Source organism: Diadema setosum, chromosome 4 (genome assembly GCF_964275005.1).
Source record: "Diadema setosum chromosome 4, eeDiaSeto1, whole genome shotgun sequence".
Taxonomy (NCBI): Eukaryota; Metazoa; Echinodermata; class Echinoidea; order Diadematoida; family Diadematidae; genus Diadema; species Diadema setosum.
Genome location: NC_092688.1, coordinates 42,550,308 through 42,694,486, shown reverse-complemented (window position 1 = coordinate 42,694,486; position 144,179 = coordinate 42,550,308). Strand labels below are relative to the sequence as shown.

The following is a 144,179-nucleotide window of genomic DNA, read 5'->3' as shown; positions in this document are numbered from 1 at the left end:
AATATGGGAACTCACAAATGAAATCAAGACACAGCTTCACCCAACTCTTGGTTTGTGCAACTGCATTTCACAATATTGCTCTGGGTTTTACAAATGTATTTACATAATTACATAATCTGATATGCAAATATATACACACATATACAAAGTCTGCATAATGAAGGGTTTATGTTTACCATGGACTAAGCCATGGCTTGAAGCAAATGGGACCAAGGAACATATGTGCCTCACACTGAAATAGATACCAGAAAGAAAGATATTGAATATATTTTCTTGTGCTTTGCGAGTTAAAAAACAAACATTAAATTCTTGATTTATAATGATTTCTAAAATTTTGGTCTTGAGTGAAGTGTCTTTACCGTTATAACAAACACGGTTACAACCATATTTTGTAACAATGAAGTACAAAAGATTTGTATCTAAAATCTATCATCTATATCTTCATATACTTTATTTGTTTGGCCACACAAATTTTGACATAACAAAAGAAAACTACATTTGTACTGGTCCCAAGGACTTTGTGATAATGGGAGTCACTTGTATTTACAAGGACCTCAATGACTGCAGCACTCTGCGACAAGTTGCACGTCATTGACTACCGACAAAAGGCAGAATTAGGCGAGGGAGAGAGACAAACTTCATTTTGAAGTACTACCAGCATGATGCTGTCAGTGGAGTGAGACTCTCGTCTCAAAAAGCACTTATGGCTGATTAGTTTCATGAAAAACATATTTTTTGCCTTTCACTGAATCATAACAAGGTGCTCACAACATTTTCAAGTGCTTATGTCTGTATAATCTCATTACCTTCATGTCATCATAAACCCTTTCTGTGCAAGGAACTTTGGACGGTGTGATAACTCTGAGGCTTTTTTGTGTCGATCAGCACTCAAAGCACACAAAGGCTTAATATACTCAATACAGTAAAGGAAACTCTGATTTACTCTTAGCTGGTAACACATTTAACATGTCATCATAGAAAAGAAATTTCTCAGTTTCACATTTCTCATTTCTCACAAAGCCACAGGATGGCAAGTTTTGCAGAACATTAAAAAGAAATGTGATTAAAGAATCATAACCTGGTTAATTTCTAACCAGGCATTCACACGTACCGAGATTGCTTGATTTGGAACAATTTTGTAATCACGCAAACTCAAATCAAGTTTGAGTTTCAAATCACGGTCTGCAGGTGTTTTTCAATCACGTTTTGCCAGAATTAAGCATCAAAACTAGCACGTGAACGTGATTGACCTCCAATCAAGTTTTTGGGGGCGGAGCTTACGAGACCCTTAAACCACTTCCGGAGAAAACCCAAACTACTACACAGGCTACAAGGGTGATTGACATGAACTTGGAAAGAAGCCACACCTCCCTTCCTCACTCTGATATTCAAACCCCAGGCTTCTTCCTGCGTGTAAACGGATAGTGATTTGAAACTTAATTGCAAACAAGTTTGTAATCAAGTTTGTAATTAAGCAACTCGGTACGTGTGAAAAGACCCTTGATGTCCTACAAATGTAAGCAATTCCAAGTATGAGGAATAAGCAATGTATTTCAGAAATTACAGGAGCAGACAAATAATTTCTCAGTAAAAGCGGTTATTAATGTGCAATCACTGTGCAGAGATTTGGGACATTTATGTCTTCTTAGTTCTACACCAATTCCTCACTGGAACCAGATGGCCCATAAAGCCATTAAAATCTATTCTATTGGAATATCCACATTTTGCAGGTAAAGGGTTACCACATAGTTGTACTAATAATTTCTCTTCACTGGGGGCAAGAGAACAAAAAAGAACAAGATTCTTTAAAAAAAAAAAAAAAAAAAAAAACAGTGGAAAATGCCTCAAATTCTCACAAGTTCTTTATCTCACACAGAGACGTGAAATATTTGCTCAAAAGGCAGTTCCATGTGAAAGAAGCTCCTGCCGTAGATTATTCATTCTCTCGAGAGAGAACCCTGTGACAGCATGCACATCTTTGAGTAAAATTCTTGTGAGTCCATGTGGTCGAGTTTTACATCAGATGATCGACCGATGTCTCTCAGGTTGTGTTCTCCACCCCTCCCTCCTCAGGCTGAACCTCTGGGACCGGGGGACTGAGCTTCGGGATCGAGTCCTGAGCAGTCTTCCACTGGATTAGCTGAAACTCTACCGAGACCGTCAACGGGGGCGCCGGCTTCTCTTCCTCCTCATCCGTGTTCAGGGTCACCCCGGAGACGGGCCGCTTGGCCCCGCCCTTCCCACCGTCCTTCTTCGCCTCCTTGGAAGCGTCCGCCTTGCCTTGCTTCTTTCCTGCTTTTACGACATCAAAGATTTCAACAACATCTCAAGTAATCTGGAAACACTTCACGCCATACATAGTTATATCTATAATGTATGTCACAACATCAATGTGTATATCAACTTGGGCTGTGCATTGGTTTTCATCACAGACGATATTCATAATGCATTTTCAATCTAATTTTCTGTTATTAGCCGAAGAGAAGAATGTAGGGAACATTTCATTCCAATACTTGAACTATCATAAAAATAGATATAAACACAGTGATTGCAATACACTCTGATGACAGAAATGAGAATCTCCTACAATGGCTTGAGAAATTGCACTGAGAATACATCTACTAGCTCCACACCACATAAGACATTTTCTTTACAAGACCAAACTTTCACATATATGTCATCCGATGTTGTATATTTACGCATCAACTCTTAGGCTCAAATCTACCTAACTACTGGCATGATACTATGAGTGCAAAACAGAACATTTTTCTCTTACCTTTATCCTTGTCCTGTTTAGCGTCTTTCCCTTTCTTGCCCTTGGCCGAGTCATTTCCATCAGACTTCTTCTTCTTGTCCTGCAAAAATCAAAACGTAAAATATCAAACTTCTACCATCACATATTACCTCTTTGTGTGCTTTTAGTTTCAATGGGCACAGAAAATCCGGCAGCATTGTGCACATTGTCCAAAGTCTCTGGCAGAGAAATGGATTAACATGCATGACAGCTCTTCTGATCATATCTTCTGATAGAATGAATATTTCGGATCATTTCATGAAAGTTATGTTGGGATAGTAACTCTTGCTAGAATGGCAACATCCCGTAGCAACAGCCAATTGGGAAGATGGATTCTTGTCATTACCATGAAACTTGCCATTCCAGCAAGAGGGGCCCTGCACTAACATGATGCCACCTAACTCCTGTCCAAAACTTTCCATCCTCTACATTTTCTGTAAACTCTGCAATGACTTATGATAATGCCATGGTGAAATGCTGAAAGTAATTTGAGTAACAAGGAAGGGGACATCTGAAATTATTTGGTATATGTATAAACAGCTAATACGTAAAACATAAGTAAGCAATAGTTTATTGCACTAAATGATCCATTGAGAAAATAAAGCAAACTTGGCACTCTGGTAAGAAATATCTGCTTTCCTGTTGAGCATTGAACTAAGTATTGTTTTCTGGTGATGTGCACCTAAAAAAGCCCTATACAATTACGCTGATATAAAGGACAACATCTCCTGAACAACAAATATGACGTTAAAAATCTGACCCTAATGGTATATACATCTGCTGGACTATGCTGTATAATCAGAGATTCACAGTAAAAGGAAATTGTCAGGTGAGGAGCAACAAGGACATTTGAAACACTGGACTATAAATCTATGGATTTAGTCTCCTCTTGCTTCCAATCTGAAGAAATATACTGAAGACAGAGAGGATCCTCTAAAATGAAAGGAAAATGTGAATGTTGTGCAATTTTCAGGCATGGAAATAGTAAAAACAAGGAAAAGTAGAAATTACGCGGTGCGTAATATATGTCCCCGCTGGAAGTAGCATTTAGTAGCAAAATGTAAAATATAGGTAAAAAGATGAAGGTCAAAGGTCAAAGAAGTCAAAGGTCAAAATTCTATATATAGAAGTTTTGAAGCCCTCACCTAGTGCCATCACATAAAGCAAACGGAATCGAAATCGGGTTAGAAATGGCGAAGGAGTAGCATTTTGTAGCCAATGTACAATATAGGTAAAAAAATCAAGGTCAAAGGTCAAAGAAGTCAAAGGTCAAAATTCTGTGTAGAAGTTTTGAAGCCCTCACCTAGTGCCATCACATAAAGCAAACGGAATCGAAATCGGGTTAGAAATGGCGAAGGAGTAGCATTTGGTAGCAAAATGTACAATACAGGTCAAAAATCAAGGTCAAAGGTCAAAGAAGTCAAAGGTCAAAATTCTGTGTAGAAGTTTTGAAGCCCTCACCTAGTGCCATCACATAAAGCAAACGGAATCAAAATCGGGTTAGAAATGGCGAAGGAGTAGCATTTTGTAGGCAATGTACAATATAGGTCAAAAATCAAGGTCAAAGGTCAAAGAAGTCAAAGGTCAAAATTCTGTGTAGAAGTTTTGAAGCCCTCACCTAGTGCCATCATATAAAGCAAACGGAATCAAAATCGGGTTAGAAATGGCGAAGGAGTAGCATTTTGAAGCAAAATGTACAATATAGGTCAAAGGTCAAGGTCAAAGGTCACAACTGAAATTCTGTATAGAAGTTTCAAAGCTCCCATGTAGTGCTATCATATAAAGCAAACAGAATCAAAATCGGGCTAGAAATGGCGAAGGAGTAGCATTTTGAACATTTTGATCACACACGGACGCACACACGGACGGACGGACGGACGCACGGACGGACGCACGGACGCACGGACGGACGGACACACGGACGACGGACACACGGACACACACACGTACGGAGCCCGTTTCATAGTCCCCTGCTCGAACTCGTTCGGCGGGGACAAAAAGAAAGAAAAAAGAATGGAGCAACACTGATTAGGATAGACTGAAAGAGGTGTGAAGTTGACGATATCAATCATACCTTCCTTCCATCGCCTGCCTCCTCTTCATGCTCCTCCTCCTGGTCTCCACCAAGTGCCCCGCCCTCACATATGCACACTTCCTCCGCCCTGGTCTCCCCATTGACGAACTCGGCCAGATCCAGATGGTAGGCCCCAAGGACAGTGACCTCAGGTGGGAGGTGATGGAGCTCTATCTCTGGCTCCTTCTTCTTCTTCTTCTTTCCGTCATCCTTCCCACCCTGTGACGAAATCAAAGTAATGACTCACAATATACTGTAAAACGAGGAATGTTCGCGTGCATTTTAATTTCGCAAATTTCACGAGCGCCAAGTTTCGCGAATTAAAATGCACGCAAAAGTTCTTGTTTACACTATATGCATTGAACGCCAAGGGCAATTCGCGAAAATTTCTTGTCACAAAAAAGGCAGTCGGCTCCAATTTGCGAAAATTTCATGCCGCGAATATATGTTTTACAGTACTGGTTTTGTAAATCAAGGTCTCTGAGTACCTTTACTCAAAGGAGAGTGTATTCCAATTGTGTTTTCAGGGATACACAGTAGATGCAGAATAGCCACTGCCACAATTAAGGTGTTTGAAAATACAGTCAGTCTCGCCTAAGTCGATCTTTTTTGACTGAAGAAATAGCTTTGACTTATGACTTTTGCGAATTTGACTTTTGAGGGATTACAATCAATAGAATATAAAGAGGTTAGGACTTGAAAAGACCTTTGACTTTGGCAATTATTTAACTTATGCGAGGTCGACTTAAGCAAGGTTGGCTGTATCATAGTTCACACAAATGTTATTGTTTAATATATGGAATAAACTCTCTGAAGTTTTACATGAATTTTAAATTCAGCTCAGACAAGAATACCACAAACTTTAAAAATAATGCATAAATGAATATTTGAAACACAGTGAGCATCCTTTGTATTAACATTCTACTTTGAAAAGGAAATATAATCTAACCATTTGCAGAATATCATATTGCCCATAATTATGCATCACTGGCTTCACATGTGAAGATTTGCCCACGTGGCTGAATTTGCCCAGCTTTTCATCAGCATTTTTGAAAAGTAATTATCCAGCCAAACTTTACCTAGTTGTAAAGTTTAATAGCCAGCCCAGTCACAGGCATATAGCAATGTGCCTTAGTCCAACAGGAAGGCTATGGTAAAACAAAAGGGATTGGGGGATTATGTGATCTTTTTTCATTGACATTTATGCCAATCTGCAAAGAAAGCACTAACACATTGGTGCCAATCAGCAAACGAAGCACACAGTAAGGGTAAAGTAAGTCAGCTCTGTCAAATTACCTTCTACCATTTGACCATTACCATCAGTACGCAAATGTTTATACCATCTATAGCTACCATCACTATCATCACCATCATCATTACCACATCCATGACTCTATACCTTGGCATCCTTGGGTTTCTCCTGCTTGTCCTTGGTCCTGCTGGCTCCACTAGCACCCCTCTTCTCCCCCTTCCCTCCATCCTTCTCCTTGCCCCCCTTCTTCACGCTGGCCGCACTGTCCCGCCCGTCCTCCTCGGCCGGATACGAGAGCACCTGGTTGATACACACAACGTAAATGATAGCATCGGTGTGATGGTTGCCTGGTCTCCAGGAGGAAATACGGTCAACCTTGCCTAAGTTGAAACTACTTGGACTGAAGAAATATCTTAAACTTAAAGAAAATTTTATGTATGAGGGATTAAAATCAAAAGATGATACAAAGAGGACTCAAAAAGACCTTCAACTCATGTGATTATTAGACTGAGGCGATCATTTGACTTATGCGAGGTTGACTTATGTGAGGTCGACTTAAGCAAGGTTGACTGAACTACTGCATATTGACTGGCCAATATGGATACAGTCAAACCTGTTTCAGTGGCAATGGATCTGTCTATATAGCAACCACTTGCACTGTACAACTGCTTTACCCTACAGAAAAAAACAAAAAAACAAATGTGTCAATAAAAACCCTATGGTAGACCTTCAAAAGATATACAAAAATTTTCAGAACATGTTTTAAATTTTCATGTTGATTAAAAGTGATAAAAACGTATCAGTACTATACAAGAGGTCCTCAGAATATCAAATTATGATATCTATCACAATGTTGTGATACATCCAAATCATGCTCTACTCCACCCCACTTCTCTTACCTTATCCTCCTTGATTTCAATGTCCAGACCTCTCTTGAGGAGCTCCTTGAGGGCAGGCAGGTCATCGATCAAGATCTCCCTCTCGTACACTAGCTCCATCCCTTCTTCGTTCCACGGCAGCCCCTCCGTCCTGAAGGGTACTAGCTTCAGGTCCTGCTGAGAAGGGGTCGACTTCTCTCCCTCACCAGTCTCTCCCGCCTTCTCTTCCTCCTCATCCTCCTTCCCCTTCTCCTCTACCACAGAACCTGGCTGGTCAGCACCAGTATCATCTAGTCCTTTAAAAAAATCACAGAAGGCAATGAATGAGGAGGAAATCATGAGTCAGGGCAATACATTAAAGGGTGATACTACCAAGCTTTACTGTAAACTTAACAAACCTGTCTTGAAGTAAAAAACAGAACAAACATATCCAAAACAAAAGCCACCCATTACCCAGTAATTCAGAAAAATAGACAAATGTATCTTGAAGCTGCAGCAACAAGGATATCTGGAGAGATATTCTGATCACTACTACCATTTAAAACATTCCGTAATGAAAGGGTAAGGTACATCAAAACTCATTTATTATATAAAACTAGGAAAACGGCTTGAATATTTCACACTTGGCTTTTGCCATTGTTTAGTGGTGAAAAGGGGCAAACCGGTGCTAAATGTAATATAAGGCAAATTACCATTCATCTCCACATCTCCAAGGTGACCATTTGTTTGTGCCTGATGACTTTCTTCTGCTATCTCCGGAAGTGTTTCTGTGAGATCTTCCACCTTTGGTGACTGAAAGAATGCAGAATTGGGAAGAAAGAGAGAAGAACATTACCAGGGGACCATTAACACCGATAAACAAACCCCCCCCCCCCCCAAAAAAAAAAGAAAAAAAAGCACAACATAAAAAAAAATATGACAATTCATTGGAAGTTGCTACACAAAGTGTGCAAATTGCAATGGGAAACACTGAAAAAAAAAAATCACAATGGAACACAATTCTTATAACTTCTCTTGAATTTTAGTGGCATGATTTGATAGCAATAACAATTGCAAATATCACAATTTTTGCAACTGATTGACAAATTACCCTACATCGACGTATATCCTGTAATTTCAATAATCACAATTTTTGTTATGTAACTTTCCATTTGATGTTTAGATGCCTCCTTGCCATCACATATGTGTTTGGTGCAGCTAGACAGCCAGGCTGTCATTTATGTCATAGTCATAGCTGTGTGTAGCAGATCATGTAACCGATTTTAAAAATGCACTTTCCTGGCAAAAGCTTGTGATTTGTCCTCTGGTGCCGTGATATTGCAATTATTCATTGCAGAGTGTATGGAAGGTTACACATCATGATTTTCAGTGTCTCAAAATTTCCCCAGAATCACTGGCCAAGAATTGTCTCTTCCTGTCAGCAACTCAGGGTTCTCTTTTTAATGTTGTCATTATTTCTTTTCATCTATTTGTTTTCTTTTGTTTTTTGTTTGTTTGTTGTTGTTGTTGTTGGGTTTTGTTTGTTGTTGTTGTGTTTTTTTGTTTTTTGTTTTTTTTTTTGTTGGGGGGGGGGGTGTTCTTTTACTGCATCCCAGCAGAATATCAAATCAAATCCCTATGAATTTAACCCTTGCATGGAGCCAATAGATTCCAAATCAATACTAATGTGCTGGTTTCCCAGTGCCAGGTTTGATAGGAGACCTTAGAAACCAGGGTTGATTTTAGCAGCAGACTTATGAACAGGCAAGAAGTAAAACTTTACTGCTGGGGGATTTCTTAAACAGAGGAATTAGTTCATCAATCATTCTACCATAGAACTTAATTAGTTTTCAGTGTGAAAATTTTCAAAAAACATTCACAAATTTTGCACTCTGCTGTAACAGCCCAAATATCATATCAGAAAATGTGAATATCTTTGAGAAAACTTTGGGAGATAGTACTGTACAGTCTACCTTGCTTAAGTCAACCTCGCATAATTCGAATAACTGCCTAAGTCACAGGTCTTCTCAAGTCCTCTTCTCTTTAATATATTCAATTGATTTTAATCCCTCATAAGTCAAATTTTCTAAAAAGTCAAAGCTATTTCTCCAGTCCAAACAGATTTGACTTAGGCGAGGTAGGGTGACTGTATGTACAGAAACACTCTGAGGCACTAAATATATGCAAGCACCTCAAGGACGATTAAATGTCATTCTCAAGATATTTGATATTGTCATAACCATGATACAGTTTCAGAATTCAAGGTCAGTACGGCTGTAACACCAACATTTATAAAAGTGATTGCCAAGACTTAGTGACTTGCAATATGCACTTATGCACAAAAGAAGAGAAAATAAAAGGAGACTATAACCATATACATTTCTGTTTTATTATAGCCATTAAAATAAAAATAGGTCTTTGAGATGGAAATATGATATTCTCATGTAAAGGGCAAGCTATAGAAATTAATCTTTGTATAAGTTAGGAAAATTACCATGAGAGGATCATCAATTAAATTGTATATACATTTAATGTTGATTGCTGTAAAACTAGACATTTCTGTGTGCGTAAAACTTGTGCAAATTTTGCAAGGAACCTAGATTCATGAAAGTAAAGAGCACACAAAAGTTTTTGTCTACACATTGCACATGTGTACAGTACAGCTGAGATCAGCTGGTTGAGTGCTTCCAAAGTCAACTAATAGTGGTAGTGTGCATTCGGGTTTGCTGTGTGCTTTGTACAGACCAGCAGTGTGTGTTCAACAAATCCCATACTTGTACATGTATGGTATCAGGGTTCCCACATAAATTTGAAAACAGAATTCCATGACTTTTCCATGACTAAATTGCTGCTTTCCATGACTTTCTTTCTGGCACGGTTTCCAAAATTAGACACGTTATGATGGCCTCCACCTCCCCTCACAGCCATCCGTTCCACCCACTATCTTACTCATGACATGTACATCTATTATCATTAGTATATGTCCCGGGAGTTATGTAGAATTTGGGATGTCACAAAACTGGGGAAAATGGAAATCATGAACACCAATTATAATAGCAGAGTATGATCACAGAGTATGAGAGTTGTGAGACACGACAAACTGGAAAGCTGCCATAGTCAAGAGGTAAATGCAATTCCATGACTTTTCCATGACTTTTCACAAATTTTCCAAATTCCCTGACTTTTCCCTGACTTTCCATGACCACAAATTTTTCCAGGATTTTCCAGGATTTTCCATGACTGTGGGAACCCTGAGTATACTTGTATTAAATTCCTTTCATGGTTAGCAGTTCGCAAAAGTTTCATGCCATGAATGTCTATGGATTTACAGCATGATCATACTTACAGCAATTTCTCTTTCGCCTCCTTCCCCATCACCCCCTCCATCTTGCCCAGGGCCATTAAGGAAATCCTCCAGAAACTTGAACTCTACGTAGTATGTTCTCGTGATGATTGGAAACTCTGGTAGTTCTTCCGTGGCCTGAAAAAAAAAAAAAAAATCAAGCAATTAAATGCAGAAAAAAAAGAAACAAATTATGGATGTAGGGATGTTGACTACATGTTTTATCAATCAAAGGAAAAAAAAAACAACAAATATGTAGATCATTGCTAGGAAAATAACATGATTACAAATGCCAGCCATCCCTTTAATGCCATCTTCACAAGAATTAGACTATAATAGCTTTTATGCTGAATCCAAGCTCACATGAAGCATGAATGATCTCAGCATTCCAAAAATAAACAAAAAACTTGTCAAAACAGACTTAGAAACCATAGGCAACAGCACTATGGACCTGGGCCCCACTTCATAAAACTTGTTGCAACAACAAGTTGTCATAAGCTACTGAAATCCTTGCATCTGATTGGCTGATTGCAAATTTTTCAAAGAAATGTGACAGTTGTTACTGATAACAAGTGTTATCAAACAAGACCCTGATCTAAGATAACTATAGAAAACAAAAACCTAACACAGAAACTCACAGTTTGTATAGCGTGTACTAACTATGAGAGCCAACTCAAAGTGGAGGAGCAGAAACATTATATACATGCAGTTGCTTTAATGACGATGATAATAACAATTTATTGCAGACTCCGATCGTGTCTGGAAAAACTTTAAGTACAACATGCATGACAAACCAGTGAAGAATCTTGAATGATCGATTCACGAATGTAGGATTGCAAGGCTATCATGACACAATCTATTGATGCCATTTACCTCATAGTATTCAACCCTTTTGTGTGATTTGAATGCAGGTTGGCACAGAAAACCCCATAGCCTTGTACACACTATCCAAAGTCCCTGGCACAGAAACGGTTAACCTTGGGTCAGGGTAGCTACACAATAGGCATGTGGTGTGGGGAGGTTACATAACAGTGAATACCTTATCTTGCCTACTGGTAGACACAATACAGACCAGCACTATCTACAAAGGTGCAATGAGGAATGACTAGATTATAGCATCGGAATTGAAAAGAATGGTAAAAAGTGTCTTTATCTCAGACAAAAGTCAGACACTCAGTATGGTCATCTTTTTATTTGGCATCTTCTCAGAAATCAATAAGGAACAATTTTATTTTTAGCTGTTGCTGCTTGCTGACATGCAGCAAGTAGAAATATTTCAAATTCTTTTCAAACATTGAGCTGCTATTGAGCTCTTTCCTTTTCTTTCCTTTTTTCTTGTGCAAAAGAATATTATATTGCAGGAGGAACTTTGCGTGCTTAAAAGCAGATCAAAACTGTCAGGATATACAATCAGTTGTGCTCAGTAGCCAAGCCACAGGAAACACTGACAGTTTGAAGGTGACGAACCAATGGCCTGCTACAATGAATTTCACCAAAACTATATATATGAACTAAGATATTCAATCAACAGAATATCCTTTGACTTTATACCAAAACAAGTTTGCACCTGGTAGTAGAATGATTGAGGAAAAAACAACAACAAAAAACAATGTCTTCATAGACTTGGATCAATACCTAGTCCCTGTTTCCAGAAGAAAAGCAATATCAACAACACCAACTAAAAAACTAGAAAAGCACTCTGAGATCACAGCAGGCCTCCGCCAAGCAGTTTTTGTTTTTGTTTTCCCACCACTGATCTTGTTCCTCCATAGAGAAGCCTTTTGTTACGTCATCAACTTTCAGCTGCGCGGTGCCTGGCCCTAGACCTAGCAGAATCTAGAGCTTGCACTTTAGTGCGTGAATGCAAACCTCAAATATGCCCAGGTTGAACTCCCAAGTTTGTTGACCCTATCTGCTAAAATATCAAAAATCCTTCATAACATCCGTAAAAATTCCTGAATCACTACCAAACTTTAATCATCTGTTGTATCATTCTCAACCTTTCCTGTAAGTTACATCTGAATCCGTTCACTACTTTATGAGTTATTTTGCACACGGTTAAAAAACAAACAAACCAACAAACGCTAAAGAAAACATACCCTCCTTTGGCAGAGTTAACAACAACAAACAAAACAAAACAAAACAAAACAAAACAAAACAAAACAAAACAAAACACACACACACACACTTATGTATGCCTACCTGTAGCTCTGCGGGCATTGGTATTCCGGACAGGGCACTCAGCTTGACCACAACCTTCGCCTCGTCTCTCACGAATTCTGACCAGTGACGACAGAGCGAAAGACGGAAGAGAATTACAGGTGAAAAGTAGAACAATGAGAATGGATCGAGGATCCACGTCAATATCCAAGAATCACAGCATTCATGCGGTGTCATCTGCTAACAGCAAAGCGTTGAATGTTATCTATACATCGAGTGCTGAGTTTCACCCAGACTGATTTCACTCCAAACAAAGTTGCTCCAGTTCAAACAACCATGCAGGTATTCAGTGCTGGCCCTTTTTTGTACCCTTTGTAAATACCTCTGATGATTCCATCCGGTGGTGTCTGTCTGACTTTGAGCATGACATCACATTGTATTCATATTCAAGTTAAGCCTTTACACATGAAGTACAAGTAAGATACATTTCCCGATGAAGACAACTGCTGATCTATAATATCAACAAACATGTCGGAAAAAAGAAATCACAGGACTTGAACCTGTCACTATAGATCAGCATTTTCAATCTTACAAATTTAATTTGTAGAGGGAGACAAATTGAAGAAAACTCCCACCTCAACCTTCACCCATCTGATTAATAATCTCTTGCTTAGATAATATACATGTAAATAAAATTACATAGATTAACATTTGAATAAAAATATACAAACATACATTGTAAAAATAAAATGTATGATGCCAGTCTTGAACACACTATTCTAAGTAGTCAGGAATAGATATAAGAAAAATTCATATTCTAGCATGATTTTAGCATTCTTTCCTATGTGCATTTTACAACTTGCTGGCATGCATAAAGGACAGATGAGTAACAATAGCATACTTACATCATAACTAATTTGTAAAAGGTGAACTGCCAGTCTTTGCCATCAAACTTTTATTAATAATTTCACAAAAAATCATTTCATCAGAGGGCGAGCACCTTTTCCAACTTGTAGATCATGGCACTTTTTGATAGCACCTATCGCCAATCAATTTATAAAAACGTTTTGTGCTGAATGAGGAACATTATGATTATAATACAAGGCAAATATTCTGCCACTTAACCCACTGGCAAATCCACCATCGGATAACAATATGGTCTTCTTTATCCCGTGTAAGTTCTTTGGTGTTCATACTGATCTACCAGTGGAGTCCTGCTATTATTATCACCCTTGCAATGCCAGGTATGAATTTGTACACCTGGGTGGAGAGGGACATGGTGGGTTAAAACATCTTGTCCAAGGACGTAGGCACTGGATTGGATTTGAACTCAGGGGGTGTTTCATAAAGCTGTTCTTATAAGTTACGAATGACTTAAGAACATCTGGTGATCAGTTCTTGTACTGAATTACTGAAATTCTGATAAGTATAGCGCATCAGAACTGATCACCAGTCGTTCTTAAGTCATTTGTAACTTTAAGAACAGCTTTATGAACCCCCCCCCCCCCGAGTCCTCTGATTGAAAGTCAAGAGTCTTATCCACTGTGCCACAGTACCCCCACAACCATGAAGGCTCTGTTTCAAGGGATAAAGTTTTTGCTTATCCTGACTAAAGTTTGAAAGTTTAGGGAGCTCACCTCTCCTTCTGGCCAGACCTTTGAAGTGATGCTTCTCATCAGCCGAGATCTGAGTGTCATCCAATATGGTCAGCTTGCGCAGACTGTCAACCGTGTAACCACGGTAACCAGGAATAAGCTGAATCATGACAGGGGTGAAAAACAACTATTCAAATAACTGAAGTATATGTCAATTCATGAACTCAGTCAATGCTTATGGTGCTAATCAGACTCTGAACAACCAATTAGCATAAAATGATAATTCAATCATTCTTGTCAGCAAAGAGAAAAAAAAGCAGGCAAAGTTGAGCTCTGTCAATCCCTGTTTTAATATATGATATAAATTGGAAGAGACAGACGCAGAGAGATAGTGCACAAATATATCATGTCATTGAAGATTGGAAGGCTTAATTTTCACAGATGGTCTTCAAAAATCTAATATGCTTTTGGCTACTTTGTAGATCTGTGCAAACTTTTTAAAAGCTTGTCTTTGATGCTGATAGAATAAGACTTTGAATCCAGTAGTCCTTTCTTTAATCATTAACATTTTCCTTGTCTTTGCAGTATGGGAGGCAACATGTCTGTACTGTCATAGACATATATGTTGACATCTTTCTGACTCTGATATGGCAATGCAGATAATAACTATCAACCACAGCTATCAGAAATATAATCAGAGATAGAAAGAAAGTGAGAAAGAAAGAAAAAGGGAGAGAGGGAGAGGTAGCTATAGGGGGAGAGTGAGAGAGAGAATCTGAAAGATCAAAGAATTTCCTACTCACTGCTAGGGGGTTACCAATGAGGACCAGATTTCTGAGTTTGGGCAGTGTCTGCAGCTTGAAGATCACTTCCTTGAGGTCCACCAGATTGTTGTAGCTCAGGTCCAGTGACAGAAGGCGAGGCCTTGGAGATAGGAAGTTGGAAGGAAACGTGAACCTTAAAGCGATGGCACAGTTTCAGTTGAGATGGGGCTTGAGGTTTCCAACGTATTTTGATAATGATCTTTTGAGATAATGAGAAACCTCGTATGAAATATGATAGAGCTTATAATTCTAAGAGGAATTCAAAGTTAAAGGACAAGTTCACCTTCATTAACATAAGGATTGAGAGAATGTAGCAATATTAGTAGAACACATCATTGAAAGTTTGAGGAAAATCGGACAATCCGTTCAAAAGTTATGAATTTTTGAAGTTTTTGTGCAGTCACCGCTGGATGAGAAGACTACTGCAGTGTATGATGTCATATGCGTACAAAAATATAAGGAAAATATAAAGAGAATTTCACAAAATTTCATCTTTTGAAAAAAGTACACATTCCCTTGACTCGTTACTGACATATGTTATGGGTAATGTTATTCCCATCGCCTTTAGAAAGAGGCAAGTCAAGTGCTCTTTTATTATGCAAAAAAAAGTGAAAATATGTTAAATTTTCATAACATTTTCTTTACACTGTTGTACTCATATGACATCACGAGCCTTAGTAGTCTCCTCATCCAGCGGTTCCAACACAAAAGTTTTAAAAATTCATAACTTTTGCATTGATTGTCCAATTTTCCTCAAACTTTCACTGATGTGTTCTACTAATATTGCTGCATTCCGTCAATCCATATGTTAATGAAGGTGAACTTGTCCTTTAATTTGATGAAAATTGGTTTTGAAATGGCTGAAAAATCTAAAACAAAGCTGTGAACGACATGAGCGTGGTATGGTTCGTGGGTTCGAGCCCATGCCAAGCCCGACACGTTTGCCCTTCAGCAAGGCACTTTATCCACATTGCTGCTCTCCACCCAGGAGTATAAATGGGTACCCGGTAGGATGAGAAAGCTTATGTTGGTTGATAAGCATGTGCACGCCTGTAAAATGGCTGCGACTGGCTGGAATGCTCCCCAGGGAGTGGAGAATGAGCACTGTTAGTGCTGGTTGATAATGTTAGTGCTGGTTGATAATGTATCCAGTGACCGGGGTAATAATAGTCTGTAAAGCGCATTGAAACCCTGAAGTGTGTGAAATGCGCTATATAAAAACCAGCTATTATTATTATTATTATTAAAGCAATCGTAATAAAAGGTGGGACCCATCTTTCATTATAGGGTTCACTTTGTCTTGCTTTGTTTTTGGATATCTCTACCATTTCACAACCAATTTTTGATCAAATAAACATTGAAATCCTCTGAGAACTGTATGCTTTTTAACATTCCATGAAGTGGTTTGTAAGTACCTCGCAAAAGCTGAACCCTGAATTCTCATCTCTGTTAAATGTATGAATGTATTTTTTTTTCCTCTTTTTTTCCCCTCTTTTTTTTTTTTTGGGGGGGGGGGGATCAGAGGGGAGGAAGATGCTTGGGTTGGGGTTGGTGTTTATGCTGTGCAGTCTCACAGGGTAAAGTCTTTTACATTCATGATTACTTTGGAAATCATGCATGACAATGACTTCCTTCTCCCATGACTTGTTTTCCAGTTACATTCATACATACAATTGACAACTTGGGATACTGCCAATAAAAAGTTGGACATACAAAAATACTGATTAGATTAATATTGATATCAGCTATCAGGAAATGAACATACCAGTACTTGAGACATGTGTGTTGTACACCAAATAAGGGAAAATTACTGATACACAGCAATGATCTGTCCCTGAAATTGATAGGGCCTGAGTATTGGGCAAAGAATTGTAATGAACAGTAGTTTACAACATTCTTAAAAACAAATCATGCATATACACTGATGCAAAAGACAGACAGATAGATAGATAGATAAGATAGACAGATAGATAGATAGATAGATAGATAGATAGATAGATAGATAGATAGATAGATATGTAGATAGATAGATAGGTAGATAGATAGATAGTCAGAAAGATAGATATAACAGGCAGATAGATAGACAGATAGACAGACATCTAGATAGATAGATAGATAGAAAGATATAACAGACAGATAGATAGACAGATAGACAGACATAAAGATAGATAGATAGATATATTGATAGATAGAAAAATAGATCGATATAATAGATAGACTGATAGATAGACAGACAAATAGATAGATAGATAGATAGATAGATAGATAAATAGATAGATACATACATACATAATACATACATAGATAGAAGATAGATATGATAGATAGATATAGATAGACAGATAGATAGACAGACAGATAGAAAGACAGATAACTAGATAGATATAAGATAGATATAATAGAAATAGATAGATAGATTAGTAGATAGACATATAGACAGATAGAAAGATAGACAGATAGACAGACATATAGACAGAAAAATATTAGTAGCTTAATGGATAGATGAATGGGTAGAATAGAAATTAAATGGAAAAAAAAAACAACAACCTGTAGATTGTTTTAGTTGGATATGAGCGTAAATGAAGTAACACTCTAAGTTACCAGTAGGGGGCAGTCAAGTAGTCATGGAGGGCGGAGATTCTGTTGAGACCAAGACCAAGATGGAGCAAGCCTGGGGGCGGGGCATTGCACAATGGCTCCAGATCACTGATCTCATTGGCCACAAGTTCCAGGACCTACAAACCATTAGATGGTGAGATGGTGGTCAATTGACAACTGACAATCGTCTTCCTTTCTTCACGTTTAGCAATAAACAGACACCTTGGAAGCAATTAAATTAAATTACATATGCTTTACTTTATACACAATCATGCAAATTTGCTGCCACATACTGTATAACCATGATGACATTTTCACGGTGGTTTTATTTTTGCCAATTTCGCAAATGGGCTCTTGATCGAGAAAATAGCAATGCTCAAAAACACAAATGACAAAAGAGAAAACAACAAATTTGACCCACATGCACTGTCCCCGGACAGTGTATTAGTGTTGCAATATCAAGAAGGTATAGAGCCCCAATGCCATGCTCTTGGGCCCCCTGCTCAAATTTTTGGAATAATATTATTTTCTATCTTTTGAGAGATTTGACGTCATTTCAGGCAATGCTTTAACAAAAGTGTTTAAGAAGTCACTCTTTCTTTCTTTGTACTGTATGTGTTGCAATTATCACAATGAGAAGACCACAAAGCGTGAAATTAACAACCCCTCAAAAATGTCCGATCAACTGCCATTCAAGAAAATATCTGTACGTAAAAATATCAGCGGGTAAAGCAGTCTTTCAGCAGGACTGTAATAAGACAAAATGTGACATTCTGTCAGCTGTCAAATCACTTCTTTCGGATGCAATGCATTATTTTTCTAAACTATCTGCCATACACTAATGAATTCCCAGGTAAGGATAGCTTAACTTTCTATATTGGTGTTTCTGTTTTTATTTTTTTTTTTTCTTTCTTACAAAGGAGTTGTATCGAGTCTTCATTCAGTTGATAACCCTTGCTGTGCTTCATTTGATGTTTGGCATGAACGCTTCAGTGCTCTCTTTTGCCATTTGGCGTAGTTATCTGGTAACTAACTATCATGAATAGGGATCACCTACTCCATGTAATTCCCATTGTCACCATGCCTTTCCTTCCAGACTGAGGCACAATGCTACACCTGAGTGGGCTTGCTAATTTTACAACTGGGTCAAGTTTGCATGGATAACTGAATGCTGATGGGACAAAAAAAAAGCTTGACAATTAGGTAAGGTAAAAGCCTTGGCACATAAAGGGTTAAGGAAGGTAAGAAACAGCTCTCTGTATTCGGCCAATATCCATTTAATGTGATGTCAATATCATAGGAAGTCAAACTTCACAAATCAGGTCAAACGCATTGGGGAAGAGCTCTGAAAGGGTCAGAGTTCAAGAACATTTCCTATAAAGTGCTTGTACTGATGTGACAGAGTGATGAAGTTAGGAACACTTTGAATCATTTAGTGGCATGTCCTTGAGCATTTTGTACACAGCCTGCGAGGAAGGCAAATGCATGGGCAAAAGTGCAGTAACCCGATTAATCTTTCTGCAATAAAATTTCCTCCTTGAATGCAAGCTCAATTACACACTGGATTTATGCAACTTTGGTGTTAAGGTTGATTTCCAAGTGATTCAGAGGTTGAAGCAAAAATTGTTAATGTAAAGCCTCTATGACTTCAGCAGCAGCAACAACAACAACAAAGACAATATTATTTTACTTTGAAAAATCACCATAACTTTTAATCATTGCATCGTATTTGCAAAAAAATTAGCATGTCTAATCTTTTTTTCAAGAGGCTGGAAAAAAATCTTTTAATAATCTAGTCATTCTATTAATAGGATGAAATGGTATTGTTATCAAAGATTTGGAACATGCTAATCATATCTTCTGTGTCATGGCTCCTAGAATGTTTGCAAAAATTGCATGGGAGTTCAAAACATGGTGTGTGCCTTTAATGATGGGGGGGGGGAGGGAAAAGGGGAAAACAACAACAAAACTGCGGCACTGTTTTGTTTTGGTAGTGTACGCTGTGTGTAGCAGGATCAACCATTGACAGAAATGAGTCATACACAAAGCTGCTACCACAACTTCCTCCTGGTTCAGCAGAAGGCTCCAAATACTACACTGCTGCACGATACAAGGACTTTCACTATACATAGCATATCAGCTTGTGAGGGTGACCCACCCCAAAGCCAGTCACATGCTGATTTCATGTGCACGGGTATAATCCTGGTAGCATTTCAACCACGCAAGAAAGAAACACAAACCAAAACAAACAAACAAAAAAATCCCTTGCTTCAATCAAAATGTAAAACAAACTAACAAAATTGTAGTTGTGCACATGACCGCCAAGTCATAAGACTACAGGCAGTCAGTAAAACAACGACAACAACCAATGAACAAATCAAAGGCAAGAAAGAGTGGAATGTTTTGGCAGTAACAGTTTTATGAGAATACATTACGCTGGTACTGAGCTGCACTGTCATGGGAAATTGTGCATAGCAGGGTCATTGGTTCCGCTTTCTCTTTGGACCTGCTCACCACTATTCAATCAGATTATTTTTTGGTACTGGTACTGATATTTACAGTAGGATGCTACAAACCCGCTTGCCCACTTCACAAGGTGATCAAACTTCCCTTGCTGGCCGAGTAATTTGAATGGTGACTTAGTAAAACATATGGGACCCTTACTTGAATGCCTGTGTGGGCAAAGGGGAGACTTTGTACAAAAAGATATACGAGTTTTATAAATGTGGAAACAATACCAGTATTTTCTTGACATTAAACAATATTTCAGTGATTTGATTGCAATGCTGTGTTAATATTTTATTTACATGTATTTATCATATTCATTATTATCATTATTATTATTATTATTATTATTATTATTATTATTATTATTATTATTATTATTATTATTATTATTATTATTATTGTTATTATTTTTATCATTTTATTATTATTATTATTATTATTATTATTATTATTATTATTATTATTATTATTATTATTATTATTATTATTATTATTATTATTATTATTATTATTATTATTGTTATTAATATTATCATTATTATCAGTATTATTATTTTCATTACTATTTTCTAATTTTTACTAATCCTTACTTGGACACCTGACATATTGATTTCTTCCACAATGTCACGTCACTTGAGGGCAGTATTTGACTAATTTTTATTGTAGTAGATGCCTTGTGAGTTGCATGAATTCATGATTATCTTTAATAACCAATCAATCACTCTTTGCCTATGGAACTCCCTCCCATCCTCTCTCCGTGAAATTGACAAACCGGAACACTTCAAAAGCCTCACTCAAGACTCACATTCTATTTATTTGCTAACTCTCTTGGAGGAGTCTGTGCCTTTAAATGTTTTCAAAAACAGATATATGGCACTAGGTCTATATAAATGAGCCACTGTGGATCATCATCATCATCATTTCAGAAATGTCTTGAAATAAAAGAAATAAGATGCTTTTGGGAATAAAAAAGAAAGCAGCAGCAGTAGCAACACCACCAACACCAACACCAACACCACCATCACCACCAACAACAACAACAACAAACCTTTCTTGCAAACTTCTATTAACGGGATGTACATGCCTGGTCAAGATGAAATCTATTGATATGACAAACTGACCTGAAGAGTGAACGGCAGGTTCCTGGAATCCACTGCTGCCAAGTTGTTGGCACTGAGGGTCAGCTCCGTCAGGTTGGAAAAGTCCAGCATTCCCTTGTCCACATTGTTCACCTTTATCATAGAATTTAAAGGCCAATTAGACAAACACAATCACATAACATTGTCCATGTATTATAAATAAAAAAGCAGGATTATGGAACCATCATAAAAATTCATAGCTTTTAAAGTGGCCCCACAGTACTACATAAGACAAATGATAATGTCTCAAAGTGCAATTATTCAAGACGTGTCATTACGCAAGAAATGTATGCAGCATGAATAAAACAAAACTAAACAGTCACCAGTACAAAATTATGAAGTATATGTACATAAGCCCCCAGAATAATTGAAGGATGGCATTTAAAGATTACAGGAGTTGGAGGTAATTGTAGAAATACTTATCAAAATCCCATTCAAATTTCCATAACAAAAGCATGTGTCATGTCATGAGCCCTCATATTTCCTCTCCCCTCCTGATGAATAAACTGATTTTTACTCATCCAGCCATTCTTTTCTTTTTTGTTGAATGGCTCACATTTTTGTCGACTATCTTGATGGTCTTGAAGTGCTTGAGGATGAATTCCCTGGTGATGAGCCAGGGGCTCTTGACGGCCACCTCCCTCAGCTGCCGGGCCTCCCGGCTCCAGGAGTAGTCCACGCTGTATGGGGAGAATTTGGAGGTCACCAGTTCCTCCAGGGTTTCCTCTTGCTCCTTCCCGGCTCCATAATCTAGGACCAGAGGAAATGCATCTTTCAATGAAATCTCATTTGCAAGAACAGACTCAGTTGCTATCGATGGCTCTCTTATCCAAGACTTAAATGTACCTTAGAGATCACTAAGTCTTTCTTTTTTCTACTAGAGTAGCTCATATGCAGTTGACTGGAACATTGAGACACATTTATGAAAAGTAACATGTATATGGGCAATGTGCATGGACAGCATAATCAAGTTTTTAATATGATATTTGCAAACAGACTCTACATAGGAAAATGATGCTCCGATCACGAGATGGAAAATATCTAACTTACCTCTTGAAGTTACTGAAAACTGAGTTGCGGGATTCCTGTTCTCTGTAGCCGTTCTCTGTGGTACAAAGGTGTTCAGCAAAGAGATTTGAGAGTTCATTAAGACAAGATATTAGCTCAGAGCAATGTGTTGACAGTCCATTTCCTGTCTTTGATTTCTCTTGAGCAAAAAAGTCCAGGTTTTTATCTAATGTAACATGTTTACTATCTGAGCTCATCAGGCTGTTTCACACCAGTTACTGTAAAAGTGGATATTTTCGCGTGGGCAATTTTTTGCGCCCAGCCCAGTAAGACGAGTTTTGCAAGTGTTTTAATTCCACGGAATTAGGACATTAATTACTGGAACATATGGCATGCAAAAATATTCATATGCTTTTATTTTTGCACTAGCTTTTGGTTGCAATTAGCCTTTCTTCAAAAATTTTGAACGACTTAAGAACGACTGGTGATCAGTTCTTGTGCCAAACTATTGAAATTCTAATAAAAGGCCGTGCTATGCTAGGCCACTGTTTGGGGATAAATCCAGTTGTTTCTGCACCCTTCTTCTCTTGTTTGCAATTAAATAGCATCTCTCTTCAAACTCATTACTACAGCTAACTAACACTGTAGTAGTGTAACAATCAGTAGGGTCTAAATTTAAATTTACTTAACCTGGCCTATGGCCATAGGGGTTCTAGTATTCATGGTATTGTAGTAATTTAGTTTTACTAAATTTATTTAATCCCAGATCCATCCTGGCCTACTACCTTCCTTCTTTGAATCCTCGACCTTGGTCATAAATACCGAAATTGGAATATTTAACATTTCATATCGAATAAAGGCTAATACTTTCTTATTTTAAGAAGTTTATAGTGCGGTGATGAAAATCATTAGAGGTTAAGGAGGCCTTTTTAAGACTACTTTTTTAATATGGCGTTCATAATAATACTCTGACTCTGCAAACGAGAAATCCAGTACGTGGGACTACACAAGATGTTATACTTGCCCAGGATCCAGTTCCACAAGGAAATTCATCCAAACACAGTGTCCGAAGTTGTCTTTCGAACGCAACAAATGCATCGATACCGGTTGCAATAGGCATTTCTCATCTATGGAGTGGCGTCTAAGGTGAGAAAAATAGGTAATATACCCGTAAATGGCGGGCGACACGCTATTTTTGGGGAATGGAACGATTCGGAATTTGTTGTAGCAACGCCGCCATTTTGAACAGAACACAAACTGCACTGCAGTGCCGTGTAATTACCTGGAAAATACAGAGCCACACATTTCTGTTCAGTCGTATTATTTGGGTTAATATTACAACTTTCGCTCGCTTTGTTTATCAAATATGATTAATCGAATTAACTAGATATGGCAGATAACTCATAAAAGAACGTACTTCTTGTGAAAAATTTATGCACCTGTCGTCTGCTAGCGCACGTAACTGGTGTCGCATGTCGTACAGCTGTAGTGGATGCTGTCTACGTTGGGCTCCATGTTTTGTCGCTTCATTTACGATCAATGTTATTTAGTAAACACTAACAGTGTACTAGTATTGCTCATACTCGGTTTTCCCTTGCTTTCTGATTCTCCACATTACTCTCCCTCCTCCACATTCTCTTATCTCCTTGCTCCTCTCTGATATCTCTCTGCTCCTTTTTCATCTGCTTTGACTTCTCTGCTCTCCTTGAGTCCCTACGATTCCCTTTTCCTTGTTCTATTTTTGTCTTTGTCCTCACATTGCTTCTTTCTTCTGCCTTTCATCCTCCCTCCTGCTCCTCTCTCACTCTCACACTCCATCTCTTTGAATGTTTCTACAGATAAATGACACTATATAAATGCTGTTTCATCATCATCATCATCACCATCACCATCATCATCATCGCCATCAGGACCATCATGACCATCATCTCATCATCATCATCATCATCATCATCATCATCATCATCATCATCATCATCATCATCATCATCATCATCACCATCAGCTCTTTCTCCCTTTACACTTCCTTGTCTACCACATCCCCCCCCCCCCCCCCCCCGGCCCTACATGACCTGACCCATATCATCCTTTCCCCTCTTTGCTCTCACCCTCCTCGTCTCTTTGGCTCCCTTCCTTTCCTCCCTAACCCCCATTCTCCTTACCATATATCCACATACCATACCTTACCTCCCTCAATGCCCTCTTTATTTTTCCTTCCCTTTGTCCTTCCTCATCTACCCTTTCTCATACCCTCCCCATCTTTTCCCTTATCTTCCTTTCCCTTCATCCATCTCCCTCTGTTCCCCATATCTTCTCCACCATATCTTCCTCTTACTCCTCTTCCTTGCCCCTCATTTTACTCCTTCCCTCTTTCCTGCTCTTCTTCCTTTGCCATCTCTCCTCCCCATCTTATTCTCCACTCCCTCATCCTTTGTTCTCTATCCCCATCCCTTCTTTTCTGCCCCTCACTCCGTTCTCTTCTTTACTTTTCCTCTCCCCTTTCTCTCTTCCTCATTGTTGCCAGAACTCTTTCCCCCATTCTTTCTTTCTTCTGCCCATCATTTCCATTCTGTCCATTCTCCCACACCTATCCCTTTCCATGTTATCTTCTTTTATCCTCTCCTATCCCCATTTTTTCTCTTCCGAACAAGTCTCAACAACCCTCACTCTTCTTGATTTCATCACTTACATTTTCACAGAGTTGTCAATTTTACACTTCTCTGGTAAAACAATGCTCTTTCTTGTGAAAAACCATTAAAAATATACAAATAACTGTACAGTCAACCTTGCCTATGTTGAATCCATTTTTTACTGAAGAAATACAATTTATCTTCGACTTTAGAGCAAATTCAAAATATGAGGGATCAAAATGAATACAACAAAAAGAGAAGAAGACTTTGAAAAGACCTTTGACTTAGGTGATTATTTGACTTATGCGAGGTCAACTTAAGCAAGGTTGACCGTATCAATGCATGTGCTATTCACAATTGTTTTCTCATCCCAGCAAACCACTGAACATCAGACATGCATCTTCAATGATTTGTCTGAAGGTTTTAATGACTTACAGCGTCCTTTCGTTTCTTGAAGAGAAGAACACCTTTGGTATTCATGGTGATTTGACACATATCACAGAAAACAACACACATTTTCAGGTTTCTTGTGAATTGACACTTTTATTGTGAATAAGAAATAAAATAATATCATTACAGACACATTCTGTCGGATAAAATGTTCTCATGAATTTACACAAAGATAATTACATGTACAGTGAAAACTAATTTTGGTATACATAATTATGAAGTGAAAATTGACAAGGTACAAATATCGCTCCTGTCAAGTTTGAATTCACAAAGCAATCAGTGTTTTGCATCGACAATCACTCCTTGTAAAGTTGGAACACGTCATAACCCTGCATGCATACAAATACCTGAGAAAAGATAAGTGAAAAAATAATAACACTTTAAACATTGTGCCACTGTACTGTACAATAAAATACACATACATCTCTTCCACAATGACACACCTATTAAAATGTATAAACTTGAGTTTTGTGCAATGCCAAAAGAAGAAGCCTCCCTTTGAAAATCATTGTGGTGCTTCCGGAAATAGACTGAAGCTCTAAACAACTTATAGTGACCACCCTCATAATTCACTCTTATGACATCATAATGATCAAATAAGTTTGTTAATTTGTTTTATTTTGTTTTGTTTTAACAATCTGCATTAATCCAAAGGGATTGCAGAATACCATGTAGTTTCAAGAGCCAAATAAAATTTCCCACTTTATCTCACACTAGCATCTGTTCAATTCCTGTGAGAAAGTTGCACTTAAATTTGACAAAATGCTTATGGTCATCATCATGGGCAACATCTTTTGACGACATTCGATAGAAATTTGGATGACTTGCAACGAAAGGCAAATTCCTTTGAAAATACATGTAGGTTTGCATATTTCTTCAAAGGCAGTCCACAGTGAGTTATGAGAATAGACTGCAATGTGAGAATCACTGCCTTGTGTGTGTGCCCACATACTCAAACTCATGATGCTATTCAGGAAGTGGTTGACACCAGCACAATGTAGGTCTCGCTTCCTGGTGCTGTACCTCACCCTCACACGGTTTTGCCATTACAAAGAATGAACTGAGCTGGACATCTCTTGTGGCAAGAGATTCTGGCAACTCTTCCAAAGATTACAATTACCATGGCAACGGCCAAAAACATTTGCCTCTCGTTCATTTAGGGGCGTCTCCTCCCTGTCCATTTGCCTTGGTAGTTTTAACCATTGTGGGTTTGTTGCTGCTGATTCAGCAAACAGTGTCCAGGAATGTGTGAAATGTGGCAACGTAAGAAAACATATGAACAACTTTCATCTCTGAAGTTCTACAGACATATTCATGTGCGTTACTGGTACCAGTACTTATGACCAATATATTGTACCTGTAATTGCAGCATCACTATAAAGTAAAATTCATTTTCTGCTCTAGGTCTGCTGCAAATAGCTACACTTGATTAACTGCCATAATTTGGAAGAGCAATTTCAATCCATACTTCAAAAGTGGGAGTACTTCTGATTGTACAAAGGAATACTGCTATCATTTAAAAGCTCGATGTGGTAAACGACGATGCAGGGTAGCAGATGTAGAAAGATTTCACAACTTGATGAGCATTCAGCTGATCTTAGATATTGATATGGCACAGCAGAGTTATATGCATCCAGGTCAAAACTCTTGTTTGTCGTACTTGTTGAAACACAAGAGTATGGGTCCTACAGTTTCATAAATGAATTGAACTGTATCAACTCACTGAAATTTACCAGGTGTCAAGTGAGTGTGCTGGGGGGAAAAAAAAATATGCTCAGCAGCATTTCTTTCTGAATTTGCATTTTGCAAGCTCATTACTCTTCCAGATATTTGCCTTGTGTCCTGTTGCAGATTTCAGTGGGCTCATAAACATGATACAGCGTATTTACCTAAACATCATGGTAAATGTAATGAGATAATGCTTATGACCAGAAAAATTTGTTGGCTCTTGGTCACAGAATTAAATCCACCAACTGCAAATCTGCCTGTAGGGTGCCTACTGGAAAACCAAACTTGTAATGGGGTTTAAGAGGGAAAAGTGCATTGGAAATACCCTAAAAACCCACAACTTCATTTTGAATGCTTGCTTTAAGACAGAGAACACACTGGACCCTGTTACATAAAAGACTAGATCAAATATAGGCCAGAAAATTCAAACACAAATCTCTGAATACTCAATTCTGATTGGCTGATACCTGACTCAGGTTTGATTTTATGACCTATGTTTAATTGTTTTCTTCTTCTTCTTTTTTTTTTAATACAACAGAACCCTGGTAAATTCTTTTGATACTGCTTAACGTCTCAATTTGAAAAATAAGGCAAAATCAGGCACAAGTGAAGAGCAACAGTGCCACTAAAATTGTCTCAATTTTCCAGTACAGTCAAACCTGCCTTAGCGGCCACCTGTCCATAGGGCCACTGAACCCCCCCCCCCCCCTCCCCGAGAGAAAAGCCCTGGTAAAGACTCTGTGTATGGCTGCCACCTGTCTAACGCGCCCAGCGGCCACAAATTTTGTTTCCTGCAGTAGATTTTAACCCATCTATAGCAGCCACAGACCCGATGGAGCCGTTGCCGAGCCAGTAATTCAGCGTGTTTTTCTGCTTTGTAGTCGTGCCAGTCACTCCTGTGCAACGTGCAGTGATCGCCACTGCTGCATTTATCACTCATTCAGTCATAACACTGCACTAATGTCAAGCTTTCTTCATGACTGTACACATGCTACTGTGCGACTTTTTATTTCATAAACACCGGCATTGTCCAATGCATGAAACATGATACATACACACATATACATGTACATGCAAGAACTTATAGATGTATACAACGATGATACATGTACATGTAGGCAATGCACAAAAAGTTGCCTAACCTGTCTATAGTGGCCACCTGTCTATAACGGCCACTTTTTTCGTCTCCCTTGGGTGGCTGCTATAGACAGGTTTGACTGTACAATTTGTACATGTATCTCTATCAGAACACAGAGCTGCATCTGGTGGAAAATTTGCACTCATGTACATACACATAATGAAATTTTGATTGCTTCTGCTGGCAGTGTCTCATGCTAAAATCATTTGACAACTCAAATGAGGTGAAACTGGCTATTTCTGGTTCCATTCTGACATCATGTATATCACAGAACGCAGAAGGGAAATTATTAACAAGGAAATTGTGCACTTCGATTCCATTAAGATAGTAAATATATCACATGGAGAGCGGAACAAACAATCAAGATTCAAAGCTAGTCATGAATTACGTTTTAGAATTTCTTTGTACACAATCATGCATGACAAACACATTGTTTTAATGCATTTTTTCTGTGCTTGACCTCGATGTATAGTATAGTAAAGCAATCACACCAAGTCATGAAATAATGGACAGACAGATGGAAGGAAAACACAAAAAGAAGGGCAGGCAATTGGAGAGACAACAGCCTGTCAGACAGGGAAAGGGCCTAAAACAACACAGCAAGTTCCTGCAGAGGTTCAGTTGTTCTGCAAGAACTAAATTAGATTTGCCTACTGAAAATGCTTCAACACTTCTTCTTTTTTTTTTTCCTTCTGTTATTGGCAACCACAAATGAGTTGTACAATTATATGATTCTCAAGATTTAAAGCTATTCATAAATTGTGTTGCAAAATTTCTTCATACAAAAAAAAAAATCAAATCAAGCATAACAAACAGTTTGTTATAAGTCACCAGGTCACTTTTCATACATAAAACAAGGCAATCTAACATTTTAAAATGGAATCTCAAATAACTAAATCAAAGAAAGCATAGAGTACCAAAGTAATGATGTCACAGGTTTTTGTTATAGCTTGGGTTGGAAGCATGTGCGAGCATGGTTAGCAATGACCAGTGTTAACAGATATTCAGGCCAGGTAGGGTTGTTCAGAACCAGTTTCCATGGCAACAAATGGCTACGACATCACACTCTGGTACTCCTTTGCAGTTCAAAAGAACTATGACCAAATTGAATGATGTCAAAGCACTTTTCTGCCTTTGACTATGAAGGCAACATTTCCCATCTGTAAAGAAGAAAACTTCATCAAAGATACACATATTGACCTATAAGAGCTTGAATAAAAGGATGACTGATGTGGGTATTACATACAACATTCTTTTCAGGCTCAAGTCAAAGTTAACTGCAATAATCAAAATCATCTATTCTATATGAAAGTGAGGTATTCTCGAGCTGGAGTTCCCAGAAAGTGACTTTTGTAACAAAATCCAGTGGTCTCCAACATGCTGAAGGTAAAAGTAGTAGCACTGATAATGTTGGATGCCTCAAATTTTAGTACATCAAAGCTTAGGAAACCAGGAAGGCAAATATGTGTAAGTCAGAGGCACTGCAATACTCGAAGAAATTTTAGGAAAAAGAACAGAGAGAGCTGAAACTGAATTACACTGTTACTTATAAATTTGAGTACTGCACACACAACTGGTTTCACAGTGTTTTAATTACTTACCGGTATTTATTCACAAATTTCTGGAGTCCACTGACACTAAAGTTTGAACTTATGAAAATATTGCCTCCAGCAACACTGATATAATATGCTGTATCTTAATTTTTCTCTCAAAAAGGATGACACTTTGATCATGAATTCAGTCCCTGAAGTCCCAATTCACGAATTATTAATCTTGTGAAATATACTGCATATAAAGTGCATTAATATACTAGAGAGAGAAGAAAATCCATCATACTTTATTTTCCTTTTTACTTTTCTTTTACTGGATGATGCATAGATGAATTATTCTCATTGTTCACAGCTTAAAAGTTATTGGAACCATTTTTAAAGAAAACATACAGCAAGTTTGCATCTTTTCATCATCATTACAAGAAAGAAAACATTAGACACTGAGGGAATAAGTACCTGTCAGCAAAATGTTTCTCAAGGATCTGAAAGCCCCCTCCCCCCATCACTGAAAATAAGATATGAAGTTTTCAGACTTCGTAGGTCATTTACTGATGTGTCTGATGTATATTTTGGCTCGTCTCCCTGCAAAGAAATTTGCAAAGGCACAAAAGAGTTCTTCTTGACATTTTTTCCCTGAAAATCAAATAAATATAACAAATGAATCCTTGAGTTTGAACTACTGTAAGGCCAAAGTGGATGGAATTAAGACATTGATTGTTTTTCTCTTCAAATTTTACGGACTATTGTCTTCTCTTATCTCAGATGTGGATTCCCATCAAATAATAGTTTCCTTGTGAATCTAAGAATGTTGTTCTTTACAGCAAAGTTGTTTTTGGCTAAATTATCTTTTTTTTTCTTCAGAATGCCATTTTAACTTCACACTAGTGGGCAAATGAGTGGGAAGAGCTGCTTCCATTCACACCACAACACAGAATGCACTTGAAAATAGCTGTCAATGAGTCAGACACACATATGTGTGAACACTTCTCCCGCATGTCAAACTTGCTTTGAGGTTTGCCCGGCTTAGAGCTGATCTCATGCCAGGATTAGCGAGCCTAACCTAATGCAGCAACACATGCCAATTCCATCAGCTTCAACTGGAAAAGGAAAGCTCTTGTGGCAAGATCTACTCTGGGAATCTCAAAGATTTTGAACTGAGAGATCATTCAATACTACATCAATTGAAGTCATGCACACAACAGTTTAATAGAAGTGTAGAAATTCGATCAAACATATCTGCTTATGCAATCTGATACAGTTATGTTTTATCAGCTGAGAGGCATATAGGCATTACTTCACTCACTTTAGACAGCTGTAATGCCGTTCTAGCTCTGCACTGATAGTCTACCATTGAGAGCCTGTAGCTATCTTATTCAGGTCATAAGCCCTCCAATGGGTGACAAAAATGGCACACTTGCAGTTGTGATAGGACAAATATTCAAGTGAAATGAATCATTTCTTGCATATGTGCTTGCAGACCTACACACATGATACACACACTGACAGACAAAAATACAAACAAATACACTTTTAGACAACTGTTTTTCATTTCCTTTTCCTTTTTTTTTCTTTTTTCATTATGAAGTGCCTGGTAGGATCACCAGGAGGTGTATTGAGATGGTTAGTGGTAATGAAACAAAGGAGATGATCTATGAATATTCAAAGGCTCTACGGTGAATGCTAAGTACCACATAGGAGCACCATTAACACGCCGTTACTCACAGAATGTGTGGAGCATACTTACACCCACAGGAGCTCGGACTGAGAATTCCAGCGGTTATGACAGAACATGAAATCTTCGGCCGCATTCAAGCATAATCATCTTCCTTTATCCAGTCTTTTGTGCATTAAATGAAAAGGCCAATTTTCAAAATGATGATAATAATAATATCATTATTAACCCGTTGAGGACGGGCTAATTTTGCTACAACACGCATTTCCCATAGACCCCTGCCCGAGTATACTCAGGACTGATAAACTCGTCCTCAACGGGTTAACAGAGAGAGAGAAAAAAAAATTTCGCTCTTGGGTACAAATTCCACCTGTCGCTACTTGTCTAGCACATCCTTGTATGCCTTGTTCGACAGAAAGTCACTGACAATTAGTCTCCCGAAGAGCACGAGATTCACTGTGATCATGATGAAGAGTCCCGAGGCTGCGAGAGCCGACATCGACACGGGCAGCTCGTGCGTGTGCTGCGACAGCCACCACGCCATCCAGAAGAGGACGCCAAAGCGGAAGACCACGTACGTCAGGACGTTCACCATGCTGTTGGCGAGGTAGAGCGATGACGACTTCGGCCAGCTGTTCATGAGCAGGAGCTGGCGGGCGTGGAGGAAGATGCTGTTGACCTCCGCCATGAGCGCCACCACCGCGTAGCCGATGTACAGCTTGTAGTAGAGTGACACCCCAAAACACGTGAATATCTGTCGTTGAAGGAAGAGAGTATGACATTAAGAGAGAGAGAGTGAGAAAAACACAATACCTAAATATCATGAGGTTACATTAGATGATTTGGCATTTGAGGATTTTTTGCAAATTGTTTTGGGATATCATTGGCAGTCTCATTACCTATTTTGTCGCCCAGGCAGTTAGCTTCACTTGAAGAGCTTTTACATAATTCTATTCAGTAATCCATGCAAACTTGACCTTCTTCTTTGTTTCATTTTTTTTTTAAATTTCTCCACTCATAGAAATGAAAACATGACAAGATCAGCAATTTTCATTTCAAAATATAAACAAGAGTACTGGAAGAAATACATAATTGCGTGTATTATATACATACATATCATATGTATTGAAGTGGCATCTTAAAGTATGCAGGTGGAGGAGACCATCATCAATAAGGAATTCGCTTGACTTGGATAACATTGCCTCTGGCTTGGATGATGGCCTCTTGTGTAATGTAAAGTTATACAGTAAAGCCTACTCAGATGATGTATTGTGCCCAGGTCAAACAGAAAGGCCATGGTGACACTTGTAATTGAGATTAGGGGATTACATCATTTCTATTCATTGACAATCAGTTACCATACTTCTTAGTAAACATCAGCAAAAAGACAAACAAACAAACAAAACATCAACAACAACAACATTCCAGCATCTGTGCCAATTGGGGAACAAGGCATGGTAAGGGTTAAAAGATGGATATCTTATTGGAATGTGTGGATCAACTACAGTGATGTGCTCATGCTGTTGATCTACAGTTTTCATCCAGATCAAGTCTATAAGAATTAGATAGTGAGCCTTCCCTGCATACCAATAAAACTCCGCGGTTTGACAAGCATGCCTGGGCACCGTTTCATGAAAGTTGTCAGCCCTGACAAGTTGTCAGTCTTGGAAAATTACCATATTTAATTGGTGAACATAATTTCCCAATCAATCAAAACCAAGGATTTTACTGAAATTGTCAGAGACTGAAAACTTGTCAGGGCTGATAACTTTCATGAAACAGGGCCCTGATCTTGATATGAAACTTCAATAAAGAAGTTGATTGTTATCGGTCATATCACAGAGATCATACATCTACAGTGTATGTTGACAGTGTGTCGTGCTGCTGACTTTAACCCCCCCTCCCCATTCTTTCATCATGGCAATCTGCTTTTAATACCCTTCTAAAATACAAATGGACTCTTTATTCCCTCATGAGGACATAGCATCCTATGCAAGCATATCTCTATTGAGATTGTAGTGTCAATAAAGTTAAGCCCTCCCATATCAGTTTGGCCAAGGTTATTGATTCTTGAGGTCAATGGACTATAGCAGATGATTAAAGAGCAAGTCCACCTTCATAGTACATTGTAGATTGAGTGAATGCAGCAATATTAGCAGAACACATCAGTGAAAGCTTGGGGAAAATCAGACAATCCGTTCAAAAGTTAGGAATTTCTAAAGTATCTGCACAATCACTGCTGGATGAGAAGACTACTACAGTGTATGATGTCACAGTGGATGCGTACAACAATATAAGGAAAATATAAAGAGAATTTCACAAAATTCTACTTTTGGATAAAGTGCACATTTCCTCAACTCGTCACTGATGATGTATCTTAAGGGTAATATTATTACCCCTGCCTTCTGAAAGAGGGATGTCAATTGTTCTTTTATTCTGCGAGAAAAGTGAAAATATCTCGAATTTTCTTTACATTTCCTCTATATCACTGTACACATGTGACATCACAAGCTGTATTAGTCTTCTCATCCAGCAGTGACTTGCAGAAACTTCAAAATTCATAACTTTTAAAAGAATCGTCCAATTTTCCTCAAACTCTTGCTGATGTGTTCTATCAATATTGCTGCATTCACTCAATCCACATGTCTATGAAGGTGAACTTGTCCTTTAAAGAGCAAGAATCGTAAGGAGTCCGCAAAGAGTTTTTGAAAGTGTTTGTCTTTATTTACATGAAACCTCTTCATCTTTAAAGTACAAATCCACTCTAGGGTTCAACTTGCCTATATGTAAAATGGAGCATCGAACAAATCAGACAGTAAAAGTTTAATCACGATGTAAAAATGAAAGATATGAAAGTTATGCACATAAAAATTTTCATGTTGGTTCCAAAAAATAGTTTGTGACACTCATAAGTGCTGTATACACGCGCAAACCAGACAGAATGATGTCATCACGGTCTCACATGGAGGCATGCTTGCACACAAATCTAGACCAAATTTCCTTTCTCAACATGAATTCAAGCGAAATGGGGGTGAGTTCCACTTCAGTACTAAACAATGGTGGGCAAACAGCACTGTGATGAATGAGTGTGACACGCCTTTCTGCCATTATTATGCGAGAGAAATTTCTGTCAAGGCAGAAAACTTAGAGACAATTCTTCAGATGTTTGTCCTGATTCGGGTGCAACACAGACTTGGGATAAGAACTCTTTTCAACAGTTTAAGAACTTGAACCATTTCACAAGGAGGGCTTAAAATTCTGACATCATTTGACCATATCATCCTGCAACTGCACATTATGTTCTCCTTATGTTGCCAAACTGAAGATTTCAGCAGCTACTTGACTGTGCAACATATTATTATAAGGGGCATTCCACTGAAATGCATTGGTCCACATCAAACACTGAAACTGGCTTGGGGGGAAAGTAAATCATTTAATCTTCTGGACCAACAAGACAAATGGGCGATCAAAGACATAGATTTCACATAGGTAAAGACCCCTTGGCTTGTATTTATTCTTATAGCTCCAGTTACACAGAAACTTGATCCCATCAGCTTCCAGCACCCTACACTCATCAGCATGCAATCTCAGGACTGAATTTCTGTTCAATCGTTCGTATTTTCAAACACTATACTAATATTCCCACAGCTACAGCTACTTGTACAATTATCATAATTGTTAATCTATTTTTTCAATATTACTGTGATCAGTGTGGTGCCCTTAGAGACCACATTTTAACAGTTTCAGATTTTCACTGCTTTTACGAAGAACGATAAAGGTACAATTGTAGCTTCCCCTGTTTGGGCCCCAATACTTCCTTTTGACAGCTAATCTTTTTTTCCTAACGTCATATTTGCCTCGGCCTTTGGTGACCCTCCAAACTTTCCTGCCCTATGACTGCATATGCATCCTCTATTCATTTTCCCTTTTTTTTTCCGCTTTAAGCAGCAACTCTGTGAGTAGGGCCTACCCTGTAACTTCACACCAGCACTGCCCAACCCACTCTTTGAATACCAAAAAGTATCTGCAGTGGATGTCACCCATTGCCACCAGGAAACCAGTGTGCCATGTCATGCTGTACACATGAAATATTTCACAGCAGTGGAAATGTCCATGAATTTCATGCTCTACTGGACTTGTGTGAAAATAAGAGCATGTGCATTTATTATTTCAAAAACATTACTAGCTTTACTATTAAAATTTCACACAGGTGAAGTTGACTGAAAGAATCCCAACCTGAAAAACAAATCATGTGAAAGTTTCCACTTTAAAAACATATAAACTTTAAAATTTATAAATCATAACATTACATTTCCACATCTTGCAGGCAATGGCTTCCTTTGTCCAGCCTAACTTGCCATTCAAACCCACGCACTGACATACAGAATTGGTTCTAACAGCTGCAGATTCCTTTTGAAGTGAGCCGATACACAGAGAGAGGAACACTAACAGTTTCTCCTGAAAGTCTATGATGTATGTGTGTCACAGTCAAGCTGTGAAGTCCACATTTGACATTCAAGTGTGTCAAGGTCCTTCTCTCTGCTATCTTCTTTAAAGGTAGGGAATCCCATTTGCAGAACTCCCAAAATGCAGCAAAACATTAATATGAACCTCAGGGGACTTGTCCAGGCCACTGCTTAGAAATTTGGAAGTCAACAGTTATCTACAATTTGAATAATGCACAAAACTCAACTACTCAGTAGTTCTGTGTGTCAGCCACACTTAAGCCTTTTTGTTGCAGTCTTCTGTATTTTTTATCTATAAACACAAATCTAAAAGTATAAGAGCTGATGTAATAACATATAGAGTGTGTGGCAAGAATGTATATAGAAATGTTTGTAAGTTTTGATGAACTTTATTCACAAAATATACATGATGGACACACATGCAGTGCATGGGTCTGCAAAGGTAGCCTAGTAATGTACTGGAATTTACGGTGAGCCCCGAAAAGAATTCAATTCAAAATCTAACGGTCAATAAAAATGTACTAAATGTTACCCTCCACTTTCAATACTTTATGGGAGTTTCTAAAATGATACTCTCTTCAACATACCACTGTTGTTACCCTCCACTTTCAATACTTTATGGGAGTTTCTAAAATGATACTCTCTTCAACATACCACTGTGTTTATACAACTCTTCATTTAAGGCATGCAAATGGGATTCCCTACCTTTAATGCAGACAGTCACATTCCGCCACAAACACAGACAGAGAGAGAGAGACACACACACAGGCCGAAGCATGAAGAGATACAATCAGACAGACAGACTGACAGACAGATCAATGGAAAACAGATGGACTGACAGATTGATATATTACACAGACAGACTAACTGACAAAATTACTACTTGACCGTGACATATATATACAGACAAACAGACAGTCACAGATACAGACAGATTTACAGAGACTTGCACAGGAAGGAAGACACACAGACGATCACAACCCACAACCTACTGTAGACAGACTACAGAGCTCCATGTACATTGTACAATGTAGCTCCTTGGGACAGACAGCAGACATACAAGATCAGGTTACAGTTCGTTATTCTAAAGGTTCGTTATTCCGAAGGTTCTTTTAATAGTCCGAAGGTTCTTTAGTCCGAAGGTTCGTTATTCCGTAGATTCGTTATTCCGAATGTTCGTTAATCCAAAAATGTGATAAGGTCTGTTATTTCGAAGGTTCATTAATCCGAAAGTGAAATAATGTTCGTTATTCCGAAGGTTCGTCAATCCGAAAATGAAACAAAACTTGTTATTCCGAAGGTTCATTACGGACCCTATTTCATTTCGGATCAACGAACCTTTGGAATAACGAACCCTCTTTTATTTTCGGATTGACGAACCTTCGGAATAACGAACCCTATTTCATTTTCGGATAAACGAGCCTTCAGAATAGCGAACCCTACTTCATTTTTGGATTACCGAACCTTCGGAATAATGAACCTTCAGGATAACGCCACAAATGTTCGGATTAATGACCCCTTTTTCATTTTCGGATTAATGAATCTCTAGGTATCTAGAATTTGTTTGTTTCAGATTAACGAACCTTCGAAATAACAAACCTTCAGAATAACGAACAGCACCCCAAGATCATACAACTGCCATACCAACACACACAAACATATATACATCCAAGTAGGGCCTATACACATACGTGCAAGCAGATGCACTCAGACACAGAAACATATATACAGTATATATATTTTTTCTTTTTCTTTTTTTGTAGAGACCCTGACTGTAGTGTTGTTTCAAAATTATCTTTAAAATCAATGATGTCAATTGTGCAGTTTCAGCAATTCAATTCAATCCAATCCATTCCAATCCAACCCAATTCAATTCAATTCATTGCTTATCAATTTATATCTCTAAACGTACACATTTGGACTGACAATATACAACAATACTGAAGCAAGAACAAGCTCTGCACAGAAATCTTCCCACAGTCATGTCATGCATGCATACATTTTCATGGTATGCATCCATGATGTCCTTTGAAATCTAATATTTCACACTTCACTTACACTTTACAAAAAAAAAAAACGTAAAGCGATGCCTGAGTGCAGTTCACCCTCACAGTCTTTTTATAGTAACTTCTTTCATTGGGAGACAGGAATTATAGATATCATAGCAAGGGTTTGCTTTTAGCAAACACGGGGTATACTCACAACAACGTGATGAAGCAGTAAAGGCCATGATGATGACACTTTCTTATAGGCAAGCATATCAAGAAAATCATACACAAAGTACCCTGCAGACGGGGAAAGAAAACAGTGCATTCAACATTTAGAAACAGGTGATCACTATCAAGGAACCATACTTGTTGTAAATCCCTTATTAACCAATTGCAACCTATAAATAAAACAATATGAAACATCTGAAACAAAGAACTGGCATATATAAAATATAAAAATGAATTTTGCATTGAAGAGTATTTACAGTACGCTCTTGACACCAATCCCTACAAGTAAAGACTACCAGGTTATAAATTTTTAAGGAGATCCACATGATATGAAAATGATCTATGCTCTTGCTCAATGCATCTAAACTCATTTCCATAAAATTGTACATATGAAGTTTGAATGAAGAGCAATATCAATATATCAGCAATCTCACATATTATGAATAATCTATACATGAAAGATGAAATAAATATCTTACCAAGGTACATGTACTTTCAAATAAAATTGTTAATTCCAGTTTGGCTACATGTAGGTGGAAACACATACCTGTACATCATACATTGTACATGTATTTATATCACTAAAAGTTTTATCAAGAAATCCTTACTAAACCCTTGGGGAACATTCGAAGGAATCCTTGAATAATTTGTATCTCTAGCAATTCTTGAAAATTTGTTTCATAATGAATTGATATCATCATACCATCAATATTATCATCAATATTAATGTAGATGCATTTGATAATGTAGATTACTGTATGTCATGGTTTGTTTACAGTCTTACTGGAAAAGACGATTCTAAGATTTTCGCACACTGAAGAAATCAGCATCCCACAGGACAATGACATCATACTAAAAGAAAACGAATAACAGAAGAACAAGGGCAAGGTCATTCTACTAGCAAGGCATGAATAAAACCTTTCCAACTGACCAGATAAACTGCAAGTCATTACCTGTTTGATTTTTTTTTTTTTTTAATCGTGAATGACGACCTTCTGGGGACAGAGTCCAGGAATATGACCTTCTACAGTTCAATATCTGGTCAGCTCCCTTATCCTACCCTAGTGACCTATTTACTTTTTTCTTAATCGTTCAATCTCACCAAGGGGCTATGTCAAAGGACCAATAACTCTACATCTGCACACACACACATACACACACTACAACATACTATCATTCTAGTACTGGCTATGACCTTAGAGGTATCCATACTTGTATGTGCTTTATATTGCTTGTTTTAATTCCTGATTCTCCGGGAAATAAAAAGAAAAAGAAGGGTACCAGGAACAAACTATGCATACATTATGTAGTAAGTTTAAAGGGTGTGTACAGTTCTGGTTGAGGTGAGGATTTAGCTTTTAATGTTTTGCGAGATATTCAGAAACCACTATATGAGATGTCAAAGAGCATGCAATTCTAAGGGGTATCAAAAGTTTATTTGATGTAAATCGGTTTTGAAATGGCTGAGATATCCAAAAACAAGGTGAAACAAAGAGATCCTAATAAAAGTGTGGCCTGTCGCCTTTTATCATTATAACTCTTTGGGATACAGCTGTATCTCAGCCATATGGAAACCAATTTTCATCAAATAAACGTTCAATCCTAGCTTCTCAAAATTACATGCTCCTTCATATTTCATAAGAGGTTTCTCATTATCTCACTTAGGAATGTTTAAAACATGAATCCCCACCTCAGCCAGTACTGTATGGAGGTCATGTCAGTAATGATATTTGTCTGTACATGAACTCCTCTGCATTTAACACCAAAGGAAGTATCAACAAAGTAGGCAAGCAAATATCCCAAGCTGCATAAGAAGTCAAATGTGCACCAGAATTAATCTTTCTCTATTATCTAACTTTCTCTACATGTATGTGTGTTCTTGATAAGATGTTGTTGATGTACGCAAAGCTGACAGGACACATGGAACTGACCTGGAATAATATACAGTGCAAAAACAGGACAACCCCCCCCCCCCCCCCCCCCCCCCCCGCTTTGCTTCTTCCTTTAACAAATAGCAACAATTATATGATGTATATTTTGGTCATAATCATCATAGCTGACTACTATAAAAGTTGATGCACTGAAAACAGTAACAATAATGAAACAATAATATTAATGGTACTTGTACCTTCCTATTCCAGTTGATGTTCATTATTCCAAAAGCTTGTTAATCCAAAAATAAATTTATTTATTTTGAAGGCTCACACAAATTCTGTACGTCCATTGAAGTGTTCATTAATCCAAACATTTGTCGAATCACTTAAAGATTCATTATTCTGAAGGTTTGCTAATCCAAAAATGAAGCAAGGTTTGTTATTCCAAAGGTCTGTTAATTCGAAAATGGGAAAAAAAAGAGGTTATAAATACACTTGTAGTATTAGTAAAGAACATTCAAAATTAAAAACCTTACCATGGTATTTCATTTTTAATGATATAGGATTAATGAACCTCCGCAAAATAAAATCTTATTTCATTTTCAGATTGATGAACCTCTGGAATAACTTCCGTATTTCATTTCTGGAATTACAACGTTTTCGAATGAGGAACCTTTAGAATGACTAACCCATACTACTCCAACAACAAAAACAACAAAAGAGTACAGGAAAGAAAACAAAAGGAAAAGACAAGAAAGGAGAAGAGAACAGAAGACTCACCAGTTGAAAGTGATACCAGCATTTCACTAAAAGGAGTAAAGTTGTGTATAAGATCATCCAGGATGAATGGAGTTGTGTAGAGACTGTTGAGAAACAAAAACGATAAAAAAAAGTTTTATTAGAAATTGCAAGACACAAGTACATTGTGAAAAGCAACATACATACATGTATATGCAGCACGTACAAACTTGAACAGACTTTTTCATTTTTCATTTTTCAAGACATTGTGTGCTTCAAAGGTTTGGGGAGAAACTGAGGGATAACATCATAATACACAAATAATGCACAGGTGAGAGGGCATTGAATTAGTGGAGGCACTCAGGGGTATTTGGTGTATATTACACGACAGTGTGAATACCCGGGAGTGATCTGCATCGCCACAAATGTCACAAACTTAAACCTGTGCATTATTTGTTTTATAAAATGGTCCAATGAACTATTTTCCAAATACTTCATGGGTAAACAGCAGTCAGTTACATGTAGAACTTTCAAAAGCCACTTAGGTGTCCGAAGAAATGTTGCAAACATACTAAATACAAACTTAGAAGTTGTCTACAGTAAGTACAACCTAAGTGATTGAGCGCACACTTGAAACTGATTGAGTGCGCACTGCTAAAGTACATATATACAATACAATTGTGACGTATTAAAGTGAGCCTGATAATGGCAAGCCACAGTAACATTCGTACCTCTGAGTGGTCGATAGTATCGGTCACTAGCTAGTGGTCAATGGTAAAAACTTATAATGCCCCTTGAGGTATGTTAGGCATGGTTGCTCTCAGCCAATCATTTGAATAGGATCCATATTCCATTTTATAATATCATACATGTATATTATTATGCATCTTTGAAAGGGCATAGTGATATACAACCCACTTACCAATGCTGGATACCTAAAACTTTCTTTGAGGCAAGGAATTATACCGGTATACATAACTGTAGTACGGGACCCTAGCCCAAATTTATGCCTGTTATCCACAGCAAGTGAGATAACTATAAAAATGAAAATTTTCAGTAATTTATGTCGAAATTTTAAGTAATTAATGTCGTAATTTTGCAGAACTAAAAACACGCAAAATTCATTTAACCCAGCCGAGTGTGAAAACATATTCACGAGAATATGTCCACCTTCACAGTATTTTATCCCGTTGAAGACCAGTCCCAAGTATACTCGGGCAAGTGTCTGTGGGAGCATGTATTAGGCAAAAAAAAAAAAAATTGTTGCATTGGCGTAACCCGCCCGACCCTAAAAATTCCGCCGACCCCATGTTTTTTTATTATTTTTTTTTTTGCTATCGATATCAAATATCTTGTTGATTGCGATCGCGATCGCACAAACCCGGAAGTGGAAACGGCTCTGGGGATATCGGATGTACGAGGGAGAGATCTAGCGCCTCGCATAAGCCTTCCTTGATCAGTACGTCATCTGTTTCCAACACGGACACGTACTCTAACAAGATTTATTCAGTGTATACGTAGCATTCAGACTGCGATGTATTGTGCACAGTTTTGCCGTAGGTTTCTTGTGTGGAGAACTTACACGAATCTGTATATGTGGGACTGTAATAGAGATCGAAGTGTGCGATGAAAAGATCGTACCAGGGAGGTGAGGACATATGGGTCAATTTGCATCTATCTTATCTAAGTCAAAATAGTAAAATATGAAGTGAAAACATTCAGGATAGGGATTTCAACATCTTTAAATTCTGTGAAGGGGTATAATTCCAGTAATATCGGCCTCATAAATGATTTGTAGAATAGATGAACACAGCACATTCGGAGCAGCAGTCGTAACTGTTTACTGAGCTGAGCACGAGTTTTCCACGTAAAATGCAGGTAGCAAAAAAAAAAAAAAAAAATCCGCCTGACCGACCCTATTTGAAAATCTCATGTTACGCCAATGCAACAATTTTTTTTTTTTTGGCCTTATGGCAAAATCAGCTCCTCCTCAACATACTGAAATATATACACTGTACATGTACACTGGTTATGTACATCTGTTGCAATGCTTTGAAGGATTTTGTTGTATATGCCTCGGCACTCTCAAGAAACAATACAAATAAGTATCAACTGTTTGTTATCAGAATACACAATATGCACTCTTACAACTGAAAAAGATGTAGATTTACGGCTGTAGATCTTGAGAATTGCAGAGAAATTCTAAGTGATTTAACAGTTAAATGCACAACAGGGACTCTTACAATACAACTGAAAAAGATGTACAACTAGGTAGATAAAATCTTGAGAATTGCAGAGAAATTAGTAATTCTATATGATTCATACATTTTATCATCTTGTTCCTCACACATTAGTACAACTTTTCAGTGTATATTACTGTCATGTCATATCTTTGGCAAGACGGCTATGATGCATACAAAAACTGTAAATGTCTGTAATATTCTTGAACAGCACAAACAATCATTTATTCAGTTCTGAATTAAACCCAAAATACAGAATTGCAATTACACTGTATGAACAGAGTAATCTACTCTAGATCTGTATTTCTCAAAAGACATGTGCCCTAAAACAAAAATATGCATTATAAAAGAAAAGAATCACCATTGTCCTTGCAAAATGCAAAGAGAAATTCAGGAGGTTTGGACTGCGCTGAGTCATAATGAAAACCCATAATAGTAACCACTGGAAATAAACAGATAATGAGCAGCCCACATTCTATCCTTTTTTTCATATATCTTCTTGGCGTGGGTGACAGTGGACAGATCATGCATGGGTGTCTATAATAGGCTTGACTTTACAGCAGTAAATAGAGCAAAAACAGACAAACAGAACAGTATTAAAAATATTTACCAAAGTTACTCCCTTTCAATAACTCTTTACACATTGTATGATATAGTATAAACCCCCTGTTAGCCGAGTCCTGAGACAGCAATGTATTCATGCTGTATGGGAAAACATTCTGTTTTTCAAATCTATGTAATATGTTTTTAGAGATTTTTTTTTTTTTTTTTAATCCTGGACATGGACCCCGTTTACAGTGCGGGGCTGGGCCGAGCCGCGGCCGAGCCGAGCCCCGCAATTTTGTCCGTTTACACTGCCGGGCTCGGTCGCGCTTTTAATTCAAACCTTTCAATATTTTGTCGTAGTGGCGCTCTGCTTGTAAACATGTTGTTGTTGTTGTTTTGTGTTTAATGGCGTTTTCCATTCTCTTTAGAATATTTACGCCAAACACTGCTCTATAAATTTCTTTTCCTTTTATCATTTTTTTTCTTTCACAAAAAAGAAATAATGAGTATCCTTGGTCAGCTGTCGGTGGGCAAGTCCAAGCTATTTTGCACCAGTATCGCGTGGGACATCACAAGAAGATTTAGCCCTATATTGCACTGTTAAGATTGAAACTTCATATGTTGGGCTGCTTTTGATAGCTAGTAGGTATCTTCATTCAAAACAATAGAAATAATGAGAATCACGCATTCAGTATTTAATTTATGCAAATTTATTCTCCAGTAACGCGTGGGACCACAAAAATGTTCCTTTTTTTCATTAACTTTTATCTCAATTATTGTGAAAATACTTGGTAAACTATACAATCATTACACACATCTTTTTCTACAACAATAACTGTACCTGAAACAAAACATTTCAGAAAAAATCATGAAACTGTTCTCTCTCAAGATCAATTATAGAAAGATAGGTATAGTAACGCGTGGGACAAGTAACGCGTGGGACATTTTTGTCACTGTGAATATTGTGATGTGAATTGCACATTTGCTCAGAGAAACTTTAATATGGGGTACTAATTATCTAAATAGATGTATTTCTAATAAATTCTTGCAAATACAAGTGATTTAGACCCACCAGAACAATAGATATAATAAACAATATGAAATGCCTGTGTTATCCTTTATTTTTTGCCATTTCACTTTGAATGTGACCTTGAAAATAGCATGTAATGATCTTTTGTGAATTATTTATCCAAAGTGGAACTTTTCACCAAATTTCAAGTCAGAATTCAGAAAATTACAAAAAATCCCTCAATAATGTACACATTTCCCATAGAAGACTAAGATTTAGTACACTTCCATTGACTTGTACACAAATCGTCCCACACGTTACTAAAATGTCCCACGCGTTACTAAATTTAATTGAAAATTGCAAGTATGAGATTTATCAGACTAACTTTTTATCTCTTGGATATGATGAGGTCCATTGTGAATTTGGTCTTTTGAAAGTTTCAAGTCAATTAAATCATTAACTTTTATGCAAATGAGAAATAATGACCTAAAAAAGTAACGCGTGGGACATGCTAATTTTGGCCCATCTCTCATTTGCATATTTAATCAGTTGAGAAACTGAAAATCACAGTCATGATAACTTGTTAGTCAGACTTAAGGTCACCATACTTATTTTCATAAAAACTTGTAAAAATTAAAAGATATGTTTTAAAATGCAGAATTTTTGAATGTCCCACGCGTTACTCTAAATTTTAATTTATGCAGATTAATTAATTTATTGCTGGTTATGCAGAAGGATTTTTACTTTTTCTTTTTGAAATTCATGTATTTTAACTTCTTAGCTTTAAAATGATACCAAGTTTATGTAGATTGATCCATTTTGAATTTTCAGTCTTGTGTGATCAAATAGCTTGGACTTGCCCCGGTACGTCTATTTGCCTGCTTAAAGTATCATATCTTCTGGCCAATCCGGCTCATTGTCTCAAGCAGACTTCTCAGCCGTTATTAACGGCAATATCAACGGCAAACAAACGCAATTTGGTATAGTCTGGTTTTCAGACCCTTTGCCAACTGGATTCCGTGGCGATGAAGTCGTTGTTCGGGCAAAGGCCTTTGCCGAAGGAAAAATCCTTTGCAGGACAAAACCACCTTATACCCCTTTCATAAACTCAATAATGCGGATAATATCCGCAACATTTGGTCGTAAAATCGGAGCGGGGATAGAATAATGCGCATTATTTCGACCCTTCTATTATCCGCATAATAGCAGCGTCGGGACCAGATTTTGAGTTTATGAACGCAAACCCAAATAATGCGGATAATTGCCGGGGTGCGGTCAAACGTCACCTGTCTTTCCCGCAGGAGGGACGTGTGCAGTCACCATGACGATTATCCGCCTTTTTCAGGACGGGCGCTCGTAAAAATAATGCGGATTATTTTCAGAGTTTGTGAACGCATTTTTATTGAAATGTCCGCATTATTCTTATGCGGATAATAGGAGGATGAGTTTATGAAAGGGGTATAAAACTATACTTGTTTTCGACATTGAGGGGGTTAATATCCTGAATAGCGAAATAGTACGGGCAGAGGGTTTGGAAGCCAGACTAAAATTGGCCGCGCATTTGGCCCAGTTTGTGTTTACACTGAGAAAAGGCCTGCACTTCCCTGCCTGTTTATACAGAATGACCTAAAAATGAAGAAAATATTGATCCTTCACATTGATTTACATTGTGTTCACAAATTTCTGTCTGTGATAGCACCACAGATTTCAAGATAGGTGTTTTCGTTGCTACAGTGTAAAATCATTGATAAAAACTTTGTGTGTGTGTGTGTGTGTGTGTGTGTACTTGTGTGTGTTCCACAAGCCAGTGGATGACTTAAAGGATGACTGGATGACTGAAAGGATGACTTGAAGGGAATGATATACAATGTACATGTACATGTAATCCCCTCATACAGTATAAAGGCATCATTTACCATTTGCAGATAAACAAAACCCAGCATTAGTGAGCACTTCAAATTAGTTCTAAAATGTGAGTTATAGGGATAGAAACAACCAATGTGAAAATCTGAATAATCAGTGTTAAGTATTGTTATGTGAACAATAGTTATAATAATAATGTTTCCAGACTAAACCCCCTGCAGTTATGGTTTACTGAGAAAAGCAGTAGCATCTCCCTATATTTTAGGCTTTATTGCAAAATCTTTATACGGTACGATGATTTGTGATATAAATGACCTACACATATCATGCATAAAATGAGATATCTTGAACATATTTTAAATCACTGCTCCCAAAGGTAAACAGGACGTTTAACTTTGACTTGCGATTGTGAATAGTGATGTGACCTGATATCATTGCCTCATGAAAATAGTCCAGCCTTTAATACCAAAATATTCTGAAATATGTCAGATTTTGGGAAAGCTCTTCCTATTCTCTGTGTTGGATAGTACTACTATTCTACTTATCAAATAATTAATCAATTAATGAAATTATTCATTTATCTATTCATATGTATTCATTCATTCATCCATTCATTCATTCATTCATTCATTCATTCATTCATTCATTCATTCATTCATTCATTCATTCATTCATTCATTCATTCTTATTTACCCAAGGTGTAATTCCATCAGTGGTTTATACATTGTGAATTAATTGTAGCATAGTAACAATAGATTCAGAATACACAAGGTAGAAAATCAAGCTTTATATTCCAAACCATACATCAACTTGCTCTTGAACATGTTTGTGTGCGTACTGTAGGTGTGTGTGTGTGTGTGGGGGGGGGGGTAATTCAGCCTACGAAAATGGAATGTAGCTAACTGTGCAACATCAAACAATTGAGAAGTTAGGACTGCGTGGGAAAGCCACAAACGTAGTCACTCAAAAGTAAATAATGTGGCCTTACGCCATTGACAGTTCTGAATGATGTCAACCAGAGAACTACAATTGTACCTACAGTAGGAATGCATCAGCAGAAGCAGTGAAACATTACACTGCAGTGGGTTGGATTGGATTGTGGTCTCCTGGCAACCCACTGTAATCCGGAAGTGGGTCAGAACTATCTCTTGGTAACTTTATTCCCCTGTGCACTTGTCTACAGATAAAACACTTCCTCTCCATGCCATTTAATGCTTACTTGTGGGCAGTATCCATGAGTCATAATGGGTATTGAATGACTCTTGATTATTGTCATGAATCAGTGCCTACGTTCAAGGTCACACAAGGTACATGTAAACACTAGTACAACTTTGTTGCCATGCTCTCTTTGGTATCAAGTGCAAGGGTAAATTTTTCAGATCTTGAAACATGAAGTTCAGTGTTTTTGTCAATACCCAATTCTTGCCATTACCAATGGAGTGTATATCTATAGGACAACCTAAGTGTGATATTTGGTTGTCTCAAAAGCAAGTATGCATGAAGAGAATGCATTGTCAAGTGATTTAAATCAACTTGAATCAGTGCCAGTCCTTACTGCTGGCCATGGAAAGACTGAAACATTGTGCCCTTATTCATTCTCATTAAACCATTCCAATTGTACATGTACATAAAATAGTATATTCCAACACTTGCAGGGAAGAGCAATTATTTTAAAGTTTCTCATTTCTTGTTTAGTTTGAGCAGTCATTGCCAACCCATTTAATAATCCATCTCCTAACATTCATACTGTTAGATGTTTGTACGATGTATTTGAATTCATGACACTGAGTTTTTATACCATAGTCAATTTCAAAGTCCCCCCCCCCCCCCCCCCGACAACTGATTACACTCCTGTGACATCACATTCCACAAGGACGTCTGTCCATGTGATTATGTCTTCCCATCACAAACAGAGGGGATACCATACCATGGGAAGGCTGGCCCAACTCCTACCACTTTCAGTAACTCTCCAACAAAGTAGCTTGGGCCTAGCCTGAGCGAAGTCGTAAAATTTTGAGTTTTTGAATGGGTTGGGCCAAGGTGGCCCGCACCAGACTCAGGCTATTTTGACGCTGCTGTACCATAGCATCAGGCGCGGGCCAGGCGCGGGCCTGGTGCCGATCGAAGAGTTTATGAACGGTAGCAGCGCCAGGCTCGGGTCAAAATTCCTTGCACAGTCGAAGGTCACAATCACCTGGCCGTGCCTCCGCCAGAGCACGCGTTCAGTTGCCATGGTAGTTATCCTTTACGTGGCCGAGTTCTTGAATGGGTCATCGTGAAAGTAGCGTGGCTCGGCTATAGTTACTGACCCCATTTTTTACTGCTTGGCGTGGGCCAATTTAGCTCAGGCCAGGAGCTGACCAAAAATGGAAGAGTTACTGAAAGGGGTGTCAGATAGACTCTTGTATACATTGTATACACGGGAACTCCATTTCAACGAGTTGTGTACAGCTTTATCACTGTTCTCTATGTGGTATACACACAGCTAAATAATCTCAACTGGAATCAAATATTACTGATGACCCTACATAAAGCGTACATGCTTTGATGCACATTCATGTATTTGCTGATGGGCGAATCTATTCTACATTGTACCTGGCCTATGCTATTGTGGTTTTCAAATGTTCCCTGGTGGGCAGCGAATGAAGATCTATTCATTTCAATCAGGCCACCCTTCTCTTCCCACACTACCGGGTCTTCAAAAAATCTTTTGTGTCTTTCATGCTTAAATCAACACTAAAGTCAGTTGAAATAAGCACAATACCTAATGGTATGCACCATGCCACATGGTACATCAAGTCACAATAGCTACATGTAGGTACGGTACTTCTAAAGACAGGTATCGTACCATGCCTTTAACTGTACAGTGTATCTTTGAGTATGAATTCAGGAACTTATTCACATGTACAGCGTACGTAACAATGAAGTCATCGGACAGTACTTGGTAATTGAATGCTTCAGACGTGTTATTCTCTGAGACCTGTCTTGCAATTATGAGTGTGTGCACAAGTCACGGTAAAACAATGGGCATTGTGATTCCTTAGATTTCAACTGACTTTATATCTTTAAAACATTACAAAAGCAGAGAAGACAGTTTCTAGGGACAGAACTTCTGCAGAAACAAAATGATCATACAAAAAAACAGTTAGGCCTAATACTTTGATCGAGCAGTTTCAGTTGTGCACCTATATTCATAGATCAGCAGCAGTCAATTGCATGTCTGTATTTAACACCTGACTGGATGTTCCCTTTAACCCTAAACAAACATATGTAGCACATAAAGCATACCATCGAGGATTTCAGCACACACATGTGCACACATTATGACACTTTGCAAACATTATTATGTACAAAGTAGCAGTGTACAAGTATCTGATTTTAAAGTCACAGTGACTATTAATTGTCTTTTGGTGGCATAGAATAAATGCTGCCAGTAAGGAATGCAAATATTTGTCAACACTTTTGCGCTGTACATCATACAACATGTCCATTGCAGCTCTGGAGTGCAGTAATTATCATACACACTTGCCTACGTACAACGTACAAATATTTTGTAGTTTCTACAGTGTACATTCAAAGATCAACAGGAGTTCATAAAAATGGAAGGAAACACTCAATACTGGAATTACAGTAGGCCTACATACAATGTACATTTGGCACTCTATACACTTGTAGAGTCACATCAGCCTCGGCCAACCAAGCAAAAGAAAAGTGACCGCATGACAGACTCCATACTTGGTATCCTAAATGTCTAGATACAGACAATCATTAAAGGGAAGGTAAACCCAAAGAGCAATGTGGATTGAGTGAAAGCAGCAACATTAGTAGAACACATCAGTGAAAGTTTGAGAAAAATCGGACAATCGATGCAAAAGTTATGAATTTTTAAAGTTTTGGTGTTGGAACCGCTGGATGAGGAGACTACTAGAGGATATGACGTATGAGTGGACAACAATACAAAGAAAATATAAAGGATATTCAACAAAAATTCACTTTTCTAGAATTATGAAAGAGCAGTGGACCAACCGCTTTCAGAAAGCAGGGGGAATAATTGCTACATGTACCCTTAACATATGTCAATATCAAGTTGATGGAATGTGTAATTTTCATGAAAAATGGATTTTTGTAGTATTTTCTTTATATTTTCTTGATATTGTAGTCCACTCATACGTCATAACCTCTAGTAGTCTCCTCATCCAGCGGTTCCAACATCAAATCTTTAAAAATTCATAACTTTTGCATCGATTGTCCGATTTTCTTCAAACTTTCACTGATGTGTTCTACTAATGTTGCTGCTTTCACTCAATCCACATTGTTCTTGGGGTTTATCTTCCCTTTAATTTCCAGCGTTCTGTTGAACTGAGATTCCATAGATGCTATTGCTATTGTACAGAAAGTCTTTGTACAGTGTATCTCATGTTTGACCTTTATGAACCCTTGTCTCCCCATGGTGGTGAAGCCATTAAATGCCGAGATATTTTAGACAACAACAAAACCCTCACAGGTCTTGAAGGATACACTCTCATCTGGGTAGTCTTTTTTTCTATCTGTGCTGCACAATGATGCAATGTAACCATAGGGCCTCTGCTTTCTTACACTGAGCTACAGGATTATCTCATCTCTATCAAAATTTTTCAATCAGACATATAATATGTGATTAATTCTTTTGCAGTATTCATGTGCTGCATAGTTATTGCTTGACTGGTTAATTGTTGTATTTTGATAGGTACGTGTATCACCAAGTGAAATGCAATCCACAAACATTTTCATAGTGTTTATCAGGTACAGCTATACAGTCCCAAGGTACAGTGTAGTCACCTTTGATTCTCCTTGAATGTCACACATGGAAAGATGAATGCAATGCTATCAAGGAGTGCATTTATTCCTCAAACGAAAAATTCTTCCATCAAAAGCCTTGAAAATGCTACCCGTAAACAAATCAGTTATATAATTGTTGTTTCTGACAAATCTCTTCAAATGTATGACAATTGTATTAAACAATGGCCTCCATTATGACATCTTTCTGTTTGAGGTTATTTCACAGTTGAGTGCCTTTAACATTCCAAAGCTTTACAATCTGCACCTTCACATACATTCTTCCTTTGGGGATAATAAATGAAGCAGTACATTACACTACCAAATTCGCAGATGTGAGCAACCGACGTGTGCGCCTTTAAGGTGTTATGAAAGCAGCGATATCAACTGGGTCAAGAGATATTTGCCACATACAAATAATGCTCTCGATAAAAATCATGTAAATATTCCATAATCGATATGAAGGCGGTGAACTTTCAAGGGCAATTCTGATCACAGAATTTTTGTTGTTTCTTAGTTTTTCTTTATAGTATGGGTGAGGCAATCAGGAGAGAGAGAGAGAGAGACAGACAGACAGGGAGAGAGGAAGAGAGAGAGGGGAAAGGTGGGAGGCAAAATAGGGGAGGCTGATGTAGGCCTAACAGTTTGTTACCTATTATAACATCATCTACAGACCATACGAAGCGAGAATTCAATTACAAATTGTATGACTGATTGTTCTGTAGGAGTGCAGTTTAATATTGTACGTACAAAGTGTACATTACATACAATTTCACCTCTGCAGGGAGGGGGGGGGGGGAGGAGGGTACAATACAATGGTGGTTACACTGAGACACACACACATATGTGTACAAGACAGTTGTACAATGTGCATGTACAGTGTATTTTGCTTTTAAAAGAATGCTGAATACGCATAAATGTGAATGGAATCATATAATTTTCTGAAATCAGACTGGAAAGAAAACAAGTACGTTTTGTATATTTGTTCAAATATCTCCAGTGAATCACAAGCATATCATGTGACAAAATTAAAATACACAGACAATACGCTTTCCACAAACTTTCAAACAGCACACACCTACAACAAATTTCAATGTTATATTTATGTTGCCATTACCTGGAAAAAACATTGTATTTTGAATGAATAATACATTGTATTATAAAGAAAATATTTTAATGAACACATTTATTTATAAATGGAAAAAAATCTCTGTCTGGTGGAAAAGTTACAAAACATGAGATCTTAAAGGACAAGTTCACCTTCATAAACATAAGGATTGAGAGAATGCAGCAATATTAGTACATGTAGAACACATGAAATTTGAGGAAAATTGGACAATCGATGAATTTTGAATTGAATCGATGAATTTTTAAAATTTTGTGTTGGAACCGCTGGATGAGGAGACTACTAAGGCTTGTGATGTCATATGAGTACAACAGTATACAGTAAAGAAAATGTAAAGAAAATTCAACATACCTGTATTTTCACTTTTTTCGCATAATAAAAGAGCGCTTGACTTGCCTCTTTCTAAAGACAATGGGAATAATATTACCCATAAGCTGATGTCAGTAAAGAGTCAAGGGAATGTGTACGTTTTTTCAAAAGATGAAATTTTGTGAAATTCTCTTTATATTTTCCTTATATTGTTGTACGCATACTGTACTTTGTGACATTATACACTGCAGTAGTCTTCTCATCCAGCGGTGACTGCACAAAAACTTTTGAACAGATTGTCTGATTTTCCTCAAACTTTCAATGATCAATGTGTTCTACTAATATTGCTACATTCTCTCAATCCTTAAATGTTAATGGTTAATGAAGGTGAACTTGTCCATTAATCATGGATCAAGGAGACAGCATTTGAAGCCATCTCTGCTACATGTACTCCTTGAAAATAAAAAAATGCTCCTGCACAAATTTTTGTTAAAAAAGACATACTTTCTCCTGAATAACTTCTGATTTTAAATTTACTAACTTGGCTACCACAACCACTTAAGAAGCAATGAATTGTAAACAAGGGATGACTGCTTTTAAAAGTCCCTTTGGAGGACTATACAGTGTAGCTGTAGGCAATGAAGATAAGGTACAGCTGTACATTGTACCTTGCCCAGGGGCACAACCACTGCAGAGGACTTGAACCTGACACCTCATGAATAAGAAATAGTCCAAGGTCTTGATCCACTGAGCAACAGCAGCTCTTCACTGTCCTTGTACTTTCAAGGTACTGTTTACCATTGAGAGCAGTGATTTAAAAACATGTTCGAGATATCACATTTGATGCTACATGGGTTGTACATGTATTGATACATGTACAATTGTACAACGTGTAGGTCAGTTGTATCATAAAACATCCCACCACATAAAAATTCCATAATAAAGCCTAAAAATGGTAATATAGACAACTGTATACAATGTATAAGGAGATATCACTATATTTCCCCACTAAACCATAACTGTAGACAGTTTAGTCTACAAACATTAACTATTATTCACATTTTGTATCTCTTGTACATGTATCTAACAACACTTAACATTAGAGGTGGGCTATAGAGGGTCAATTTTTGGTCACATTTTCAGAACATGCTCATCACACCTTAGTTTGATGACTTCGTGCCTACTGACACCATTTTTGAAAAAAAGAATGAAAAAAATGCGAAATCCAGGGTGCCCCGGCTGAAATCGTTAAAAATCCAAGATGGCCGCCGTTTCGGCTTAAAAAAGACATTTTTTGCTATAACTCGGCTATTTTTCGGTCAATTGTGATGGTTTTGGTGTCTAACCCCATGTTTTAGGGGTCAAGGAAGTGGATTATAATAATGATTTTAGTGTAAAACCAGATCTTCCACATGATACTAACCTTTTTCCCATATTTAAGGTTAGATTTTCCTTGTCCTTTACCCCTACCCCAACCGCCATTTTTTGCACTTTTTTCTGTATCTTTGTCAAGTCGTGTTGACTACCATACTCTTAATATCGAGTTCTAGCTATCAATCTGGTGTTTTCTACCAATAATACAGCAAGAAATATACAAATAACTTATGTTATACGTGTATGTGTCATGCAGGTACCGGTATGTGGCTGGTGCATTACATGTAGGATGCATGGTCACTGTGAAGCCAGTGGCTATACTTTATGGTATCTGCTTTATTAATATTTGGTCTTTAGACGTGTAGTCATACACTGTATTGTACAGTTCTACTGTAACTTGCAGTCACAGAGAGTGAGATGATGACTCTACCATTATGATGCTATAGATGTGAGGAACATACATTGTACGTAACATTTGTTTGTCATAGAACTGGTTGGATAATCACTCAGATGCTATCAAATTTCCCATGAAATGTGAGGACTCTTGCTTTATAAAAGTACAGCAATATACCATACATGGTAGGGAAAAACAGCCATGAGAAATAAGGGACCAAGTGGTGATGGAGAAACACAAAAACTAGGCTAAAAGATGAAAAAATGACTGAGTTATGATAAAAAATGTGTTTTCTAGGCAAGACGGCAGATACAATAATGTACAAATGTACATCTTCCAGTCAAGCACATTGTGCAGGACAATTGGCATATAGAAGGCTTGAATATTCAAGTCATTTTACAAAATTGTACACCTACAGTAGAATTGTACACTTTGACTATTGTTAAAGTCTAATGACCAAATGTCAATGGGCACCATAAAGCAGATACAGTATTAGCACTGGCTGCACAGTTACCATGCATCCTGAAATGTACCAGCCACATACCGTTATCTTTATGATACATACACATATAACGTAAGTTATTTGTATACCTTGTTGTATCGTTGGTAGAAAATACCAGATCGATAGCTAGAACTTGTTATTAAGAGTATGGTAGATAACATGACTTTAAAAAAATACAGAAAAAAGTGCAAAAATGGCGGGTGGGGTAGGGGAAAATTTAACCCTAAATATGGGAAAAAGGTTAGTATCATGTGGAAGATCTGGTTTTACACTAAAATCATCATTATATTCCATTTCCTTGACCCCTAAAACATGGGGTTAGACACCAAAACCATCACAATTGACCAAAAAATAGCCGAGTTATAGCAAAAAATGTCTTTTTAAAGCCGAAACGGCGGCCATTTTGGATTTTTAACGATTTCGGCCGGGGCACCCTGGATTTTGCAATTTTTTCGTTCTTTTTTTCAAAAATGGTGTCAGTAGGCACGAAGTCATCAAACTAAGGTGTGATGAGCATGTTCTGAAAATGTCACCCTCTATAGCCCACCTCTATTAACATTGATTATACTGATTCAAATGTTTAAGTATGTATACTGGTTGTTTCATCTGTAAATGGTAAATAATGCCTTTAAGCTCATTCTGTACTTTAGGCATACAATTGTACATGAAGCATAGTTACAGGTGCTGTATACACACATTTCATCAACAACAAAGTGAAATAAAACAAAAATTAACACTGAGCAAGAGAACAACCCATAATGGAGAAATTTATACCAAAAAAAAAAAAAAAAAGAAAAGAATTTCAAGCCAAAATACTGGTTGTGGGCGTGACTGTCTAAGTGTATTACACTCTGCATTCCATGCCTAAAAATACCTGGTATGTATACATTTATTTTTAGCTGGCAAACAACAATATTGTGTAAAGTGAAATAGAATCATACGGCTTTTGGTGGGCTGTTTTAAGCCAATACTGATCATTTAATCTTTATGGCGACTGTAAATTTCAAGCATTTTAGGTGATGAAAACTTATGTGTGTCTGCTGCTTCACACTATTGGCAGTGTGGTGCATGTTATTTGTCATCTTTTTAATAGTGCCCGCAGTTACACACAAGTTTTAGATTGTGGGTTTAGGTGAATGTGTGTGTGTGTGTGGGGGGGGGGGGGGAGGTGCCAGGTACAGAATTGAACAGACTTTCTTTTCATTTTATTGAAAAGCTGCCAATAGCACTCCTCATCCTCATTTTTCCTACATTTTTTTCTTTCTCAGAGATCCCCCAGACACCAATGCACAGTTTGCTGTATCAACATTATTTTGTACATTGTACAATGTAGGCTTTTCCTTTAACAGCATGACTTATTCCATTCTCTGTCAGTGTACATGTATTACCACAGATGATGTTCATTACTGTACATGTACATATTGTAGGTTGTATGATTTGTACACAGTGTTGTCTAGTACTGTATACAGACCTGTGCATCTGCACTGTATCTACAATGATCATCTTGTCTTTGCAAGAATGTATTGCACATCAATTGTATGTGCATGGGGTATGCTGTCTCAAGAATGTGTTGAACACTGTACCTCATCTCCTAGACAAGACTTGAGAAGCAATGTCAAAGTCTGGCTGTGTTTTTCCCCATTGTTGAAACCCATAATACCCACTTGTGTACAAGCAAAACACGTTTGCAAATGCTTTTTATTAGGAATTAGGCTCTTGTTTCTTGAGTTGTTGCATTTATTAACTCTGTCTTGAGTCAACTGGGAGGCCTTGTCACTGCGCAACTCCATTATGCTGTTTGTACAAACATTGTTGGCGGTGGATGACATGGGCAGTCATTCATGATTGCACTATTTTTGGCATTTCATGATACATGTTTCTTACCCCATAATCAAAACAGCTTTACAGTTTAGTACATTTATCAACTGCCCAAATCTCCCTGGAAGTTGTTTGGCAACTTTAAGTCCGCACTAGGACTCAGTGAATTGATAAAATAATGCACCCTCTGTTACATGTTATCTTAAGGACATTCCTGTTTCTATGGAAATTGTCTGGTGAAGTACAATGTATGCAGTTATTTTGTATCACAATTGCTGGTGGAAATGGCTACATCAACAAGAGCTCTTCTAGACCTGAACTCTTTCAGGAGTACTACTTTTGAATATAAATGGCATTGTACACAGCTCAATATTGCCTGCTATGGTATCAAAAGTGTTAAGGTTTAAAAAGACATTTTCTGGCACTTTTCTAGCAAAATCCACACAATGCTCACTGTGACTACCAGGTACAATAACCTCTACTGATATTTTACACTGAGTACTGTACATGATGTACAATGTACAGTCAATGTCATCAACTAGAGCTGTATGACAACATTGATGTCTAGTTTATCTAGGGTCCAGCCTCTTCTGAAAGCATGGATCTACTGTGCAAATGTGTAAGAGAGCTTTGCTATTGGTAATTACATACAATATATAGTATCCCAGCATTGCCAAGCATCTAAAGGGTACTACAATTGTAATGTAGGTACCTTAATGAATCTTGAGTACAAGATCATCTTGCTCAGCAGAGTGCTGTACATCTTGAGTATTCAATGGACTTTACTGTGTACACTACAGTCTCCTGTTTTGAATAGGAGCCCAAGTAAAGCCTTTTGTACTACACAATGCACCACACTACATGTAGTTACCCCTACTGGCCAGTCCATCTCAAATAACTATTTGTCATAAAGACAGCACACTGCCCACTGACTTACTGTATATGATCACCAAACATACATGTACTGTATCACCAAGTTATAGTTGTCCTTCTAACCTTTGACCCCATAGTCGTCATGTTGAACCAGATTGTGTGCTCAAGATATTGGCACCTGATAGCTGACATACTATTCAGAAGTTTGTTGATCTAGTACAGGTCAAAACCTACAGTAATGAAGATTATTACCTTGTTTAAACCCCAATCAAGGCCATTCACAAGGGAAGGGGGGGGGGAACATCCTTAAGACTAGAAACGGCTTGAAAAACAAAATTACAAACTGATGTACATTATATCCAATAGACAACATAATATAATGCCAAGAACTCACATTATATCTACAAAATAAAAGCAAAATGTTAGCCATTTGAACCAGAGTGTGTATAGTGTTATTCCTGACAACAAACATACTTGTAAATCAAAATCTCTCACAAAACATGTTCTCTGTGCACAGCAACGATTTCCTTTTTTTTTTTTTTTTGCATTTTACTTTTCTTTCTTTGATATTCTTCTCACGCAAAAATAAAGCATGTGGTGAACAGAAACAATGAACAGGAAAAGAAAATACCGGTAGTACAAATGTAGGTACACATCATATGTACATGTACATGTACAATTGTACATGAAGGGAAATGAGAGGAAGCAGATTCACAAATTCAAGGCTGAAACTGAACTGCCTTCTTGATGACTTTCATTTTCTTAATAAAGTTTTTCTTTTTCCTTTGAATGCCATTGTACTCATACAATTGGATAGAATTAAAGGGATGATACAGTATTGATGGAGATGAAAATTGGGCTTTAACTTTTTTTTTGTGAGATACCAAGAAAACACTATGAAATAGTACAGAGCATACCATTTTAAGAAGAATTCAAAGTTTATTTGTTGAAAATCTGGTTTGGAATACCTGAAACATCCAAAAACAAAGTAAAACAAAATGATCTTAATAAAATGTGGGTCCCACATTTTATTGGGATCGCTCTGTTTTGGATATCTCAGCCATTTCAAAATCAATTTTCATCAAATAAACGTTGAAATCCTCATGGAGTTACATGCTCTTTCATATTTCATAAGAGGTTTCTCACTATCTCACCAAAAAATGATAAAAACCTGAAGTTACACTGTAAGTCTCAACCAAAACTATACGATCCCTTTAAACTGTGTAAAATAAGATACAACTGTAGGCCTGTGACACGTTTTCTAACGGACTCCTACAATGATTAAATCTCACTTTTAAACAAAGGACTACAACTACAGAAGGTCATGAATATGACCCCATTTTGTCATGTCCTGACTTTACCTCTCGTAAAATGTCATAGCAGTAGTGCACCAATCACTTTGTGGGCATGAAAGTTGCCCTTGAGATGACACATACTGCATTATTGAATGGGTATAGATAATCCTGTGATCTCATTGGTCGAGAGCTATGCGTTGATTTTAATCTATTTATTTATTTGTGCTTTTTTTGCAATTCAATCAAACCTTGTTTTTTTCTTGTCTATAGACAACTGATTGTGATACACCTGCACTGATATTTGGAGACAAGCACATCAGAAGATACCTGTCAGAAAAGAAAAAAAAAAATCACTGAACAGGTCCACAGAAAATTTTGTCTAGTTTGACAACTATAATTGTACATATGTGTAAATAAAAATCTACACTTGTCTTACTGATCTGCACTGATCTCTAAAATAAACAAATGTAAACCATTTCTGTTAACAATTGCCAAGTGTGTTAAATTCACCATATCTTACCCCAAAGAGTAAAGTGCTATGTACACACACACTAGTGCTCTGAGGAAAAGTTGCGATCAATGTTAACACTGTACTCTTTGGAAAATCTCTTAAAGGCACGAGGAATCAGAACACATGTATTCTTTAATCATGCATGTTATCATAAAACTTTTAGATCTTTAATAGGCGTTACCAAAGATAGTCTTCCAAACTGACAGCCAAGAAATGGAATTGATTGGTCTTTGTCAAAACATTAAAAAAAATTACAATATTAAAGTCTGATGTGACAAATGCCTTAAACTAATGATCAATTGATGACTAACAGACAGAGATAATAATCTACACTTCCAGTTTTTGTTTTATTTTCTTTCACAGAGAGAACAAACTGCTAATCATAAATTCACTTTTGCTTTCTAAGATGACAATGAGGCCTGACCAGCAACAAAGAAAGCATCTCTAAAAGACAGAACTGCACATACAAATGTACCAAGACATAGAATGCTTGACATCAAGTACATTGTACTTCAAGTGCAACAGACTTGTTTTGGTTTACAATAGTGTATTCATATGAACGCTTTGTATGAAAGCTTGTCAGAGACTTGTCCTGTAACTAAGCAAATTACTGCCTTTTAGAAACTTTAATAGTTGGATGAAGCAGGTAAATGAAATGTTTCATTTAGTCCCCAGGCTGCAGGCAAAGAAACATCCATGAATTGTCAAATACAGTATGTTATCTTCTCTTAGACTTATGGTCTATATCAACTGACAGTTAAGTGACATTAAAGGAGAGCCAGCAAACATCTGATTTACAAATAAATGCTTGAGAAATTTCAAAAAAAAAAGTATGTAAACATTGTACATTTTTTGTAACGTGACTTTGAGAGTGAATTTCTTCTGCACAATAATACAGGTGAGTAGATCTACTACACATTTTACATGTAGATCTAGGCCTACATGTCTCAATTGTCTTGGTCAGAGGGTGATGGTGAAGAAAATGTGTAGATACCTTTCAGAATACCAAGCTGCATTTTTAACCCTTTCTGTGCCAGTGTGCCAATTGGTACTCAAAGCACACAAAGGGTTCACTTTATTTACTTTATACACATACTCTACTCACTCCAGCTCATGTGATTGACTTTGACTGATAGAAAGGGGATGTGTGTGTGTGTGTGTGGGGGGGGGGGGGTGACTGGCTGTATGAAGCTTGGGGGATGAGAGCCAGGTTTAACGTTTAGACATACAATATATAATGTAGGCTCAGCAGCTAGAGCCTTAACCACTATTAACGTTAGATAACGTTTTGGAAATGTAAAATCCATCCCAACCACTAGCTAGACACCCTCTTCCTTGCTAGAACTAGGATAACTTTCAGAAAGCTGAATTTGGACTATTAGTATTGACTTAGACCCTATCAATGAAAGTTTCAATACATGATTTTTTAGAACCTACGTAGATCTAGCCATCTCGCGAATTTTCACTCTGTAGGCCCTACTAAAAATATTTAAGTCTATTAACGTTACACAAACACCCCCGCCCCCTCCCATCATTGCGCATTGGATTGACATCATTTTTTGATGTAAACTACAGATCTACTACCGATTTTCATGAATATAAAAACCTGTTATGTAACAATGGTAATATCTAAGGTAACTTACCAATATAAAGAACCAGTTCCTGTCAGAAAAGCATGAAGAAAAGAGGCCATAACGTTGCGCCATTTGAACCTATTTCCGCCGGAATACCTGTCGGGCGCTGGTACGTAGTTCAGCGCCTGGTTGTAGCACTGGAAGCCCAGAACTGCCCCGAAGAGAGTGTAGAGTACCGTTGACCACACGGCCCTCATTTCGTTCACGTCGTCAACATGCCGTCGTAAATTTGACTCGATTTGATCCATTTCACGTTAGTTATTCCGGTATTCCACTTATGATTCTCCGAAATATTGGTCACATAGATAATTCCTCTCAGAGTGTTTGCTTGATATATATCATCTTCTCATCAGTGATCCGAGTATAAGTCTACCAACTGTTGTAATCGTTTGCCTTGGAATCGGCATGAGCATGAGTCCTCAAACAAGATTTTCACTTGTCCAGCTAGGATAGCTAGCCCTGACGTGCGTCGCAACACAGATCCAACGTAGCGTTACCAATACATCCCTGCTCGTATTTGCTCCATTCATTACCTACACGTCCTCCAACGCTTCCACAGCACCTCACACACACACACAAGCATGCTCACACATTGTAGTACTAGTATTTTACACACACACATACACGCGGTTTGGTTGGGCGGGGAGAGCGCTTCGTTAACAGGAAAAATAAAATAACATCAACAACATGGTTTCGTAACAACAAAAACTTTCGCACCGGAACTAATCACTGAAATCCTGACGCAGCACGCTTTCAGTATACGCAGTCGTATCTGTTCGTATCGGAGGGTATCGTGGGTACACACCCTTTGCATTTGACGTTCTGTTTTATGAATTCATGCGACCTCGTTCCGATTTGAGTCGGGAAGTCGCATCGCTGCGTGACACTGAACTCGTAAACAGGCTGTAAACACAGGCTACTTTGCTGCTGTTGAGATTGTTCTTGTTGTATTTCATTTTCATCAAATTAGCAAAGTTCTACTCCATGTTCTGAGTAAATTAGATCACACAAACGGCTCCTCAAGCTACGTGATGTGTCAATGATATGTCATATCACTACAAAATTTACTCTGTCAGGCCGTTGATTCGCAAGAATCAATCGTAAGTCCCTAAATCAAACAGAACTTTCCGTTTGATGTCGAATCCGTTTTATACAAAAGTTGCTACTGTTATCAATCTCATAGCAATTTCTGGGACTTAATTATTGATTCGCAACTTGCTGTCAAAATTCACCATACTTTGTAATTCTAAACACTTCGCCGGCCGGAAAAAACAAAAATCAACCCCAAGTACTAATAGGTTGCCTGGAAATTTGCAATTAATCAGTCCATCTTGATGTCAGAATTATGAATGGAGCGTTATGCTCTTTACGTGTTTACCATGAAAGTAATTTCAAAATTACTGCGAATTTACATTTGTAATTAGGGCCCGCGAAGATACCAAACTTAAAGGTATTTTTGTCTTAGTGTGTATAGTATATAAAAAGGAAACTTTACGCATGAGTGAACAACTCTGTTTTTCTCTTCCAAGGCACAAAAGTAAATATTGCAAAAATGAACAAGTGTAGATGCTCTTCCATGTAACCATAAGAACAAAAGACAATGAAAAACATGTATTCAGTTGCGAAAGTATACCTATAATCTCAATAATATATTTGAAGTAAAAAAAAAAATCAATAGAGGCTAAAAATAATAGAGGAAAATGAAGAATCATCTGTTTAATCCAAATTCAAATGAAATGAGAGAAGAAGCAATATTAGAAAAATGGTAGGATTTTGAATTGATTTCTCAAATTAGGAAAATTGTAAATCATATTTGGTTCTCGAATTTGTCACATGAATTTTTAAATTACTAAATTGAATAAATGAAATAAAGTTAATTCTTTACTTTATTTTATCATGTTTATGGGGCCCTTAATTGCTAAATGATTGCTATTATATGTCATTTGAAGTTTGAGTTGACAGAAATTACTCATTTTCCCCCTTACGTTTCCCACTTTGATATTGTTTGAGGTTATATAGAGATAAAGAGAAAGAAAACTTATTTTTCTATTTCATTCATGTCTCTCAGTGTGTTTAAGTGGTCTTTTGTTATCCTTTTTTAGGGCATTTGCAAGTGAAAGACAAAAGTAAATTTTTGCAATTTTTACTTTTGTGCCTTGAAGGACAGAAACGATGTGTTTACTCATGCGTTGAGGTTCCGCTTTATATTGACCTACTAGGTTGAAAGCCAGCTAGATTGAAATTGCGGTTCGGGTTGTACAAAGTGATATGATCACGGTAGGGACACCATGAAAGCAAACTTGTTTATCCCGAATAATCAGTGTTTGTGAATGAAAAACGGAGGGCAGGTAGAAAAGTCCAGACCTGGGCCCTGTTTTATGAAGAGTTAAAATTGATTATATAGTTGATTTCAACTGTAAGTCTATGGCACTCTGTGTGATAAGGAAATTTAAAATCGATTTTATCTTTTGATAAAACGGGGCCCAGATCGAATAATAACAGAAAATAAAGAAAATAAGATATACCTATAAACAAGATATCAACAAAATGTAAAGTTTTATAGTCAGGTTTCATGATAAAAGTTATAGTTGTACGTTACTATTCTTTAAATGATATGCATACATGCACAATACAGTTACAGTATTGCATATATAACAAGAGTATAAATGCCGTTTATTATCAGAATGTGCGCAGTCGTTTTCGTTTCGTTTCGTTTTAAGTCATTCCCAACAGATATGGTTACAACTAACATTAGAATGCACATAATGATACAGCAATGCGATGAAAAAACAAACTATATAAACAATATGCAATATCATTTTGTATTTCCAAGACAAGTACAGAAAAAGAAATGGTTGGATCATGGGTCAGCTAAAAAGCAAGGCCTGTAGTCTGCAGTCTCCTCATAAATAAAACTGTTGTTACAAAATGATAAAACGAGGCAAAGAAAGTAAAGTAAGACAGAGACAAAGTACACATAAATACAGACATATTAACAAACAAGAGATAACTCTCTTGTCATGCTTGTAATGAGGGTAAAGAGGAGAGGACAGTAAGTAAGCGTGGAATTACTGGCAGGAAGAGAATCATACCTATATGCTAAATAAATGGAAGGAGGAAGAGGAAGATGGTGGGTCAAAACCAGGGCACGTGAGGCATGGAATATAAACTCCCCCAAATAAAGGAAAAGGAGTGTTATAAGTGGTAAAAATGGGACTTGAAATTAAGGCTTACAAAGATAGAGCTCATTCTGAAATATACAAAGTTCTTTAAATTTCTTTTATTAATAGGTAAAGGTATCAAACTTAACACTTCTCATATATTTCTATCAAGAGAATCCCCAAATTTTGTACCAGCAAAAGAAAATACAGATTTAGCGAAGTCATGCTCTCAGAGGTACAGTAAATAGATAAATAAATAGGTAAATAAATAAGCAAATAAATAAACAAATAAGCAAAAGAATGAACAAATAAACAAACAAACAAACAAATGAATGAATAAATAAATAAATAAATAAATAAATAAATAAATAAATAAATAAATAAATAAATAAATAAATAAATTAACTGCAGAATATTGTTCATGATGAATTCTGAGAGAGAGATGACGGCAAGGCCCAGATTGCGCTCATCAAGTGCAGGGCGTTGACATGTATCTGTACAGGCCTATAATATATAGTACAATGCGGATTACGGTATTTTACGTAAGACTGCAAATTCAGTGCTTATCAGTGAAAACTCTTTTGATTTGAATTTACCGGAATGTAAGGACGAACAGTTTATTATTTGAGAGACGAGATCATAAAAGTGTTTAGGTCAATGGAGGACTTGTGGATAAAGCCACTATTTCCTAGTTGATAGTATAGGCTTATTTGCTGTTTTGGTATATAGATATCCTACCCGACTGCCAAGTTTCAGAGAACCAATTTGTCTCTGTAAGCATACGAAATTCAATTGATGAAAACTTTTTTAAATCGCGGCGGTGGATCCTCGTATATTGGCATGCGTTTATGATAGTTTTATAATCATTCTCCTCAAAACGGTAAAGTTTTGAAGGAACAAATTGATGTTTTCATGGTTGCTTTCTCTTTTCCTATTATAAATCATGACAAAAATATACCTTAATAGACGATTACGTGATTTTCTGTGAATTCATACTAAATCCACACCTTCGCTGATTACTACGCGCCCTCCACATCGTGTAAAGCAGTTGTGCGCTGTGACATTGATCATTTTGTGAAATATTTCCTTGTTAACTTGATTTCGCAACTTGACGTTTTTCTAGTAGGCGAACCTGAATGATATGCACATCATTTTAATATTGGTTTTGGGTTGTTTTTTTTTTTCTGTGTGAGTGTATGTAGGAGGGGGCAGGATGGCTTCGGGGATAAATTCCACTGCTTCCTAAACAAAAAATAAAAAGTAAAAAAAGATGGTCTGTGAATGTACAATTTTTATGTCATGAAGAAGTGTTATAAACTAGCACATCAAGATTATTGGAATGAGGCAATATTAATCAGATTTGACATTGATTGCAGTCACATTTTCTTTGAAGATCTCACTAGACTGTAAAAGCCAAAGAAGTGCATAGATTTGTTCAAATCATTTTATATAATAAAGGGAGGGGAAGCAAGAATACCTAAAATTGTCGGGGAGTTAACATGCAAAAAAAAAAAGAAAAAAGAAAAGATCTGGCGCACGCTTTTAATGATTTTTATCATTTTTTGCACTATAGCACTCACACAGCAACACACACATGATTAATAAAGATCTTTAGAAAATTACGGGGGGGGGGGATTAGAACGGGCAACTGACGCGGTAACACCTTACCAAGTCCGATCCCTTTTCCCATTACTCATTTTCTTCATTATGCCACTAGTATTAGGACACCCCTAATAGTACAATGTACAATGTACTAAACTACGCACTATGTCATTAGTTTGTAGATGGCGCTGTTTATCTTATCGGTCTCATGGACCTTCTTTGCCCAGTGTCGGTCTCGCGCAAAGAGATTAATCTCTTTGGTCTCGCGAACCTCTTTTGCGTCTCGTGGGCTTTGTTTGCTCAGTGTCGGTCACGTGAGCTTTTTTTTTTTCTTCTTCTTGTTTAGTTTAGTTTTGTTGTTGTTGTTGTTTTGTTTTGTTTTTTGTTTTTTGTTTTTTGTTTTGGCTTTTGGCTTTTACACTTTCACGGATCGCTTCACGGATGACCACGGATCGTCATCCGTGGTGTTCAGGTGTGCAAAATCACCGATTTTCCTCTCAATGCCGGTGTAAATACGATCCTAACTGGGTGCGTAAGCGGGCAAGTACGGAGTCTACACGGACAAGTACGGTGCCTAACACGGACAGACAAGGAATGAACGCGGACCACGTACAGCGGAAACGATACGGAGCTAACATGGACATCAAGGAAGAGCACGGATCGATTCACCTGGGTTGTACTGATTTTCATCCGTGATGTCCGGGATGTTAATTATTTTTTTTTTCCACGGGCATGCCGAATGATCAAGGATCATGACGGATGACTTCACGGAGTCAACATGGTCATGCCGGAAACAGTACAGATGATCCAGGAACAACGATCCGGTGATGATCCCTAATGCGATCAATGAAAGTGTAAAGCTCCTTTCACCAGTTCGACCCTAAAGCCCAGGTCACATACAAACACGGATCCTCAACGATCTACACGTTGATCCCTGGATCATGCCGGCGTTGATCCGGAGAGTTCCGGGATAGTTTTGCCCTGGATGGAGCATCGACGAGCGTTGATGACTGTACACACGATATCAACACGGCAGCTACACTGATAAGGCCGGAATAGCACGGCATCTACACGGCGCTTATACGGACCGTGCCAGACTCATCCGGCAAATACACGGTCCATGTCAGAAGAGCACGACGTCTACACGGCGTCTACATGGACCACCATGTCGTCTACACGTACCAACGCGGCAGCTACACGTACCACTCCGGCAGACGAAAATCTACCATAAAAAGCGAGCTGATTTTGAATTTTCATCAACCTTCTTCTCGTTCTCGTCAAGCCATGCAAACGGACCATCCCGGGTTGCTCTGCCAACATGGCAGTCCCCAGATGACGCCGGATGTTTTTGACCTCCAAAAGTTGCCGTGTTGGCCTACTGGATGTCCCCGCACCTACACGGACCTACACGGACCTCCGAGGGTGCCCAAGACGTCAACATGGATATTTCCCCGGATCACCCGGATCAAATCCGGGATGATCCGGCATGTATGTGACTACATTTGAATAGGCTTTTAGCAAGTTAAAGCCCACGTACACGGCTGGACCGCACTGACACGGTGTACTGCACGGTGTAGATAAACAGCGCTATCTGTTGTTCAAAAACTTATCCTTTCCCCAAACTTTGCTGTCTGAAAGCCAAGGACAATGTTTTTAGTTAATACGTTAGGATTGGTCAATATAGGCCTATACAGGGGAAAACATGCTGCTTCAGCTTCCGATGTAAAAGAACAAAAACAAACAAACATGAAAACTATATTTTTGTAAATTTCAAATTCAGTGAATGCCGTATCGTAATTATTGTTCTCCTGAGGACAGATAATAATTTCCACATGTAATAAATGTAACAGTAATCAGCTTCATTATTTTCTCACCGAAAGATAATAATAATCTGTCCGTCCGTACCTTTCTTGGTCCAGATACAAAAGAAAACAAAAATAATATCAAATCTGATGCGAGCCACATTGATAAGGCATTTGCAGTCTGAGCAGTGTTAGGATATAATAGCAGGCAAGTGATTAAGAGCATGCACGTCCTGAACAGATCCTGATATGAGCAGCTTTCAATAAGTCGCCTTACTGCATTCTCGTTGTGAACAAGGAGACTCAGCTTTTTTTTTTTCTTCGACAGCTTGTCTTCTCGCCCTACCTTAGAAACTTTTCTTTCTCTCCTTTTTATATGACGCAAAACGCCAATAAGAGTTTTTTTTTTTTTTTTTTAATAGAAATTGCCTATATACCCCCACAGAAGGCACCTGTGCGAGATTGAACAATGCATCTTCTTTCTGCACGTCTCAGGTCATTAAACTTTGTTAGAACTCCATCGTAATTCAACATGCGGGAGATAGAGAGAGGAATGTGGATGTTCACTCAAAACCCTTTGCTTAAGTGAATGCAGAACTTTTGATAGAACACAAATAGTCATCAGCGAAATTTGAGGAAAAGTGGACCAAACGTTCAAAAGTTATGACTTAGTAAAATTCCATTTGAAGTCATCGCTTCTCGGATCACGACAGTAGATTTTTTTTTCATTGTAAATAAAGTTCAAGATATAATAATATGATGTGTAATAATATATGATTCATTCATCGCGAAGAGCAGGGTTCATAACCAGGTGAAGTGGATCGCCCCAAGCTGGACCCCAAGACCAGCTAGTGCAGCTGAATATGAGCTATCCAACCATCTTATCAGATGGGAAATGAAAAAAAAAAAATATGAGTCACGACAGTTCACTGCTTGTTTTTCAAAGTGCTTTGGTGTATAGAAAAGAAGGGGCTATGAACTTCATACCAGAGCACGTATACTTCTGCTTTGTTTCTTTAATCATAAAATTGTGAGAATAAAAGATTGATATTTATTTCATCTTGGACAATTCATGTTTAATTCAAATTGTAATCAATATCAACTAAAATATTTCACCATCTATTTTGCTGAAATAGTTGTGAATATAACTATCCCGCACAACAATTCAGTTGATTTAATTTATACCGCACACACTCTGGTACATCCGTTTATACTGTTACAGATTTTGGAAAAGTATAAAGTATAATAGTATAATAGTATAAAATATTGATATTGATATACCTATCTTATTCCAAATGCGCATTTAATTTTTTGGTATTGATTAGTTTTGTTGACAATATCCTTTTTATCATAACAGCCGTCAACGAAGAAAGAAGTCCATTAGAACTCCATATTTCCTTAAAGGAAATCAACATAACAAAATAAAATGTTTTCCTGAAGTAGCAAATTCCTTGTAAATCGTGCAAACGATACACTAAAACACAAAGCTTTTTTACACTTAATTTTGATAGATAGCCCTACGTCTTAGGCTGTTTTGGAAAAATGACTGCATTTCATTTGTGATATGTTCAATGCAGAAAACTATGAATAAATGTGAATTAAAATCTGAGCACTATATATGAAAAATGTCGGCTTTCCGTATGCCGACTTTCCGTGAAAGCACTTTAAGATTTAACAGTTTTAATATTCTAATAATACTTATTATAGACAGCTCCAATTTGAATGGAACTTCAGTCCCGTATTGTTTGAGCGTGCTGTATAAATTATGTATACCATCATCAAAATCAACTCGAACTATCGTATTTGTTATCACTTTATGCCAATCACAGTAATTTCAAGACTCAAGCATTTGCACATTAAGAGACATAGTGTATTATGTTGACAGTGTATTTAATTCATCAAGCAATCATATCTACTTTATTGTTCAAGCACGTCCACACTCCTCTGCTTCTAGCTGCACATTACTCTTTTTACTCGAGCGGCGATTCAGTGTACGCGACAAGCCGTATGAGGGCGTGACACCCTAGGATTCATGCGATACGCCGAGAACTGCGATGCCCGAGAAAAACTGGGCGCGCAGTCTCACGATTTATTGCCGGGCAATCAGAAAATTTGCACCCTTGACAAAATATCGCACCAAGGAAAAAAGGACGGAACTCAGGCTACTACTATCCAGATTGGAGTCGTCACGGCACCTTGTCATATTGACAGAAATCGATCAACGTCTGCAACTGAGGGACATGCATTTGCTGGGTTTCCTTTGCCGATGTTACGTAATTACGTAATCGTACAATATGACGAGTTGACTCACGACAGTCGTGTTGCTAGTGTCGATCGAGTGACTTACCTGTTTTTACCATTATGTAGAGCGAGTTCAATGCAAGAATAATCACCTCACCATAATATCTTAAAGAAAATTTACCTCGGTTACCAACCGCTGTACAAATAAATAGGAACATAATGTTGCAATATAAAGAATATGTAGTCTCAACTAATAAGTTATTCAATTCTGTTAAATTATTGATTTTTACACTTAATAAGGCTATACCTTTCATCGAAGAGTGTTTGATAATCTGTTTTTACTTTGAATCCAGTTGTTATTGGTGAGGGGGGGGGGAGGTGTCGTCGATTTATTGTTTTCTTTATAATGCTCTACCACATGCAAGCTCCACAAACTGCACAATGCTATACACATTTACAGGACTGGTTTAGTTTTTACTTTATGACGTAATCTCGGTCAGTTCAGTTCAACAAAACACGAAGAAGAAGAAGAAAAAAAGATAAAATAAACGTACCTGGAAAAATCTAAGCTGACTGGCAAGCAAATTATCTTCACCGAACAGATAGCTAATCTAATGCTTTTAGCATTCTCGAATAAATGTTCTCTGTCAAGGGCAAATCTTATCTTTATAGCGCAATAAGCTACAAAAATCTAAACTGTTTTCGCTGGTACTATAACGTGTTCTCGAAAATAGTAATGTCAGTGTGTGTAAATATATATTGTGTATTACATATAGATTGTGTATAAAGTTTACTTATGTGCAGGCATATACGTGTGTGGGGGATGTTTGTGCAAAGAAGTATTTCAATATGATATTTATTTCAAAAGTACAGGACACTTCGATTAAGACCTTATTTCGCTAAAACAGAACAGACATTCACAAAATGATGTTATAATCACACATATTTCTCAGAGTGAGCTCACGGTCTAGTACATAATTATTATTTGTTGAAAGTCAAGGGCGGGGAAGTATTACCCACCTCGCTGGTGTAATGAATCCAATAGTGGGTCTTAAATAGTTATGCGATGAAAAAAAAAATAAAAAGACAAAACAAGGAACAAATAATAATAATAATAATGAGGATAATAATAATAATAATAATAATAATAATAATAATAATAATAATAATAATAATAATAATAATGATACTGGTAATCATAAAAATGAAATTATGATAAAAATAACGTTCATTAAAACAACAATAATAACAACAATAATGATAATGATAATGATAAATATAATATATCTATATTCATTCACAAACAAACTTTTTTTTTTCCATCTTCGGGGAAGCACTCAGGAGAAGACTATTTCATAGTTGCAACTGTTAAGGCTGCTGGGGTGATGGTAAGTCGACAAAAGCTCGTTCGTTTTAAATACTATTTATCGGACTCTAACCTTGGCTTACTTACTATCATGGCCGGCGGAACCGTGGGGGCCGTGGGGGCTCGGGCCCCTACACTTTTTGTGCACCATACAAAGGAATACATAAGGTGTCATCACTCTGGGCCCCCACACTTTTTTTTTAACCCGGAAGTACGTAAGTGGCACTTAATAGAAATAGATAGAGATCTTGAAGTGTGAGCGCGGTAAGGTTATGTTTTTCACTAAAGACCTTTATTTGTTATTGATTTTTTTTTTTTTGCTTGTCAGCTGAAGAAACCCGGAAATGGAAGGGGAGAGATGAGCTGAGGACCATTTTTTTTTTTTGCTTGTTAGCTCATGAAACCCGGAAGTGGGCCCCACACTTTTGAAAACGCTCCGCCGGCCCTGACTATTTGTATGTCAATGGATATTGCGCTATCATAGCAACTGTGTCCTTAAACAGACGATACGGTTTTGTCTCTCGAAAATGACATGGTATTTCTGAATCCACGCCGAAACAAACATCATGTATATATAAGCCTCTCTCTCTCTCTCTCTCTCTCTCTCTATATATATATATATATATATATATATATACATATATATATATATATATGTGTGTGTGTGTGCGTGTGTGTGTGTGTGTGTGTGTAAGGTAAGATATACTTCTCAACAACCCACCCTCATGACGAGTTGGTGTTGTTTTGTTAAGGGATTCATCCGAATCAGCTAAAGCAAATTAGCTCTTGTGATATTTGGATGTCTGTTTGACTGCATTTTTTCTTGTTCTTTTTCCTTTTTTATTATAATAATCAAAATCATAATTGATGCGACTTATAATCTGTCAAAATCACTGTGCAGAATGTTCGAAACAGCAGTGAAAAGAAAAAACACATAAAAGAAGATGCAGAAACTGACACATTATTAATCAAGAAGTGAACAGAAACATTCTAAGATGATTCTTAAAAATGATTCAGATGATTTACGCTTCAATATGCCTGAAAGGTTGCTGCATAGAGATTCAATTTTGGGATGATAAGGACACAAGAATTTGAGAGGGGGGGGGGTAATTTTCGAGCAGGATTACATGACGAGATTACTGACGATATGCATGGATTATGACCTTGAACGCAGTGGAAAAACAGGCAACGACAACAAAAGGTGATACGAGAGAATTGATTGGTAACCAGTTCAGAAAAGGAGAAAAAAAGGGGATAATATCGGCAAGGTGATGGGTGCGTTCAGTCGGCAGAAAAACGATGCGAGCTACATCGTTCTGACGTCTCTGTAATTTAGGCCACTGAGTTTGAGGGAGTTCAATATCCACAAATCGAGAATTGGAAAGAGATCAGTTAAAAGAGTGAACTTTGGTAGTCCATGACGAGTCTATTGCATGTCAGCTCTGGAGTCGGTGCGCGGTGACGGTACAACCACGGTATTTCGCTTCACTCTTGATTGTCACTGACCAGGGAGGCGTGAGGGAGAGAGAGAGAGAGTTAAGTTTATGGACTGTAAACATGGTAAATAGCTACATTGTACCGTCAATAACGTAGAGGCGCTCAGATTACCAGCACGCGAGTGAAGCGCACCGTCCCTAGAGTGATTGGGAGTGTACTTTTACTCATCGACCGCCTGCGACGTACTACATACGTGTATAATAATCTATAGTTAACACTATCCGCAAGCGTAAATCGTTACTGTTGATCTATGTCCTTCGCAGGCAGGCTCGATAGAGTCATTAAAGCGAACAGGACAGGTACGACAGACAGTCTCCAGTCGCGTTTCCACCGAGATCGATGTCATCCGGACGTCGTCTTTGTCTAGAATCTGTAAATTATAATGACTGCAAGCTCCACCTGCATGTGAGAACTTAAACACCCGCGACTTGATCAGATACACGATGGTGTCGGAAGTGTTGTTCAGTATGCCTGACCAAATCGCGTTTGAACTGAAGCGAATTGTAGTGGTTCTGATGACCGGCCTGGAAATGATAATCCACGCCGGTGTCATTTGGGGCTGGCCGTCATTCGTGTACATCCTAAAGCAAGAGGCCGTCTTCGCCCACCTGTGTCGGCGAAGCGTCGACGACGCTATCGGCTCAGCGGGGATGGAGTCGTCTGAGCAGAATTCGTCATCGTGCAATACGGACTTAGCCGCAACTCAAGTGACGGTTTATGCTGCCCTGGAGGAGACAATGCCCAACTCCAGCAGCTCCGAGACGCATTCCTCCGTGACTCCACCCATCAGCCCCTCCCCCGGAGGAACTGGATCAGGGTCGTCGTCGTATGTGACGTGTGATGACCAGGACGCCATGATACAGCTCGTCTTTACTCTTGCCACGGGAACGCAACAGATCTGTTGTTTTGTCACGGGCTTCGTTATTGATAAAGTCGGGATGCGTATAACGCGAATATTTATATTGTGAGTTTAGGAACTACTTTTGTGCACTTTCCTCCCAACAAGGACACGCTCAGATAAATAACGATAAGGATCATTGTTTAAGGCATAGGAAGCCAACAACTGTACGTGTCAAAAGTGTTCATGACTATGTTTTTTTCAATAGACTGTCACATTCAATCTTGGAGATTAATTATATTATGACTCGTAAGAATCGCTTTAAATGATGTGAGTGAATTTCAGGATTTTCTTTGGCTTTCACATCACCCGTATCCCCTTTGTTACAAATTTAGAATGCGCGAGAGGATCAGTCATATACTCACAAACACATACAATTTCATTAAATATATGTAATTCGGACACGTACAAAGAGGCCGAGCTTTTCACAGTACCTTCTGATTGTTTTTTTGTTTTTTTTTAGTTTTATGATTTTTTGTTTCAGTCTGCTCTGTGCGTGGAGCGGACTAGCACTATTGCCTTGAAGTCATTAGGGCCTATTGTCTACGGACAGATGATCCGTGCTGTTGAAACAAGTAATCTCCATCGGATAAATGCGGTAGGCAATGGCACCGTTGAAACACAGACGACCGTCAAAGCAATGTTTGTCTAGTCTGTTTGACTTACCGGTATTCTATTGTCTCTGACAGAAGGAGTAAAAAGAGAGTCAATATAGTTTGCCTATAAATATACTGATTGTTTCGTTGAATGTTATCCACGTCACAAAGAAATACCTGGCCTCACCCCTACCTCCTCCCCGCGTAGTTACCATTATCATAATAATGAGTACCCACCGTCTTGACATAATCAATGATTATTGTAATTCAAGGGGTCACGTTTCGTTGCTTATACACGTTTCTTGTGAGATTCCGTGCACTAGGTACGATACTAATGTATCGTCGGTGAGATCGGAGTCTCACAAACATAGTTTGATTAACTCTTCTGATAACGGTGCTTGAAGATACCATTGCATTCAAACGTATGGTGGTTACAATACAGCGGTAATGCGCTGCGGTAGGCCTAATATCGTGGGCAAAGGATGTATAATTACTTAAAGTGACTTAAGGAGCTTTCTGGCATCAAATCCAGTCCTGTACATACATCATTGGAAGAAAGTGTTTTGCCACGACATCTGGCCTTCTTTGCCAGGTGTGAATATAGACCTTTATTTTTTACTAGCTACTGGGATATTTCCTGTCTTTTTTCAGCGCCCTTCAACACTTTGAATACACTTTGCTTGTATCGGTTGTTAACAGGCCATGCAGCCTCAGGCAAGACGTAGATAAAATTTCTGCTCGCCATAGAGTTTATGAATTATATGAGTATATCCATAAAGTATGGAGTATGATTGATCACCGGTTCATTGTGATGCTAGGTTTACAATGATAATGGCACACCTTTCAAAGTCAATTCCTACATGAACAGGGCTATGTATATGCTCATGGGAGAAGAGACCATTACTACTGATATTTACAAGGTATGATTACATTACTGAAGGGTCTTACATTGTCTTATACATACGCGCACCAAAGAACATTACACACGATTCGATACAGGTATACAGTCATTACTAGTATACCATCTGTCTTCCCTCTTGCCAAATCCTGTTTTTCCGCAGTCAGTAGCCGAACTTTGTTTGTAGGTTTGAGGGGTACCATTCAGCAAGGGTCGGGACTAATAATTCATCTGTTCGCTTGAATGCTCATTATCAAGGGTTTGTTTTTCTCCTTTTTACCATTGATCCTATAGACTTGGCCTGTTTGGAAGCTACCTCACCATTGCAGCTCTGCTTTCCCACTCATCGTACGTCCTGTTTCCCACCATGACTGTTATAGCCGGCTGCGGTATGACGTTGATCACAGTGAATGTGCAGGTTGGCATACCAATAATCTGAGTTCAGTCTTCCTTTAAAGGGGGAAATCCAGTTCAAATATAAGTTAGTCTGATAAGAAAGAGTCAAAGATTATGAGTTCAACGGTATAATTTTGATCAAAATCGGATGAAAAATAAGGAAGTTATGACATTTTGAAGTTTCGCTATTTTTTTTTTTTCGGGAAACAGTTCTTGAACGGTAAATATGAATATGCAAATGGCAAAGTTAGCACGTCATTCCCTCACAACTTGTCATATAGTTTGAACATGGAATTTTGAAATTTCCAATTTTTTTATCCCAACGCAATTATGCCCAAGGCTCAAATCTTGGTATATCTAACTGATTAATATTCTGAAGTTATTCAACCAGGAACATAATGTTTCAGACTTCAATGATAGAAAATTTAAATTTCGTCATTTTTTTTGTATGCGATTAGTGGAAATTGTGAGGTTATGACATGGATAGCTCACTTATATTCATACCCACTGTACAAGAACTGTTTTGTAGAAATTAGCAAAACTACAAAATGTCATAACTTCCTTATTTTTTATCAGATTGAACTCGTAAGATTTTACTCCTTTTTTGTCAGACTAATAATAATAATTTGTGTCAGTTTATTTCTATATAATTTATACCGATATGCATTATCGTTATATAAGGATACCGTATAAACTACATTTATATAACACATTTCTTTTTCTTAATTGATCGAAAAATCCCCTTTTTTATCCACGGATTTTTAATTTTTCTACTCTTTTTCTTTTTCAATTGTGGGGATATGTTTGCCAAAATAAGAAAGAAATATATTCCAAAACGTATCCTAAGCAATATTTGGGTTTGCGCAAAGTAATACATCATCCCATGTTTCTGTGATTAAATCGTCGTTGAGTAATGATATTCTGATGTGAATGTGCGCTTTTTCTTACGTTCTATTTCCTTAGCATGGGAATACTGCGTGTCGTAACTGATGAAAAATGTAGGTAAATGTTCATAAATATTACTATACAAAAGACTATAGATTTCGAATAATCTGTATCAAAATTAGTGTTTTCGCAAACACTCTCCCCCAGAACTTATCGCAGTCTCCTCTGTTTTACTCTTTTCTCTCCCCCCCCCCCCTTCATCCAATGTCGTCTGCTGTATTCATTTCTCTACTAACTGCTTTGTTGCTTTATCAAATTTCTTTGACTGTTTGAAGGTCGGGAACCTCTTTGGGCCAGGGAAGGGCACCGTGATATCTTGGCTGAACGGCTGTGTTAGCGTTGCTGTGATCGTTTTCTACGTCATGAAGGTAAGATAAGGAGAATAAGGGAAGTATGACCTTTGAACTTCACTGGACCTCCGGAGGATTTTCAGACTTTTACATTTGAACAACTATGAATAATCTATACTGACAACTATGAATAATTTATACTGAGTACAGAGTTTCAGAATTTATAGTGACTGCATGGGATGAGAAATAATAAATTGTTTTCAAAATTTATAACAAATTGCAAAGAACAAGGATGATGACATGGTATACCCTCACTATAAGAATGATAAGTTGGGGCCCAAGGAAGCAGAACAAAAAAAGATGGCATGCATACATTCTACATTCTACACAGGTGAACTTGTTAAGCAAGCGGTGTTGTAATGGAATGTAATGGAATTACACTGCTACATTTCTGAAATATGTGAGGCTCTATTATCATCAACACTGTTCAGTGTTGATGATTATTGGTTTCGCTGCTCAAGGGCCACAACAAATTCCACAAGTCTATACATGGCAGTCGGTTTATGTACTATATGATATGAAATTATGAAAATCGTATGAAATGGCCCTTAAAAATGACTGCTACCCCGTTCACTCCCGTACAAAATTGTATATACGCTCATCAAGACCCCATTTGATTCGTGCCGAGTGTACGCTGTATACAAAGCGTTTCTCGTTAGCTCTCGTATTTACGTAGTCACGCTTACAATAATAATTTATTGTGCGACTCGCTCGTCCAATCGCTCTATCGAAATGACAATATAGCCGACTGAATGACGAAAATATTCTGAAAAGACTTCGACGTGAGCGTATCATCTAGTATAGGCGTGCAAGCAACTGGTAGCCTGATGTTAGCCACCCGTAACAGACAAACAGTTCATTCGTTTGTCATCACGAAACCATCAAAAAGACAATTTTTTTCCCAAGGATTTTTTTTTCTTTTCTTTTCCCCCATGATGAACGCCTGTGATTAATGGAGAAAAATCAGTTTTCACAAACTAAATAACCACATTTTATATATTTGACGGGCCTGCTCGCAGATTTGAAACCTTGATTTTTTTAAAGAAAATAACTCTGTAGTGCACCTCTTTATCACCGCGGTTTAAGCAAATGGCAATCTGATATTTAGAGCGTACGTAACTTCTATTGCCTTTTCTGAAGTTATGTACATTATATAAGTTACTACATGATGTACAAATGTCAGTATGCGTTTAGCCAAGAGAATCAGTACGATGAATCCAAATGCTTTCAGTGACCAAAGAAGTCATTTTTTGGTTTATTTCTATTGATTCATTTGCATTTTTTTTTTTTGGGGGGGGGGGGAGGGGGACAAATTCATGGCATATTCAGATACGTTGTAATGACATATTTCATACACTGTTCACATTCACTGCTCGAGAGAAACGCCAATTATGTGGTCGATATTGACAAATGGTCGTTGTAGACAGTCTTGATGCGGTATCCATTGTATTACTTTCAATTCCTGTACGAGTATAGTCCTACATGTACACCATGATACCTTATATCGAAGTTATATATAAGGTGTCTAACGATTACTGTTTAATACCTTTTCTAAAACTGTCATTTGTCTATAAGTGTCTCAATAGTCCAGCGGATATAGAGCACATATAGGGTGAATCGTGCACTTAACGGTAAAAGCATCATACTTGGTACACATACATGATGCCAATACAAGTCATTTCTGATATGGAAGCCACTCTGATTCTGCCTGTGGCGGCCGTGGCGGCCATTTTTCAAAATGGCCGCCATGTGATATAGCAATGCTGTGTATTTTTGGAAACTATAAGTCCGATTGTCGTGATTCTTGTACCAAAGTATAGGTTTTGAGGGTCAAGGATTCCAATAAGATAATCTTTGAGAGGATAAAACCATGGCAACCTACTTATTAGCGGCCATTTTGAAAAAAAAAACAACAACATGGCTGCCGCTCTATACATTCTGTTCATATATCTGTAAAACCAATGGATGCATCTTCATGATTCTGGTACAAAAATATGTTTTTGAGGTTCAATTATTTAAATGGATACATCTTTTCGTGTATACAACCATCACATCCTATGTTTTAGCTGCCATTTTAAAACATGGCCACCGCAATATATACTATACGGTACGTCTTTGAAACTAATTGGGTCAATGATTTCAAACAAGCATTGTTGATGAATAGAACTAACACATTTCGTTTTCATGTCCATTTTGATGAATATGACTGCCGCACTACATAGAGTATGCACACACACACACACACACACACACATTATTTACAGTGTGACCTAGAATTATTAATGGAAACGCGAGGTTTCGCAAATATTTGCACATTTGCATTATTTGATGCCAAAATGAATGACATAGAGTTATAGAGAATTTATCTAGAAGAAGAATGACACCAAAATTATCCGATTTGGTTGAGTAGTTTTCATTTTACAGATGTTTTTGTAAAGACGGGTCGAGCGCAAATTTCTTAGCTCAATTCAACAATTTTCAGCATCGACCAAAAGCCACTGTCTTGGAAGACTAACAAAGAATTGAGGCCGCACATCACAATGTGGAATGTTTGAATAGGATCATTGTCGAAAATTGACCTTCATTGTTGGGTAGTCTCCGTTGCTGAGCTTTGATAAAATAAAGTAAGAAATTAATGATCAACAAAAACATGTCTAGAAAGAAAAGTACTCAACCAAATTGGACAATTTCGTTTTGGTTTTAAAAAGAATATTCGTTTCCGTTTTCTGAGGGGCCACCCTGTATATATCACCATACACCCTCACTTGCCATTATTGTCCCATTGACAAGAATCGTTCACCTATTATTGGTAAATGAACCTCCTTTGTTGTTGCGGCGTTTAGTTCTTTATTGTTCATTGATTATTGTTGACTGACCATACCTCTATCACATTCACTATTCAAGTAGGTATTGAACATCACATAAGTACAATTGTTGCATACCTGGAATACTAAAGATAATTATGTTGAATATCAAAGGTAGAATAAATGGCGAGAATGGAATAGAAGACTTTCCCCACAATTTTGGATGCATAGACAGGAGAGTACAATTAATGTACTGTCATAATTTCCAGCCACAAAGACATGATTATTGTAGTCTTAAAAGACCTACTGATTTCTAAAGTTTGTTTTCAGTTCTTGTTCATTATTTCATAGTATGACCTTGTCAAAACTGTTACACAAAATTATAAGGAATCATATGAAGGAATCGAATGAGCTCTGACAATCCAAAACAATTTGTTCCTGATCATCCATTGATGAGCGGTGATGAACGTGAATACATATGTAGATGCAGGTGCGCTTTAGAGAACGTCTTCAGTATTTCTACTGGTGCCGGTAAGTAAGATCGATTTACTGAATATTTTATTCTGCAGTTTTATCTTCTAATAATTATGAACCTAAAAATTTGTATTCTTTGAGGTTTTCCTTAAATTCATAAATTAGCATAATTGCTAATAATGGATGGGCGCTGTAACGTTGTAAACTTGTGTTGAAATGTCCACTGTCCATTTACCTGTAGAAGTTGCTTTTGAATTATGAAACCTTAATCCTTATTCCATAAGAGAATGGCAAATGCATCAAATATATATTTGTATAATTTCTTTGGGGTTAGGGTAGGGTGAAATTTAGTTCAAGAAGCTAAAATCATTGATAAAAATAAATGCATAGATCAACCAAAACAAGTAATGTATTCAGAGTAGAACTACACACAGAAACAGATAATTTGATTTTTCCTTGTTCTTGTTCTTTACAAATTATTGTACATCAAAAGGTAAAATTCACAACCACAAATCCATTTAAAGAAAATGATGTATTGTATAATACATATTATATTTACTTTATCGTTTGATGTATAAGGTTCAGTGTAGTTGTAAGTATCAGACCTGAGCATGAACGTAAGTTACAGCCTCATATAGTAACATTACAACTCTCACTTTGGAGCGCATGATCACCACATAAAAACTCCAACTACGCAGTGGCACATATGGATAAAATGTAAATCACATAGAGAGGGTCACTTCACTGTATTTTTTTTTTTTTTTGGGGGGGGGGGGTCAGACTCAATCAGTAAAATGATCATGGAGTACATCACACAAAATCCAATGTTCTTTGCATATAATGCAGCTGCGCAATTAAGCTGTTACTACAGTACGCCACAAACCCACACCACACTAGACTATAATATCTCACACTTGGTCCACTTGTCTTTGGGATTCGCCCTCCACCACTGGCCATTAGCTGTTCTACAGCCTGCCCAAGATCTAGAAATTGTTTCTAGACTACAATTTCTGTACAAATGTCAAAGAACAAACGATCAATCTAAGTTACCGCAGGCCCCATTTAGGCCCTATGTATTCTTTTTCATCTGTAGGCCCTAGGTATCTATAGTGCTATACAGCTGCCCTAGTTACGCAATTTCCACGATACTAGACCCTTCGTCAATAATAATGAACATGCATAGAGAAGCCCTTTTTCTCCCGAACTCCTCTCCTAATAATGTTTAGGACTAGGAGAGGAGTTCCTCCTAAACAATTGCTTAGGAGGAGAACCGTCAAAGATTTAAAAAAAAATGTCATTAAAGGGGAAGGCTAGTACCTGATCAGTGGGAATCAGTGCAAATGCTGAGGGATTATTGTTCCAATCCTTGTGGGATTCATTTAAGAGTACATTATATATCTACTGTTGTGTGAAAATCATTTGCTTCAGAACAGTCTCATATTCAAGTAATGTGCAGATTAATGCCCCGTCACTGACCAGGGACGCTTACCTGGAAACATTAAACTGCACATTACTTGAATATGAGACCATTCTGAAGCAAACAGTTTTCACACAACAATAGATATGATAATGTACTCTTGAATGAATCCCATAAGGATTGGAACAATCATCTCCCAGCATTTCCACTGATTCCCACTGATCAGTTACTAGCCTTCCCTTTAAACTCCTCCAGAGTTTGTTTGTTTGTTTGTTTGTTTGTTGTTGTTGTTGTTGTTGTTTTTTGTGTCTAGGATCTGGATCCCTACTGCTTCTTATCTAACACTCGTAGCTATGGATCTCTAGTAGCTCCAACGGTTAGACAAGTTCTAAATTCTCTATACATGTAGGTCCACGTCTATACGGTCTAAGACAGAGCCCTAACGTTAGATCTAATGTTAGACCATTAAAAGGTCTATTCATTTTGCACTTTTTTACCCAAATGGTAAATTTAGAGTCTACTCTGATTATCATAAAAGCCTAAAAATATTCTTCCCTTTTGTCACCCTAAACAGGTCTGAGTAAAACTGAAATCTCCAAGGACTTCATACAGGAGGCTTCTCACAATGCTGAAAAGGAAGAGTGGAAAAGGAGCAGCTGGAAATTGGTTGTCCTACAGAAATAAATGAATTGTCTCTGCAATTTCTGAGGACACACATTATGCCAAGAGGATCACTTACCAATTTTGAGACTGAGGTATATGTTAGAAGATGAAATAAACAATTCCTCATACTTCCCAAATTTTTGATGTGACTGCATGTGTGAATACATCAGTTTCTTTTTTTTTTTGTGATGCCTTGACAATTACAAAAAAAAAAATTACTTCAGTTGTGAGAAAGAAAGAAACTAATTCAAACAGTGTAATTTAATTGTTTCCTACATTATTTTGAAAGAAAGTCAAAATTTCATTCATGCTAGCCTAACAGTGATGAAAAGATTATCATAAACATCAAATACAGCTCATCAAAAGCAATTTCTAGAAATTAATGAAAACATTATTGCCCTGAAAGAATGAATCCATAGTAAGGCATGTGGCAATCATGCATCCCTCGTCATCATTCTAATTCAATACAATATGTATTCATGTTTTTCTTTTTCCTTCTTCTCCTTTTTATGAACTACAAGATGATGAAGACTCTGTCAGCAAGTCGTCATAGGCTGAAATGCTACACACAAGATGATGCAGTAGGAGCAGGAGAAGGAGATGCAGGAACTGTCAAAGCAATACCTAAAAAGCATAGGAAACCAGCATTTTATCAGCAGTAGGTACCCTACTCATGCGCTCCTGGAAAATGATTTCCTTTGCCCCTAAAAAAGAGAAAGAAAAAAGAAAGAAAGAAAAACACATGCTTGCTGATTTTTTTTTTCTCTCTACACAGAAAAAGTGCAACATATTTTATGTATTTGGGGTGTACCTGTAAATCCCAAATTTGATTTACATTGTTGAGTAGGCTTTATTTTGAGAATTATGATCCATTCTTTTTGTCAGGGGGTTCATAATCTAAGATCCCTGGCTACATTTGCTGATTTAAAGTTATCACGTGAAACATGGACTATTCAGGCGTAAGTTCACTAAGTATAAAAAAGAAAAATGTCACATTGTTCCTCTACTTTTTCAAGAAAAAAAAAACAAATTCCACAGTCAATTCCAAGGTCAATGTCATAAAAACTCAACTTAATAACTCAACCATGGTTGTCAGTTGCTGATGTATGTAGTTCAAGTGCTGTAATCACTCTAAGCAGTTAGGTGGAAAATTGGAGGTATCCTAATCTACAAACAATTGCTACACAGTGTACCTTATGCATTTTTGTAACACTTAATATTTTCCCGATTTTTCTCTTTTTATGCCTCCGCCACGAAGTGGTGCCGGAGGCATGATGTTTTCGGGTTGTCCATCCGTCCGTACGTACGTCCGTACGCTTTCGTTTACGCGATAACTTGAGAAATATTTACTGGAATTTTACCAAACTTGGTCCAAGTATGAAGTATGATGAGGCAATTATTTGATTAGATATGGGGTGAAATCGGCTAAAGGTCAAAGGTCAAAGGTCAAAGGTCAAGGTCAAATCATGAAATTGTATCCGTTTACGCGATAACTCAAGACTGGATGGAGCAAATTTCACCCAACTTTGTTGGATGATGATATATGATAGGACAATTACTTGATTAGTTTTTCAGTGAAATCAGACAGTGGTCAAAGGTCAAAGATCAAGGTCAAATCCTAAAATTTATCTGTTTATGTGATAACTCAAAACTCAAAACTCAAAGCAGCTTTCACCAAACTTGGTCCAAGGGTGATGTATGATGGGACAATTAGTTGAGTAGATTTTAGTGACATTGGCAAGAGGTCAAAGGTCAAAAGGTCAAGGTCAAATGCTACAAATGTTGCAATTTCCCCCATATCTATGCAATGCCCAAAGGTATTTTCTTGAAACTTGGTGTGGACATGTACTACTGCGTATAGATTCTCCAGAGAGAGTTTCATGTCATAAGGTCAAAGGTCAAAAGGTCAAAGGTTAGATGAAAATGTTGCAATACCACTTTTCTCGCAAATGGTTCATGTATCTTCGTGGAACTTGGTACATACGCATGTACTGACTTGCAGGGATTATCTAGGGAATTTAGGGGTCATGGGTCAATAGTCAGGGGTCAAAGGTCACAGTCAACTCCTCAAAATGTTACTATTTCCCTCATATACTAGTATATGCAATGCTTGCATTATTAGTTTCAAAACTTGATACATGCATTACCTAATGGAGAGTCTCCGGGATATTACGAGCCAGAAGGTCAAAGGTCAAAGGTTAAGGGTCAAAGGCCAGGTTTCAATGCCCCTCCCCCAAAAAAAATCTATTTTGTACCGTCATTTACACTCTTTCTTCATACCTTGGAAATTACCCAATGCATAAACTTACAAAAAGGGTCCGTCAGAATTCAAGTAAAAATTCTCAATTCCCCAAATATGTGTGCCTGCACTCTTAGAAAATTATAACAAACCCACAAGACATTTCTGATAAACCTGTCATTTCAATATTTTGCCAGTATGTGAAACTGTCATGGATCACACATTGTGAAGACATTGTACTATACGCCTATTTGGAGAATCATGCATTATGGCGGAGGCATCAGTCGCCATAGCGACATTTCTAGTTTTTCTCTCTTTTTCTTGTTTGTTTAGCCCTTGTCCTGCAGTTCACCTCAACTCTTACATCTGTAACTGCAAGATCGGTGTAGGATGACATTGCTGTCTCTCTGGGACTTGCTGGAAACAAAATGTGACTTTTCAAATCAAGAAAGTAGCAGCTACTGGTGCAAGAAGATATTCAGCAGGCAGCCCTGAAAGTGGAACTTGAAGAAACTGACATATTGACTTTTTCTTTCACTTATGTTGGACCAATGCAAGTTTACATGAACTTTACGTACATTTACTATCATCTTACAATGGTTTGATATCTGTTTTCTCATTAACTACAAACGCAGCTGCTGTTGAAAAACTTGTCATGCTCAAATTTACCTTGCAATCACCCTGTGCCAAATTTTTTCTGAAATTCCTACAAACAGCTGAAGAATTTCAATGTGCAAGGCTTTGTCATGATTTTACGGCGATTATGCACTGTTACTCTAGCAATGCACATTTACTTTCTATTTAAAATTTATCCTGCAACTATAAATCAAGTACAAGTGTACCAAATTTTGTCTGAATCGCTGCAAAACTGGAGAGGGAAAAAAAAAGATCCACAAGCCTTTTCCTGTTTTGTGAGGGCCATAACAATGTTCTGTGACAATAGCAACATTCTTTCCACTACAGTTTAGAAATGTATGTTTTGCATAACTTTACCTTAAACTCAACATGTGTGCCAAATATTGTTTGAATGGCTTAAAAACTGGGGAGGAAAGTTGTTTCCAAAGCCTTTACGTAATTTTGAGGGCCATAAGTGCTGTTACCATGGCAACACACTTTGCATTGCGCTGAACATGTAAGCCAAACTTCTTTTGTGTCGATGGAAAACTTGAAAAGAAGTTCAAGAGATGTTTTGCCCTAAAGTTGTACTCTAGCAAAATGGTAGTGATATGACATCATATTTCTTTGTCATTTACAAGAATGTGCAGAGTAAAAACACCTTACATAGGGTGAGAAAGTGTGAGCTATTTCCAGTTTTCTAATCTTAATTTAACTTGACCATGGAACAACTTATTTTTATAACTTATTAATCACCTTAATAACACCAGTCTACATCAACAAGGTCTTAATCATTGATAAATGATGGACGAATTGCACAGTGCGTTTCCATTACCTCGTCTAAACGTATTCAAATGTGACTTTGACAATGATATTGTTAGAAATGTTTGAGCTAGAAAAATGGAGAATGGCCCATATATCCTTCCAATAAATTTTATAGCTGCAAACAAGAACTCATGTTACTGTGCAATTCTGAATTTAGAGTAAAGTGATTGCAGCAGTCAGCATTCTGAGATAGCTCTTTTTCCTTATGCAGTCATATTCTGCTACTGTATAAGTGTTTGGTATGTTATTCATATATATTTAAAAAAAGTCTTCTGATCTTAACCACTGACCCCCCCCCCCCCCTGCACACAAAATTATGTTTGTTTGTTTTTTTATACTATCTCTATCTGTGTCAACGGATAACATTTATTACTGGACTCACCATTGGAGAGTTTGAGTCAGCAAATTGTTATAGTTAGTTTTGCTACATTGTGGGCTACAATTTACCACTTACCCTTAGTCAAATATTTCAAAGCAACTCAGTGTTCATTCATTTGTATCTGCCTGATTTACTGATAACATTATTTCATGCTTATGTCATGTCTGGAAAGTAGAATGTGTGACCAAAATACATGTGCACTGGCCTTTATTTATTTATTTATTCAGTCTTTTTTCAACAGGGTAGCCCCATCAGTAGGCAAGTACTGTTCTTACTGGGGGCCCTGCACAAACAAACATTACAGTTGACAAGACCTTCAACCTTTTATCTTATTTTTTTTCCTTTGGAATTTCCTTTCACACGTTTTAACCAGCATATCTTCTTCTTATGAAGAATGCCCAAGAATGACAGCAAGATAATCTGGGATGGACAGAAAATAGACAATGGGGAGACCTCCTGTAGTGATATTACGGCGCCGGGTATACAATTGACAAGGTTCACACAGTTGGAATTTCACTCCAAATGGCTGCTTGGCCACAGTGTTTTGCAGTGCACGCAGTGTCTGATTAATCTGGATTAAGACCGGTAGCACATTTCAGTGCATCTCCAAGCACCCCTTAGAATGCTGGTATGATCATTCTATTTTGACATGTTTCAAAATATGTTTACAGTAGTGTTTATGTACCGGTACCTTCAAGAGCATTGCTTGTAGAGTATGTTATATTACAGCAATTTGCTCTGTGCTGTTTGTTGCAACATGATTTGGGAAATAGTGGCATAGGTAGTTGTCTCATGCAAATTGTAATATGGCAACAATCATTCATATAGCTGAACTTCTTGTAGATGTTGACTGATTTTTTTTTTTTATGTGGAAGAGAAATAGAAGTTGCTTAGTTTTGTCACTTTGTGTGCTATTTTTATGAACTATGACGTCTATACTTCAGTGTATGTGAATTGTACAGCACAATTATGATATTGCTTTGGTAAAGTACTACAGTAGTACTAGTTTTGCATTTTGTGTGTGCTTTATTTTGACAGTACAATTGCCATTGAAATAATTTAAACATGCACCTGTATTTTGGTGTACAGCAAGAGTGATCGATGAATCTATATTAAATTCAATGACTTGAATATGAGATCATTCTCTTTATTCTTGTCACTTTCTGTGAATCAATATACGTGTATATTGTAAATAAGTGAAATTCCCTTACATCTGGATAGTAAATACGTACAGAAAACCAAAGTGAATTTTTCAAGGACCAACCTGCAAAACAGGTCAGCACAATATTGTATGTGTTTGCGAAACCACAATATTAGACTTACACTATCACGGCTATAGAAAAGCACTCAGAGAATACAGACCTCCGCCAAGCAGTACATTTCCTACATTGTGATTTCTACCCATTGTTGTAGTTACATAAATGTTCATAAAGTATGCTGAAAATGACCCCATTTCCCAATGATCAAGAATCCTTCGACCACCGCCCCCCCCTCCGAAAAAAGAAAGAAAAACTTTGATCCAGGCAGTGATCCAGATCAATACCAAAATTGCATCATCTCTTCCTTGTATCATCATTAACTTTATTTCTTTGATTATACGGTATTATTCGATTCGTATCTAGTATTTTTCAAGTTATTTTACAAACAAACAAACAAACAAACAAACAAACAAACAAACAAACAAGCAAGCTTCAACAGACTTTACAAACCAACGTCATCAAAAACATTCACGAGTACACTTCATTCATGGTTACCGTTCTTATGAACAGACCGGTGCCATATCGCTGTACGCATGCGCACAATGTAAATCGTATGCTACAAATCGCATAGTGTGAGGGTATGCATTGCAGCACCTGCGACAGAGGGCAACAGGGCGCGATATCGCTCATTGTCGCATCGCCTTGTATCGCAGTAAAAATCGTACAGTGTGAGTCCGCCCTTAAGTTTTGCGCTGAAAAGCAACTATGATTTCGAGCGTTAGTTGAGCGCAGAAATACACAGGGAATTCCAGCTTTAGTTCAGTGCAGAAAACCAATGGGAATTGGTTAGTTTTGCGCTAGAATCCAATTGTGAATTAAAGAGTTAGTTTAGCGCAGAAATACAAAGGGAATTCGAGCATTAGTTTAGCGCTGAAATTCAACTGTGAATTCGAGGGTTAGTTGAGCGAAGAAATACACTGTGAATTCGAACACTAGTTTTGCGCAGAAATTCCGATGGAATTTCGGGTGTTATCTTTACATAGAATATAACGATAGCTCAAGAAAAAAAAAATATAAAAATGAAGAGTTTTGGCAACCCGTGTTTCATTTTGTAAATTCCGTTATTGATGTGTTGTCAATTACTTCAAAGTCACATGAAGAGCTTGCTTCCAAAAGGCGCTAAATCAACTGAAAAATGACGGATTTAGCGCCTTTGGAAGCAAGCTCTTCAAAATATATTCTCCTCTTTTTCCCCCCTCTCATTTCTCGCCACTGATTTGGCAGAGACTGGTTGACTTACAACTTTTGTTTGCGTTTCTCTTAACTCTGTGAAAGATACTCTCTCTGATCTCGGCCTCCCCTGTAACTCCTCCAACTTAATAACAGAAATTTCTCATTGCGCAGATTAACAAAATTAAAGTCCTTTGTACCACCACTTTCTTCTCACGACAAATTCTAACTGTTTGTTTGTCATGCATACTGCTGCACCAAACTACTCAGAAGATCTGGATATCTTCACTCTTCTCGCTCTGGTCTGAAGACTTTTGGACTTGTGCATTCCAGTTTTGTTCGCCCGGTTTTGGTTCTTGAATAAACTTGCCTATAACAGACTTTAAATTATTATACACTTTAAATTATTTTACAAAATCATAAACATATTGGGGCAGGCAAACTGTTTACTCAACACTATTGGTCTTAAATGGATACACCCCTTCGTTCTGGAGGATTGATTTTTGAGGAGTGAGAAAATGTATTTAGGAGAAACACGGTGCGTTATCACATCAGCCGACACCAGTGGTGGATATTTGGCAGGTTTACGACTCCCTCTCCACACCCTGCATGAGTCACAGTCTCTATATCTTATTCTCGGCTGCTGACATACACAGACCAGAGGGGCAGGGGTGTATCCAGGATTTTTTTTTTTTGTTCGTTTGTTTGTTTGTTTGTTTGTTTGTTTGGTTTTTTTTTTTTTTTTGGGGGGGGGGGGGTCGTAATCACAATTTTTGGACCTTTACCTTTGCGAGGGAGCGAAGCGTCCGAGCCCGAGGGAGCGGAGCGACCGAGCGGGGGGAGGGTGTGGGAGGGGGGTGTCATTCGGCCACATTCTGCTCGATTCTGGCCATTATACTCGGGTTGGTATTCGGCTTTACTCGGGATGCCCAAAATTGACTCGGGTCAATTCTTGGCGATTCTGCTCTGATTCGGGATCTATTCGGAACCAATTCGTCTCTGATTCGGGGGGCTCCCCTAATACAGGCGAGTGAGCCGAATAGGCCAGAATACGCCCGAATAGCAGCCGAATAGGTCGAATGAGCGGCCAGAATGACCCGAATAGTCTCGCGAATCTAGCTAGATTGGCTATACGCGTGCAGGGAGGCCTCGTATTCGGTGCGTTGGCCATATTCGTTCCCATTCGGGTCGTCATTCGGCTCGATTCTGGCCACTATTCGGGTTGGCATTCGGCTTTATTCGGGATGCCCAAAATTGATTCGGACATACTTGGCGATTGCCTGCTCTGACTCGAGACCTATTCAGAACCTATTCCGCTCTGATTCGGGGAGCATCGGGGAGCTCCCCGAATCAGCAACGAATAGGCTCCGAATCCACCGAATCCATCCGATTCAGGCCATATTCGGGCAGAATCGGTCCAAATTTATTCGGGAGAATTCGGTTCTGGTGTAACCCTGGCTTTAAGGACAGCGGTAGCTGTACACAGGTTCTTTAACTAAATATACGCGTTTACTTTGCGTTTTTTTTTTTTTTTTTCTGGTTGTTGTCGATCCGTTGCAGCCACGTGGTCGCTAGAGCAGTTTTGACTGTACGTTGTATTTCATCTTCAGGTCGCCTACGAGTCTGGGATATCGCCGAGTACCTCTTTTTATTTCTTGGCTGGGTCTACGATACTCCTTCTCGTCAACATCTTACTGCTCCCGAAAGACCGCATTCCTTGGCCTCTCCCACCCGGGTACAATTTCCAGTCAATGGACCAATCAATGGGAAAGGGTGTGGTCAATGGGACCTGCCCAGGTGGAGAGGCCAAACCTCTCAGATCCGACCACGACTTGAAGACGATACATTACAAGAACTCGTCGGCGACCAAGGAGAAGGCAGATCTATCATCTGATCCAAGGAAGAGATGCTTTTATGGTAAGAAACCAGGAATTTATTTCTTTTGTTGTTGTTTTTGTTTTTCTTGCTTTTAAGTTTTTCACATTTACAAATTTCAATTTTTTTTTTTCAAATCTAAATGAAAGTATATATTCTTCCGACTTGTTAGTGACTTATGTTTAGGGTGGTATCATTCGCCCTGCCTTCTGTAAGAGATAAATCTAGTGTTTTTTCCTTACGCTATGTTGAATTCTCTTTATATTTCTACTTTTTCTAATTTTCTTTAAAATAACGGTGCGCTACTGTGACAACACGAATTATTGTAGCTTTCTTATTCAGAGATGACGGCATACGGATTAAGCGAAAACTTTAAGAATTCGTTACTTTAAGCGTATTGTCAAATCTTTTATCAAACTTCACTGTTTACTAATAGTATTGTGCATTCGCTGCATTCACTAAGTCATATGGAGGAAATTTCCCCTTAATTTCTGATTGTCTCCGTTATGATTGGATTATGTAGATTAGGAAAACCGTAAAAGACATTTCCAGAATAACAGAATAATGATTAATGATAAAGACGACTCAATACCCTAATATTGTTTATTATACTTTTTAAGCCAAAACTTCCCAGGCACCGTATACCTGCCGTAGGATACGGGAAGAAACATTTTATAAGATGCAAACTAATATGGAATAGCTAGTATTGCAGAAATGACTGATAAGTCTCTTCGAACTTTTTTTTTTCTTTTTGAGAAGGGCTGTGTTTAGAAAATAATCAATACTTGAGGTTGCTGCTATCATAAGGAGAGCTTATAGATATAAGGATGAATGGGGCCCCAACACTAGTCGATATATACATTCAGCAAAAAAAAAAAAAAAAAAAAAAAAAAAAGATAAAAAAAGACAAAAGTGTTTACTTTCCTTATTTTCTTTTTTGCTGAGTGTACATTTAAATACTTGTATCACTGTAACGTAAATATATATGATAAAAGATGTTTTACATTGAAACATTGATTGATTTGATTTGATGACTTAGAAGCGCAATTTATTAGTCATGTGTCTGCTCCTGAGAAAGAAGAAGATTTGAAGAACGAGAAGACGTATAAAGAGTATTACAGTTATAAGTAATGCATGAATTATAGGTAATTCACATAACATATGTGTTCTTATCGTTGAAATATGAAAGCAGTTTTATAAAATGTAGGCCTAAAGGAGACGCATTGAAGTGCAGAGCACATAAACCTTTGGATGAATATTAATGGAAAAGCAGACTGGTTAATGTTTCGAATTGATCTGAGTCGATGACACCATCGACTCCGCAACAGATCAATTCTATTGTGTGATAACAGAGTTTATTTGGAGTGTGTCAGTGTTTTGTGTTTGTCATTACGATATTCAATATCAGAATTTCGCTGGGGAATATGTTTATTTAGAATGGCGTCGCATCCTGAAAAAAAATAGGACACTGTTTATGTAGTACAATGTATTGTTATGAGACAAAGCGCATTACAAAGTCAGCGGATACGATTATTGTGTCGCGTGCGGATATCCCACGTCCAGATCAGCGGACACCTTGTTTGAATCCCCGGTCAGACGTGTACCGTGTCCGGACCAAATGAAGACTTTAAAAGACATTTCCTGATCATTCATAATACTTGGACATCATTACTCTTTAAACTTTTGAACCTCTAGCTGCAGTTACGAACACTCTAATACAGAGCCGGGTTTCTCTTTGTTTCTCGTGCCGTCTTGCATTCAACACGTATTACATGTATCTGTCTAGATGGCATTCTGAAGTATCATTTTTTTTTTTTTTTTTAACGAACTAGGGATTTTGATCGCTCTCATTACCAAAGTTTACTTTTTGGAAGAAATAACATTAACAGATATTGTAGAATAATGATAAAAGACAACACTGACTTATAAATAGGATTAGAAGGTACATTGCCAAATGTCTACTTTTTAGTTTTGTTTTGCTTTTTCATGCATAAATCATTTTGGGACTGTTGAGGCCATGGCATTATTATTTTTATATTTTTTATATTTATTCATTTCCATTCATAGAGTGGATAGCCCTTTCAGCTCAAGACTGATTTCCAAAGGGGTCCACATACATGTAAAAATACAACGTATACAAAACAATGAACAAATACAAACGTAAATAACTCTATACATAACAGCAAACTGAGAAAAAACAAGATGTATAAGATTTTGTACAGTGGTCAAATGGGAAAAAAGAAATTTACAAATAAATTAAACAAAGTAAATGTAAGAATAAAGACTGAAACATTAAATGAAGAAATGAATCATACAATAATTTGCCAATTGTTAATCGAATATTGTTAATAACAATCTAGCAAATTTAAGAAATACACAAACGATGAATAAAGTAACGACTGAAAAGAAATTTTAAAAATCTATACATGTACTGAACCATCTTATTAAAACAAATCATATTTATTAAGGGTAAAATAAATTAAAAATCAATCAAAAATATGTAATTAACAAATTAAATGAACGATGTAAAATATAAATAATATTCAAAACATATGAAATGAAATATAAAATGCTTTGCAAATTAGATATCAAGTATATCTACAGAATAAAATGCTTTGCAAATTAGATATCAAGTATATCTACAGAATAAAAAAGGAATGATTTAAACAGGATAAAACAATGATAAATGAAAAGGACTATATAAAACAATATTGAATCATGAAATTGAATTAAGTAATACTTTCAGGATAAAACCAACTTCGTTGTTAGGAATGATAAAAATAAATTCATAATTTGATGAATATTCAAGTAAAAATCATGAGTCATGATTCATTCATCATTTTCATTATTTCGGAGCAATGATAGTATTTTTTTCGGAAATGCATTATGCCAAACTAGGTTGTTTCCCCATCACGTTGCGTTCAGATTGAATGAAGCTTCTCTCGATCTGTTATTTAACTTTTCGCTATAACATTTCAAATAAACATTAAAGTTGGGTTGAAATTTACATCATGCGTTTTGTTTAAAACAATATATGGAACTTAGAAATAATATAAGTAGATGTCTTACTTTATATCAAATGCTTGATGTTCTTCTCTTTGTTAAGGTTTATCTATTTTCTTACGTCAAGAGCAGTAACATTAGGCCTACAGTCTGATTAGTACAGTATTACAGAGAATGATGGGAGTGAAGTATCTAAATTGAAGTTGTACTTACTTTGATCTCCAATCATTCATTACAAAAAAATTAATCTTTCTCTGGCAGCCGCCCAAGAGCTCACAGAGGCTTTGAAAAAGCGGAGGTATCCTAACGTTCGCGCCTGCATTTTTTCGGCTTTTTTCTGGCTCTTTGTATTCTGGTTTTCCGTCCTGCAACTCAACATTTTCTTCCTCTTTGGGACATTCAATCCACTGCTGACGAGACGGAGCAATGGGAATGACATGCAAGGTAAGAATAGAGCGCATACCATTAAAGATCACTCCATATCGATTTTCTGAAGTTTTTGGAGTACATGATGAAATTCTGCATTCCCAGTGTTCAGTAGAGTTTAGTAGTAACTTGTTTATATACGTATATTTTATGCTGATCAGGCCATGCTGTATGAAGATTCGCAATAAATAAATAAACAAATAAATAGATATATAATTATATAAATATAGATGTTTAGAGTACACTAAAAGAATTCCTGCATTCCAAGTGTAAAGCTTGCTTGGGATTTTGGTTCAGTTTTTATTTATGAATGTCTTGTCGCAATTTTCAGATCTTTCTTGCCAAATTTGAAATGGACATATAAAGTGTGATATATCAGCTGTACTTGAATGTCGTCCATTTAACCTGATCTTATAGTAATCTCGTTAAACTGAGCTCAAATCGCCTTTCTTTAACAACTAATAGTCTCGTAAGCGTATGATAGTGAAAATTTACGTTAGTATTTCCCCGGTATGTAACCGCAGTATACACAGGTCATTTCATATAAAGTATAACAATTCATAGCGGTCAGACCTTGAACTGAATTGATCTATTTTTTTTTTTTGCATCATACAAAGTCTGAAAATTTTTGTTTCCGTTGTTATTTTCGTATTTACACTTGAGTAAATCTTTTATCGTCTGCCCTTAATCAACAGTCAGTGAGTACACAAACATATTTCTCCTGCTCCAAACATCCCTCCTCGTACTAAGTCACGTGATGGGCCTTATTTGGGATAGAAACAAACTCGGATTCTGTCGAAAGAAAGCAGGTACGTGTTATTAAATCGTATAGCTTCTGTGCAGTTTCAAAAACATGGCAATTAGGATAACCTTCCAGTAAATTGCCAAAATGCATGCACTGCAATTCAACGATGTACAGAGGAAAGAGAATGACACAATAATACGTTAAAACAAAATACTCTAGTCTACATTCTTTGAAAATAAGGTTGAACTTTGCACCTTTACCAGTGTCAAACTGAGAGCACCATTACGGGTGCAACTTTGCACCTTTCACACCAGTGTCACAACGGGAGCATCTTCAAATGTGAAAGGTGTGCAACTTTGCACCCTTACTGGTCTAAAAGGTGCAAAGTTGCACACGTTAAGATGCTCTCAGTGTGACGCTGTTAATGGTGCAAAACTGAACCTATTTTTCGACGAGAAAGAGACCGACAACAAAATGAGAATGTGCTGACATTCTATTCATGATAGTTATCAGCACTGCTACCCCGAGGCTCATACAATTGTACAAATATTTAAAATGAATATTACAATGAGAATTGCCCCAGGACGGAATTTCATTGGATACACTTCTTCAAAATAATTTACCATCTTTTCAGTTTGGTCTCGACAACTTTCATTAGTACAAAATGTATATCAAACTCCGTCACCCATTCTGAGATCCTATGTATTTGTTGGCCAATGCTTTCCAGGTGTCATGTACCTACACTGTAAAAACATCGGTGTTAGATTTAACACCATGGGTGTTAAATCTAACACCGATCAATCTTCAATAGAGGACCACACCCACAGGTGTAGAAAATGTATTGTGACGGTGTTAAAAAGTGTTCACCTGGCACTTCGTGGTGTTAATTTGACACTGTAGCTGGTGATATTTTTGACACTGCGCTAGAGTTAATTCATTAATGACATGTACCTACACTGTAAAAACATCGGTGTTAGATTTAACACCATGGGTGTTAAATCTAACACCGATCAATCTTCAATAGAGGACCACACCCACAGGTGTAGAAAATGTATTGTGACGGTGTTAAAAAGTGTTCACCTGGCACTTCGTGGTGTTAATTTGACACTGGAGCTGGTGATATTTTTGACACTGCGCTAGAGTTAATTCATTAATGACACCGCATGGTATTGATTTGATATTGGTGGTGTTAATTTCAATGGTATAACACCCGTTCAGCTTCAGTAGGAGACCACACCAACTGGTGTTACTGTGGTGTAAATTTGTTTACACATTTTTTCAAAAATCAAGTTCTTTATTGGAAAATTCTTCACCGTCTTGTTGAAGTTCAGAATTAACAAGAAATTCAGTAACTAAGAAACTATCGAAAAAACAATTTTATATTTTGAAATGACACCCGGAGGTGTTAATCTAACACCATTAATGAGCACCCGAAATTTAAAATCAGCTCGGTGTTTCATATTTAACACCGGACTTTTTGCAGTGTAAGGTTTTGCATTCAGATGTCAAATTATGAGGCTTAGAAAATGTATTATTTGAGAATGATATCGGTTCAATTACAAGTTTTGCATCTATTTCATATTTACCTGGCCTTCCCAAAGGTTTTTATTCGCACATTGACTTTTACAGCACGAGCAACCCTTTACTTTCATTTTGCCGTTCTAATAATGCAAAACTATAATGTGTTATGACAAGGACGGTTTGAATCACATTATGTCAAATAAAAATAACAGTCAAATCATTTTTGCTTGTAATAATAAAACGATTATACCATTTTAATAAGCTCTTTCCATTTTCTTCTTCAGCTAGATGTCGTGGTCCTTACGATGACCTAGCTGACGCGTGTTCCCCTCTCGCCCTTACCACTATAATGTCCATTGGATATTCAGCGTTACTCCTGTTGCCAAGTCTACGCATTCAAATCCTAACTTTCACCTTGGTTCTACTCGTCATGTCCGTTCTCTGGGGATACGCAAATGCATACATCACCGTTGTGTAAGGACCAACATCCGTTTCCTACCAAGGGTACACTGTAAAAACATCGGTGGTAGATTTAACACCGTGGGTGTTAAATCTAACACCGATCAAACTTCAATAGAGGACCACACCCACAGGTGTTGAAAATGTAGTGACGGTGTTAAAAAGTGTTCGCCTGGCACTTCGTGGTGTTAATTTGACACTGGGGCTGGTGATAGTTTTGACACTCCTGCGCTAGAGTTATTTCAATAATGACACCGCATGGTGTTGATTTGATATTGGTGGTGTTAATTTCAATGGTATAACACCCGTCCAGCTTCAATAGGGGACCACACCAACTGGTGTTACTGTGGTGTAAATGTGTTTACACATTTTTTCAAAAATCAAGTACTTTATCGGAAAATTCTTTATCGTCTTGTTGAAGTTCAAAATTAACAAGAAGTGCTGTAACTACGAAACTATTCAAAAAACAATTTTAAATTTTGAAATGACACCCAGAGGTGTTAATCTAACACCATGAATGAGCACCGGAAATTTAACGCTAGCTCGGTGTTTCATATTTAACACCGGACTTTTTGCAGTGTATCTAAAATAGAGCACAGTTTTGAATAGAATTATCAAAAGGTTTTTGAAAAGGTGAACAAAATGTTTACTTGGCAAGGCATTACGGAAGAATTAAAGATAAGTAAGTGTAGGCAAAAAAAAAAAATCAAGTGCAATATCGGCGACTTCCGATTTCTTTTTCATGGAATAAGACGTACAGACATTAAAAGTGGTTATTATCAGGGTCGTGGGCAGCAATGTTCTACTGTGTGCGGGGGGGGGGGGGAGCGGCTAAGGTAAGTAAGAATTAATGAATGTGTTGGCTTATTCTAAAATGTCATGTTCAATCGGTCCTTCCTATTACTGTCATCATAATAGCGTGCAAACGGTGCACCAAGAGTGCACACGGGAAGAGAGACCCTTTTTTCCCTCTCACCTGCCAAAAAAAAAAGAACTCTCTTGTTAAGCTCATTTCGCCCGAAATCCCATTGTCACTAGATTCCTCGACCTGTTTTCTTTTACTTTCGAGTTTTTTTACGATACAGTTCACTGCCCACCTATTCACTTCTCTTTAGATTTCCAATGGACATCTTCGCTACACTGAACGGTATAATCCGAACTATCAGTGGACTGGTTACCTTTCTACAATTCCCTCTCTTCCGGATTATCCAGGTTTACTTCGACGACGACCCATTTTATGTGAGTCTATTACGAATACACTTCTTCGGGTACTTCTGCGAGATAATCGTTACATTTCTATCCCTCGGATATAGGATATAAATGTATAGGTCGCGTGTTTGAGAGAATCACAAAACCTATGTACGTAAAAGATCCCGCTTCATTCATTGATCCCAACACTAGGTTGCATTATGCAGTGAAATTTTTAGTCTCCCCCAAGTATACACACAACTACACTGTAGATCCCCAGAAAGACCAGATAGTGCAGCTGAATATGGACTTTCCCGCCATAACTTCTCAGATGGAAAATAAAGCAAACAAATAGAGGATCTCTACTCCATGTTCATTTCACAGTGATGAATACACTGAGTAAACACCCACTGAGTAAACACCCATATTGAGAAATCCCATTCGTTGAAATCGGATACAGAAGACGACAATGTCTTCCATTTGTCATATTTGAGTTTTCATTTTCATAATGATTGCGTTTCAAATGTTGTTAATTGAGTGAAACTCTTTTGGCGCTAGAATTATTATGCAGAAAGTTGTTAATTCATAGTTATTTTTTAGTGTGCAACTATAATTCCAAAAGGGGTTGATGATTTAGCGAAACATTTTTATGTAAGAATGAATATTCCAAACGTTGTTAATTTAACAAAACTTTCCCTTTTTTTGGGAGTGCTAGAATTAACATTCCAAAGGTTGTAAATTTTGAAAGTGTTTTTTTATTTTATTTTATAGAATTGATATTCCAAAAGTTGTTAATCTAGTGAACTTGTGCTAGTTATTAAGGGGGACCTGTCGTGATGTCCTCACCACTACTTGACACAGTTTAGAGAAGACAATGATGTTTGTCGTAGGAAATGAAAACGTAGCCACAAAGGAAGCAATTGCGTTCCACATGGGAGACCTATACCGTGAAACCAACGGTTTTTAAAGACTCTTCCTAAAAAGAACAAGATAATGTGGATTAAGGGATTAGCCTAAGGTCGAAACAGCTATTATTGTCTTGAAGCAGATATCCACCATGCTTTTCAAGAACCGTGGTCAATACTGGCCTTATTCACTGAAGCATAACATCACCTCTTTTTACATGGCCGGCTTTGATGAATCCACTGCCATTCTTTTTATTTGTTTTGTCCTTTATTTTTTCACTTTTTTTTGTGAAGTCAACTTGAACATGGCAAGAAGGTCAATATTTCACTCATGTGAGACATTTCGCTCAGGCCTGCTGACACGAGCCCTGTTTTGTTAAATCTCATCGACGGCTGCCAATATACACTAGCTGTCTCTGACTGGCTGACCTGGCTGACTTGGCTGACCTCGAAGGAGCGAACACATGACCAACAATACTTTGTCGCATCAGTCGATTTTGCAAACCTGATTTATGAGCATGCTTGTTTTGCATACTCATATCGCCGTTATGCACACACTGATTTGTTGCCACCAAACGGGTCCCATATGCGCTGTGTACGTGGTGTGCAGGTGGCCTCATGTTTGAATGACTAACGATCTCTGAAATAATGCCTTCAACCTGACCTTCAGACTATATAATATAGAAATTCGCTTCGGCAGCAACACTTGCACGAAATGCCCTATTGGCGTAAACGTTTGCATGTGTATCTGTAAGGTATGCATATTACTCACATATTCAAATATCTTTTTCTCTCGTTTCCGTAGGTCATCATGGGACTGATTATATGTGATGTGCTCACCTTCGTTCTCCCAATATACACATGGTACTTCGTGCGTAAACAGAGGAGCACATTATCGAGCGTAAATGAATCCAAGACTACCAGGGTCTAGTTGTTCCTTGCCAAGAACCTCTATTCAGCTGCTATTTGAATCAATTCTAGGATGCAGTACCGCTAGGATGCCTGCATGTATGGTGACTGCATCGGAAATTTACCACGCGCGTGACAGGGGAACATCATTAATTGCCAAGAATGAAGCAGAAGATGTTATATATCATATAAATGATGCAGATCAGAGAAAGTTTGTGTGATTTCAGCCAGGGAGTCGGGGAGGTTGCTACGTACACTGCTGATTGATGCATGGTCTGCTTATACCACGTACAGTATTCACGTGATCATAATATACTGAATGGTTGAAATGCGATTTTATTCTTCCTTTGCTTAAACGAGGTGCCGTGTTGATTCCGATGTTACTTGCTGAATCTAAGATATGTCACCTTCGGCAAACAATAAAGGGTCAATGTATAATTCTTATTTGTTTTAAGATATTGCAATGTGAATGCATGGGACCAGCAACTTCAGCAGGTGTGGACCCATACCCAAGATAAGAGGAGAACAGAGAGTGAGAAGGAGTGTCTGCGTGTGTGTGTGTGTGTGTGTGTGTGTGTGTGTGTGTGTGTGACTCTCTGTCACACACGGAACGTTCACTTTGTGTCACATCCAGTAAGGGACACTGTGTTCTCGCTCATTGGAAAGTGGACGCCACGGGACGGGGGGGGGGGGGGGGGGGGGGGGCGGGGCGGGGGGTAACACATCACCGTGAACATCGGTGGTACAGTTCACGGTCGCTGGACCCTTCAGATTTCAGACATTATTTCAGACCGGACCAGGTACCAATCGAGCAAGATCCTACACTCCTTGGCCAGTATAGAGGCTATAACGAGCTCCGGAAGTAAAGTGAGGATTGCACAAGGGCCGTGAGTTGGCTCAGTCGGTAGCGCGTCTGCCTTACATTGATCCTAAGGGCCCGGGTTCGAACCCGAGTCTGGACTGAGCAATGTTGTGTGTTAACATACCGTCCCCTCTAGCAAGAGGCAAAACACTCTCCCTCGGATAGGACATAAAATGGAGGTCCCGTGTATGAGAGGGTTACAGCTCATGCACGTAAAAGATCCCGCTTCAGTCATTCATCGCAAAGAGCAGGGTGTTTAACCCGGTGAAGTGGTCCCACCCCACATCCAACTGGACCCCATGGAAGACCAGCTTAGCATAGCTGAATATGGGCTATCCATACATCTTCTCAGATAATATGGAAATGAACAAACAAACAAACAAACAAACAAACAAACAAACAAACAAACAAGGGAGTAGGCCTAATCACCGTAGAGAACCTGTAGTTTGGATGAACGAACAGGAGGTTCCGGGTTCGAATCCCACCTGGCTCGTTCGTCATTGTAAAAGATATTTGGTCCACATTATCCCGCTTGACAATGGGATGACGGGCACAGTGTATGCTGAGATAATGAGATGGCAGGACCATTTTGCGAGTGTAGTCCTTACTCGGAAGAGCTCCAGGGCTAAATAGAATGAATAAAACGATATCATTCTTATCAAATTATACTTGCACTTATTATCATCACAAGTTTTATTTTCGTTGCGTGTGCCACCTGCGAAAGTATTAGCTGCTTTTATATCTCCAAAATAAGCAACATAATATTTGAGTTTATATGTGCATTATAATTTCATCACTTTCGGACGTTTCACAAGAGATCGGTAAAAACAAAACAAGCGGACATACTGGCGATATAAAAGTATAGGCCTAAAATGTTCATCAACTACGCAACTTTTTTTTTTTTCTTGAAAGTATTAGCTGAAAAATATGTTTTGGGACTTGATGCAATACAGAAGAACTGAGATACATCATTGAATGCCATGATCTTGATTCCTTCAAGAATATGCAAAGAGATTCGATCCTATCTCAAACAGATCCTTCTCAAAACACCTGCATTAGGTCTATCAATGATATACGGATAATCATTAAAATACATTTGTTTGTGTAGATATAGTACATGTATACATAGTAATGTTTAATTCTTTCTCGCAACAGACGATTATATGTCATACAGACAGCTGTCAACGCAAGGAAAACAAGGCAACGTACGTTTCCGTGCATTTTAGGTGTAACCTTGTTCTTGATATTTTATCATTGTCGGAGTGAAGCAGGCCAACAGGATGCTTCCATGGCCTCTGTTTAATGATATAAAACAACAGCCAAAGATAACATTGCAAAACCCAAACCCAAAGAGAAATGTGGATTGCGTGGTGAGAGCAGCAACATAAGTAGAGCACATCTATAAAAGTTTGAGGAAAATCGGACAATTTATTGATCCAAAAGTTAAGAATTTTTAAAGTTGTGGTGTTGGAACCTCTGGATGAGGAGACTACTTGAGATTATGACGTATGTGTGGACAACAATATAAAGAAAATATAAAGGGAATTTCACTATAAAAAAGAAAAAAAAATCACTTTTTCTATATGTATAATGAAAGAGCACTTGACTAACCACTTTCAGAAAGCAGGGGAATAAGTCAGTATCAGGTTGATGGAATGTGTAATATTCATGAAAATATGAATTTTTGTGGAATTCCCTTCATATTTTCTTTACATTGTTGCCCACACATGACGCCATAATCTCTAGTAGTCTCCTCATCCAGCTGTTCCAACACCAGAACTTCAAAAATTCATAACTTTTACATCGATTGTCAAATTTTCCTCAAAATATCACTGATGTGTTCTACTATAATGTTGCTGCTTTCACTCAATCCACATTTCTCTTTGGGTTTGGATTTCCTTTAATGTCCCTATACAGTACCCTACCTGCGCGATAAGTATTAAAGGGGACTTCCAAACGAAATGTAATAATTTCACATCATGTAGTATACATAAATCGATGGTTCCATGTATGGAGATTTATGAAATTTGTTGTGGTTCCTGAGTAGAGAAACCCATACTCTGGAAGACCTAACACAAATAACACTAACCAAGGATGATGACATAAGAGGCTCACATTCCAGTAATAATTCCATTACTGTGCAGAATTTATGCTAATTTTCTTCTTTTATTTTGCTTCCATGAGGACGTACCCAATCATACATTCTTATGTGGAGCTGCTATGTCATCCATCATCCTCGTTCATTGTGATTTGTTTTTAATCTTTTAAACATTGCTTTTCCTTATCTCAGTCGCCTTAAAGTTTGTAACTCTGTACTCAGCGTAACCAATTAAGAGACGTTTAAATGCCCAAATTTGTCATCGTCCAGAGTTCCCCTTTAAACATTCTTCTGACATTCGATCAAAGCAAATAGTGCATTACACTTTTCTTGTGTCTCACAAGCAAAAAACAAAACAAAACAACAACCCCCCCAAAAACCCCACCAACCAACCAAACACCAATAAAAACCAATAAAATAACAACAACAACAACAACAACAACAACAACAAATACACACACACACACATACACACACACAACCGAAATCGAAATTCTCGCCATTTTAGGTAATTTGTTTTTAAGCTCATATAAGTGTGAAGTATTATGTATATATACTCTTATAATACTTATTATGTATATGATTATGTATTTAAGAAAATGCTAAAAAAATGGACGAGCTCAAATTTAACATTGCTGCTGTATACGTTGAAATATGCTTCCTTTAATGTATTCAAGTGGTATTTGAAACGTTTTATTTTGACGATTTTGCAATCTCAAAGATTTCATCGCTTATGTTGCAATGTTATATAAACGGCATGTTTACCAACATGACGAAGATTAATGATATAAGTTTTTACTGCTACATGTCATTATGTGCTATAACGTATAGATATATTTTTTCAATGCTGTCAGTGCATTATAATCATACAATTTACGCAAAATAATGACCATATACTCATTAGAAGAATTAAAGACTGTGATATGTTTACACAATATTACTGCTTTCTGAGTTTTTTTTTTCAATATTTCATTATACAATCAATCAGTAAATACTGATCTCGTATAAGTTTCTTATTATACTCATCAAACATGTCAAAGTCATTTGGAAATCCATCATCTGAGTCTTGAAAAAAAAAAGAAGGATTTAAAAACCCTTCATCGCATCGCATCATACGAAACGGCCATGATGGAGTTTGGGTCATAATGTGCCTACACTGGCTCGCTCTCAAACTACCTCTCTCAACCGCTTACTCGGAGTCAAGATTTTCAGCTACATACAGGTATAAAACTCAGAGAAAAGTGTGTCAATGTTGTATTATTTTCACATTTGAAACACGTATATTTGAAATCTCAAAAAAGGTATTAAACACCTCTTCTGTGCATTTGGAGACTTGGGAAAGAATTTTCACTTATATTTTCTGTTGTTGTTGTTGTTCAAGCAGACCCTGCTTAACGGGGGGAGGGTTGGGGTGGGTGGGTTACGTCTGATAAATTACAGGTCTATACAAATCTTTTCTATCAATACAGTGTACCTAATCCTTGACTTGGGATAATTGAAATCAAATATCCCAACATCATAAATACAGGGGCGACTCTGGTAATTTTGTAAGGGGGAGGGGTAGAAAACAGTTTATATTTCTAGTGTCACTTCCGGGTTTAATCAGCTGTAAGAAAAAAGAAAAGCTGAAGCAATTCTTAATCAAGCAATCGGCTGACAAGGGAGCTGTCCTTCCAGCGGGAGATTTTTTTTTTCTTTTTTTATACGTATAATTGGTCATCATGGGATTTCATGCATACTTTTATTTTTTTCTTAAGACGAAAATACGGGGTGCATGGTCTCCTTTACTTTTTCTTTTTCAATTTCTTTTATTTGAAAAAAAAAATCAAGAAAACAAGATTAAAGGGGGTGCACTTCCCGCTTGATCCGCCACTGATAAACATTCTTGACTGAACAGTTGAAGTGAGGCATTAGACCGAGCGCTGTGAGCGCCCTTTAAAGACGGATACCGGCAGCGCTATCACAAGCCTATACACGAAGCCATAATCGTCATTAGAAAGGTTGCGGATCATTTTTTTTATATTTTATTTTATTTTATTATTATTATTTTTTTTTGGGGGGGGGGGGGGAGGGAGGCTGCCACTTAAACAGTCAACACCTGAAGACGTGTGCTGATTGACCATGACACACTACACAAAATGAAAATGGCTCTTTCTTATGACAAATGATATAAAATAAAATTTGACATTGTGTAAATTAGAAAACTGCGCGTTCCCTGAGATAAATTATAATGAGGAAAATATTATGCAATAACCTTATACATTATCAGAAGAAGTGAACGACGTAAGGATATTATGAATGGTAGGATGTCAAACTTGACGGGCCAGATAAGAGAGAGAGAGAGAGAGAGAGAGACTGGAGAAGGAGAGAGAGAAGAAAAAAAAATGGGCGCCTTATCCCGCGCCTACAATGAGCAAATTTTCATAGTTAAGCCTGCATACTTTCTTTAGTTATTATAGCTCGAACTTTGAGGGACTAGTAAAACTTGGAAAATAAAGGGCATTTACTTCTTCAAGTATATTTTATCCTTTGGTAGAAATGACGTTTCTGTATGATATGATGAGGTCCTAAATTCATCTGAAAGCCTGTAGGCCCCTATGCATCCTAAAAAGAAGAAAATGATAGGAATCAGGCAGCATTCACTCGATATTTAACGCTCACGTAAAACGTTGTTACATTTTACTTGTGACGATCCAGCGGTTTTGTTTCCTAAAATATCCGCCCCTGAGTTCTATTGCGTACTTATACGCCTGTTTACGTGTAAAATCGAGAGAGTGTTCCCCAAAGAAAATTTTACCAAAGAGATTACTTGTATAGAAATCTCTGGATTTTACTCGTTGGTGTTCACTTCTTAGTCTGGTTTCCAGACCCTTTGCCATCTGACCATCGCATCCATGAGCACCCATCCAGCCACAGAACTCGACAATTTTTTTTAGTTCTGTGCATCCAGCAGCTGATATAGCTGAAAGTTGAAATTTGAAAGTTGAAAGTTGAAAGTTTATTTTTCTCAATAACCCATACTCTGGGTATCGGAGTCCAATGTAAAAACATAAATCACATCATAATTCAATAATGCAGAATTGCAAATAACTTTAAAAAGGGTACAAAACAACTATCACAAAGTAAATAAGAATGAAATACGATTGATGAAAAGAAAAAAAATGTACAGAAATATACAATATATACACGATATATGGTGAAAGAAGGAGAGAGAAGAGAAATGGAGGTGAAGAGAGAAGAGAGAGGACGCAAAACTGGTGACAAAGTACTTATACAAATAAACAAAAGTGACATATACTTCAGAAAAAAAAGTAAAAAAAGAAACAGAAAATAAAAAAAAAACTCCGCAAAGACATACGGAAATATATTCATACGATGAGTGAGCAAAGAATAAAGGAAATATGGAGACGAGAACGAGAAGAAAAGAAGTGGAGGGGAGAGTGAGAAGACAAATAAGTTGTAAATTGATTGTAAAGAATGCACAGCCTGTAAAAAGGCTTTATTATGTAGTATCTACGAAAAGGACGAAAAATATACTAGTAGTCTAAACATGTGTCATTATGTAACTACAAAACTTGCTCAAATTGGAAAGGACTGTCCTCTTTTGACATTTAAATAATTGATCCATCTTTATAGTATTTTGGGTATTTCCAGTAATATTTTTTTTAAAGTATTTCTTTCGCTGTTCCAAAGGCTACTGGGCTGCACTGAAAAAGGTAGTGAAATTCATCACCAATTTTATCTTCATTGCAATGGGTACAAAATCTTTTGTTTCTAAGAATTTGATTATAATTATCTTCCAGAAACAATTGGCAATTTGTGATTAGCACAACGGAATTTGCATAAAATTTTTGCTGTACTAGTTTTGTCATTAGAGGGAGGGATACTGAGTAGATGGTCAGGAAGCCAGACTACGCACGCATCTCTAGCATAATATTCTAAGCATCACACATTTTTTGGCTATCCTGGGTTTTAGGGGTCCAATCTGTTTAAACTTCATACTCCGTTCTCCCCCTTTGATCGACTGACTAGGAATCACTTGACCTTCACTTCAGCCACCACGCACGTTCAGAGACAAAACAAGTCAGGTAAATTTTGGGCTCAAGGCTTACATTGTATTTGCGATGGAAAGTATTCCAGCAACGAGCACAGATCTAACTCATAACTGCTAACGTTACACAGCTAGTGTTAGACTAGGATTGGATTGGTGCGCTTCAGTCGATAGTCCCGCGTATTAAGTATTGTGTAAGTGTTATTTGCTAACTGAAAGGCGTGCTAATAATTGTGCTGAATCTTTTGGTAATTAGGTAGTTGCACTCGTAGAAACAATGGATGATAGTTTCCACACGTACTAGTAGTCTAAATTTACATGGTAATGATGTGAACTGAACATTGAAGTTAACCATGGTAAAACAGTAAATGACCTACGTAAAAGTGCAGTGGTAACGTTAAACACACACATGGTATTGTAACACTAGGCCTACTATATCTAGGTCCTTACCTAACGTTAAACAGTAAATCAGTTTGAATTTTATATAAAATTTTAGTTTGGTCACACAGCTCAGTACAGATTTAATCTTCAGTAATAATATAATATGGGATCACTTGGGATGAATGTAGTATTAAAACTTTTGGCTGAAGTGATACTGTGAAACTCCAGAGAACAGAAACTTATGTTTGCTGTGATAGCGTAAGTTGGCCTACATGTATTTGAAAGTTTAAAGTAAACAATAACTGCAACTGCTGAAATTTTTGTTTTGAAGAAAGTCACCATTCCAGTATTCACTATTAGCAACTTGATACCATTTCACAAAGCTTTTGTTTTGTTTTGTTTTGTTTTTCCCAGGCCAGGAATTATGACTGATATCAAATTGAAATAAGACATCTAGGGCTGACAGAGGGATGTCAATAGCTGCTGAGCTGAGTGCGAAAGGAAAACCTTCAAAGCAATCATGTCAGAAGATACCAAAGACGCCAAAGAGCGTGACACAGAGCAAGCAGTATTGGAGGATGGGGACAATGAATTGTCTGAATCATCAGATACCAGTGCCTGGGACAGTGACCCTTTGACCCCACGAACGAGACGACAGTATCATCCAACCAGAGGAGCCAAAGGTGACTTGAATGGGGGCAAAAGCAGCAATGGAAGAGGGAGTATGTCATCCGCTACCATTGAAGGGGATATTGATGAAGACAGGACAGAAGAGGAGGAGGAGGATTGGGAGGATGACCTCCTGGAAGATGATGAAGTGGGGTTAATTTCGAGGGATGGTACCAATGATGAGGTAGACATCGTGAATGGTGAGGGTCACCATGCAGGAGATCTCGTAGATGCACAGAATGTTGCACCAGTAGGTCCCCAAACCGTGAATGGTGTTGGACATAACCTGAGTTTGGAACATGGAACGGAAGGAGGAGGAGGAGGAGAAGATAGAGAAAGAGAACACCAAACTGAAGAGGAGGATATTGAAGAGATAGATGCTACCAGAGATTCATTCCAAAACAAGTATCTTCATATGAGTGACGGAGACAGGTAACTGCACGCATGTACAACACTACATGTATTGTACAGGAAGAATTAGCAAGAAATTGCAGTTCTGTGTGTTTGTGTATTATGGATCTGTTCTTCTCAATCAGTAGGCTGCTTAGCTCTCTCACGTAAACCACAATCTTGGCCATATGTAGCATTAAAAAGATTAATATTTGATCTAATTGGGCCTCAAGATATATTTGTTGGAGCCAAAATGGGCCTTGATTTGAAAAAGGTTGACAAGTGCAGTTTCACATTTTATGCTTTTGGACTAGTTCATAATAGAATTGTAGTGAGTAGAATCATACGTACAACCTATGTTCTGTAGATTTATTGTGCATGCATTCGACACGTTGTATAGCTGTGTTTTCTATCAGTCTAATGATATTTGCAGGTGTTTTCAATTAAATAATAACTAGCAGCTGGCATATTATTCCATCTGCTTTTCAATAAAATCCATATTTTGTGGCAAGAATTTATTTTGCACATATTAGTTTATAGCGAGCTTTTGGTTTGCGGGAAAAACCCTCTTTAATGAGGCATTTAAAAAAGTCTTAATAGATCTGTTCATTGTCTGCATATGAACTAATTTTGTTGTTGAGTAGAGTCTCTGTATCTTTCTGGAACAGGGCAGACATTTCAAGAATTTACATTGGAATTGCATCCATTAAAGAATGTGATAAGTGATATAAAATATATATGAATGTGATACTGTAAAAAAGGAAATTTTCGCGGTGTTGAAATTTTCGTGCATTTCACGCAACCAGAAACTAGTGCGAAAATAAAGGCATGCAAATACCGGTAGTTTTGCCTGCCACATGTTCCAGTAGTTGAGGTGTTGATTCCGCGAAATTGAAAACAAGCAAAACTCTTCTTACTTGGCTGAGCGCGAAAAATTAGTCGTGCGAAAATATCCACTTTTACAGTACCCGGGTACATTAAAACAATTGTATCAGTCTCTGTACATTGTAAACTAATTGATAAGAATTAAATTCATGAAATCAATTTAGGCCACTTTGCATTCAAATGAAAAGGAGAAACTTGTATTCTTCAAATTTTCCAGTTTTGACCTTCAAAATGCCATCCATGTTCACCAGAACTAGAGCATTTACTTATCAATGCATATTATGTGTTTACAGTGCTCTTGCTTCATTTGTATGTGTAACACAGCTTCTTCCCTCAGACAAGAGTGATGTTCCTGCCCTCACTTGGCTCGTTAGAGCAAGCCTCACTGGGCACCATGATGGGGGAGCTCTTTGCTGCAACACCCAGCCTGGATATTGCGGGCCAGGAATTGGACAGTGACTGGGGGGAAAGAGGGAGCCAGGAGAGTGGGCGTGAAGCTGATGATGACAGCATAAGTAGCAGAGGAGAACAAGGTGTGTTCACACTGTCACTCTTCTCTCAAATTCAAATATCAGAGAGATAATTTCATTAGTAGAAATAGACCCTCATTCTAATTTTTGTTTTGAGTAAAGGATAGTAAGGGTTCTTTTTTTTTTCACATTCAAGCTTAAGGCTTGACAAAGATATCTGATTTTACGTACAAATGCAGTGCTCGGCGTGTTTGTCATGGTGACATTGTTGAGTGGTCTTTTTCTTAATCTTGTGGATATGTCTTGATAATGCAAGGAGTATATTTTCAGATGGAAGACTTGTTTCTAATTAAAAAAGAATTGATATTCAGGGAATTCATATTCTTCTACTCACTGCTATAGAGCTGATGAAAATGTGCTCTGTCTTTTTTTCATTTTGGGGGAATGGGGGGGGGGGGGGCAGGGTCAAATCCAGGAATTCCGTAAAGGGTAGGTGCCTTTACAAAATTAATGGTGGGGGTGCATGTGTCCCCCATTTTCTTCTTTTTATTTCTTTTGTTTCAACAAAAATAAAGAGGGAGTGTGTGCCTGGTGCAGAGGAGGGCAAAGAAAGAAGTTCTAAAAAGTTATCCCATTATCTCTTCAAATGATGCCTTTTTCTAATGTGCAGGTGGGCGTCGCCAAGACCAGGAGAATGTGGAAGAGCTCTTTATTGCCCTGAAGCAGCAACATGTGGAGCAGATGAGGGCTCAGCAGGAGCAGCACCGCAAACAAATGGCTTGGCTGAAGAAACAGCTCCTCTCTGGGACCGGTGAGAAAGCTGGAGAAGTGGTTGGGGGGAGGGTGGGGGGACGGTGATGGATGTGGGGGCTGGCCTAGGGGTGGACAGTGTTGCTTCAATCCACTTTTTCACACATTTGCCATTATTCTAGCATCCACTCATGTGATATCATGTATACATGTATGCATGCCGAAGGCCTGTTTTGCAATAATGAAGTTTACAGCTTTTTCTCTTTTTTTTTTTTTTTTTTCGCCTGAAGACGTAGTGCTGTGCTGGTTGATAACCTGCTCGTACTAAAATGTGTGTTAGTGCATGCAGTCCAGGTAGCGCATGTTATCTATTGCTTTGTGCGGCAATCATAGAGCATGCATCCTTGTCTGGAAGAGCCTTTTTGTGTTTTATGTAAACATGAGGTTTTTTTTTTTTTTTTTCTGACCAGTAAACTAGTGTAGGCATACTCTAAACTCCTGATATGTGCCTGTTTGTGGGGCTACAGGTGATTGATTCTTTTTCTTTCTTTCTTTGTTGTCGTCTCTATTTCAAAGTAAAAAGCACCCCCTGATTCATTCCGGATCTATCACAGACATTGCATGGTATTCTTTAAGCTTCTCAGTCCTACATATTGTTATGCCTGTTTTGTTTTTATGACAAATCTGGTCACATATATGATAGTAGAAAATGCATGGTCTCATTAGACTGAAATCAATGCCGCCTAATTGTATCTACAATGTAGATCATGGCCAAGAGGGGACGGGAGTGAGGGAGCTGTCCGGGGCCTCGGGCACCCGCCCCAAAGCCCAGGGGGCCGGCACAGAGAAAGGCTGTAGTGGAGGTGCTAATGCTTCTAAGGAAGAGGGCTCACAGCAAGCCAAAGGTATATCAGTGGCTCACCTTGTGAAATTCAAAATACTTTAACCCTAAAAAGACTGGGGGGGGGGGGGGGGGGCCTAAAAGGCCCCCCCCTCGACATTTCGCGCGATTACTCTGCAACATGCAATGCTCTCGCCGCGATGCTCTATGACTTTTTTCTTTCGAGTTTCCCGCACATTTTGACGCCAAATTTGTGACGCCCGGGGGTACGGTTCTGAAGTTACATAACTTTTTGTACATACATGTGAGACCGAAAATGGCTCAAAAATGTGATTTTGTGTACAAAGTCAATGCAAATTGAGTTTTTTCACATGGTTCATATGAATATGCTTATTTTTACTCTCAATGGCTAAAATTAATTTGTTTTAGTAGTATTATGCTTCAAAAAGTGTCTGCCACAAATTGTGTTTAAAAGAACAGCAAAAACAAAAGGTCGAAAAAACAAGGAAATACATAAGAAATTCGTAAAACAATAAAATAAATAAGAAATTAATTTTGATACCCAATTTTTTTTAAAGTACATTTGCGAAGAATGCCACAAAGAATAATTAGACCAAAAATGAGCACTTTTGGAGCTTTATTTACTGATTTAGATCAAAGAGTCTGATTTCTCGCATAAATTAGCATAATTAATCAAAATAAAATCAAAGAAGACTATTTTGGAAAATTTAAATATGCGATCTTGTAGATTACATCGCACACTACCATTGTGCAAATTTCCGCGGCGATCGCGCAATCCACGGCCAAGATCTTAAGGGGGGGCCCTTTAGGCCCCCGCCCAGTCTTTCGAGCTACCAAAATAGCCCAGTCTTTTTAGGGTTAAAGGGACTGTACAATTCTGGTAGAGGTGAGGATTTAGCTTTTAACGTTTTGCAAGATATTCAGAAACCAATCTATGAGATGTCAAAGAGCATGCAATTCTAAGGGGTATCAAAAGTTTATTTGATGAAAATCGGTTTTGAAATGGCTGAGATATCCAGTGCAACAAAGAGATCCTAATAAAAGGCGTGGCCTGTCGCCTTTTATTATTATCACTTTTTTTGATATCTCAGCCATTTTAAAACCAATTTTCACCAAATGAACGTTTAATCCTTCTTAAAATTACATGCTCTTTCATATTTCATATGAGGTTTCTCATTATTTCACTTAGGAAATGTTATAAACCTGAATCCCCACCTCAACCAGTACTGTACAGTCCCTTTAATAGGGACAGGGTACCAAAGTCAGCAAAAGTTTTGCACCAAATTGGACATGAGAATGAATGAAATGGGGAAAAGAAATAACACATGTTCAAATGGGTTGTAGTGAAACTGTATTGATGTTGTGTGTTTGTGTATTTGGCTGTTTTCCCCAACATACTATTTTTTTGTATTTAACAAGCACCCTCTTTTCCTGATTTGATCAGCTACTGTTTCAACAAGAAAAGTTAATTCTTTCATTAATTTTGTGATAACCCAAAGCATCACTTTCCCAAGAAACTGTAAAAATGATTATTTAGTTGAGGCACTATCTGAATTGTTTTGGGCCATCAATGTAACTAGTGTGTTGAACTACTTCTGTATTTATTTGTTTTTTGTGTATATTTTGTTCTGTGTTTGTCTTTGTTTGTGTGTTTATATAGTTATATGAAATCAATAGTGGTTTTCAGTCATGTCCACAGTTTGCCGTTCTAATGCAACAATGTAGATATTTGCAGTGGCTGATTCAAAAGAGTCTGGTTTAACAACAGCCTACTATGCACATCTCATATAGAAACAACATGATGTGTGAAAAGCTTGTTTACTGTTTGCAGCTGCTGCATTGTGACATGAGAATTCCATAGTGAGCACAACCATTGCTTATACATTGTATTTGAGACTTTTTTTTTTTTGTACCTGGTTTACTTTCAAATGGATACTCCACAGCTTGAGTTTGTGTGATATTGCATATTGCCTGTAAGTGTTGACCTGTGTTGGTCATAGTCTAGCAGCTAATGACATATGATATGCAACTGCATCCATAGCTTTTATAAAGAGTGAAAGAGAGAAATGTTTGTGCACATGTTCAGAATGGTCTCTGTGATATCCATGTTTTGATCAAATTTAAAAAAAAAAAAAAAAACCAAGTACACTACATTGTTCAAATTCATGGCTTTGTCTAAACCTTCAACCAGTACCCAGTTGTTTAGCTTGGTTACTATTAAAATGTGTTTAAATCTGTGGATATATCCCCTAGTCAAGCACATAGTACCTTCAAAATGGAAATTGTTGCAGCGTGGAAATTTGAAAAGAAAAATGGTTGCATAAGATTTGAAAATGTTTTTGGACCAGTTTCCTCTTTGAATCCGAATTGCTGCCATTAAATGCTGCAGTGTCAGACAAGCCATTGGCAAGCTTTTTAGCCGTTACAGAGGTTTACTCCATGGATTTTGATGAATTTCTGATATATTCCTCGACTGACCAGTCTGTTCTTGTTCTTGTCAGGCCTCGTGGACAGTAACATGGTCCCTCTGCTTGACCAGGACGATGCCTCCTCGGACACATCCACGTTTGTCTCCGGCTCACTGGACAACACCCAGATGACCACATGGTCAGATGTCCATGACCAGAGGCATGGGAGTGATGCTGTAAATCCAGGTGGGGTTGGTTCTTGTCAAGAAACATGATAACTAGAAATCAGTATGCATTCATATTATTGTTCACCAAGATCGTAGGCAGTGGGAACACTTTGTTCTAAGGTTGAGAACGGAATCATTTGAACTTTAAAGATTCGGAGTTTGCCCACGCTCTTCAAGCAGTGACTTTTTAGGTGTGTTAGCATACAGATAAAGTGAACCCTCAGTCCCATAAATGCATATCTGTGTATTCACGTAAAGCAGTCTGCTCATATGCCATGTGGCTCAAGTGTAGAAGAACATTGCAACCACCGATGCCCACTACATAATCTTCCGGAAGAGGTTGTATTTGTACACATTTTGACAATTACAGAATGGTTGGGAATATTTATGAATATCCACAACAGTCTATTCTGCATTGTTGGCAAGCTTCTCTCAAAGGTAGAATGCAACTTTAAGCTACATGTATGTAGTTGTGACAGTTAAATATCATAATCCACAGAAGGTCCAACGACACAGGAGACGGTGCTTCTGCAACAGATGCAGCAGAACTTCGAGCGGGAACAGGCGGCCTTGCAGAACCAATACGAGAAACAGGTGGGTCAGCTGCAGCAGGAGTGGCAGGGGTTGCAGCAACAGCATGCCCAACAGCGGCAACTTGTGGCGGGCATGCTTGAGCAACAGAGGGCAAGGCTGGAGCAGGCCACTCAACCGCAAATAGGTGAGGAGTAGTCCAGTTTGTTCAAGACGAGGAAAACTTCTGTTTAATGAAAGAAATTGTAGGCAACCATACATTTATGGAAGGCTTGATGAGTAATGTGTAGAAGACACAAAAAATAGAAGTTACAGATGCAAAGACTCTTGGATGCATGAAAGAATGACCACTGCAAAGATTGACCGATACAAAAGCTATACTTATAAAGGAAACCTTTCAGCAGATTGAAGTTATGACCCACACGTGGTTGTTGAGTAATTTATGATGAAGCGCCTCGAAAAGCTGTAAATGGTATTGGTGATTATACCTGCTATTGATGACTATACCTGCTATTGTCTGAGTTATGCCCCATTATTACCTGAAGTGCATTACAAGATGGTAATACCATTAAAGTGGAAATTTTTGAGCGGTTAATTCTTCGCGCTCGGCCAGGGAAATATGAATTTTGCATATATTTTTTGGTCTGCCAATTAAAAATATGTAAAGTAATCACACATGTACAAGCAAAACTTTGCAAGCTTGTTTTTGTTTTTGTTTTTGTTTAAATCATGCTAGTTTTGTGTTGTAGGAAATGTGTGAAATTTTCCACTTTTACTGTATTTGATCACATGTTCTGTTTGTCTAGACGCAGAAGAGACAAGTTCTGTCCTGTCTGACTTTACCTACTGGAGACTGGATGAGGGGGAGACCTACAAGGACTTACCCAATGCAAAACCAAAGGGAGGTCAGCTCTCCCTAGAGAGGGACTCTCTTGTGTCTGAAGACCCCCTCCAGGAGAGCACCATCCCTCAGGAGGAAATGGTTGCCTCCAGCCAAGGCCATGGCAGGAAGCAGAAGGCCAAGGTTGTTGAGAGTCCGAGAACGTCTTCCAGGTAGGCTCCATTTGTGGAGAGGTGTGAGTGGTGCTTATGCCCCTCCAGTTATTGAAATATATGGGGTTCATCTTTTATGAGTGCAGAATTGGGAATATTTTTTTAAGTTGTGGTGATAAATTTGTGGTGATATCCCGACAAAGAAGCATAAAAAATGTTGATATATGCAGGAAGTTACACAATTTCTCATTTACTAGTAATCAATTCAGATTTTATTATCGATACAGCAGATTCTGTCAAATACCATAATTACATAATGTCAGTGTAATATAAAGTATATGAACATACATTCAAAAGCGGAAAAACAAATTAAATTAGTGAATAACCTATATTAAACTATTTGAACAGAATCATTGTGCTATTTAAGAAAAAAAAAATGGGAAGTAGATACTTGATTCGAATATTGAACTTTTCAAAATGTTTAATATGTTGCTCTTAATTTTGTCAGGAAAAATGATGTTATCATAATCTGTGTAAAAATCAGTAAAACAAAAATGTCTGTTAAAAAAAACAAACAAACATATTCTTAACATGAAAGTGGTAAAGAAATTCTTCCATTGTGCCATGTGCAGTATCTTCTTTTAATATTACCCAATCATGAATGCCAAACTGATGATGGTTCTTGCACCGTCTTCATCTTTTTTTGTGTGTGTGATGTAATGATGTAATCTGTGTGCCCTTTCCATCTCAAGTCGTATAGACCTCCAGGAGAAGTACACTCGCCACATCGCGGACCTGGAGGCGTACTACGAGGCGGAGCTGGATGACCTGCGGAGGCAGCTGGCCCAGGCCAAACAAGGGGCGTCGCCCTTCACGGGGGAGCAAGGCGAGCTGGGTGGTGAGTCAGTGCCAGCGAGGGAGGGGCTGGTTCAGCGCTGCAAGGACCTGGAGGGTAGCCTGACAACAGCTAATGGGTGAGGAACAAAAACACTGCACCACGCAACATCCGTTTGTCTTTGTCCGTTCTTTTTTTTTTTTTTTTTTTTACCAATCGATTGTAAATTTGCTCTGTTGCTTTAGTTTCATGACCTGCATTCAAATGTCTGCATGGATAGTAGTTTTCTGGAAAAAAAGCTTGAATTCAGGCACTGGCAGTTTCAAATTTAGGCCAGTTCATGTATAAACCAGCTTCTTTTAAATGATTTTGGGGTTCTTTCTTTTATTCTCACTGATATCCCAGTATCTGTTCCCTTCAGGAACATTCTCCTTTGAAAGAATAATTTCTGAAGATATGGCATTTGAAATTTGACTGTAGGAGTGCTTGAGTGATTTGAAAAAAAATGTAAAAGAATTAACTATCTTCATTATACGTGTCTCTTCTTTGTCTTTCCACATGAAGCCGTATTCAAGACCTGGAGAATACAGTTAGAGCCTTAGAAACTAGACTGGTAAGTTGTTTTGCCCTGTGTTGTTGTTGACTTTTAACCTTTGATAAAGAAATAGCATGTGGTGGTTCATTTTATGTCATTGCAATAAATATCAGACATTTGCCTTTAGAATGTACTCGTAGTTAGCATATGGGTTTACCAGCTCATTAATTCAAAATCAGCAAAGGTATGTTATAATTTTTATTGCAATTCAGTGAATGACTAAAGCCAGTTTTCACTGTAAATTCAGCTGACCAATCAATAAATTGCAGAGGTGTTCCATTATACTTCATTTACATATTTTTAGCTCTTGCTCTTTTCCAATTTAGAAGTAAAGATAATTGTTTTATAACTGATGCACTGACCCTTTCACATCATAATCTTTAAGTTCCCTCTCCCCAATTTTGTCTTCACCATCACCTCGCCCATATCTACCATATTCAAATATTATCAGCTACCCTTTACCTTTCAGAAATAAGGATTATAAATTATTTTCATTATGCCTCCGCCACGAAGTGGTGCCGGAGGCATTATGTTTTCGGGTTGTCCGTCCGTCCGTCCGTCCGTCCGTCCGTCCTTCCGTCCGTCCGTCCGTCCGTCCGTCCGTCCGTCCGTCCGTCCTTCCGTCCGTCCGTAATGAATTTTGTGGACAAGGTAACTATCAAAACCCGTTGAGGTATCCTAATGAAACTTGGCATGTATGTGTATTAGGGGGTGAAGTTGTGCCTATCAACTTTTGGGTGCACATGCTCAAGGTCAAAGGTCAAAAGGTCAAGGTCAAATACATAAAATTTCACTATTTCCACCATATCTATTGAATGCCTGAAGATATTTTCTTGAAACTTAGTGTATACATGTATTACCCAATTAAGATTCTCTGGTGAAAGTTTGGGTCATGAGGTCAAAGGTCAAAGGTCAAAAGGTCATGGTCAAATACATAAAATTTCACTATTTCCACCATATCTATTGAATGCCTGAAGATATTTTCTTGAAACTTAGTGTATACATGTATTACCCAATTAAGATTCTCTGGTGAAAGTTTGGGTCATGAGGTCAAAGGTCAAAAGGTCAAGTAAAAATATTAAAACTTTTTTTTTCTCCATACCTTGGAAAATTGTTCAAGGTATCTTCATAGTATATACATATACTGACTGGAAGTGATTATCTAGAGAATGTAGGGTTCATGGGGTCAAAGGTCAAGTGCAACACTTCAAAATTTTACTATTTCCCTCCTATCATGCAATGCCGGCAGGGTTTTTTTTTTTTTTACACTTGGTGTATGCATACATGTGTAACCTAATAGAAATTCTCTGGAAAGTTTTTTTTTTTTCTCTTTTTGCCTCAAAGGTCAAAAGGTCAAAGATCAATTGAAAGTGCTGAACTAACTTTTTCCTCCATATCTCGGAAGTGGCTCAAGTTACCTTGAAACTTAGTACATATTATGCATGTTCTACCTGAAAGTGATTATCTCATGAATTTTAGGGTCAAGGGCCAGATGAAAATGGTAACAATTTACTATTCAATTCAGAAATTGCACTTTTTCTCCACACCTGTACCTTGAAAATTACTCAATGCCTAAATGTATGAATGGGTCAAAGTCGAGTTAAAGTCCTTAAATCCCTAGATACATGCTCTCCTATTCATCCAATTAAACCTAGGTCAAGGAAGGTAAACATTCAACACATTTGTGACAAACTTGTCATTTCAATATTTTGCCAATTTTGTGAAAATGTAATCACACATTGTCCACATGTACTATCTAGACCTATTGGGAAAATCATGCATTATGGCGGAGGCATACCAGTCGCCAAAGCGACATTTCTAGTTACAACTACAGTGACACATTCACATCACACATTTCTCACACTTGCTCCCTCAAATTTGTCTTCACTGACCTCTGCCATAAAATACTGCCATGACCTTTTCACATCATAATTTTAAACGCTCTACTTCAATTCTATCTTCACCATTCCCTTCACTGATGTCTGTCATTTTCAAATATTAGCAGCAGCTACTCTCTTCATATTAGAAAAAAGAGGTTATAACTATTTCCATCACTACTCCAGTGACTCTTTCATCATGTATCATGTATTTCTAACCAGTTGAGGACGAGTCCCGAGTATACTCGGGCAGGTGCCGATGGGAAATGAGTGTTCTAGCAAAATCAGTCCGTCCTCAACGGGTTAACACACTGTCCCTCAAATTTATCTTCACTCGCTTTGCCCCCACTTCCCCCAGTTGGAGTGGCCAGACCGTTACGGCCAGGCCAACAGCACCATCGCCGTCCTCCAGCAGAGGTCAGAGGATCTGGTCAAGCTGGTGAAGAAGAGGGAGGAGGTGGTCAAGCAACTGGAGAAGCAGAACAGGAAGCTGGACAGTGCCCTCTTTGAGGCTCAGCAGGTGAGGCAGCTGGGCATTTTCTTCAGCCAGTATTTAGCACGTTTATTGGAAAATAGGAAGTGGTGTTAGCGTGGACTGATTCAAAAGTTTTGATTGAATGGGAGCACATCAGTTTTAAAGGAAGTAAATTAATATTTTCCTAAGATGAAAAACACTGAGATGAAGGGCAAGTGTTAGGTAAACAGACCCTCCAGAAATAGGAATGTGCCTGACGTAGCAGCAATACTGCTATGATACAGGATTGGTAGAGGCCAATAATGAATGGAAATGGGCAACTGTCCCTCTGTTTCACTTGCCCACTGGCAAAATATGGTTGCCTAGGGCAGGTGAACTTGTGGTGCGGCAACACTTTGCATAGAAATAACACCCATGTGAATCCATTCATATTGCTCACAGGTCCGAGATGCACAGACAACAGCAGGCAAGAAGGAGCAAGCCATGCTTAGCAAGGTAAATCTCGTAGTCGTTCTCTACCACACTTTAGACCAACTGTCTACCAGATTCTCAATTTCTAATAAACTTTGTACAGGGTCCACCTGCTTTCTAAGCTAACGAGTTGATGGTTATAGAGTACTGTAGTAGGATATCATAGCCAGTCATCGCCATGGAAACTAGTTCGAAACAGCCTCATGCTACGTGAATATCTATGAACACAACAGTTGCTAACCATGCTCTTACGCGGTTCCAACCCTCTGCCTGAAACAATGTGCAAGGTTATTTTGTGTACAACCAGCACTGAGCTTTAGCAGCTTTTAAAAAAAAAAAAACGAAAAAAAAAAACCAAAAAACAGAAGACAGTGACATCATCACTTCAGTCCTTTATTCCCAGCAGTTTGGCCAAAAGCAAGAAATACTCATAAGCATTTATTGTTCTCATAGTGTAACTGGCTTGTCAGGAGTTCTCAGAGAGACAACTTCTCTCTCACTACTGGTGGAAGATCTCTGTATTGAGGCCATTTTTGCAAAATCTCCTGCCCTATGTAGTTGTGTGTCTGACACTTAAAATGCATTTTCTCCCTCTTCATATTCAGCTATCTCCACCCCTAACTTTAGTGTTGTCATATATGTTGAAAACTAAGACTGAAATAGCACCAGTGAACATCTACAAGCCTGGAACTTCCATGATACCGGCTGAAAGAGATGTCGCACTTCATGCTTGTGAAAGCACACATGATATTGTGTGTTCTGGTGATCTGAGTCTCCAGTTTGCTAGGGACCCAGATGGGAGGACTTTCCAGTTTAAGAGATACTTTGAGGTGGAGTCTCTGTTCTTGTTCACACACAATTATATCCCCTCTCCCTCCCCCCCCCCCCATTATTCAAAGAAAATCTTGAAAAAGCCTGACCATCCTAGGTCTGTGCTTAAATTGCCTCTCCAGTACTCATGTGATATGAGATTGTTTTTGAAAGAAAGATATTATTCAGAGGGGTGAAGGTTCAGGTGTGAGTTTCTTCAGTTTGTCTCCCTCTACAAATTAAATTTGTTAAGATCGCAACTGCTGATCTGTAAATTAACAAACATGTCGGAAAAAAAGGAACCAGTGGGAATCGAACCTGTCATCTAAGCAGTAGATGACGAGATTGTTTTGTTTTGTTTTTGTGTTTGTTTTTTTCTGTGTGGCTGCTCAAATCATTAATTCCTCCTTGAATAGTCTCATCTCCAGACTGTCTCATATGTATATCCCTTCTGCTTCTCCTCCACTTCAGCTGATTGGCCAGTACACACAGTTGAGTGAACAACATGAAAGAACTCAGGTAAATGAAAAGAAAGCATTGTCTACTCTCCTGTTTTTGTCTTTGTTTGGTTTTTTGTTTTAGTGTCAGTTTCAGGTACACCTTCATACTTCATAGTCATGTAATTCAAAGGTATTTTCTGCAAGATATACAAACCATATTTCTTCTAAATAAATGTGCTCTTGTAATTTCAGCCAAATTAAGATCTAACTACAGCAGTATCTTAGAACCTTTTTTAACACATTCAGAGAATTAGCTGGATAGCTCATGAATTGATTCTCTTATGAATATTTACATAAAGTGATGGAGGAATACATACTAGGTATAAACAGATAAATGATTATTCAAGTGATGTATACATGTATCGCTATAATTTTGCCACAAGTGACTCCACAGAAACCATACCTGACACAAGTCCCTTTGCACTGAGATTTATATGTGCCAGCCATGTATTTTATAGATTTGTAAAATTGACTTTACAGTGGACTCCTGTTATAACGAAATCCTTGGTACCGGCAGATTTCTTTCGTTAAATTGAAATTTTGTTATAACTGAACAAATAAACAATAAAGAAACATTGCGCCGATAAGTTTGCAACCTGAATTTTTATCTTGTAACCGGAATTTTGTTATAACAGTTTTTGTTATAGCAGGAATGCACTGTAGTTGGGATTTGCCATGCTATAACATCATGACATGGTGTGAGAAAATGGGAAATCTTTTTTTTCTGTCTTTCCCATTTTCAATATGTCATGATGAGTATGTGAGGCAGGTCCATTAAATCACTTAGAGCAGTGTAATGGCTTAATTCATTGATGTAAAGCTGTTTTCTTCTCATGTGAATGCATTTTTGTTTTCCTTCCCCTCAGGCTGAACTTCTGAAAGTTCAAATGACCCTTGAAGAGGCAAACTCTTCAATATCTGAACTTAAGAGGTGAGACAACTTACTGCTTACCCCGTTTTTTGACAAGTATCCCAATGAGTTTTTATGAGATAAGGGTGTAGATGCTATTGAGTGGCCATCCATAAACTATGGCTGTGTGCTATGTCAAGCAAGCATAATATTTTGCAGCTTTGAATTTGTAGAGCAAACTTTGGGTGGTTCGATTTACAATCAAGTATGCCTGCAACAAAGTAAAAGAATATTACTGCACCTTTTCAAAAAGCAAAGGTATTGATTCCTCGCCTTGGTGAATAAAGACAGTGCATTTGTGTTACTGGACCTTATATTTTCTCTTATTGTAACTTTGTGCATATCAGTTGATAAGTGAACCTCACAAATATAAATCTACCACAAAATACAGTACCACTGAAGAGCATGTTCTTTTTTAATTGTTAATGAATTGATTGCAACGTATTGATTACACATATTTGTTACAAATGGCATTACCTGTTGCACAGTCCTGTCCGTAAGGGGCACAATTTTCATATTATATAGTATGTTGGGTATCCTTGCAGATGTAAAGGTATCACGTGGGAAGCAGATAACCTTAATAATTGTTACACAGCTCTCTGAATGAAACAAACATTATGCAATTCATCATTAAAATAAGTTTGTCTGCGATCATAGGCTATAAGAATATTTTCTGTCTGGTGGTTTTGTGGTCAGTAGGGTCATTATTCAGAAAAAAAAATCATCAAGACCTTTATTTGACCATACGTCTCTGTTGTCTTTGTCTGCTGCAGGACCGCAGTTCGTCAGGAGCTTGAGATCAAACAGCTAGAGGGGGAGAAGAGGCGACTGCAGCAGGGCAGAGTGGACTCCGCCCGGGGGGACGGGAATTCTTCCAGGAGCTCCTCCTCCTTGGGTCCGATCCCATTGGATGTTGCCGAGCAACCGGGTCATAGTGAGCCTGCCTTGCCTGGGGCTGAGGAGTCCTCGCCGATGCAGAACGGTTTCCACGGCGATGATGCGGTCATCGGCCTTCGTCAGACCCAAGTCGAGCCAGAGAGTGTTGGGCTGACGGTGAGACCAGCCAGCAGTAAGAGGTATTCTAACAAGACTCGGTCATTCTTTGTCAAGAGTACTATGTAGTCCTGTCAGGACCGATATTCTACCGTAACACTGACATTGTATGCAGTTTGTTGCCAGTGGTGATAATAAAGGATAAAGGTTCCATTTCAGTGAAGAATTTTTAGTCATTAGACCAAATTTTTTTTTAATCCTAGCTTATCCCACTATGACATCACTCTGTGAGTATTGCAGAAAATAAAGAAAAGCTAGGCAGTTTTGTGTGAGGCTCAGTTGATGTGGCTTGGGACTCTTAATTGTGGGGTCCTTGGTTCAAGTCCCTAATGAGCAGCTACATGTATAATAGTGGCAGAAACCAAGGCTCATTAATACTCATTGCTCCTCAACAGTTGTATGAAATAACTAATGGCTCTGAATTTCTCTTTTTGATTACTAGCAATAAAGCCAGATCAAGTCGTACAGCTGAATTACTTAGCAAATTTGCACTCTTGTATTCTTTTTGTGTTGATTTACTATTCAGTCCTGCAACCCTTGGGAGTAGTTTGCGTCTCAGTGTGGAGGACAGGAAGTTTCTCCGTTCAGGAGCGAACTACAACATCCTCACTGGCCAGGTTCCCAGGCAGAGTACACCCTCTCTTGGTGATGCCAAGGTCACTGGTCCAGGGAGTGATGCTACCAGTCAGGCTCATGTCGACAGGTGAAGATTCCAGAATGTTTCCAGTTTCCTACCCATTGAAATGTTTGTTAGTGGTAATACACAACATATGTTTATTGTTGATACTGTACCTTACGAAAACTAGTATATGAAATAAGATATTTGTGAAATATGATGTGATATATGCTCTTAATGTTAATGGCATAAAATTTCCATACAAAAGGACAGCCAAGTTATGTTTTGAATGTTGCATTCAGTGCTAGAGTTTGACTGTAACTTCACATGGTGGTGAATTAGTTGGGTGTAGGCTTGGAGAAATGGCATAGCTCACACAGGGGCTCCAATCCTCACTTTGTGGTAAATTTGGCGGGTGAAAGGAAAAACTTTCAAAGTTTAATTAGTTACAAGCTATCACTGCTTCTGGCAAGCATGTGAGGCTTTTTTTCTTTCATTATTTTTCAGTATATCACAGTTTTTGACAGTCCGTTCCAGGTCATTTTTTACATCTGAGTTCCAAAACATACTTCTCTGAATTTCCTCAAAATCATACCTTCAAGAAGATGTTCAGTGATTTCCTCTGAAGAATTGTATTTATCTAGTGGCAGATGTGCACCTTTGCTTTTTTAATGTTTTCCTTGAATAGAGCAATTTTATTTTTATTTTTATTTCTGAAGTTTTCCAAAACTTTTCATTGCCTGCACAAGTTGATGATAAGTGACATAAAGCCTTGAACTGGCATTAGATTACAACATCTCTTTGGTAATGTACAACATAAACCAGTCACAATTTTTTGTGACAATTTTGTCCTTCCCAGTACTCCTGAGCAGCTTCCAGTTCTTTCGTTTGACACCCTGGAGCCACCGTTTGATTCAGACCTCGATGACCGCCCTCTCTCCCCCATGATGAAAGCTGCGGCCCAGCTGGACAGGTGGAAGACCTCTGGCCGCTCCCCAAGGAAACACCATCCCCTGGGTGTGTCCCTGCCGAAAGTGAGCCCCGGACAGATCTCCAGAGAAGTACCGGAGCGGGACTTCTCTCCGCCGAAAGGAGGAGCTGTGACAGATGCGCAACTGGTGTCGTACAAGAACAGGACTAACAGTGGGAAGAAAAGTGATGGCAAGGGCGATGATGCAGGCTCAAAGCGAGATGCCGCTTCTAAGAGGGGTGCATCTGGGAGAGACAGTGGTGGTAAGCAAGGGAGGACCAACTACAAGAGGGCGTCCACCATCGGCGAGCACCTGCATCCAGGCAAGGACCCCGATCCCAGCCTCCACGTCTGGGCGATGCACCAGTCCCCCACCACTGCCCTCGGTTCTGGCAGCAAGAACAAGAACTCCAAAACGAGTCCCAGAGGTGCAGCGGAGACGGTCGGCACGATGTCGCCGGGTCAAGCAGCTCGCAAGAGTCTGGCGAAGTATTCCGTCGGCGAGAATAGCGGGAGTGAGAGACGGAAGCGGAGTAGTCCCCGCAGGAATCTGGCAGCCAGTTTTAAGGATGCAGATATGAAAAAGGGAGATGGAGGAGGAACAACTAGCAAGGCAGTGCAGACTCCAGTCAGTGAGTACCAAGTAGTGTCTTCCCAGCATTCACACACTCTGTAATTCATTGAAAATATGTACGGTATTTATTAGTGATGACTTTGCCATTTTGAATGCTTTATCATGGAAGAATAAGATAACCCGGCCCAGGTCAGGTAGTGTACTTTTTATTTTGATACAAAATTTATGGTGTAAGCATTTACAAAATGAAAATGAAAATGAATCTCAGTATACCAACACTATCTGTGACAGAACCCTCCCCGCCAAAAAAAAAAACAAAAACAAAAAAACAAAACAAAACAAACAAAAAAAGAACAACCCACCAACTAACAAACAAACACACACACACACACAAAAAAAAAAAAACAATGCTGGAAACTCAAGAGTTTATATTCAGAATCACAGATGTAATGTTTCCTGTTCTTCAAAGTTTGCTCATGGTAAACATTCAATTATAAAAAAGTGGTTTTAATTTTCTTGACATATTGTTAACACAATTACTTGCTTTGAATAATGAAATCTGTGATATGGAGTTCATATTGCAGTGGGTACTTGGCTATGGAAAAATCTATTACAGCTTGTAACTCATTTACCAAAGCAACATCAAAAAGTACATATTAAAGGCAGTTCATTTTAATCTTGAGTATGGCTGAGAGGTAGAAAGCAATTCTGATGTTAGGATAATGAGGATTGTCAATAACAACTAATGTACTTAATATGATCAGTCCAGAAACGGATGATTAACTTGTTATTGTAGTTGTGGAGTTACTGAATGCCATCTTGTGGTTTGATATGAGATGTGCTGGCTTAGTAACTGCTATGTGGTTTGTTGCTTGAAACATGTATAAGCGTGGTAATCAGCGCAAAAATTTAAGCAATTTGCACATCATCCCTTTATGCCAGTTGGAGGGGACCCATTTGAAGCAGCTCTGCAACGTGTCCGACAGGGTCATGTGACCACACGGGCGGACTGGGAGAACGGCCTGACTGACGCGAAGAAAGCGGCACAGAGGAATGTTAACAGGGTAAGATGTCTCAACCAATGACATCTCTTATACTGCCTATACAGAAACTAGAGCACGCACTTTAGTGAGCGTATGGAAACCTCAAAAATGTGCAGCTTGACCTCCCAAGTTCATTGACCCTACCTGCCGAAATATGGAAAATCCTTCATAAAATCCATAAGAATTTCCGGATCACTACCAAATTTTAATCATCTGTTCCTTGTGTCATTCTCAACCTTTCTTGCAAGTTTCTTCCAAAATCTGTTCTCAGCTTTTTGAGTTATTTTGCACACGGACAAAGAAACAAACAAACCAACGGTAATGAAAACATAATCGCCTCCCTTGGCGGAGGTAATTATGGTTAGCACTGTGTATTTGGATTCTCAAAATTGAAAGACTGTGATACTTTCATCATTCAAATCGAGTGGTGTGTTATTCTGTTTGGACTATTGCACATGAGTGATGAGTGTATCAAAGGAATATTCCTGCAAGAGCCTTTTAACAGAAGGGTTGTCAGGGTTATGCCGAGGTAATTACCCCAGCTGGCTAGGGTAGAATTTGGCAACAGTTACTGTGGCAATGTCTGAGCAACATTTTGCGGGGACCATTTTAATAGGCAGGGTGAAAAAAAGATTGCCCAGACATTGTCACCTTAACTCTGGTTTGAAAGTCTCTGTTAGAACGGGTTCCATGACATTTGCTCCTGCAACAATTGCTCCCATGAAATATCTGCACGCTAAGTCAAACAAATTCTACCCACAAACATAATCCTAACCCCAATCCTAATCCTTACATCAGAGTATACCTCAAACCCTAACACAACCTAACCCTGACAGTAAGTCCTTGGAAAAACATAAGACCGTAGCAATTGTCAAAGGAGCAAATTTTGTGTCACCGTTAAACCAGGACTTCTGTCTCTGACTTTCCCCACCAGATGACATCCAAGACATCCGAGACACCGGAAGAGATTCTGAGGAGGTTGTCCAAGGAGAGCAAGCGACTTGACGAGCTCATGATTGAGAAGAGAAAGGTAGGGAGGCACCCATGATGCCCCTTTGTCAACCCAGGTGTATTCATGGGTACCTGGCAATACTGGGGTGATAATAATGGCAGGGCCTTCTCGTAGAGCAGTGGCAATACTGAAGAGGCTACCCTGGATGTATATAAGACCATATGTACCTTTTTGAGGGTTCCCTATTTAACACCCGCTTTCTTGTGTTGATATTCATAGAACTTTTTGGTTGGATTTCAGATTTTGCTAATGTCCCGAAATTAGCAAATGTTGAATCAGCAAAAGTTTAATAACAAATGTATACAAAAAGGACTTGCAAGCATGGATTTTTATGAGAGGCTGCTTGAATATTGTTAGCATTGATTGATAGATTGAAACTGAAGAAAATGCCCAAACTATGGAGAATGTAAAGGATTCTTGACAAAGTGACCAGCTTGAAAATTCAGTACTTTAGCAATGCCACGAGAGTTTGTAAAATGTCTTATCTGTATGAAATCAACATCTAATTTGGTGACAATAATTAGTATTACTGTAGATGTTTTGATACGGATGTTTTGAACTTATTTGAGTCATTGCCCTGTGACTTGTTCTTGATTGTCAGAAGGATATCATGGCAGAATGTCTGCAGTGAGTATACTTTAACCGTTTCTTTGTATTTTCCAATCTCTAGTTGGAAAGCGCCCTCACCCACATGCCAAATTCAGGACCAACCAGTGCCAAGAAATTAGAACAGCAGGTATGTCAGAGATTAAAGATAATTACGTATGCCTCCTGTAATTTTCAGTATGATTAGGACCGTACGACTCCAGAGTGAATCTTACAGTCTTCAAATGTTCCAGAAATGATTGTGATTGATGGTGAGTATGAAATCACCTGAAACACATTGGTACAGAGTAAATGGAAAAAAGAAGAAGACATAGGGCCTGGATGTAATGCTTGGAGTGGGAGACTACCTTGATGAATATACTGGTATACTTTTTCAGAAAGAATTAATCTTGATGTGTCTGCTATAAATTTTGTATTGGAATTATGCATGCTATTTGTGCTTCCATGCTACATCAAATTTGTATCCTGCTATAAAGAGAGGTCAGGAATGTGACTTAGAAAGGTACATGGTAACTCATTGCTTTTATTGCTATCCTACTTCATATTTCCTCACTGAAATAAAGGAGAAGCTTGAGCAGAGACTAGACCAGGTGACCAGAGAGCTGGGGTCGGTGCGGATGCTGCTGCGGAAGTACAACGCCCTCAACATGTCTTTCTAGAAATGCAGCATTCCTTGCCATCTGTACGGGCTGTAAACTGGCGATATCCCCCTCCAGACGCACACGCACCAGGGTCTCATTTCACAAAGGATGCTATGATGGTAATTCTTGCTAGGATGACAACTTCTTGTAGCCGCAGCCAATCAGGAAGCAGGATTCTTGTCATCACCATGACACTTGCCATTGCACCTAGACTTGCTGTCATAGCAACCGCTTATGAAATTGGAAACCAGATGTCTTCCAGTGAGATGAAGAGGCTGTCAAAATCGTGTGAGATACTTTGTTTACCATGTCCTATGCATCACACAGATTTTTGCTATTTGAATATGTTGTAAAACTTGCAAAAGACTCCCTTTTCACCGCAAACTATTCAAGGCTGACATTCATGCCCAACGTAGCAAGGCCCACCCGAACTCTGGTTGGTTCTTCAATAATTTGTCTCATTTATGTTGTGGCACAAAACTCTAAAATATTCTTTGATAAATTATTTTTCGTACTTGTATCACAATTAAAATCTCCCAATATCATGACGTTATTTGACAAGGATAATACCTTGTCAACTGAATCTTCGAGAGCATCAAAAAACAATTTGTGCATCGGGCTTTCTGTAAAGAATACTGATGTAAAATGAACTACTATTTTCACGCTTTATTTCCAACCGTAACATTTAATTCTCGCTACGTTCTAAGCCATTTCTTTGTACATATGAATATTTGCTGTTAACATAATGCCTGACTCTTCCACCAAAGCCATTTCTATCCACTCTCTCAAAATTGAAACCATCTATTGAGACCATATCGTTTGAAATGTCATCATTCAACCAAGTCTTGGAAATACCCAATATATCCTAAGCGTTAAGCGGTCCAGAATTGGATTTCAGGTGGTGATGAAAGTTACGGTTGAGTCAGAGTGGTACACCAAAGTGTACGGACAAATCCACCTGATGAAACACGTTGTAGAAACAACATACCCGGAGATGGGCGTGGGATATGGAAGAGTACTCGGATGTTATACATGTTTGGAAAGCTCAATCCTCTGGAAATATGAATATTCATGTTTCAGAACCTGAAAACTCCTCTGAGTGGATTGAGAGACAGTATTTTGACATCCATTACCAAATGCAAGAACCTGATCTGACTGCAAAATTTATGGTACAGAAATGATGACTTATTTTCCTACTTTCATACTTGTCATAAAGTTGAAGGTCAGTCTTCAACAGTCAACCCTGCAGTGATAGTGTCAAGTTCTATGCAGGCTAAATGGATGTTAAATCTTCTCTACTAGAAATAAAAGAAAACACACATATCAAATTCATTAGGAGCTAACAACTGCAGAACTGTATTCAAATAGTGCTTCAAATTTCTAGCAGTTTTACTAAACTTGCCAGGTTCCTATATTTGTTGTATTAAGTCTGAGCTGAACTTTCAAGCTGAAATCTGTTTTCAGCTGCCATTATACCAGGGTCCTCCCCTGTTGGCATACCCGCTTGCATCTGGGCATGGGCTGTTGGTTCCTGCTCATACAATTGTAGGTAAAGAGGTGCTAAGTTATGAATGCATTTATATATCATCATAGCACAACTTGACTCAAAATGTTTGTCTAGATCCATTTAAGACGTTTTAACTTACTGTAGCTGCCGACGAAGTGTTGTGCGTTTTGCGCAATATTATTCATTTTTGGCTCTTTAGGTGTATGGGATCAAAATCTATTCGACCAAACAACAGAATAGTAATCAAGTCGTGGTAACACTAGACTGTTATAAAGTAAGTTTTATTTAAGGATTGCAGTGGCAAAAAATTCTTCACTCTCTTTATCATGCAAATGCTCTTCTTGGTAAGTTTACTTACATCTTCAATGTGTTTATACAATTTTACTTCTTTGTCTATCAAAACTCCTAAACATTTGGTGAACTGAACTGTTTTAATCAAACTACAATTCAATGAGATACTGTAAGTTACAATCTTCCTTAGATTAGCACGAGAACAGATCAACAGATAATCATGGCACAAGTTTTGTCTGTGTTGAGGATGAAATGATTACGATTTTCCTTAATCCATGCCATAACTCTGTTTAATGCAACAGTTAAATTTTCTTCCAAAACTTTTGCGTCATAAACACTGAAAGTAATTGTATCATCAGCATACATGATACCACCTGGAGAACACTTTGGTAGACTGTTTACATAAATTGAAAATAAAGTGGACCAAGAATTGACCCTTGTGGCACACCTAATTTGATAGTTGTTGGATGGGACTTGGCCCCTTTGGGTCACTTGTTGTCTATCACTTGAAATAGGATTTGAACTAATTAACAGTCACCTTGATACAATCTATACATGTTAATTTGTTTAAAAATAGTTCATGGTCCATACTATCAAATGCCTTCTGAAGATCTATGAAGGCAATTCCAGAAATGTCATTGTTATATTAGATATAATGACCATTGATTCACAAATATTGTAAGAGCAGTACTTGCTGTTAAATGCATTGGTCTAAAACCAATTTGATTCCCTGTGAAGTTGCTACTCAGATTCTTAAGTATTAATTGCTAAGCTGAATGAAGGGGGAAATGTACTAGCCATTGCAATGATAATAGTAATCATGATAATTATTTTGTTAATGAGAATAACAGTACCGATTACATAAGAGATATGATAATGATAAGAAAAAAAATGTCATCATGACATTGATAATAATGAAAATAGTACCAGAAGAGTGATAAATGCAAATTGTTGTGATATTGGTGATAAAAGCAGAAGAAATGATGGCTGCAGTGATTACTGAGCTAACAAGTATACATATTTATATATATATATTTTAATTATTAAAAAAAATCAAAATGCATAGTTCTTGTGACAAAAAAAAGGGAAAAATTTTAATATATTTGCTAAGATTTCCTCAAGCTCTGAAAGGGACAAATGATTCAACGAATGTGAATGTATCTTCTCATCCTCAAAGTTTTCTTAGCTAACAGAATTTCATCATTTTTCATCATCACATTTGTGCAAATTAAGTTTTTGATTGACCACTTTGCATGGTAAATCCTGCTAAAATTGATAATTTGATCTTGCATTCCATGCCAATCTGAAGTCGATAAAACTGTCTTGTTCATTATAAATTCATTTCTTAATTAAGATAAATCACCTACACTAATTGCTGTCACATCTGACTGTTAGATGGGATGGTTTGTTCAAGCAATGTAAAAGATACTCTGAATGTGATCAATAGTTACAAATTCGCTAGGAATATAAGTCTCTCCTTTAGCCTTTTTCCAATAAAAATGAATAATCAGTGCAGCTATTTAAGTCATAAACATTTATCATTAAGTCAGCACAGCCACAAGATAGGGGTACATAGGGAACTGTTTCCATCATAACGACCCTTCTTATGTCTTTGAGCAGTTGCTGCTGCTCAATCTTCTGGGCAACCCCCTTGTGGAGAAGGGGAGATTTTTTGGTTGCCTCATGCATAGCGCTCTGTGACTCCTTAAACATATATATGATTTCACTGGCATTGCCGTCGGCCAAGTTAGCGGGTGCCCGAGTTTTGATGACTAGGAACTCAGAAGTTTCCACGGCACTTGTTGTTTGTCGCACCTGCATTGGCTGGCTAGTTCATTTGTGTGATGCATTATCAGACTACTAGTAAGCTGGTCCGCTATGGCTAGTATGGGTCAAGTAGAAGGCAGCCAATTGGCCACGTCTTGTAAAACCTTCTAAAACTTTAGTCGTGTTGCACACAACATGACCAGTATGGGAGAAATACCTAGGTCTCTTCATGTAACACAAAGTTTTTGAATTTCTTCTTCATGATCATGTGGGTTAATTTGTATTGCTCTCCTTCTGAGGTAGTTCTCGTTGAGAGCAACCTCTGCCTCTTCTTCAAAAGCCGCTATTGCTACACGTACAGAGAGTGTGAAGGAACATGTGTCCATATGGACTTCTTCAGTCTTCGCTGCTTTCAATACTGTGAATATAAAAGTATTCTCTGTGGGATATGGAAGAGGCTGTGAGAGCAGCAAAACAGCGGTAGTGCAGTGGAAGCCTATGAAAAAACAAAAGAGTCAAAGCAAGAAGAGGAATGATATCTGACCATCAGCTCCGTATTCACCAGCGTCGGGACACAATCTGTGGGCAGATTCCTGGAAGTCGCTGAGAGCAGTCTCTGTTGACACACTGGCTGTGTCCAGTGATTTACAATGTCCTCATATCCGTGACATCTCCTCCTGTCTCCAAATTCTCTTTGACTCTTTGACTCTTTGTGAAGAATTCAATAATGGAGTGAGCAGGGTACTCCAACCATCATTTCAGGATGTCATGATGTTGCAGTCACATGGCTTTGAGGCCTCTTTGTATGGCTTTGGTCATTATTGCCACGCTTAGAGTAATTCATGTGCTAATGGTGAAGGGGAGAGGCGAGACCATTATGCAGTTGTAATACACCACCTCTCACTTTCACTGGTTGTAGGCACCATCTTAGAGTAGCCGTTTGCAGTAAGCAGTATTTAAATCATATCCCCCGCAATTGATCTCCCGACTCATATAAATTACCATTTGTTCGAAACTCGATGTGGCAGCCAACCCCTATAATGTTATAGCCAATTGTTTTGCAACAAAATGCATGCTCCTATTCCTACATACTCTCTTTATCTTGTTTAGAGCTTGTCGTTGCTGATTGCACATGGAATGGAATTTTCTTTTGTCCATTCTATTATTCACTTTCCAATCTTCATTGGAAAAACAATGTTGGACAGTATTCCAACGAGCCCCAGTATGTGGTGTCGGACACCAGGCCCGCTGTTGAAATGTTAATCCACACGCAACGAACAAGAGGGAAAGAAGTCGTATATCTACACAATTTCTCTTTGAAATTTACGTTGTCCTCAATCCTGTTGCTTACTTCAATACTGAAATGACCTAGAGAGGTTTGATGTTGGGGCATGGCAGTCTGAAAGCCTTTCAGAACTGGAATGGTATACATAAGCAATAAAGAAAATTTGTTCGTGTGGAACGTAGGTTGTACTGATATAGCGTAAATGAAGTGATTGAAGGTATTGCTTTGTAACATGTGACCATTATGAATCGAATGCGTGGATGCTTCCTTTGCGAATTAGTCCAGCATGGCATGGCTTTGGGTTCATATGGTTCGGCTCCCTTTGAGTGCTCGATGATGGCTACAGTCGCCAGGCTCTCTGCAGCAAAAGTTTCCTTAAAGATGGTTTTTGTAAAAACCAGGTCCATGTTCAAAGGAGATGCCTGCACTTGTGGTCAACAAGAGCTTGCAGTACCAGTGAGTAGAAACTTTTACGATTATAGTAATCATTCAGATCCTCTTTGGGTACCTGTATAGGAATATGGGTCCCATTGATTGCCCCTATGGCTTGTGGCGTCCCCAGTGCTGTAAATCCCATCTTAAGCCAAGGTTTGAAATATGATGAAGATGTTGTAGGTATTTTAGTGTATAATAATCCGTAAGTGTGGCAGTCCACGGCGCAAAGATTGTACGCGAGAAAAGGCGTACACCACATGCCTTCACTTTCCTGCAGTCTACAGCTGAAGTGTTGACCCTTATGTGCCGTTAGTCCTTGTAATAGTGGTGGGCTATAAATGGGTGATGTTTCAAAATCCTTAGGGTCCCTGCTTATTTGAAGCAGCTTATCATACTGAGCATTTTGATACCTTTCATTAAGAAATCGGTTGAAAAATGAGATGGAGTCGGCCCAAAAACTGATTTGGGGGGGGGGCCAAAATTTCTGTCGCACGTCGGTCAAAATATAGTGAAAAATAATAAATTCACTATCCAAAGGAGTATGAAGATGATTTAAGTGTCCAGATATATGTTTTTGAGGTCGAGGAATTGATTGCAAATGTCAGAAACCCTTAATATACTGGAGAAAGCAGTCAAATTCTCAAATTTTGCTTTTTTTTGGGGGGGGGGTGTAGGGCTAAGTTTCGGCCCATCTCCGGTCTTCCAGTCACCTAACGTTAACTTTGTCATCTTCCAATTGTTGTCACAGGGTTGATGAGAATGAAGATATAAACAACAGTAGAATTGAGGTCAAGAAACTGATTGCAAATTTGTTTTGAAGCCGTAATTTGCTGTAGAAAGCATTCATTTTTTTTTTGGGGGGGGGGCGGGGTTAGTGGTGGTATAGACTCTAAGTTTCATTGTGATATTTTCTGTCCATAAATGGCCCATCTCAAATGTGTAGACTGCAGATTATGATCACAAGTTGCAAAGAAAATAATTCAACGTTACTTTCCCTGATAATATCAAAGGGAAAGTGTTGTTAACTTCAGCAGAGTTTCAGCAGTGGACTATCTTTCCGTCTTCATCCTCTATCACATGCCAACATGAAAATAGGCAGAACATCACAAGGTTATATGTTCAACAACTACACAGGCTTTCAGAAGCTGATAACAGATTCTGTTTCAAAGAATCTCCACACTGAAGAATCTGTTGCAGTAACCGAATTCTGTGGACTTGGTTTCCCTACATATGCCACTGTTTCTCAGCATGGAGAAGGCAACTCAAGTAGAACCTTTTCAAATTCTTCCACAACTTCACAGAGATCTAGCAGCTCAGAAAGTGAATATTCTCACAGAGTTTCATGTTACCTAGCTTTTTCAACCAGAAGAACCAAGATGTTGAGAAACATCTCCTACATACTGCACTGTACCGTACAAATGCTGTGGCTGTGTTGCATTGCAACAAGGTCGTTTGATCTTACACCGCATGTAACATCTCTCGATACTCTAAATGATGAGGAGCTTGAAGGTCTACAAACTAACAATTTGGATTGCGAGAGAGATCTTGCAAAGTTTGACAAGCTGGCAGCAAGATCCACATCCTGGTCATGTATTCAAACTGGAGTGTCATACAGAAGGCACACTTTTCAATAAAGGGGATTTCCAAGCATGATCTCACTTCTACAAACTTAAAGGACAAGTCCACCTTCATATACATAAGGATTGAGAGAATGCAGCAATATTAGTAGAACACATCAGTGAAAGTTTGAGGAAAATTGGACAATCCGTTCAAAAGTTACGAATACTTTAAGTATCTGCGCAGTCACTGCTGGAAGAGAAGACTACTACAGTGCATGATGTCACATGCGTACAACTATATAAGGGAAATAAAAAGAGAATTTCACAAAACTTTACTTTTTTAATAAAAGTGCACATTTCTTCGACTTGCTACTGACGTATATGTTAAGGATAATATTATTCCCCCTGCCTTCTGAAAGAGAGAAGTCGAGTGTTCTTTTGTTCTGCGAGAAAAATGGAAATATGTTGAATTTTCTTTATTCTTTCTTTATATCGTTGTACTCATGTGACATCACAAGCTATAGTAGTCTTTTCATCCAGTCGTGACTGAGCAGAAACTTCAAAAATTCATAACTTTTTAACGGATTGTCCGATTTTGCTCAAACTCTCACTGATGTGTTCTACTAATATTGCCGCATTCACTCAACCCACATGTCTATGAAGGTGAACTTGTCCTTTAAACTAGATTTCAGTAACAGACCTGAAAATCGTCTGACTCTCATTCCTACAATACTTCAGAGTCAGCGACAATCCGTGCATTGCCGGACATGCCCATGGAAGAGGATATGCAACTGATTCTGAACATCACTGAGGTTCAACAAGCACCTTCAAAGTTGAAGTTGCAAGTGACGCTGCTGAACCAGATATTGCGGTCAATGAATTGAACCTTGTGCCGTTATTTGGGATGTTAATAATGTCAGACAGTGGTACCTCAGCATATAATGCAAAAATGACAATGGAAAGGGCACATATATGTACGATACACATGTAGTAGAACATCTTAAAGTGTTGTGATCCTGATAATGGGTTACGTTGGAGATACCCAAAGTGACATGACACACAGACTGTAAATGTCCTGCAAATTATACCTGTTGCATGGGACCATGGGACCTTGAAAGTGTACAAAGATATTTGTGGTTCACAATTACCACACAATAACTTTGTTGATGCCCTGTTCCAATCATTCTATTGAGTAGAGAGGAGAATAATCACATCATTATGGCAAGCAGAGATATGCAAGTTTGTTAATGAATGGAACTAAATGCAGTATTTTTTTATACCAGTATGTGGTGTCTTAGTGTAACTGTTGCAGTTGTGAAAGCAGTGTTTTAAAAGATTTTTTTCATTTTTCAAAATTTAGATTGCTGAAAGAGCATAACGTACCCTTCTTATATTTACTAGTGTTTCTATCATAATTTTCATCACATAAGCCTGTGACTACGAAATTTTGGAAGATGGCAAAGTGCGTACATTGAGTGACTGGAATACCAGAAATGGGCCGAAATTTAGCCCTATGCCCCCCCCCCCCAAAAAAAAAGAGCAAAATTTGAGAATTTGAATGCTTTCTATAGTATATTAAGGGTTTTTGGCATTTGCAATCAGTTCCTTGACCTCAAAAACATATATCTGGACACTTAAATCATCTTCTTACTCCTTTGGATAGTGAATTTATTATTTTTTCACTATATTTTGACCGACGCGCGACAGTAATTTTGGCCCCCCCCCCCAAATCAGTTTTTGGGCCGACTCCATCTCATTTTTCAACCGATTTCTTAATGAAAGGTATCAAAATGCTCAGTACGATAAGCTGTTTCAAATAAGCAGGGACCCTAAGGATTTTGAAACATGACCCTTTTTTACCCCCTGTATAGCCCACCACTACTTGTAATTTGTATCTGTCGGAAATAATAAAACATAATAACAGCATACCGCTGATGAGTCCAGCTTAACAGTCGTTTTCACTAATAGATCGGGCAGATCTCTCTACAGCCGATTTCATATGGAACTGGATTATTTTCATTCAATAAGGGCGTTTATCCGGAGACAGTCTGGTCCTAATGTTTTACATTTCTTTGTTTTTTCCATCACTTTATGTCATCTTCTTTTCCGGATGGACCTTGATGCTTGCCTAATACTGACAAAATTAAGGTACCTGCATGTGTATTATAATTCTCTTATCAGTTTTAATACTATTACATCATTATATAGACGTCTCCAGTCCACCTCACGTACAAACCTCGTGCAGCAAAAATGTAAAGTAAAATCTTAGAATGGAGGGACCCACTAATAAGACAAAGCTTGTAGAATGTGGGCCCCTCAGGTACAGAATGTCGATTAGAAACATGATTTGATGCAAAAAGTTGGAAGGTTAGTATACGGACGAAGTGGCTTTGACGATTGTAACGTGCTCCCTGGATGAGAAACTGCGAAGTGAGGGATCATCGGAATGTGTGGCAGCGTGGCCAGAAGAAAATTGTCACGAACCTTTGCTTACCAAGTTGTAATTGGGTGATGAAACTGTAGAGCTCACAACTAATTGGTAGGTTGTGTCCATGACAACAAAACAAGACGTGTGTGGGGTGAAATCCGACCACAGCTGGAATGTAAACTGCGCCGACATGAGCGCGATTGACAAAGATGAAGAATGTGGTGTTCACCTGTGGTGTGTCGGCGCACAAAAGAAGTTCGCGTTCATGTTGACAAATGGCTGAGGTTGTCGGATGGTAATTTATAGAAGGCAGACAATATAATACAAGAGCATTGAAACTGCTTCAATGTCTTTAATTACCTTCATTTGTGGTGAACGACAACTTGCAGTACCTGTGAGTAGAAGCCTTTACAATTATTGTAATCATCCAGGTCTTGTTCGGGTGCATCGATCGGAATGTGAGTCCCATCAATTGCTCCTACAGCTTGCAGCAAGCCAAGTGCTGTAAAGCCCCTCTTCACTTCCTACTGATCATCTCCTTCCTGGAAACTTCCAAATACTTGGAAGCAGTCTTCTCTTCATCACTCTACAGATGTTGTGGGTTTGTAGACCAGGCAGTAGAGTTCTCTATGCCGTAAGGGCTGAATGATGCATTGTTATGCATCTGGTATTGCGAGTCTCCAAATCGCTATCCCATCATGCATCGCCACTCCCACAGGACCACAGCCTGTGTTCATTTCCTCTTATCTTCCCTCAGTTCTACAAGAAAGGAGGGCTCCCGCGACATCCCATAACATGTGTAAAGTTCTCCTTCCACTGTAAGCTTGAAAATGTTGTCACAGAGGAGGACCCTGTTATGTACACACGAGAGTACATTCAGCGCCTCCTATGGTTGGTGTTTCACTTTTGCATCACTCGGAACAACTTCATCTTTGTGCATTTTTTGTTCCATGAAAACTGATACTTCACTGTACCTCAAAATCTCTTGACGATACTTGAGAGTTGGTAGGTGCTTCCCAATTTAGACCAGCTTGAATATCTCACCCTTCCTATGTAGACCACAGCATTAAACCAGCATTCCAGTTTTGTGTCTATATCGTGGGAAAAAATAAATAAAGTTTGTTGCCTTCCCAGTCTAATTATGGCAAAGTGTTCATGAGAAATGGGTGTCTGAAATTTAAGTGCCTATAGGGTTGATTGCTCCTCACCTTCCCTGCTCTTGATCGAGACTCACATGTATTCTGAACCAATGCTTTGTGAATGTCGAATCACTGTGTTACGTTTATAACTCAGCAGACTCACATCTACACATGATCCAATGCCATATTTGGTGCAGTTTGCCAAGGTTCTACTTGTTTTACTTGCACACACCATCATTCTGTAACAGTGCTTTGTTCATATCAACCTACTAATACTCCATTATCAAATTACTATATTAAACACCTTGTGCTGTAGCTAACAAGCATACAAACTCTCTCAGGCTGGGTGGGCCAAGTTATGCATGTCGTGTTTTTACAACAAACTTCAGATAAACTTTGGGTAGCAGTATCCCAAAGGACTCTGAAGACTTGGATGTGTGCCATCTTTTCCCATCTCTAAACGGTATACTTTATCAGGTTTTGATGAATTTTATAGATTCTTGGCAGCAGAACGTATACTTGAATACTATACTTTAATTGAGTTTGTACATTAATCAATGTATTTTGCTATTTTGCTGTGCAATTACTGCCTGATATCTTCGTATTTTGTTGCTAGATTGCAGTCTTGCTTTACATCTTGAAATGAGTTGAAGTTGCCATTCATAAATTGATACCACTTTGATTATTTATCTTGAGTACAAATTATGATGAAATATTATAAAACGTAAATGCAGCGCGTTGACCCCAACAGTGAATTTTATGTGTATGCATTGATTTGTATAAAAATGATTCTGTGCTTTAATGAAAACAGTGAACGCTGTAAATCCATTCATGTCTGTATCCTTTACCTGTGTTTGTGGATGACTATAATACAAAAGAGTGTCTATGGCACATCAAGGCACTCTCCATTCCCCCCCCCCCCCTCCAAAAAAGAAGAAGAAAATATATTATATATATTTGATTTTTTTTTTCTTTTTTGATACAGAATGATGCATGTACAATGTAGTTAGACCAAGCAGAGAATGACCACTGTGTGATATTCAGTTAGTGGTAATATGTTCATAAGAAAAAGATATTGCTTTCCCAATCTAATAAGCCACTTTGAAGTTACGTTCTTTGCATGATCAGATAAATTTGAACTGAGAAAACAACGTGATGAGACACAGAATTTTGTAATGAGCAAATGTGATTGACAGCGCCTGAATGATTTCTTTACCTTGCAGTAAGAAAGATCATCGGTAAACAATTCAAGGGAGCTTGTTCGCATAAAAGCCGTCAGGATTACTCAAACAGGTGATGTCTAGATTTGCAACTGTTTTGTTTAGATGGTTTAGAATTCGGGGTCATTTGAATTATTGCTCACTGCGAACTGGTGTACTATGTGGAAAAGTTTTCTAGAGAAATAGATGTCAGAAATTCAAGTACCGAGAGTTGAACGCACCTTCCTCACTGTGAATAAAGAATCGTGTGTCTTCCTAACCTAGGTTTCATGTCAAATAACTATATTATGCATTTATATCGCAATATGCTCACTTCTATACGATTCAGTGCCATACAATGTTGCTGTGGTTTGCTGGTCAGAGGAAAGGTCCTATACTTGGTTAGATTTACCTTGTACACACCATCTTTTCCAGAGGTTCGTGTACAGCAAACAAGTTACGCAGAACACGGAAACAACAAGATTTATTTCCCTTATAGTCATGTTAGTTATGGTTACTTTGTCTGTTTTAACGGGATTTCCTTATAACGAAAAAAATATCACATCCCTACTATCTCGTTATAACAGGGTTCCCGGTTTAACCTATCCCATATACTTGACTAACACCTTGTGCTGTGTATAACAAGTATCCACACTCCATCATGTTGGGTGGGCCAAGTTACACAGGTCATGTTTTTACAACAAACTTCATATGAGCGTTTGGTCCCATGCAGTTTGCCAAATTACTTTGAAGACATAGATTTGTGCCATCTTTTTCTATCTCTAACTGCTACACTTTATCAGGTTTTGATGAATTTTTGGCAGCAGAGTCTTCATCGCTGCAGGACAATCTTGAAATTGTACATTATTTAATGTATTTTGCTATTTTGCTGTGCAATTATTGCTTGGTGTTTTGTTACGTACTAGCTTGCAATCTTGCTTTGCATCTTGAAATCATTTTAAAGTATGTCATTCCTACTCGATGCCTCTTGAATTATTTACCTTGAGTACAAAATCCTCATTTGGAAACGTAAATACAATGCGTTGACTCCAACAATGAATTCTATGTGTGGGCATTCTCAAATAGAAATAAAATTGTTTGTGTTTTTATGAAACAGGAGATGCCGCAAATTCTTATCTGTGTTCTTTAATGCGTATGGTATCTGGATGAATGACACCAGAGAATGAATTTACACAACATGAAGGTACCCGCTGTTTCTTTTTCTGTTACTGTTTTCAATTTGACAGAATATTGCGTGTACAGCAGTTGACCAAACAGACAGTAACCTCGTGCGTTGTTTACCACGGGACTTACCACTGTTCTTGTCGTGCCTTTGATATGAAGCAAACACACAAATATTTTTTTTGGTATTTCTTCAAAGAGTGATTGAGACATATTGACATCTGATGGGAAAGATTTTTCTCTTGTTACATTGTCAGAAGCTAACGACGGGAAAAACGTGTAGTTTTTGGAATTTCTAAAAGAATCGGCATCCCATTGTTATACACAGTATGTTACAAGCGTGTGTGTGTGTGTGTGTGTGTTTTACCAGTTGAAATCGGTACTAATTAAAAGAAATGTTGTACAATGTATACTGGCGAAGTTGCGCGTTCGAAACATTTTAAAGGCAAACATCGAGGGCAAAAAGAAATAAGAGGGATATGAGGAAAATGAAGGATGAGGAGCAAAAGAAAAAAGATGCAAAAAGCAGATGAAGAAGACAAAGTCGCATTAGAAGATGATGATGAAGAGAAAGTTGTAGAAGAAGAAGATTAAGTAGAAGAAGCAATAAAATGAGATGACCCCCCCCCCAAAAAAAAAAAAAAAAAAATAAGAGAGATAATGAGGAAAGAGGAGAAAAACCAAACGTGCAAGCTGACGTCCCAAGACATAAAAAGAATGCACATTTTTATTCACGCTGATTTAAGAAATACAAGTTCGCTTTATTGCACCAATGTGGACGAGAAATTTACGTCATTCATTCACGTTTTCGTAGAACGCTGATTCAAATATTTGACAAACGCTGACAAAGTAGTTTACACTCGCTACACTTACACTGAAATCTGTGCTACATACAAACGGTGCATTCCGAGCTAAATAGTACAATTCACTTTCGGTAATAATAGAGACTTATAATATTGTTTATTTTTATCTTCTTTTTTTTTGTACAAGGAAAAGCGTAAAACTGTTGCATTGTTTTTCTCAGTAGATTTTCTTTTGGTAACAAGCAATATCTTAGTCATTAATTTGCATTTTCCGGATGAAAATAGTTACAAAGGGAGTTGGTACCTTCGTTTGTCACCATACTGTACTCAAGTTGTCTTTCGGTCAAAATACGTTTGGTTGGAAAATCCTAGATTTCTGGTCCGTAGTAATCAAATTGATAACGCGAGTTGTCAACAGACATTCTTGATATATTGTCAAAATTACAAGTGGTAGGAAATTCGTGTGAAACAATTACTGTGGAAGAATAGACGTTGACGTTATGCAAACAGAAAATGCAAACAGAAATGTATTGAAGCTATGGTATCAGGTCATTATACAACATTTTTTTTTTTTTCTGAAACTATAGTCCAAGCACAGAGCGAGGTATATGAAGAGAACGCTTGGAGAGAACGCCATTTTGATCATTCTACCCAAGGAAAACTGTAAACATCGCAGTATCAAAAACAACACAAAACAAGCAATTACTAGAATCAATCATAAATATTTCACAGCGTCATCAAATGTCACAAACCATGCCGTTCGCTTGCACAAACAACTGCATAAATTATACCCGCACAGTTCCCGACAAGACAAAGACAAATGTAAACTTTCCACAAAGTAATTGGCGTTTGTGTTTGGTTTTGCTAGAATCCACTGCATCTAAACTGAGCGTATGTAACTTGCACAGCGTTTAAAAAAGGACCAAAAGTATCTTCACCTTTAAGTTAAAACGAGTCCTGTAAATGAACTGGCGTTTGACGCATACACACTCTGTAAGAAGAATGTATTGGTTATTTAGCAGCTCATTCTTAACTTTACGTCCCGCGCAAAAAAAAAAAGAGAAAGAAATAACAAAGCGTCACATTTTAATAACTTCAAACGCAACAATGACGAGTATCAGATTACGGTCAAAGATTATTGTCAAAGTTTGAAGAAAGTTGACGGTTTGGTCTTATTCCTCACGGAACTGTGCCAATCTCAGAATAATGCCAACATCGAAAAGTCTGCACTCTTTATTTCTCACAACATTATAATATACCACGTGTACTCTTGTCATGCTTGTAAAACGTCATCATAATACTATGTGAACTTTTGCAAAGCATCATCCTGTCAGATATAAAGTTGTGTTACAGAAATTGTCATTTAGCACCATGTTTCCTAAATTAAGGCACTCTCCACACGAGGCGAGAGCAAGAGGAACACCTCGCAAGATAGCCACTGCGATGTTGTTTTGTCGAGGCACTTTTAAATTTGAATCTCTCTACTATGAGCAGCTCAGAGACATGGAAAGTGTTTAGGTACATCGCTAAGTATTCACAGTAACTGACATCGAAGTGTTTTGCGTCGAATGTGCGTATAGGCGTACTTGAGGAGTGCTAGATCAGAATAATCTCGTAAGATTACGATAATACCATTTTGCTTTTGTTAGTTTTCAGTTTTACTAAAATGTGTTCACTACCTCCATTTTAAGGGAAATATTCGGGACAATACAAACATTGTATAACATATTAACATATTGTGAAACTGTTTCGTTAGCATACTTGAGAATGTGATACTGTATTTTCGAAAAAGGTAACATTGGTCACGAATGTATCTAACACAGAAAAATGAATGAACTGCAGCAGGCAAGCAAATCTATTATTATTATTATTATCACTGCCGATAGGTTGAGCGAATCATGTTACTTTGTATGAATTTCGCTCAAAGGATATTTCGAGCTTCAGCTAATATCGCTACTTAGGGTCATTTCCGTCAATACGTCGCAACAAGCGGCAATGACTGATGATGACAGAGTATAAGCTTGCAGCAAAATCTTTATTCATGTATGGAAACTGAGTTTTATTCCAGATAGGAGGTCGCCATTGTATAGTTATTGCGACAATATATACGATGTTTTATTCACGTGGGAATCAGAAACATCACAGCTGTCTTAAATAAACTTAGATATTGACAGAGCAAACAGATATAGGTGACAAATTGTGATTATTTGAGACTCGCTCTTAGTATTTACTTTAATAGGCCAGGAAACGTGCACGTGTTTTTTTTTTTTATTTTTTATAAGCCTATCTACATTGTGAAGGCATATTTTATAAGGATATCAAATTGATAGATTGACTGAAAAATTCGTACACAAGTCACAACTGGAGTTAAGAAGGCATAACTCTTCTTACAAGAATAAGGACCAAGCAAATAGATTCTTTGCGAGGAGTTTCAAGACTCTGTAACCATGGTAACCAGTAACTTTGAG

At 38.0% G+C, this 144,179-nt stretch overlaps 4 protein-coding genes across 4 annotated transcripts in view; 2 read left to right on the top strand and 2 right to left on the bottom strand.

Annotated features, from left to right (window-relative positions):
* Nucleotides 1–23,384, bottom strand: part of LOC140227287 (leucine-rich repeat-containing protein 43-like) — a 23,552-nt gene extending 168 nt beyond the window's left edge. The window contains exons 1-15 of the mRNA XM_072307710.1: nucleotides 23,177–23,384; nucleotides 22,195–22,249; nucleotides 21,701–21,894; nucleotides 21,127–21,237; nucleotides 17,501–17,634; nucleotides 14,879–14,999; nucleotides 14,118–14,235; nucleotides 12,523–12,599; nucleotides 10,324–10,458; nucleotides 7,691–7,790; nucleotides 7,020–7,294; nucleotides 6,268–6,420; nucleotides 4,869–5,087; nucleotides 2,777–2,855; nucleotides 1–2,292 (exon numbers count right to left, since the gene is read on the bottom strand). The exon at nucleotides 1–2,292 is cut by the window's left edge and continues 168 nt beyond it. Coding sequence (XP_072163811.1) covers nucleotides 2,042–2,292; nucleotides 2,777–2,855; nucleotides 4,869–5,087; nucleotides 6,268–6,420; nucleotides 7,020–7,294; nucleotides 7,691–7,790; nucleotides 10,324–10,458; nucleotides 12,523–12,599; nucleotides 14,118–14,235; nucleotides 14,879–14,999; nucleotides 17,501–17,634; nucleotides 21,127–21,237; nucleotides 21,701–21,894; nucleotides 22,195–22,249; nucleotides 23,177–23,272 — 2,118 coding nt within the window. The 5' untranslated portion in view covers nucleotides 23,273–23,384 and the 3' untranslated portion in view covers nucleotides 1–2,041. The remainder of the gene's footprint in view (nucleotides 2,293–2,776; nucleotides 2,856–4,868; nucleotides 5,088–6,267; nucleotides 6,421–7,019; nucleotides 7,295–7,690; nucleotides 7,791–10,323; nucleotides 10,459–12,522; nucleotides 12,600–14,117; nucleotides 14,236–14,878; nucleotides 15,000–17,500; nucleotides 17,635–21,126; nucleotides 21,238–21,700; nucleotides 21,895–22,194; nucleotides 22,250–23,176) is intronic.
* An 8,200-nt stretch (nucleotides 23,385–31,584) lies between these two features.
* Nucleotides 31,585–61,289, bottom strand: LOC140227286 (TLC domain-containing protein 2-like). Its single transcript, XM_072307709.1, has 4 exons — nucleotides 60,933–61,289; nucleotides 40,657–40,739; nucleotides 37,989–38,071; nucleotides 31,585–32,074 (listed from the first exon to the last, which is right to left on the bottom strand). Exons 1-4 carry the CDS (start codon nucleotides 61,169–61,171, stop codon nucleotides 31,697–31,699), a joined length of 783 nt encoding a protein of 260 aa, XP_072163810.1. The 5' UTR covers nucleotides 61,172–61,289; the 3' UTR covers nucleotides 31,585–31,696.
* An 11,746-nt stretch (nucleotides 61,290–73,035) lies between these two features.
* Nucleotides 73,036–99,573, top strand: LOC140227901 (equilibrative nucleobase transporter 1-like). The gene is made up of 9 exons (XM_072308286.1): nucleotides 73,036–73,556; nucleotides 75,279–75,402; nucleotides 76,601–76,693; nucleotides 90,131–90,437; nucleotides 93,660–93,842; nucleotides 94,520–94,637; nucleotides 96,379–96,564; nucleotides 97,665–97,788; nucleotides 99,448–99,573. Exons 1-9 carry the CDS (start codon nucleotides 73,036–73,038, stop codon nucleotides 99,571–99,573), a joined length of 1,782 nt encoding a protein of 593 aa, XP_072164387.1.
* Nucleotides 99,574–106,492: 6,919 nt separating this feature from the next.
* Nucleotides 106,493–128,365, top strand: LOC140227900 (uncharacterized). Its single transcript, XM_072308285.1, has 21 exons — nucleotides 106,493–106,599; nucleotides 107,358–108,001; nucleotides 109,208–109,420; nucleotides 110,028–110,188; nucleotides 110,814–111,012; nucleotides 113,471–113,632; nucleotides 114,107–114,322; nucleotides 114,942–115,188; nucleotides 115,881–116,102; nucleotides 116,528–116,576; nucleotides 118,794–118,955; nucleotides 119,352–119,405; nucleotides 120,663–120,710; nucleotides 121,558–121,622; nucleotides 122,375–122,677; nucleotides 123,181–123,357; nucleotides 124,130–124,872; nucleotides 125,757–125,878; nucleotides 126,792–126,887; nucleotides 127,540–127,605; nucleotides 128,039–128,365. The coding sequence occupies exons 2-21, from the start codon at nucleotides 107,464–107,466 to the stop codon at nucleotides 128,132–128,134; spliced, it is 3,939 nt and encodes a 1,312-aa protein (XP_072164386.1). The 5' UTR covers nucleotides 106,493–106,599; nucleotides 107,358–107,463; the 3' UTR covers nucleotides 128,135–128,365.
* The last annotated feature ends 15,814 nt before the right edge of the window (nucleotides 128,366–144,179 follow it).

Coding starts and splice junctions, on each gene's coding strand:
- LOC140227286 (XM_072307709.1), bottom strand. CDS start 61,171: ATGGATCAAATCGAGTCAAATTTACGACGGCATGTTGACGACGTGAAC. Junction 38,072..40,656: donor GCTGGTATCACTTTCAACTG/GTGAGTCTTCTG, acceptor CCCCGTCTGCAG/GGTACTTTGTGTATGATTTT. Junction 32,075..37,988: donor TACTGCTTCATCACGTTGTT/GTGAGTATACCC, acceptor CTTCAACGACAG/ATATTCACGTGTTTTGGGGT.
- LOC140227901 (XM_072308286.1), top strand. CDS start 73,036: ATGGTGTCGGAAGTGTTGTTCAGTATGCCTGACCAAATCGCGTTTGAA. Junction 73,557..75,278: donor ATAACGCGAATATTTATATT/GTGAGTTTAGGA, acceptor TTGATCCTATAG/ACTTGGCCTGTTTGGAAGCT. Junction 96,565..97,664: donor AATGCATACATCACCGTTGT/GTAAGGACCAAC, acceptor ACTTCTCTTTAG/ATTTCCAATGGACATCTTCG.
- LOC140227900 (XM_072308285.1), top strand. CDS start 107,464: ATGTCAGAAGATACCAAAGACGCCAAAGAGCGTGACACAGAGCAAGCA. Junction 119,406..120,662: donor AGCAAGCCATGCTTAGCAAG/GTAAATCTCGTA, acceptor CCTCCACTTCAG/CTGATTGGCCAGTACACACA. Junction 126,888..127,539: donor TCATGATTGAGAAGAGAAAG/GTAGGGAGGCAC, acceptor TCCAATCTCTAG/TTGGAAAGCGCCCTCACCCA.